Source organism: Lynx canadensis, chromosome C1 (genome assembly GCF_007474595.2).
Source record: "Lynx canadensis isolate LIC74 chromosome C1, mLynCan4.pri.v2, whole genome shotgun sequence".
In the NCBI taxonomy this organism is placed as follows: domain Eukaryota; kingdom Metazoa; phylum Chordata; class Mammalia; order Carnivora; family Felidae; genus Lynx; species Lynx canadensis.
Genome location: NC_044310.1, coordinates 153,812,322 through 153,934,217, shown reverse-complemented (window position 1 = coordinate 153,934,217; position 121,896 = coordinate 153,812,322). Strand labels below are relative to the sequence as shown.

The window sequence follows — 121,896 nt, the reverse complement described above, 5'->3', positions numbered from 1 at the left end:
TATAAACAATGTTTTCTCAAGTACTTTAAAGACATAGATATAATAATACATAACCATTGATTTGAAATATCTCATATAAGATTAATTGTTCCTCACATCATATACACACACACAAAAATAATCCACAGATCTAAGTTATCTAGACCTCAATAAAGCTTAGGATACTTTTCCACATTCAGATATTAATTCTTGTAAATGTCTTACCAAGAGCAACGCAAAAGTCTATCCGTAAATGTGTATTACACAGTTCTTTAAGGAGTCCGATTACTCACTTGGAAAATAATCCAGCCCATGAGAAGAAAAAGTTTTCAGAAAACCAGCACAGACCACAGAAGAGATTTTTGCAAAACTCTACCATGCAGGGTGTAAGGTAATCTAAAAATCCAAATTTTCAAACAGAAATTTGTAGGTTTTATTTTAACTGTACTAGTTTATGAGTGAATAAAGTTTGTGAATTTAGAAAATTTAGAAAAAATATTGGTGAGGTGAAAATAAATGAGTATGGAAAAGAATCTCTGTACATACTCTTATGCAGGAGAGATGATCTGTTTTACCTGATGATCAAGAATGAGGATGTTTTTCCTTTTGCTCAATTTTGTGTGTCTGCCAGTAGATGGCGGTACCATGTTGAGTGCTGTCAGCCTTTTTTTTTTTTTTTTTTTTTCTTCCCCCCCTCAAAGCTGTTTTCTGATATATGTTGGGTACCATAGAGTGAATCTCAGAACAGGAAGCGGAGGCATAAGCAGAGAGGATTCTGGAAAGGTCTCTTTGTTTTCTTGTCCACAGAGAAAGCAAAGAAAAAAAAACATTGTAATTAATTTGTAGACCTCTGTGGCCAAAAATCTGAACAACTGCAGAGGAAGGCACCTTATACTCTAACCATCTTGGATGCGGGGCTTTGTTATGCTGTGATCTGTGAGGCTCTGTTTTATCAGGTAAGCTGGCAAAACATTTAATTATCTGCACCATAGAATCTAGCCACCAGATCATTTCTCTTTTTTAAAATCATCTTCATGCTGCTATTTTTAACCTAATGCTGTTTTAATGTAAATTACAGCAACCAAAGTCATCATTTGATGTGTAAACTGCTTACTATTCCTTTATCTCTCAAAGGAAATAGAGCCTCTGTCTAGAAATGGTGACTTATGGTAGAGACTAGGCATTACTGATCTCGTGTTTTTGAAACATGCAGATGGTTATGATTCATTGTATTCAAAGAAAATTATTTTTTATTGCACAAAGCTAACCTAATGGTTTTTGTGGCTGTACATCATTTATTTAAATGTCCAGTGTGTTCAGTATTCCAGTGTGTCCAGTATTTCTTAAACATAAATCTATAGTGAAATTGGAACTATCGTCCTTGTGCTGTAGTCTTTTATTTAACAGCTTTGGAGGGGCCATGTGTATAGGGAGCAATAACAATATAGAGGTGTAATAATCTATTTTCAGGGAGGGAAGAAGATAATAAATACTAACCATTAAAAAGAGATTTAACCTTTTAATAATAAAATCACCCCTATATGTTCCATAATATGTTATTTCTTTTATATTTTAATATGTTCATTTTTATATTAAATATTTAATTTTTAATTTATTGACTTAAAAAAGGCTATTATATTTTCTTGATGAATTCTCTTATAAGCTTGATATATTTCTGTTTATTTTTTTCTCTATAGATTTAATAACTGGTTATTGTGATTATTAAATATCAGAGAGAGCCACTTGAGCCAAAAGGAATAATTATTTAGTTTATAATATATATATTTATGTAGTTTTCTTTAAAATATTTTATAGCATAACCACAAATACTTCATTTAGTTAGCAATCACATCCTTAGAAGAAGAAGTTATTTGCAGAAAATCTATAGTCATTAATTGAAAGAAGCGTTTTAAATATCATAAAGTTTTTTTTTAATACAACAGGTGGTGTAATGTAGCATATGAGAACAAAGATAAAGGCATAAGTGCTTGTAGGAATTTGCATGCCAAGATTTCACCGCAACATGCCAAGTAGTGTGTGCCCTATGTGAAATAAAGACCTTTGATTTTAACCTGGGTTTCCAGTTAGTACTGGTCAAAATGGCCTAAAAATAGACATTGAGTATTTAAAAGCAATTGTAATTTCTAATGATATGGGCAAATACTGATTTCTCACTTAACACTTTACACTGAGTAACAAACAATAATACTCCCCCTAAAAACATAAAATAGTGGTTGCCTTAGAGAAAAGCCGTGAGTCTTGTGTATATCAGAAGAACTCCTACCATAGGATATGAAGAAAACTGTTTCTTGGAAAAGGGTTCCCAGAAATGGATGTTAATTGGCTTCGGTGCATTGTATATTCCATGCTTCTCTACAGGTGACTGAATATGAGTAACTTTGTTTTACGTGAACACAGGAGCTGGTCTTGATTGAACTGTTTTACATTTATGAATGGATGCTTATACTTCAGCCCTCAATACAAGCAATTTTTTTTCAGTGTAGTTGTAATAATTTCTTAGTTATTTGTCTATATATGTAGTCACCATGTGAAGAGCAAACGTACACAGAGTTCTTCACAAAATTTGCTCTTTGAAAATTTTTAAAAATAAAACCTGTTTTGATTAACCGATACATCAAATAAGTTTGGATATCTTATTCTTTAGAAGAATCTAATAGTGACTTCATTTGTAAGGTCAAGAATAATTTATGTAATTTATGTAATTTATCATGTAGTCGAGATAAACAGGTTGGGCACTGAGCTGGAAGTCTTAGTTTTTGATTCAAGTTCTGCTACAAATAATGAGCTTTATCACCTGAGAAAAGACACCATGTATCACTGACGTGCATTTTCCTTGCCTGTAGGGTTATTAGAATCAAAAATATATGAGGACACTTTTTAATTATCTGGATTTTTGCCAATTTATTTCTCAGCTTAACTGTAATATGATACATCCTCAACTCTTACTGAGTTGTATATTACCACTAATGGTGCATTAAACCTGGAGATAGAAAAATAGAGAAATAGAGATGTTTTAAAGGTCCTTGGTCACTTCCTTCTGTGGTGGAAATGACTAGGAAGCAATATGGAGAAGTGGGGAAGAGCAAGGGCTGGCGGACTGAATCCTAGTTCCACTGTTAAATGACAAAGTATTTAAACTTTATAAGCCTCTCTACATCATCTATAAAATAGGAATGATGTCTATGCTGCAGGATTGTGTAAATAAATAACGTCTGTTCAGTGCTTATTATATATCCTGGGACATGATTGAATGCCTACCCTTCCCTCTTCCCCTGTTCCCCATTAATAGTGATGGTGATATAATATCTTCCACCACAACAGGAAGAACTGAATGAAACCGCCAAGAAATTCTGTAGTTAAAAGTGATAATTCTCATCCTAGAAGAGTGCCCTTGCTGAAACAACAACAACAACGACGACAACAACAACAACAAATGTGCTCCTTGTAATAATATTGATTAGTGCTAACATCTGGGGCATTTCCTGGGAGTTTAAAGAACTCTCATAATACCTTCTAGAAGACCATTCTTTTGTACAATGATATATTATCATGGACTCCACTTTAAAGACTTTCTTCTTTTTAACACAATAGGGCCAAGGGGCTTTATTTCACTTGCGCATTAACAGATATACTTATCAGACAAAAGACCTCTATAAAGATTCACAAAGAAAATTTAGGTTTCACCAAGAACATTTAAATACCAAATAATTTGTACTATAGCCATCAAATTACAAAGTCTAAATCCCAGAAATGACCATAGATGTTGGCTTTGTGATCAACTCACAAATCTCTACTGCTTAAATCTTATTAATGATACAATAAAAGGTGGAGAGGCAAATTGTGCCTGATGAAATTGTAGGCATACTGCAAAATCCCTACTTCCCTCCAAAGGTTTTCTCTACGTGCAGTTTTGTGCTCTTGACAGCTCGTCAAGATCAGCTACTGGGATCTTAGGGAGCTACGGCTGGGATGTGCTTTCAGCACCCCAGGCCTCCTAATCCTGCCCTTCAACCACCCCTGGGCCTCTTTAAACTGACTCAAGTAACCGCACTGTCATTTTCATCTTCATGGCAGCCAAGATGACTTAATGGGCTCATGACTGGGCAGATGTGAGAAGTTCGGGAGGCTTAAAGATACGAGGGGAAGGTTTTTCAGTTACACAGTGCTGTGCTTGGAATTTGTTGGTAGTCCATCTTCCTTGAAACTAGGTAACTCCAGCTTTTGTGATTCCTTATATTTAGGGTTGAAATTAGCTGAAAGCAGTCATAAGTAAAAGAATATGAAGATAAATGCTTTCTTTTCCATTAAAGAATGAACATGTGGCTAGACAGTCAAATTTCTTTGCATGAGTGGCTGTACAGATTACTTTTTCTCATTATCATTCATGTATAGGAACATTGTGAACTCATTGAAGGTTGGGAATTAGTATTTTGTTTGTCATCTAAAAACGTATTATTCATTCTATCTTAATATTTATGGTTGATTTACAAGTTTCCAAAACTATGAAGATTAATCACCTACCTGCCCCTGAAGTATAATTTAATATTAACAGTACACTTCTGCACTTTTAGGATCTGTTTTAAATTTTGATTAATTTCAATTCTAAATTATCTTTGCTTCCACTTGAATTTTACCCCATAAGCAACTTTAATGGCAATTCACCATAGAACCTCATATCTGAACTATTACTTCTTGAGGCAGACTCTTGTTTGAGGTGATTATAAAATTTGGGAAGGATAAAATCCAGTTGTATTGTTGCTTGTGTTGCAAGGTCATATATTTATCTTTGATTAGGAAGCTACTTTTTAGTTCAGTTTTACCTGATGATAGTTTTCACTCTGTGGTATCTTTTAATGGGATATAACGAGTGTAGATACCTATTTCAGAGCAGACTAGTGTTAATTTTACTTGATAATATGGCAATAAAGAAAATGTGGCTCTCCTATTATGCAAAGACATGCTTTGTTCTATGAACTGCCTGACAAGTATCAACTCTTTGGGTACCTAAAACTTGAATCTATATCCAGACATATAATTAGCCACAGTAGAAGAATTCTTCAAAACTTATATGAATGCTTATTGGATACCACAAGCTTTAAGGTGGTAAAGCTTTAAGGTGGTAAGCTTATTTATTGATTGATTTTTTTTATACTCTACCTCTTTTCTTCAGAATTTGAAGTGATAAAGGACCTTATAAAAAGAATTTTAAAGATATTTCTTCCCAAGATATATGAATAGAGAAAAACTGCAAAGTAACTTATATACAAGTTTACAATATTTTACATATATATATATATATGTATATATATATATACACACACACACATACAGTGCATATGCTAGGTGGTGGTTTGTAGAAGATAATTCTCAGAGGTTGTTTCAGTTCAGAGAAGTCTTTTAAAAGTCTGGAGTTATTTCTGTAATAATTGAATTAGGTTTTCATCCTTTTGGAGACTGCATATAGGGAGCCCTTCATGTGATTAAGCTCTGTGCTGGCACAAAGTGAAAGAAATGATGGTGCTTAAATTATTAAACAGTGGTTGAATATTGTTTTATTCAATGGGTGAATTCAAAGATGGGAAGTCACTCTTTAAATAACTTTGGCCATTTTCTGCCAAGAAGCTTACTTTGGGGAATTTTAATCTCTTAATATTTAGAATATACTTTATTCTTACTTGGGTTGTACAGAACACTGTGTCCTTTTCCTTTCCCAAGAGATATGACTGAAATAATTCACCAAATCCCAGTTTTTACTCCTAAGTGACATTGTGCTTCTGATCTATAATCCAAAATATTCTTGCATAGGTCTTAACAAAACACATTTTAAGGGCTTACGCCTCTATTTAAGAACCAGTCAACTGTTTGTTAGTTTCTCTGTCTCCTCGGTGTTTTTGCTTGTGGCATTCATTTTCCTCTTTGTAAATTATTTCTATTCTACCTAAACAAAGTATTGAGCATTTTCTTTTCATGGAACTTACATCATGGCTAGAAATAATCTTACAAATAAATTCTTAAGGAAACAAACCCAAACTTCTACATGGGCAAAATGGATAAGAAGAGGAGTGAAGTCAGCCAGGTTAGAAGTAAGGAACTGGACAGCCCATACCCTTTACAAAGAGGGGAAACTCCATCTTAGGGCTAGGAGACTGTTGAATCAGACGATTTATCCAAAGAAGCTAAAAAATCCAGATTTTTTTTTTTTAGAATTATCTCTTTTGTTAAACGTTGGCATCTATTTCAAATTATTTATAATACTAGATAGATTCAACAAAACATACCTACAGGCAGGATATGGCCAAAAGAGTTTGGCTGGGTTTTTTTTTCCTTTTGCCAATACAACCAGTATTTTTACCAGTGAGGGAAAATAAACCTGATGGAGAGGAAATGGCTTGACTGCATTTCGAGGCACAGCCACAATAACACATTTCTTATCTACTATTCCAGGCCTCAACCAACTGCCTGTGATTTTCCTACTACATTCATTTCAAATCCTTGAATGTTCTATACATTACCTCCCATATATCTGTTTTTCCTACTGATATTTATATCACCAAATTTTAATCATCATAGATCCTTCTTACCCCCTTTTTTGTTGCTATTAGTGCTTTCCTTACTGTCACTATCATGTTACTGATATGATAGTTTATGCCCTGTTCTGAAACTATTAAAATTTGTCTTTACATTACAACTCAAAAATAGATCCTTTAGCTGTGAAATGGTAAAAATATTATTAATAGGATATTTACATGTCCTTGAGTCCCATATGGCCTCAAAGTTCTAAAATATCTTATCAAATTATCTTTAATAATAAGTCAATAATGATTACAGCTCAAGTAAATCCATTCTTATATTATTTTTCAACAATCGTGTTGGGGTCCACTATCAATCTTTATATATGTATACCAAAATTTAAAGTGTATTATTACATCAGCATTGGAAGAACAGACAAAAGTATAATTTACAATCATATCGCATTCTCTTTCATGGACATAAAAATCTGGTAGTATTAGATAAGAATACACCTCAGATACATGCACTTGGGATGAGAACTTCTTGTCCAGTAAATGGGAAATCAGGGGGACAAAAGCACAAAATGAGAAATGAAAAAAAATTAGATTTTTAAAAACTCACTAATAAAAATGACAGAGGAAAAAGAACACTTGAAGGGAAATAGATACGTAAACATCCTGAGAGAAAACAGAGGTACAACATGATAAGCTTTAGTTGCACAGTGGAATCACCTGGGAAGCTTAAAAAAGAGCAATGCCAGCTCCACTTTAGATCAATTCAATTAGACTCTCTGGGGCTGAGTCTGGGTATCAGTGTTTATTTAAAAGCTCTGCAAGTATAGTTCAAATATGTGGCCAGCCTTGAAACCAGCTGACTAAAGGAAGGCAGAGAAAAATAAGAGAAGCTAATGAAAGGTTGGCTAGCGAAGTAAAAGCTGAGAAATGACTTTCAAAATTCTAGTAAGTGGATGTGTGTTCAGTAAAGAGACACACAAATGCTTAGGAAAATAACAACAACAAAAAAAATATATTCCTGTCCATTTCTTCCTTGGTTAAAAAGGCTGGTATTTATTCCATATGTTTAAGCAGTTTTATATTTCAAATTGTTAATTTCCTACCCTTCCCTCTAACTGAAAGTTGACCCAGCTGCTGGCTATGGTGTATTGTGCAAACTAACAATACAAACAGTTGTGCACACTCAGAAATAAGCATCCACGAGCTGCAATTTTTACAACCAGAGATTTCGTTCTCTTTTTATTCTGTACCTCGTAAATTGCTCCTTTGAAAATTAAGCCCTCAATAATCGAATAAGAGTTTCTGTTGAAAGATACTCTTTGAATGTCCAGGTCATCCAACTGGAAACAAAACATTGATTTCTAATTTCTGAAACTGCAATTGTGGTAGATTCAGAGGGAAGGCAGACCTGTAAACCAACAAATTTCTTAAGGCCAAATGCATTTAAAAGTGTATTTTCAGAAAGTGATATTTATGAGAAAGAAATGAATTAATCTAATAGCTAAGCGGAATTAATAATGAATTGCATTTCTTAAAAGGAATTCCATTACCAAGATGAGTCAGCTTTTTCAACTCTTTAAGGAGACATTTACTGGGTTAACACCCCAGTTGCTTTTTATGTCGTTTTCCAGCAGTCCTTTCCACAGCTGGGAGGAGACTGCGGTAGCCATTAATAAAACAATCTTCTATGTGCTTCAGGACAAATTATATCCTAAAGTCTTTCCTCTAAATAAGTATCACTTAATATTACTACTTAAGTATGTTTTCTTCACAACTCCTACCATTCTGTCAATCTGGTCAGTAAAATTACCACCCGATAGGAAAGATCTGTTAAATCTCAGGTTGAGAATATCCGTATTTTGAAGCAGGGGGCTGGTGCTTCTATGGCAAACAGAAGAAATACAATATTTTGTTTGAGGCTCGATTTATGATGGATGTATGTAAAACCATGCTTGGGTCCTTAAACTGGGATTGGATCATTTACTTAAAAATAATCAACATCCTACCTTTATACACAAAATACTTAGGATTAGCCAACAATGAAAATATAAAAAAATAAACCAGTGAAGTGTTGATAGAAATTAAAGCCTGAACCAGAGAAGAAATATTTTGCAAAGAAGGGTCACCTTAAATTATTCAGTGAGTATAGAGAGTGAAAAATTTATTGTTGATATAAACATTCTCTCTACCAACATGGTGACAAGTGTGATAACTAACCTGATTCTTTGGGGAAAACCATTCCAAGTTGTCATTCAAAAGCAATTAGATCAATTGAAAAGGGAAAGGGTAATGATCAGGAATAAATAAAAAGTGGCACAGCATATCAAATCACGATGCAGATCTCTATGCAAATTAACACAAAAGAGTTAAGCTACACCACCAAAGCCACAAAAGTGAGCTCTTTCTTATACTTTTGTTGGACATGTTGTTTGCCAGGTGTCCTAAAATTATTCTGAGTCATTGTAAGGCACATCTCTTTTAAACATCCATTAAGTGCACAATAGTGGTGCCACGTCTCCAGCACCCCTCTCTGAGACTAATTTAATCATAAAATAATACACACTTTTTCAACAGTCCATATCCCTCAAGAAAGCTAAATTTAGAGACTTTTATGTGTGAGAAAATATTTTCTACTTATTCTCTTAAATTCTTCCGGAATAAAAGGTTTCGGGACTAAATATTTAAAGCTGAAAAAGGCACACTTGATGTGGTAACTCTTCGTATTTTTCCAATCAAAATTTTTTGTTAGCCTGAAAGAATAAAGTCTATTAATTTTTTAAAGGGGGGGGTCACTTGAAGAAGGAGTGCATTCGATGCTCAATATTGCCGAAGCAATTTTATCAGAATCCTCAATTACCCAAATCCTTGAGGAGACATTTCGGGTGGCACGCTTGAAACATTGCAGGAATGCCACAGATTCCAGTTCTTTCTAGCATCTTTCTAGCATCTTTTCCCTTTAGCTTTTACATTTCTCCTCACGATCGCTGCCCTCTGTTAGCCAGGGGCTCACTTGCTAGATCGTCCATCCTGGGTAGAGCCAGGATAGACAGGCGACACCAGTTTTGGCTCTCGTGAGCAAGCTGGTTGCTGCAAATCCTTTCCTGAAATAAAGTCGTGCATCACATGTAATTTTTTCTTACCTGAGGCATTCTGGTTGTCTTTAGCCTCGAAGGAATTGAGCATTGAACAGCATCCTTCCTGCCTTTACATGCAGAGGCCTTCCACTGTGTGTTCCTGCTATAGTGAGTGGCATCACTGACACCTAAATCAGGGCGGTGCACACAGGCCCTTGCTCTAATTTTTGGTGCCAATGATGTGCTTCGTGGCTGGAAAGGTGAAAAAAACAAACACTGACTTTTTGGGTCCTGAATTCAGATCCTAGGAGAAATATTTTCAGCTTTTCTGGCTTTAAAAGACCCTATTTTTGTGGCAGGGATGGTGGTGGTGAGGCTGGGGGTGGGGGGAACTTAGCCAAGTGACTTGTCATATTTCACTGAAAATTAGACATAGTTTTGTGAGTTTTTTTTAAACCTGCTATTTGTGTAGAATTCCCCAGATGAGAAGACTTTTCATATTACCATTTCATGAAGAAATCATGTATACAGGATTGAATATGTAGAGTTAGAAAGGATTTGAGGGATCGTTCTTTTCAGCAACCAACCTTCCAGCTGTGCTCTAGTCAAGGCATTCATAGTATTTATTCATCAAAAAAACATTGTTTAAATCTGAGCAAGTCCCAAGTTCACTAAAGTATTCTGAAGATGAAGGTAGCCTCTAGTAAGTATAGCACAGCCTAGCTCAGTTACATGATTGGTCCAGTATGCAGTGGACCTTGTTGCTCAGAGTAGAAGACTATTGTTGTACCCATCATTCAATTCTCCCAGAAGTTGTGGATGTTGGAGTGTGTCTGGTACAGAGTCCCAGAGTCTGGATACGGGAACTAGAGTTTTAGAGACAAAAAAGGCACTACAAATGAGCTAGTCAATTTTCCTCCTCTCCCTCTTGTTTACAGATGTGGACAATGAACACCTAAGATGTTGAGTGTTCAATATGTCACAACAACTGATGACAAACACAAGCCTAAAATACAGGTTACCTGAATGGCAGGCTCCATTTGTCTCCTGTTTTCCTCCCTCTCTTCCTTACCTTTTCATTAAATCTTTTTTGCTAAAAAGATAGAGCAGGGCAAACTTATCCATTATGTTACACTGTCTTCTGTGGCACTATGCCAGGGTGATCAGAGTGCATGGCATTATAATCATCTATTTGTGGGGCATGCTTAGTAGAGAAGCTCCCTCACGTGGCCGGGTCCTCACTGGTGAAGAATCACGTGACAGCTGAACCTCAGCCCCATCTAAATCAAACACCAATTCCACTAGAACTGATTGGAAGGGAGTGATTACAGCCTCTCTGTTCCAGGCTAGATAAATCTTAAACCTCTTAATTTTAAACCTCAAAGGAATTCAGGTTATATTTGAGGAAGAAAGCATTGCCATCTCGAAGTAATGCAAGTTGTTGTTTTTTTGTGGTTTGTTCTTGTTTTGTTTTGTTTCTGTGCCTCAGATTGCTTTATTTAATGCCTGTCCTCTTTTAGCACAAGAGGGAAGGGACCATTAATTTTCCTTCCCCCACCTTTTTAAAAATTTTGATTTTAGTTAGTTAACATACAGTGCAATATTGGCTTCAGGAGTAGAATTCAATGATTCATCACTTATATACTATACCTAGTGCTCATCACAAGTGCCCTCCTTAATATACATCACCCATCTAGCCCATCCCCAACACATCTCCCTCCATCTGTCTCAGTTTATTCTCCATCACCAAGAGCCTCTTGTGGTTTGTTTCCCTCTCTTTTCTTTTTCCCTCACTTCCTATATGTTCACCTGTTTTGTTTCTTATATTCCACATATGAGTGAAATCATATGGTATTTGTCTTTCTCTGATTGATTTATTTCACTTAGCATAATACATTATAGCTCTACCCACATCATTGCAAATGGCAAGATTCCATTCTTTTTGATGGTTGAGTAATATTCCATTATATATACACCGTATCTTCTTTATCCATCATCAGTTGATAGACCTTTGGGCTCTCTCTGTAGCTTGGCTATTATTGATAATGCTGCTATAAACATCAGGGTGCATGCACCCCTTTTGAATCTGTATTTTTGTATCCTTTGGGTAAAAACCTAATAGTGCAATTGCTAGATCATAGGATAGTTCTATTTTTAATTTCTTGAGGAACCTACAGAAACAGTAGTTCTCCAGGGTGGCTGTGCCAGTTTGCATTCTCATAAACAGTGCAAGAGAGTTCCCCTTTCTCTGCATCCTTGCCAGCACCTGTTGTTTCTTGCGTTGTTAATTTTAGCCATTCTGACAGGTATGGGATACAATCTCATTGTGGTTTTGATTTGTATTTTCCTGATGATGAGTAATGTTGAGCATCTTTTCATGTGAGTGTTAGCCATCTAGATGTCTTCTATTCATGTCTTCTGCCCATTTCTTAACTGGGTTATTTGTTTTTTGGGTGTTGAGTTTGACAATTCTTTATAGATTTTAGATATAAACTCTTTATCAGATATATCATTTGCAAGTATCTTCTCCCATTTCACAGGTTGCTTTCTAGTTTTGTTGATTGTTTCCCTCACTGTGTAGAAGTTTTTATCTTGAAGATGTCCCAATAGTTCATTTTTGCTTTTGTTTCCCTTTCCTCCGGAAATGTATGTAGTAAGAAGTTGCTATGGCTCATGTCAAAGAAGTTGCTGCCTATGTTCTCCAGGATTTTGATGGTTTCCTGTCTCACATTCAGGTCTTTCATTCTTTTGAATTTATTTTTGTGTGTGGTGTAAGAAAGTGGTCCAGTTTCATTCTTCTGCATGTCGCCATCCAGTCTTCCGAACACTATTTGTTGAAGAGACTGTCTTTTTCCATTGGATATTCTTTCCTGATTTGTTGATGATTAATTGACCATACAGTTGTGGGTCCATTTTTGGGTTTTCTATTCTGTTCCATTAATGTATGTGTCTGTTTTTGTGCCAGTACCATACTGTCTTGATGACTACAGCTTTGTAATATAGCGTGAAATCCAGAATCATCATGCCTCCAGTTTTTTTTCCTTCCCAGAACTGCTTTGGCTATTCAGGATCTTTTGTGGTTCCATACAAATTTTAGGATGTAGCTCTGCAAAAAAAAGTGCTGGTGGTATTTTCATAGGGATTGCATTAAATGTGTAGATGGCTATGGGTAGTATAGACATTTTAGCAATGTTTGTTCTTCTAATCCATGAGCATGAAATGCTTTTCCATTTTTTTGTGTCCTCTTCAGTTTCTTTCATAAGTGTTCTGTAGTTTTCAGTGTTGATCTTTTACTTCTTTAGTCAGGATTATTTCTAGGTATCTTATTGTTTTGGTGCAATTGCAAATGGGATTGATCCCTTGATTTCTTTTTCTCCTGCTTTGTTTGTTGTATAGAAATGCAACAGACTTTTGCACATTGATTTTATATCCTGCAACTTTGCTGAATTCATGTGTTAGTTCTAGCAATTTTTTGGTGGAATCATTTGGGTTTTCTACATGGGAGTATCATGTCATCTTCAAATAGTGAAAATTTGACTTTTTCCTTGCTGATTTGGATGCTTTTTATTTCTTTTTGTTGTCTGATTGCAGAGGCTAAGACTTCCAGTACTATGTTAAGTAGTAATGGTGAGAGTGGACATCTTTGTCTTGTTACTGGCCATAGGGGAAAGGCTCTCAGTTTTCCCCATTGAGGATGATATTAGCTGTGAGTCTTTCATATGTGGCCTTCATGATGTTGAGGTATGCTCCATCTATCCCTACTTTGTTAAGGGTTTTTATCAAGAATGGATGTCGTATTTTGTCAAATGGTTTTTCTGCATCTAAGTAACACAAGTTGTACCTCAGGATCCCAGTTCTAAAGTTCCCTCAGGTTGCCAAGTGAAAAAGGCAATCAACTCTCAACACTCGGTTGTGAAAACAGTGTGCTGTCATTTTGATTACAGTCAGTAAACAGTCTGTGGTTGCCTGGAAAGAAACTGCCTAAAGCACACGGCACCAGCAGCAGTAGGAGAAATGTGGCGGAGGGCACTCACAGGGAGGGCTCTCTGTAATGGCTGAAGCAGCACTGAGGTTATAGTAGGAGTATGGATCAAGGATTATATCGCTGTTTGCTTTCTGTTTGCCATGCTGCCAATTTACCTCAAAATAGAAAGCTTTCTATAATTCTGTTGTATTCAGATTTAAATGTGGTTTCCACTCCAGAAACACATGTGCGTGCAGGCACACACCCCCACACACAGAATGTTTGCTTATGGACCAAATAAGTTTTTCACTATATTGTTGCTTGGTCCCAAATCCTGTGACTTAGGACAAAAATAACAATCTGACCAAGTAAAATAGAAAAATTATCCATCCAGAGAGAGCCCCCCCCTCACTTTTTGAGCATCTCAGAATAGGGGATTGTCCCCCTTTCTAATTCCTGTGTTTGTTTAGGGGTTTGACCATTTGGAGGAGGGTGAGAGGGTAGGGTAATTGTATATATCAGAGCAGCCCTATTCAATAGAAATATAATGAGACCCCTATATGTACTTTGAAATTTTCTAGATGCTAAAAAAAGGAAAAATAAACAAGTGAAATTAATGTTATTGATGCTATGTTTTTTAAAGCCAACATACTCAAATATCATCATTTCAAATTTTGGCACTAGCCACATTTTAAATGCTCAACTCCTACATCTGGCTTGTGGCTACCACATCGGACAGGGCATTTATAAAATTTGTTTTAGGTAATTGTATTCAATAATTATCTAATAACTGCCTGCTTACTGTGGTGGCTAGTCAGTAAAATCCCATCCTCCAGGACTTTAGCAGTAAATGTAGAAGCAATAAGGCACAACCTTAAGAACAACAGATGATAGAATATTATAATTATTATATGAATTTTAAAGACAATATGTGTGTGCTATGGGAGTTTAGAGGAATGCAAAATCACTTCTAACTTTAGAGTGCAGGTAGGATCTTAACAAGCAATGATTGGTGGTCAATGATATTTCAGGCATAAGGAATGTTTTTGATGTCCAGAGGCCAGAGACTGGAGACTTTCAGGGAATGGCAAATATATCAGTTTGACATATATGTAGGTAAGTATGTAAGATGAAACTGCAGAAGCAGATTGTAAAATAGTTTTAGAGAGAGAGTTTGATTACTTTTTCTAAAACAAAAAAACAAAAAACAAACAACCACTTGATTTGATGGCACCATTTACTAGCCATGCAATCTTGGCCAAATTACTTATCCTCTCTGGACCTTATAGTTCCTTTATCTGAAAAATGAGGACAATAACCACATTTATCTCACAGGGTTATTGTAAAGATTAAGTGAGCTGATCAGTGCCTATTGCATAGCAAGTGCTTAGTTAATGTTCTATATAATCATTATTATTACGCCTCTACAATATTGATTGTAGGGAACTCTTTGACTAAAGCATTCAGTCTTCATTTTGCTCTGTTTAAAGACAGTCTAGTAAACTTAGCTTATTTATACAATTTAAGGTATACAAGATTTCAATGTGTGTTATTTTAATCTATATTAAATAGGACTACAAAATTAGGAAATATAGTACCCATAGATAATGTGGCTTTTACTGTTTTTTTTTTTAATTTTATCATGTTAATGGCTGTATGATACAAACCCAAGTTACTTTACTTACTTAACCAATCCCCTATTAGTGGACATTTCATTTTTTTCTAGACTTTGCTATTATAAAATATGCTGCCATAAATAGAATGCAAGCCTTTTTAAAGAGTACATGTAGGTTGAATTTCTTTTCAGTAAATTAAAATATAAATTATTAAATTTTGTGGGAAAACCAAAATTAAATAATCTGTTTATTCAAAAATGCCTCCTGAGCACCTACTATGTGTCATGTACTGTTCTAAGCACTTGGGATTTGTTGGTGAACAAAATAGACCTAAAAAGCAAATATTCCAGCCCCTACAAGGCTTATGTTCTACACAGGAGAGTAAGAAAATGAATAATAAACATTATAAATAAGTAAATGATGTAGTATATAATAAGGTGATGGTGTTTAGACACCAATAAAGTGAGGTAATAAACTGGAGGGGAAGCACAGTAGGTGTCTTTGAGAAGGTGTACATTTGGCCAAGACCTGAGGAAGATGAGGGAGTTAGGCATTCAGCTATCTAGAGAAAGAGCATTCTTGAGAGAGGGAACAGTATATATGTGTCTGGCAGGTGCAGAGGCCAGACAGAAGCCAATCTGGCTAACAAGCAGTGAGGGAGAGGGAGAGCAGGAGGAGATAAGTTCAGCTAGGTTGCTCTAAGGCCATATCGTGAGGCCTTATAGACAATTGAAAGGAGTTTGGCCCTTTCTCTGGGTAACTTCTGAAGGCTTTTGATCAGAGGAATGACATGATTTGATTTCCATTTTTCCCAAACTGATCTGATTGCTGTTGAAAATAGGCTGGGAGCTGGGAGACAGGAAGCTATGGCAGGCTTTTGTAGAATACTGCCATAAATCATTCCAAGACTCTGGGTTCAGAGGAATTATATCACAGGACATTAAATGAATGAACAAATGAGCAAATGAACAAATGAGAGCAATATTAATGGCACATATGTTTCTAACTTCAAGAAAAATAAAATTGTGGTTTCTATAAGCCAGTCACGTCAAAGTATGATTCCTGGGCCAGAAGCACCAGCATCATCTGTATGCTTGTTAGAAATGCAAAATTTGGGGCCTCACTCATATCTATAGAATTAGCAACTCTAGGGAGGCAACTGGCAAGGCCTTCCAGGTGACTTTGATGCCAATATGAAGAACCACTCCTATAAAACTTAGATGGTGAAAATAGATGGACTGAAAGATTCTTTTCAGTTTTAGGATACTGGGTTTCCAAGTTCAATTTTTTACATTCATTTCATTTTAGAATTAACTATAGTCTTTGAGAATAATTATTTATAAGCAGCATAGACTCATGCTTAGGAATAAATAGAAAATTTATAAGTAGCATAGTCTCATGCTTATGAATAAACAGAAAAATTTGACATTAATTATATCCCACTTCTCTATAAAAATACTATGGAAAGTGGTATATTATTTTTTTTAATCCATGTGCAATAGAAAGTTGAAGAAAAGGAAAATGGAGAAAATGGGGATGATAAACCCGCCAAGACTGGGGATTAATGAAGTTCCTCTTTTAGAATGTACATTTAGCTTTGAGCCTCTTGGGCTCAACATTTTTAGAGTGAACTCAGGAATGAATTTTATACAACTCAGAGAAACAAATCCCAGATTTTAGGTTAATGTGAATCACCATGAAGCTTTCTGGTGGTCAAATATGATCCAGGAGAATCTCTGGAGCACCCAAGGGAGTAGATGTACGGTTTACTTTCCAGACAAACTTCTTGTATTTCACTTCACTGGTGATTTGGTCACTTGGTATTGTCCCCTAGATAAGGGCCTGAAGTCTTAAAACCAAATGAGCAGCTGGTAGGGTAGGATGATTACAGACATCGGAGAGCCAACCAGCATTCCCACCCAGATGGAATGCTGTCCCTTCCCTGTGGGGAAATGCTGACAGAGACAGGCTGGCAAAGTCTGTGAGTTCCTCAGAAAGAGGCTTTGGATCTGCTTCGGCCCTTGCACAAAGAGCTAAGTCCCCAGAGTTTTATAGCCTAATGCCTGGCAGAAAGGGTTTTGATCGGGGTGGGGTCGGGAGAGGAAGGCAGGTATATCATATTATGAGTATAAAGGACAGGATGTATTGAGAGAAAAGAAAATAGCATAAATGGGCAGAAACAGTTACAAGATAAACTAAAGAGGAAAAATGATGGTAAAAACAATGCACCTGGAATAAGACAAAAATTTTTAAAAAACAATGGGACTCAGTCTTAAAGAACACATAAATTGTCAGGATAAACTAAAATACCACAAAAGTGAATATAAATGATTGAGCTCACCTCTACAAAATTCAGCTGTTGATGGCGCCTGGGTGGCTCAGTCGGTTGAGCGTCTGACTCTTGATTTTGTCTCAGGTCATGATCTTATAGTTGTAAGATCAAGCCTTGCACTGGACTCTGCACTGATACTGTGGAGCCTGCTTAGGATTCTCTCTCTCCCTCCCTCTCTCTCTGCCCTTTTCCTGCTCACGCTCTTTCTCTCCCTCTCAAAATAAATAAATAAACAAACATTAAAATGTTTTAAAAATTCAATTGTTGATATTAGTATTATAACTAATAATGTTAACATAAATATATTAAGAAAAATAAAATTGAAGCAACTTTGTCCAAGGTTCCTCAGCTGATGACACCTACCTTTTTCAGGGTAAGGCCTTAACATGCTCTTTGAGCTATCACTTCCTCATTTGTGGCATAGAGAACCTCCCCTTAATTTCCAAAATGCTGTTAACATAAGCTCAAAATTTGGGGGGATCTCCAGGCCCAATAGTTGTATACTAGATAATCTGAAAGTAAAATTTCTGAACCATCCTATTTCATCACCTTCTAAATGGAATTCACTGAGTTCAACTAATTTTAGCCATCAGTAGAAGTCTTACTTGATTTAACCTTGTATGGGTCTTTTGGGCAATTAAATTTAGGACATCTGTTAAGCATGTTACCTAGTGTCCCTTCTGTTATGTCCTAAGCAAAGTTTCTTTTCTCTATTTAGTTCTTGGAGAAAGTTTGCCTTTTTATACACAGCTTTTAGGAATTTTTATTTCTTCCTAAAACAAAATAAAGCCATGTAATCCAGTGTGCTTCTGCTTTTTCTTACTTATTGGGAACATTAGATCTAAATTCCAGCCTTGATTGTTTAAAGTATCAATCGCCTATTTCTAGTAACTTCTATTCATTTCCTTCAGAGCAGCCTTCTCAAACTGTAATCTATGTGCCACCTGCACCAAATTCATTTAGGGAGCTTGTTTAAAATGCAGATTCCTGGGCCATGCCCCAAATCAACTTTTTCAGAATTTCCAGAGATAGAACCCAGAAATCTGTGTCTTTTACAAGTAGCCAAATGATTCTTATGCTTGCTTTAGTTCAGAGCTACTTTAAGGAATCCCCATTCTCTAAAGAATTCAATTACACCAGTTTTATATTTTAGTTAATCTGTAAGCCATGGTCTGCTTTTAAAGATGACTGAGACAGAACTCTTATTAAGGCACAATGTAACTTGAAGTATGAGGCCTAAATTGGAGCATGAAGCCATATACCGAAATCACTATGACTGGGGATTTGGGATTATTTGTATAGTTGGGATTGGCATGTTTATTTGGGATTGGCAAATCTTTCCCATTTGGAGCCCAGGCCATAGAATATATTTTCTCTGATCCACGAAGCAGTGATTTTTTTTTACAAGAATAGGAAGAGGAGAGAGAAACCAAGCAAATCAGAACCTTTTGGGATGCTTTCTCAAACTACTCTCTTGCTCCTCCTTAAGTCCTTAGTTTCTCTTGGATATTCACCCTCTGTACCTAATCCCCCTCCATGTTCCCAAAATAAAGTTGACAAATATTTTAGAAATATACCTAAATTGACATTTTGGTTTTTTAACATATGCTCATTTTATGTCAGGATGTAGATAGATTAAGCTATTTAAACACAGTTACTTATGTCCTGGGGAAGGGAAGTAGTGTTTATTAGGCTTGTGGCTGTAAAGTAGAGGAAACATTTACTGAAGGGCTATACATTTATTTTACAAATTAATATTTCAAGCTCTGATGCATGGTGTATCTAATGGGTATTGTTAGTAGCATAATAACAATAAAACTACTATTATAATTATTGCTACTTCTAATACCACTAAAACTTTCAGATTTTATGGAAAACCTACTTTATGCCCGCTATTGTATGAGTGACTTATAGGTGTGTGTGTGTGTGTGTGTGTATGAAATAATATATCTCATTTAGTTCTAACAACAGCCCTGTTCCACTAGGCACTGTAAACCTCATTATCTCATGGGAAACTAAAAACTGAATGGGTTAGGTAGCATGTTCAACATTACATAGTTAGCAAGATCCGTGTTACCACCAAATGAAAGGTAAGTGAGATCATACAGGTCTGAAAGGAAGATCATACAGGTACCTGCATACTTTGCTAAAGTGACTAAGTCACTGAAGGCCACAGACAAATTTTAACAAGGGTGTAGGATATATGTTATATTTTAAAAGTCTATGTATAAAATTAAAAAGTGAGATTTAATGGTTTTGTTTGTTTGTTTGTCATAGTAAATTATAAAAGGAGATCTATTGGTGAGAATCCATTACCAGTTTGGCTTATGAGCGAATTGATGTAAACATTGTTTTAAAGATCAATTGCTGATTTAAAAGTTACATATAATGCCCTTTGAAATAATTATTGGTTTAACTGGGCTAAGTTATTGCTAAAGGTTATGGCTGATGGAATATGACATCACATTGTTATTCTTAGGTTAATATTATGCCTTGGTTTAACATGCTAGTTTTTCATCTCTCCTTGTCTAAAATTTACCTTAGAAGCCACTGAATAAGGTTTATTGGTCTTATCTTAGCCAGTCAAATGGGGTTTTAGGTGGAGAGGAAAAGGAGCTAAAAAGGAACTAGAATGATGACCCATAACACCAATGCAGATCACACGTTCCATTGATCTACTTCTTTGGTCTTTCTGGTATTTGAAGAAAAGAAACAAAGAGGAAGAAAAGAGGGAGAGGAGGCAAGGAAGTAGGAGGTGAAGAACAGAAAGATGCTCTGGAGCTCTGGCATGCCTTCAGAAAGAGTAATTAAATCAAGGCTGCCAAAGAAAGAAGGGCCCCACCCCCACCCCAGGATCCTGGCAGTGGTTCCCGGCCCCATCTTTCCTTGAGCACACCAGGGCACCCAGACCCAGACCCACACCACCCATTTCACTCCAAATACCAAAGATGCTGGACTAACTTCACCTGTTTCCCTTTCTACACAGATTATGGAGCAAGAAAGCTGACACCAAGCCACATCAGTGTTCATCAGGGATGAGATATCTGTCAAGGATTTGTGGCAGAGTCGCTTACAGGAATAAAAACACAGAATTTCTTCTAGGGATAGTAGAAGAACAAATGAGATAATTTCCAGAAGTGGCCTGAAGCTTTTCCAGAGAAAGGTGCTGTAACTATCTAAGGTACCTAAACTACCAGTGGTATAAATTTGTGTTTGTGGAAGGTAAACGAAAATCTCTATTAGCTAACAAGGGCAGCTGCATGAGGGGGGGAAAAAAAGAAGAAGGCAAAAGACTGATTATCTCCTTCCTTGCTAATATGTGTCTCCAAAGAGGCAAACACTTAGAGATGTGGCAGAGATGACCTCAGGGAGTGAAATGATGCCAAAGGCTATTGATGTAAGAAAGAGAGACTAACCCAGCTTTTTAGTTATTTTTCTTTTAAAAGAAACATCCATCCTGTGTGTTTAGTAAATTACCCAGGATTGTATTTACTTGAATTTTATTATATTTATTTGGTGATCGTATCCATAGCTTAACTGTTTGCAAGGGGTAAAGGACATCCAAATAAATATATGGTTAGTATTTGGTTGAAAGCTGGCTTCTGAACTGGCCAAGTTTTTGAACCGACCAAGGAATATTTACTTGTTTGGCGTATCTGCTGCAACTAGCTAGAAAAACTGTCTAAAACCGTCTTAGTCAAGGAGGATGTTTATTGAATATAACAGGCAGTGCAGAGGTTGTTTGGGTCCAAGAGCTGAGCGATCCGTCAAGAGCCCAGGGGGAGATCTGTCTCTGTGATCTGCCACCCTCAGTGTTCCAGCTTTGCCCTCAGAATGACATCCCTTCTGGTTTTAAGTTGACTGAAGTAGTGCCACGTATCATACCCTGATGCAATAAGGTCCAGGGGACAGAGAATTCTGTCTCTTCCTTGGTCTCCTTCTTAGGAGTGAACAAACCTTTTATAGACACTCTTTGGCAGGCTTCCCCTCACCTATTCCTGAGGCCTATTCCTGAACCATTGATTGGCAAGGGGCTTAGAGACGGTGTGTGGAGTGGAATGGATGCTGGGGAGTTGAACACACAATTTTCTCCAGTTTGCAAACATATAGTACAAAAATTCAGGAGCTAATAAAGCCAACAATTTGTCTATTACAATGTTATTAATTGTTACTAGTTAGCAGTTGTCTCTCTGTGCTTATAGCTGTCTGATAAAGACAAAGTCACTGGGAACATCAACTCCTAGAAACTATTCCAGGATAAAAATTGTTCTGATGACAGAGACGAGCTTACACTTTCATACTCAGCTATTTTTTTCAGAGGTATGCCATTGAGTCCAGGTAAAGACAGAAATAGATCCTCTTATTAAAACAGTTAGCAAATCAATAAATAGCATTTATGTGTGGACAATCATGAGTTTAGCTAACAGGAAGGGAACAGTGGTAGAAAAAGTCTAGGGGCGCCTGGGTGGCGCAGTCGGTTAAGCGTCCGACTTCAGCCAGGTCACGATCTCGCGGTCTGTGAGTTCGAGCCCCGCATCAGGCTCTGGGCTGATGGCTCAGAGCCTGGAGCCTGTTTCCGATTCTGTGTCTCCCTCTCTCTCTGCCCCTCCCCCGTTCATGCTCTGTCTCTCTCTGTCCCAAAAATAAATAAACGTTGAAAAAAAAAAATTTTAAAAAATAAAAAAAAAAAGAAAAAGTCTAAATTTCATCTATATTTGGCCATATAATAGTGATATCCTTGCTGTAGAGTTACTTTCTCAATAGGTTTAATTCAGACAAGAGTACTGCATCATTCCTTGACATCACAATGAGAGCAAGAGGTAATGATATATAAGAAGCTAGCCTAGGCCTTTAATTTATCTTCAAACAACTCTAAGGTGCTTAAAATATGTCAGTACGTATCCATTAGATGTGAGTTTTATGCTTGTTATTAATTCATTCCTGTTTATCTTCTACATTAAAAACAAAGGTGAGGACTATATTGCTCTATTTCTTAGATTGCACCACTCCATTCCTAACATGGGGCTATATACGTAGTAACCTCCCAGTAAGGTAGCAGACTTATCCTAATTCAATTTCAGAACACGTGAACTAAAAATCCCATTTTGGGGCCCAGGCTATTTCCTGAACTATATTGATTCAAAACCTGTCTTCTTGACTCACCACTTTTACAGCTTGGGCAGATCATCCAACCTACTTGCACCTAGGTTTTTTGATCTCTAAAATGGGAATAACAAGGTTAAATAAAATTAAACGATTAAACCTCATAAGATTAAGTGAGTTAACATATATAAATTATATGACAGAGTACCTGAGACATAGTAACAGTTTAACAGAGTTTTGTCTATTATTGTTTAATTCTCAAAGCCACCTAGTTAGGTAAGCATACCAACCAGATGTTATTTCAAAGATCTTCTGAAATAGAGAAAATAACATTTAATTCTGCCTTGGAGAATGCCCAGTGGTTATTATTATAATGTGCCAAATGCTCTGTATATGCCTTTAAAAAATCATTATTCTCTTTGTCACATACGTGGCCTGAAAATACAGTAAATACCAGATAATTACTATCCCAAAGTGAAAAGCCCTTTAGAAAATGTTAATAACTTTATTCAAAGGAAGGGTAGTCAGCTCCATTTTGCCTTTTAGATTATGCCCTTCTATAATAGTTTCTCACTGATAACAAGAAAACACAGCAGTGGACACAATCTTTCCCCAACAATTTGCTGTCTCATCATCAAGGACATAAAAATACACTGTGGATTTTTTCCCCTCTAATCTTTCAAGTTGTATGATACAGCTTTCCATCCTTGAAGATGGCAAATTTACAGCCTCTGACATAATTTTGTCTCCATGGGAACAGACCAGAACTAATTGATTTTGGTCTGTAACATAATCATAAAAATCCCTACAAAGGGAAAGAGAAACTATTGATATTAACAGGTTATAGACCAATGCAATTTTCCAACTGCTATTCTGGAAATTAGTCAAGGTAAGAACTCCCAGGCTATATGAGTAATGGAGAAAAAATACTTTTGTCTTTGCCTCAGTAATGCCACAGCATATCCCAACTGTTTACTATGCCCTTTTCCTCAGATTCTGATTCATTAACAAATAGTCGCTTTGTATTCATATTTTTTGGTTTCACAGAGTTTCAGAAGCTTATGTTAGTATCACAGCATACAGATATGTGAGCCTGGAAAACTGAATCGAACTACATAAATGTATTTTTATGCAGTTATTTACATATAGCTTAGATCTTTAAAATCAAATCACACAATAGTAAGATTCAAGATAAAAATGTCAACTGTAATAGGAAAAGTCAGTCAAGAATAGAATGTGTGGAAAATGTTTTGCCTCAGAACAACAATTTGTGTTGTCAGTAGACGTTTCAGTGAAGGTTACTTAGCTTCTCTGTGCCTGTTGTTCATTCATTTTAAATGAACTAGTTGACTAATTGTCAAATCCAATATACGCCTTTTAATTAGCATCTTCAAAATTCCTCTTTTGGCATCTATGTAACTGTTCTGACTTCACTGTCTAATTTTCCTTTCCTTAAAAACTGGTAGTCACAAGAGTCCTACCTTTGATCTTCTGATTTTTTCCTAGACAGTGTAATGCATATTCTTATCTTCAGTTTCAACCAGTGATTCCTTAATCAACATTTTCTCAGCCCAGACGGCTTTCCTGATTCTCAGACCCATATTTTAATTACATACCCAGCTGTCTAACAGGCATCTCAACCTAAATAAATCCCAAACAGAATTTATTATCATGCCTTACAAACCCTTTCTGCTTTTCTGTTGGGTTAATGACAACTTGTGGTTTAAACCAATCTGGGATTGAGCTTAACCTCATAACACTTCTTCAATCCTCATATCAAAACATCATAAAATCTCATTGATTTTCTCTCTCCTAATTTTGCATTAAATACAGTCCTCTGGCCATGGTTTGTTTTCTCTCTAGCTTTTTGATGGTCTACTATCTTCCAAGCATGGTGTTCACCCTCTAGGGGCTTTTTCTCATTTAATGTCACATTAACTCTATGAAATATGTGCTATTATTGCTATCATTATCTTTATTATGCAGACAGGGAAACTGAAGATTATAAAGGATAAAACAAATTGCCCAAGGTCAAACTGCTAGAAAGTCGCAGAGCCAGGGCTTGAATACAGTTCTGACTGTAGGCCCTTAAATAGTACAGCTGTAGTCATATTCTCTTGACCTCTTCTTTAGATTCCTGGTGCCCAACTGTTTCCTTCTAGGGCAGTTCTCAAAGGGTGGTTTGCAGACAACTGGGGGTTCCCCAGTCCCTTTCAGGGGGGCAGTGAGGTCCAACTATTTTCCGAACAGTAATACCAAGATGACCTTTGCCTTTTTCACTGATAGCGCAAAAGTCATGGAGTGAAAGTGCTAATGTCTTAGCAGGGAGCAAGGCAGCAGCATCAAACTGTAGGACAAGTTTTGACATATTCACTCCCACACACTTTCAGTAAGCAGAAAGTACCAGTTCACATAAGAACAACTTTGATGAAGCAGGAAATATTATTAATTTTATTAAATCTTGACCTAAGGGACATGTGTTTTTAGTATTCTGTATGATGAAACTGGAAAAAATACATAGAGCATTTCTGCTGCATATTGAAATGCCATGGTTGTCTCAAGGAAAAGCATTTGTGTGACTGTGTGAATCAGAAGCTGAATAAACCACTTTTTCTTTTTTTCATGGAACACCATTTTCACTTGAAAGAAGAAGTGACAAACTATGGTTATTCAGACTCGGATATTTAGCAGATATTTTCTAAAAAATGAACAAAGGAAAAGGCTGTCACTTCAGGAAAAGCAAATGACAGCATTTGTTGTCAGTGTTAGAACTGGAGCTTTCAAGTGGAAATTGGAATTGTGGAAAACTTTTACCTGCCACTGCGAACTAGACAGCCTCCCAATACATTATGACTTTTCTCATGAGATCAATGGTGACATTAACGAACGTGACTTTTGAACGTTATTTAATGAAATTTGCCAAATTTTGGGAAATCTGCCTACCAGTGTGCCAATATTTTCCAAATGATCCATACATGGTACAGAATCCATCCAAAAGGCAAGATCAGTAAATAATTCCTGATACAGTTTCAGATTTCACATTGAAACTAATTCAAGCAATTATTATTTGTAGAGTTTTGGTGTGTATCAAAGAATATTCAAAACAGCCTGAAAAAAACAATTAAAAAACTCATTTTTCCAGCTACATATATAATTATTATGAGGATTTTCTTCATCTACTTCAATCAAAACAACGTATCCCAACAGACTGAACCTAGAAGCAGATAGGAGAATCTGGTTGTATTCCAGACAGTAAAGAGATTTGCCCAAATTTAAAATAAATTCCTGGGGCACCTTGGTGGCTCAGTCGGTTAAGTGTCCGACTTCAGCTCGGGTCATGATCTCATGGTTCGTGGGTTCGAGCCCCATGTCGGACTCTGTGCTGACAGCTCAGAGCCTGGAGCCTGCTTCAGATTCTGTATCTCCTTCTTTCTCTGAATCTCTCTCTCTCTCTCAAAAATAAAAATAGACATTAAAAAAATTTTTTTAATAAAATAAAAAAATAAATTCCTTTTTCTCACACCATTTTTTTTTCATCTGGGATAGCATAGTTATTTTTATTAAAAATGTGTTTTGCATGTAAACACACAAGGGCTTGTCATTATTAAGTTAATAAAAGTTTTTAAATCTTAATTTTTAATATGATAAATATGAATAGATAAGCCCCCCATAAACAAAAGCTCTTTGATATCATCAGTAATTTTTTTTAATGTTTATTTTTCAGAGAGAAAGAGACAGAACACTAGTGGGGGAGGGGCAGGGAGAGAGGGAGACACAGAATCCGAAATAGGCTCCAGGCTCCGAGCTATCAGCATAGAGCCCAACGCGGGGCTCAAACTCATCAACCCCAAGATCATGACCTGAGCTGACGTCAGATGCTCAGCCGACTGAGCCACCCAGGTGCCCTGATATCATCAATAATTTTAGGAGTCTAAAAGGGAGCGCCTGCATGGCTCAGTTGGTTAAGCCTCTGACTCTTGATTTTGGCTCAGGTTATCATCTCTTGGTTTGTGAGTTTGAGCCCCTCATCGGGCCGTAAACTTGACAGTGTGGAGCCTCCTTGGGATTCTCTCTTTGTTTCTCTCTCTCTTTTCCTCCCCACTTGTGCTCTGTCTCTCTCTCAAAATAAATAAATAAACCTAAAAAAAAAAAAAAAAAGGATCCTGAAATCAAAATGTTTGAAAACCATTGTTCTAGGATCACCCCCACTTGTCGGTCCTTTATCCTGCCACTATCTTTCTAATCTTCAAATCAATCCCATCACTCCCCATCCATGGTTTACCTCAGCATGCTGTACAAGACCTTTTGTGATTTATATCCTGCCAGCGTTTCAGCCTTGCTCTAACCACTTTCTTTTGAGCAGGTTGGTCTCTATGAACTTCTTAGTTCTTAGTAATGAACTTCTTCTTAGTAATGAACTTCTTAGTTCTTCCAAAGCTCTCCCTGCTTTTTCTTATTTCTGGGCCCATGCACATACTATCTCTACTTATTTGTCTTCCTACCAACTTTCCTCCAACTACCACCACCATGCCAGTTGGTCAAATCACAATTAGTCTATAAAACTTTCTCAGGAAAACTTCTCTGAACCATAAACCTCCTCACCCTTGCCTGGGCAGAATAAATTGCTCTCATTTATGGAGCTCAGACAATAACCAGTCATATATGTACAATGGTATTATAATTATTTGTGTAAACATCTCTCACACTGGACTGTCAGCTTTTTTTAATGTTTATTTATTTTTGAGACAGAGAAACAGAGCATGAGTGGGGGAAGGGCAGACAGAGAGGGAGACACAGAATCTGAAGCAGGCTCTAGACTCTGAGCTGTCAGCACAGAGCCCAATGCAGGGCTCGAACTCACCAAGGCGAGATCATGATCTGAGCTGAAGTCAGATGCTCAACCGACTGAGCCACCCAGGCTCCCCTGGACTGTCAGCTTCTTAAGAGTAAGAACCATGGGTGCCTAGTCCAAACATAGTGTTGACACATAGTAGTCTCTCAATAAATATTTCTTGCATAAATGATCCTAATCCTTCCAGGCTATAAATTCTGTGGTCCATCCCTAGAATAGGATCTTGGAAACTACAGTATTTTTATTGATTAACAGAGATGCATTTGGTTTACTTACACACATTCACACACACACTTTGGTTTTTAGTCAAAGAGATCATCTCCTCAGGTCTTTTTTTTTTTTTTTTAATCTTTTTTGTCCTTGCAAGGACAGTTCTAGAGAAAATTTGGCATATTAAATTTGATATATTTTAATAAATTATAATGCACATATATTCATTAATAATATATATCCCACACCAAGGCCTTAGTAGGAATTAATTTTTAAAAGTCTGCTCTAATGGAAATGTAAAATTATGTAAGAGGTCTATATAATTGGCTCACAAAGAACAAGAGGGAAGAGGAAGAAAACTTAAAATCGAACTGCTTTAGAACTATGAGAGGTTTCTAAACAGCAAAGCTGCAGGAGAAGCCATGAGAAGGAAGCTCCCCTTGCTATGATTTTTAATGTCTCAACCTATCCAAATATTGGGCAAACCCTACTCAAGGAAAAGCCTTGAGTCTGGAACTGATCTATGTTCCTAGGATTTAGAAACAATAGTGTGGCAGTTTCAAAGAGACTTTGTTACTTTCTTTTGGCCAAGACTCACATTCGTTGTGCTAGTCCTTGCGAACAGGAAGGTAGAGAATGATTTGTTTAAATATGTGTTTACGATTTTGTGATGGTACCCTGTTCCACGTCATCTCAGAGAAATCAAAGTAATCTGTACAGATTATTGAAATATTTCCACATTAGATATTTAAAAAAATTTTAATGTTTACTTATTTTTGAGACAGAGAGAGAGCATGAACGGGGGAAAGTCAAAGAGAGAGGGAGGCACAAAATCTGAAACAGGCTCCAGGCTCCGAGCTGTCAGCAAAGAGTCCTATGCGGGCTCGAACTCACGGACAGTCAGATCATGACCTGAGCTGAAGTCAGAAGCTCAACCGACTGAGCCACCCAGGCACCCCTCCACATTAGATATTTTTAACCTAATTTCATTTTAAAACCTAGGAACCAGGAAATTTCAATTAAATGAGTATAACTGGTTATTTCTTTGTGGCAAAGTGTTGCCACATATATGGTAAAGTGTTTCAATGACAGTGAGGTTGAGGAAAGTTAAATGTCATAAGCAAATGGTTAGGCTCAGTACAGACCCAGAACTCAGGATTCTGACTGCTGCATGCTTTTCATTCCATTGTTAATAAAGAAACGAAAATTAGTTTAACTAAACTCTCAAATACAATAGTAAACTTTCTTCTTCCCTAAGAAAGCAGCCATGCTTCATAGAAATGTCTTAAGATACCTTTGTCATGCTGTTTTATTTTCATTTAGCACTTGGTAAAAATCTTATCCATTTAGTTCATGAAAGGTGATGAGAGATAGATGGATTACACATCTCTGGGTATTTAAGGCTTGCAGTTAATGCACAAACTCCTTCCACATTCAAAAGTATTAAGGTGATTATTCTATAACAGCTTAGCACTGGACTGGCCATGTGTAGGTCAAAATGAACATAAAATGGCAAAAAACTTTAATTCTACTTTGTGCCATGTGTCGTGAAGTTAGAAGGCACAAAATAAACAGTGATTAATTTTTGACTAAAATAGAATAACTATTCTCAAAATTTCTAATTCATATGCTACTCGATGGCAAACAAAACAAAACAAAAAAGCCCAGTCCCACCACAAACCAGAAATTCTTTTTCAGAACTAGTAGGGAAAATGGCACAGCTTTTGACATCTGATATTTTTTTTAACTTACTTAGAATATACCTTCATAGTAGCAGAAAATATAACAATGTCATATTATAAATACTAGTTAAATGAAAGGACACAGCTATTGGGGTGCCTGAGTGTCCGACTTCGGCTCAGGCCATGATCTCACGGTCTGTGGGTTCAAGCCTTGCGTTGTGCTCTGTGCTAATAGCTCAGAGCCTGGAGCCTCCTTCGGATTCTGTGTCTCTCTCTCTCTCTCTCTCTCTCTCAAAAATAAATAAATATTAAAAAAAAAAAGAAAAGAAAAAGCTATTAAAATACTCAACTCATTAGAACAGACCAGGGCACTAGGAATTCAGATATAAACCCCAAAAAACCATATGTAATAATCTATAGTCATTTTTAATCTATATCATTTTTCTTATGTTACTATAAGATCTAGAGTTTCTTATTGTCTGTAAGCTCAGTATATATATGCCACAAACAGCTAAGAATTAGAAGGCCATTTAGGGATAAATGACTATGGAGGCTAGAGTAAATGCAGGGGCAGAAATGGGGTAGGTGGTTGGGCTAGAAAAAATGTCAGACGACTCTGATGATTACCCCAATGCCATGGTTGTAGATTGTTTTACAAGATGACTGATGTGCTCATTGAAATTTGTTTATTGTTTCTATTTTCTAGGTTTTTTAAATGTGATTTTTGACATGATGCAAAATAAAATAGCTATTAACTTATGTTTCAAAATATATGTAGCTGATTTCTAGTATTTTTGACCGTTCTGTCACACTTCTAGCAGAATTTTTTTTACCTTCCCTGGAAAATTGATCAGGGTCACTCCACATGTCTGCTTTCTTCTCCTTTCTAGTCCCAGCCAGTTGCATGGCATGTGAATATGGCCCTGTACTTCCTGGTCCACTCTTGGAGCTCTGTGGTCAGTTGTGGTTCCACCAAATCAGGACCTCACTTAAGCGAAATGCCTGGAAGTGTGAGGATGCTTGAAACCACAACAGAGGACACAGCTACAAGGAATGAAAGATAATTAGATTATGATGGTTGACACCAACACAGCGCTGACTAATTCCAGAACAGTCTAGACAGTTAATGTAAATTAATTCATTTACTCGTTACCATAATCTGGGAGGTCATTTCTCATAGCTTCCCCATTTTATAAGTGGAGACTGAAGAACTGAGGGCTTACATTTTGCAAAGTCATGTGGCTCATAAATGGCAGAGCCAGGGTTAAGAACAGAGAGAGTCTAGCTCCATAGTCCATGCTTCCAAGTACTACATCAAATGGAAGATTCAGAAAGAATACGAAAAGTGTCTGGGAATCATTGAATAACAGCAGACTAGAAAATGAAATATATTCCGCCTTGCCTCAGAAGATGCTTCAGAAGGATCCAAGGTGACAGTTGAGAGAGAAGTTTTGATTTCTCTGTCGCTGCTGATGGTCAAACTTTGGAGAACCCATGGTCAATGATAATGATGCTGATAACCAGAACAGTGGTTGGATTAGGCAAAACTTCTTTTCCTATCCTGAGATTTTGTAAGTCAGGCATATACTACTGTGTTTCTTTATTTGGAATCAGTATGATGTGATAAAAGGAGCAGGGAAAGAAATGATGGGTCCTTAAGTAGTTTTACTGACAAGCATCAATGACATTATTCTCTTCACCAAATGTATACTATATTTTGGCTCAAAAGTCTCTGACTCGACTTTGACAGACCTATATACTTGGCTTATTGAAACTCAGATTGGATAATGATGCTTCCAGGTTAAAATTTGTAGTGCAGCACTAAAAGCACTATTAATGTTTATACTTTTAAAAAGCTACTAGAAGAATCCTCAAAGGGACACTGTAAAATGTTTATGCTGAAACAGCATGCAGAAAAGAGCAACATGCGTATTGAAGAAAAGAGCTTTTCACCAAAAATAATGGTCATTTATTAATATACTAGCAAAAAAAGTTACTAGAAGAAACATTAAATGACATCTTGGTTGATTTTCTCAATCCCTCTCATTCACTGGTTTTCCTCTCATGCATTTTTTTTTTTTTGCAGGCAATTCTTATGCAAGAAGCTAAACGTAATTAAATGTGCAGGATGAAAAGATGGCACAGGCACTGCTGGTACCCCCGGGGCCTGAAAGCTTCCGCCTTTTTACTAGAGAATCTCTTGCTGCTATCGAAAAACGTGCTGCAGAAGAGAAAGCCCAAAAGCCCAAGAGAGAACAAGACAATGATGACGAGAACAAACCAAAGCCAAACAGTGACTTGGAAGCTGGAAAGAACCTTCCGTTTATTTATGGAGACATCCCTCCAGAGATGGTGTCAGAGCCTCTGGAGGACCTGGACCCATACTATATCAGTAAGAAGGTGAGTGTTGATTTTATTGATTTTTAAGTTAAGTGATATTTCCAAAGTTAAGTCTTCAATTAAACACTTAACTTTAATATACTTTTTCCTGGCTCATACACATACTGCATCAGAAGTTTTCTACCTTTAGAGATTTTATACTTTTTATTTCCACTTACTTTTAGGCACCGTATAAGCAGAAATATTTACAAGAAATGAAGTCAAGATTTGGCTACAGTGAAGAGATATGAGAGGCGAACGATTTCTACAATTTCACAGTAACTGAGATAGTCAGAATTAAAACTGACGCCAACAAAGCAAAATATCTGTTATTACTGACATACTTAAGCACATGGTAGAGAACAGAAGAACAGCCATGCCAAAGAAGAGTTGTGGGCATACGTACTTCTTATTTTTTAGTTTTTAATTAGCTTGAGGTTTCCTCACAATAGATTTGCACTCTAGAGGGTATTTTTAAAAATTTTTTTACAGTTATTTATTTTTGAGTGACAGAGAGAGACAGAGCACATGTGGGGGGTGGGGGCAGAGAGAGAATGAGGCACAGAATCTGAAGCAGGCTCCAGGCTCTGAGCTGTCAGAGCAGAGCCCGATGCGGGGCTTGAACTCACAAATGGTGAGACCATGACCTGAGCTGAAGCTGGACGCTTAACTGACTGAGCCACACAAGCACCCCCAGAGGGTAATATTTTTATTTAGCATCCTCCTATAGGAAGAGAATACATTGACAAGCACAGTCATAATTACTTATTGTTAAAACATCAGTCCATGAAAAAAATGTCAAAAACAGAAGACAAAAACAAAATACTCAAGTTTTCTCTATCTACATATGATTTAAATCAAGTTATGACTATGCCTTCCTAAAGCTATAATAACCACAAAATTCTGTCAGAATTAACTAGTTTTTGAAGATAACCAGCTTTGCAGAGTTTATAGTAAATATTTTTAAATAGATTATAGATTCTGCATGATGTAATTGGGTATTTTGGCATTTTATAACCACAATTTATATTTCACATTCATAAGAATAAAAACAGGTATGTGTAGAAAATAAAGATAAATAGGTATCACCATGAATTGATGGTTTGTGGATTAAAAAAGGTTTTAAACACCTTTATTAATTAGAGCCAGTCCTTTTAAAAGGAATGGCTAAGGAAATTGCATTCTCTAAGCAGTACACAATTTAAACAGAGAAGATCAGTGATGTTAAAGAGCCTGGCAGTTAACCATCCAATAGCTAGCCCTATTGCTCTAAAGAAGGGTTTCTCAAACTTGCATGTTTATACACATTATCTGAGGATCCTGTTAAGATATAGATTCTGACTCCACAGGTCTGAGAGGAGGCTAGAGATCTACATCTCTAATAAGTCCTCGAGTGAGATTCTTGCTGCTAATGCATAGGCCACACTTTGAGTAGCAAGTTTTAAAATGTTTTCTATAAATCATCAAACAAATTTAAATAGCTAAGCATGGCCCTTCTTTTCCCTTTGAAATTAGTCTCATGAAAGGTGGCATTCAATATAGATTCATATGTTTTTAAAAGTAATTTATTCCAGAAGTTTACTGCAGAAGCACTAAAGAAAAATTTGAAATTTAGTTACTGTATTATTATACACAATGATAAGTGAGGCATCCTCCAAGAAACTATAATAAAATTATCCTTAAAATTACTGATTCAAAGTATATATTTGAAAAGATATCTTCAAGAGACGGGGGAATGCTTACTCTGACATGGTTAAAAGTATTTGCTACTTAAAGAAAGGAAGTGTTCTTAAGGAAGGAAATTGGTAAGATTAAAGGATGGGGAAAATAACAGAGACAAACACTGGCATTTTTCAAGGGAGACAGATCTGAAAGCATTTTCCTCCTGAAATCAAGTCCATTTCATTGCAGAGGGGCTACACTGGGCTACTGAACAGAGGAGGCATTAAGCATTCTGCATTTGATTAAGTTGACTTAAGTTGACTCAGCAAAGAACCTTCTTACTAGAATTTGTCTTCCCATAGATCTGCTTGAAAGGAAAGAGTATGCTGTTTATGCCATTACAATTATTTCAGGCCACGTGACAGAAATAAATCTTGTTGTAAATAAATAGATTTGCATTCTGATTTTGTATGTCATGCTCTTAAGCTTGGTTAATGTGAGTCTGCTGCCAAGAAACAGAATTGTTCTCTGTGTGCTAACAAAGTCAGTTCTTACTGCCTCCCTATCTGAGAACCAGATTTGGACATTGATTTATTCATGGTGGCCATGACCCATCTCAGGAGACATCTATTTACTCTTTACTGTGGGTGCACTGCTTTTCTTTATGAAGTATCTAGAAAAATGAAGACTTAGGTGATGCTATTGAAAAAGATGATAGTTTGTGATTGTTAGGATTAAAGAAGCTAATGTTAAAAGCTAATGGAGAAGTTCTGGAATTTAAGAATATGGTATGAAGTTTATGTTAATTATATGAATAATGCAGGTGAAAGACATTTTAAAATCGTAAAGCATTATGTAACAGTCTGTTGCCATTAATTAATGATATATTTTGCATGCCTAATTTAATCAGATAATCAGATGAGCCACATCACAATGCATTTTAATGGTATTTAAGTTGGCCAGGTAATAACTTAAGAATAGTGACAGTGATAATAATGATAGCTAATAATGTGCTCAGACAAAATAGGTGTGGATTTCAGGCACTGTTTGGGTGTTTAGGTGGCAGAATTCATTTATTATTCAAGAACCAACAAGGCAGGTACCATTGGCCTCATTTTACACATGGGTTAAGTGTTAGTGTTAAGTGTTACACATGGGTTAACCCCAGAGAGGTTACGTAACTTTGCCCAAGTTATACTCCATAAGAGGTCGATTCTGGGATTGAACCCAGCAGTCAGAGCTCTTAAGTACTAAGCAAAGCTATATATGGCATTTATTGATAAAATGAAAGATAATGTTAAAAACTGCTCATATAACTTTTTGAATTCTCTGACTGAAGTGGTCCTACTTAGAGATGGAAAGCTTCCTCTTGCCTCAAGCAGTAAAAATTTTAGTGAACCTATATGATGCATATTTATCTCTGAAAAAGCAAGTAGCATTCCAGAGTGAACAATAACCGGTTTGACGCGCTTTCAGCTATTACCTTCATCATCTTAGTGGCAATATGCAGTAATTGTTTTTTAGCCACATCATTATTTATCATGACTTGGAGACCAGATTCTGGAGTTGACACTATTTACTCCTCTTCCAATTATCTGTCACTCAAATAATTTTCAGTTTAGCTACATCTCTCAATAACATCAGAGCCCCAAATTTCAAACATCTTCCTTGTAATTATTTCACTATATAGGATAGTAGTATTTTATTCTTCATTTCTCAGAACTCAGGTTTTATACCAGGTGTTGTTCCCCCAGAAATAAACTGAAATTGTGTCCTTAAGGCCTGCTGTGTTCCAGAACCTGTAAATTCACTGAAGATGCCCTTGGCATGTCATTTTTAATCCCGTTAGTACCACAGAGGCTAATCTTTCAGGGGAGCAGAGGATTCCATGTTTAAAGGGCCAGTTCATTCCTCTCACTCTGTTTTTGGAGATTTTCAAAATAAATTCCCCTCCTAATGTTGCAAGTGTTAACTATTTTTTCATGGCAATTGTTTCACAAAAGCATAAGTAAATGCACTTTAAATTAGGGTGAACTTTACATGTTATTGAATGTCTAAATAGATCTAGATTGTTTGAAATGTAAATAACCTAATCCTGTAAAATTAAGAAAATCCTTTAATGCATTTGTGCTTGAAGGGCAGTTTTCTCAATGTCCACTGTCCTGTGTGGATGATCTCAATGCTAGAAAGAAGTTTCCTTGTCCTTCTTATACAATTGTTCAAATTTATAGATTGCAGTTCATGGAAAACGGTTGGTTAGGTAATGCTTGACTCCATGGTCTTGAATACAAAAGGGCAATGTACACAGAAATTGTTTTCTTTGCCTTTAATACTCACAATATAAATATTTCTCTCTACCTATTCAAACACTACCGTGTTGTCAGTGAACATGATTGTATGGGATACAGCTCTTAAAGAGTAAAAACATATTATTAAGCAAATGGATATATAGATGTCTTAAAGGTAAATGGCATCTTAAAGGTAAGCCTGCATTTAATTAAAACAAGTATTTATGTACAAACCACACTATTAAATACTGTGGAAAAAAATGGAGAAAAAGTAGATTACAGGCTTTTTATGCTCAATAGTTTATAACAACTTCTAACCTAGTCCTCAGTGGAATGAACCCTACATGTAAACTGCTACTTGACTATAATTACAAGCAACATGCCAATGTGTGCAAATAAATACACTAAGACTTACTGGTAAAGGGAAACAATTAGGGAGCGATCAGAAGGCAGTGATTTATCTGGAAAGACATGATGAAGGAGGTGACTTTGATAGCTGAGGACATTTTCTGAGGGTAGGGCTTTTCAACTCTGGCTGCATATTAGAATTGCCTGAGGAAACTTAAAAAAAATCCCATGTCTATGCCCATCCTTTAGAAATTCTGATTCATTTGGTTTTGAGTAGAACTCAAATATTGGCAATTTTAAAATCACCTACGGAGATTCTAATATGCAGACAGGACTAAGAACCTTTGAAATAATAGTGGGTGGGGCCTCACTGACAGGCTTGTTACGGACCCCAAATGGGGGGAGTTTGTATTAGATGACCTCACAGGTACCTCCTTCCTCTAGGATTTTATGACACTCATTTCCAGAATCAGAAGGAGAAGCTGACAGGCTGTGAGCAGGATTGACAAGTGGACTGATTTGGTTGGAGCAGAGATGCCTTGGTGGTAAAAAGTAAATGATCTTAGAGAGATGTGGTAGGTAATCACTGGGTAGCATAGCTTAAATGCTAAGTTGATGATTATAGGTTTCAAGTCATAGGATTTTAGCTATGGAATGCCCTTTGAAATGATGTCTTTAAGCCTAATTCTCTATGCAGCTGTCCCTTCTCAGTATTACCAGCAGATCTATAGAATCAGCAAAACCAGGTTATTCAGCCTATTTAAACATCTTAAAATAGGACAACTACCACAGGGAAAATACAAAGGCTTCATAAGCTTTAGAGTTCAAGACTTTAAATAATTAAAATAAAAGATTATTTTGGTAGCAATATGTACAGAATAATCTGAAAAGTTAACCAAAGCTGGAGACAGATGGTAAGCTTTAAATAAAGTTGGAATCTGTAAAGTTACAACTTGATAAAAAAAAAAAAATTCTGTGTAGGATCATTAGTTTGTATCAGCAAGTTGAAACCTTAGAGACAAATTAGGTAATAGTAAATCATATGTTTACTTGTAGCTATATATTAATTTAAGGGAGAAACATCTAATGTGTTTATAGTTATGATATACCAACTTGTTTAAACAAACAGGTTTGAACAAACAAATCAGGTAAAAAGTTCTTCATGTGTGTAAACTCTCCAAATAAACCACATGTCTAATCTAGTGACTTTTTTTTTCATATTTTCTTTTTCAGACTTTTATAGTATTGAATAAAGGGAAGGCAATTTTCCGATTCAGTGCCACCTCTGCCTTGTATATTTTAACTCCGCTAAACCCTGTTAGGAAAATTGCTATTAAGATTTTGGTACATTCATATCCTTTTCATGTGACTGAATGCCTACGGTTGATTTTAAAGAAAATGTCATTCATATGTATATGAATATATTTTATATATTTATATTTTATATATATTCCTTTATATGTTATATATATATAATTATTTTGAGATTAATGGTGACATTGTTATTTAACCTGTTCTCATTGATTTTCTGCTATTTATAAAAAGATTAGCATGGAATTACTACTATGATTCTAGAAGTAAAAAAATGATGATGATAATAAATGTGTAAATGAAATGCACTGTGTAGAAGGAATAACAGCAAAGCTACTTCACTCTTTTATTAACCTCAGTTAGACCATACATAACCACTGCTAAAGAAACATTATCTGTATTACCAATGTTCAAACTTTTATGCCCTAATTGGTTCTATATCTTCAGCACCTGGGTCTGTCCATCCTCCTTCACTAAATATTTATTAAACTACTATGTGCCTATATATCTGATAGTATATATTTAAATATCACTGAATTTAAGACTACTTACAATGATAGTCAAAAAGTACACAAAAAAGGACAGAATAGCTGTGGAGTTCAAAAGTATTCTCAAATAGGTAATGATAAAATAGGTATTCAGAGGCTGTGTTCAAGAATGGGCATTGATTTTTATTTAAATTCCAGTTAGTTAACATACAGTGTAATTTTAGTATCAGGTGTACAATTTAGTGATTCAGTGCTTCCATACAACACCTGGTGCTCATCACAAGTGCACTCCTTAATCCCCATCACCTGTTTAACCCATTCCCCTACCCACCTCCTCTCTGGTAACCAATAGTTTTTCTCTGTAGGTTAAGAGTCTGTTTCTTGGTTTGTCTCTTTTAGCCCCATGATAGTTTGGTTTGTTTCTTAAATTTCACACATGAGTGGAATTATATGGTAGTCTTTCTCTGGCTGACTTATTTCACTTAGCATAATGTTCTCTAGTTCCATGCACATCATTGCAAATAGCAAGATTTCATTCTTTTTTATGACTGGGAAATATTCCATTATGTGTGTGTATATGTATATGTACATGTACATGTACATGTACATGTACATGTGTATGTCTATGTATATATACACACCACACTTCTATATCCATTCATCAGTTGATGAACATTTGGGCTCTTTCCACAATTTGGCCATTGTAGATAATGCTGCTATAAACATTGGGGTGTATGTATCCCTTCCCATTATATTTTTTGTGTCCTTTGGGTAAATACCTAGGAATGCAATTGCTGGATTGTAGGGTAGTTCTACTCTTACTCTAGGAGAGTTCTTTTGCAGAACCTCCATACTGTTTTCCGAGTGGCTGTACCACTTTGCATTCTTACCAACAGTGTAAGAGGGTTCCCCTTTCTCCACATCCTTGCCAACACCTGTGGTTTCTTGTATTGTTAATTTTAGCCATTCTGACGGTGTGAGGTGATATCTCATTGGGGTTTTGATTTGTATTTCCCTGATGATGAGTGATGTTGAGAGTCTTTTCAAGTGTCTGTTAGCCATCTGGATGTCTTCTTTGGAAAATATGTCTATTCTTGTCTTCTGCCCATTTTTTAAATTGGATTATTTGTTTTTGTTTTTTTTTTTCAACGTTTTTTATTTATTTTTGGGACAGAGAGAGACAGAGCATGAACGGGGGAGGGGCAGAGAGAGAGGGAGACACAGAATCAGAAACAGGCTCCAGGCTCTGAGCCATCAGCCCAGAGCCCGACGCGGGGCTCGAACTCACGGACCGTGAGATCGTGACCTGGCTGAAGTCGGACGCTTAACCGACTGCGCCACCCAGGCGCCCCAGATTATTTGTTTTTTGAGTGTGGAGTTTGATAATTTCATTATAGATTTTGGATACTAACCCTTTATCCAATGTGTCATTTGCAAATATAATCTATTCCATAGGTTGCCTTTTAGTTTTGTTGATTATTTCCTTCATTATGCAGAAGTATTTCATTTTGATCAAGTACCAATAGTTTAGTTTTGCTTTTGTTTGCCCTGCCTCAGGAGGCATATCTTGCAAGACACTGCTCCAGTGTATGTCAAAGAGATTACTGCCTATGTTTTCCTCTAGGATTTTAATGGTTTCCTGTCTCACATTTAGCTCTTTAATCAAGAATGGGCATTTTATATAGACAGATTCAAAATGGCCTTCTAAAAACTAAAAGAGAGACAAAAGACTGATTAACCTAGAGACAGGACAGACAGGACTGATAATTTTTTGAGGTTCATTTGAATTATTTTCATTCTATGGATTCATAGTATTCATTCATTATGAATAAATGATGAATAAATTAATTAAGAGTACCTAATTACAGTAGAATGCTCAATCAGTGTCATTGTTGAATATACTGAGCTATACATTCCTAGGGTTTTTATATTGTACCCATTAACATTTTGTCAGTTAGTGGTGACTTTAAATTATATCTGAAGTACAATATGAAGTACAACTTCAGATATAATCAAACTCAGACTTTTTATACTTTTATACTGTGAACTTAGTAAAGAACAGTCGTTTCCCATTGCAGTTCTATTTCACATAATTGCTTGGGATGTAAAATTCCCATTGCTTCAAATACATTTCTCTATTAAATTCGGTTTTGTGAGAAAAATGAAAAGGAGTAGACTCAGGATGTATGACAGGCTTTACAATTTCTTACTTCTTATTTTATTTTAATACTTTATTACTATTATTTTTGCCATTGCTTTAAAACAAATAAGTAAGACTAATTTCACAGGTAACTTTGTTGATGATTTTTTTTTTTTGGTATTTGATCGTTTGTAAATGGCTGTGATAATATACTAGCATTTATTCCTTAACTATAATCTACTTTATTCAGCATGCTTATCATGTGCACTATTTTGACCAACTGTGTATTTATGACCTTGAGTAACCCTCCAGACTGGACGAAGAATGTAGAGTAAGTAGGAATGACTTCTTGGAATGAGAAATGCACAATCAAATTCTCTCACAGTCTCCTTATGATTATGGTCTGACTTAAGTTTTCCACTTTTTGGAGTCAGGCTAAAAGCTTCTAAGAAAAATTTATTTCCATAACATGAAAGAAGATAAGGGAAGTTCTTTAGGGGAGTTTTTTCTTCTATAAGGTAAGTATTTTTTCCCAACAAATTCATGACGGTACCTGTTTAAGAAAGGTTATAAATAGTACACATTAGCTGTACTAAACCAATCATTTAGCTGTACAATTAGCTGTACTAAACCAGTCATTTAGCATAAAAGTATCATAGTTATGTATTTTAGATAAAAAACAATGACCATCTGAGTAATATGAATAAAATTATTGTATTCTAGTGTATTACTATTATTGCTATATTTTCATAAAACAAATTTAGGTGTTTAGCATTATATATTATATTAGGTATCATGGTTATATATCATTATATTTAGGAAAGTAGCTTAGATGTTTATTTACAGTCAGATATGTAGTTTATTTTTTTTTAATTTTTTTTTTCAACGTTTATTTATTTTTGGGACAGAGAGAGACAGAGCATGAACGGGGGAGGGGCAGAGAGAGAGGGAGACACAGAATCGGAAACAGGCTCCAGGCTCTGAGCCATCAGCCCAGAGCCCGACGCGGGGCTCGAACTCACGGACCGCGAGATCGTGACCTGGCTGAAGTCGGACGCTTAACTGACTGCGCCACCCAGGCGCCCCGAGATATGTAGTTTATTTAGACACAGCATGTGTGCTAAAACACCATAGATGTGTTCCATAAAAGAAACAAAATGTCTCTACAAAATCAGAGCTCAAAAAAAAAATAATAGGGCTTAAGGGGAAAACATGATTAAGAGCAGATCATTCAAACTTATGAGATTTTGTAATTAGAACACTAATAAAAGCAGTAACAATCCCAATAAAAAAAATACTGGCCTAGTTAAACGTCTATAGATGTTTGTACCAGAAGTCATAGCCAACAACTCCTTGCAGTCTCAGACCCCAGGTCTTGTCCTTTTTCTTTTAAGATGAAGACCCTGGGGACATTTCTATCATGTCTTCAAATTAAACATTTGATTCATTATTTTAATACAAAGGGAAAAGTGTAAGCACAATAGTTTTGGGGCATGTTAAACTAGCCTCTGCTTGCACTGAAGAAGGCTCTTAGGTCAATTTTCTGCATTAGTATTAATGTCTTCTTTTAATGCTAAGGATGTTCTATTTCAGTACGACGAAAAAGATGGCACTAATTGATTCAAAACATCAATATGGGGAAAATTTTGCATTAACTAACACAATTTTTGCATCATAACAACAACATTATTCCCTAAGTTATCAGTCACATATGAGATTATTCATGACAAAGCAACATATTAATTAGTGAAACAGAAGGTGTTTAGGGTATGTAGGCTATTTATGTATGGTATAATACAATGATCAGGTTTAGTGAAAAGAAGTTTTTAGTATGTTCTTTTTGTTGTCATATTTTTAAAAATAATACCCAATAGGAGATAAATTACTATGACAAACATTGCCACTTCTATTTCTGCCTCTGTAGGCTTCTTTGAGGATTTAATGCACTATTCTAAGCCATCATTTGTCAGTGATCTAACACATTAAAGACTTTTTTTCTCCTTGGTAGTAGCTTGGAAACGCTCCCTAGAAATCATTTTAGGAAAGAATCCAGTTCTTATGTTGAGCAAGCAATTTAACAGAATTTTTAGTTATTTATCATCTGTGGGTTAACAAATGGACATATCTATATAAAACTATTCTGTATGTACTTTTCCTAGCAGAAATTACTGAAGCATTTAAACCTGTGTAAATCTCATTTATCTGTAAAACATTATTAAAAGATAGGCAAAGAGGACACTTGAATATTATTACTTGACTATGCAGGTCTCTCATTTTATTTTATTTTATTTATTTATTTAATTTTTTTAACGTTTATTTATTTTTGGGAGACTGAGAGACAGAGTGAGGGAGGGGCAGAGACAGAGAGAGACACAGCATCTGAAGCAGGCTCCAGGCTCTGAGCCGGTCAGCACAGAGCCCGACGCGAGGCTCAAACCCACAAAGTGTGGGATCATGACCTGGGCCGAAGTTAGACGCTTAACCAACTGAGCCACCCAGGTGCCCCAAGTCTCTCATTTTAAAGTCATTTTTTAGAGATGACTATATACATTATGAAAATAGTCCTACCCCCACAAAGTTTTTGACTTCATCAGTCAGTGAGAAACTTTGCACAAGTTTCCTGATCATTTATCCCTACTCACTTGACAGTAAAGAGGCAGGAAAACAAGCAAAATCAGTGGTTACAGCCAACAAATAAAGCTAACAGAGTCCAAAGCAAAAAGAAGATAACTCAGTTCTGACATGAAAACAGGACATTGGTAGCATAAACAGTCCCTGTACAAAGAGGTGACACACACAGAATAGGCTGAGAACCATATTGTATAGTGAGGGTCATGTTATGAAAGGGAGGCGGGTCTATAGACGTCATAATTATGGGAGAAAACCTCGGTGACATGGACAGAATCAACAGCATGGTTAGAGTCTAGTAGGGGCAGAGCCAAGAAAGATCAAGGTACCCTTGATTCTCACTTCCCTGTTCAATCTAGTTTGCTTAGAGGTACTTCTGAACACCTGTTCTGTGCAAAGCTCTATCTCAGATGTTAAGCTCTGGGACTCTCTTCCTTGAATAGCTATCAACACTCACTATATACTCCAAATGTCACAAATTTTCTTACTTTTCTAAAAAACAGGGATAGGAGTAGGGACTTTCATCTTACCCCTAGTAAATCTGCAGAAAACTTAGAATTGCCTAAGCATAGACCATAGGACATTAACCATTAATGTGATAAATAAAGCACACATTGAGCTGTCTCTGATGGCTTTTTACAAGGCAGCTATCTTCGAACAGAAATGTCATGGTGGTTATGTGTAATGTGCAAAGATCCAAACTAAAACACAAGTAAATATAAGCATGGCGTTGTAAAGTATACCTTTTCTTAATAAGGTCAGCTACTTCATAAGTAAATATAGCAATTACACTTATTCCTCAAAAACTAAGCTGAATTATTTTAAAAGGGAGGAGGAATATTCTTAGGAAAACCTGATATGAAGATCTCTGCATACATTTTTCTCTTATTTCTTTGTTCCCTTATCTAAGAGAAATTTCTGCAGAAAACAATGCAAAAATAACTCCCCTAAATTTATTCACATATACAATACTAGTAGGCAGGCAAATATAATTGTTTTTAATATAAGTAAGTCGAATCTTTGTGACTTGGGTGAATTAATCTGAAGGGTAATCGTAAATTGTACTTTTTTAAAAGAACACAATATTGAAAAACAAGTATTCTTTCTCAACTATTTTTGGAAGAAACAGAAATAACTTAATATTGTCAACACTCAAAGGAGAGAGAGCTAAAAATGCACTGTATCAAACAGTAAATGGAAAATCTTTCACCATTTTGGAGGCTGAAATTTGAATTTAAGCATATTTAAATGATTTGTCCCAATTGTATAGAAATAGTAGCTGATGCAAGGTTAGAATCAGAAATTCTGTTTATCTGTGAATTTTGGTAATTGTGTAAATGCACATACATAAAATACTAACAAACTGAAAATTTTCTTATATATATATATACACACACATATATATATACATACGTATATATATGTGTGTGTATATATATATATATATATATACACACACATATATATACATAGAGAGAGAGAGAGACAGTTTTACAAGTCTATGCCTGACTCTTAAAAAGGGGAAGCATATTTTCTAGATTAGACATGTGATATATTCCTAAAAATAATTCTACTCATTAATAAATTTGAATGAAATATTTTATTATAAATAAACAAATCCAAGAAATTTTACCTCTAGAGCTGTATTGTCTAATGAGGGAAACACTAGCCACATGTGAAACCTGAAATTTGTCTAGTCTTAAATGTTAGAATAATAGTGTTTCAGATATATTGGTTGAAATAAAATATAATATGAAAATTAAATTCACTTGTTTTTTCTTACTTTTTTATTTGGCTACTAAAAATTTCCAAACAACATATGTAGCTTGTATGATATTTTAGTCAAACAGCGTTGCTCTAGAGGGCCAAGCTGGATCGTTATGCATAAAACACATACTATTATTCTAAAAATCTAAATAGTTAAACAAGATCAGATTCTTTGGGAGAAGATATTATCTCTTCAGTTTAACCCTTCACTCAGGCTTGTAAGATTAATTAAACTAGTCAAGTCTTTGTAAGTGGAAATAAGAAACAAGATTTTAGCAAATTAAAAACCACAAAAGGATAAGATTTGCCATGTTGAAAATATGTATATTTACAGCTCAAATGAAATTGTTAATTTTTGTTTGGATGCTTTTCCTAGGTACACATTCACTGGAATCTACACCTTTGAGTCGCTTATAAAAATCTTGGCAAGAGGGTTTTGCTTAGAAGATTTTACATTCCTTCGTGATCCATGGAACTGGCTGGATTTCAGTGTCATCGTGATGGCGTGAGTATCTTTGAAAAGTTGTTAAACTCGAAGGAATGAAAATAGTTGTAGCATCAACCAGATTGTTGTGACATATTTTAATTGTAGAGTGTTCTTATTAGCCAAATTAACTATATGCCTCATATGTTTTGAGAATACACATTAGAATACATATTGCAAGATAAATATATCTGGTAAATGAGCAAATAAACAGAATTACTTTCATGTCATAGAGTCTTCCACATCATCAAAATGAAGTTATTCATTGACTCTAACACCTTCAACTGTATTTTGATTGCTTTTATAAACAAACTTGTTCATATTAGTGAAAATTACATTGAAATAAAGCAGCCTACCGCTGAGGCACTCTGAGTTCTGTAGCCATTCCATTTGTTAAAGTCAAGAGGCTCTCTATATGCCAAACCCAGCTTTCATTCTTTATTTGGAATAAACTTTGCCAAAATTATCAGTAACTCTGATTTAATTCTACAGGTATGTAACAGAATTTGTAAGCCTAGGCAATGTTTCAGCCCTTCAAACTTTCAGAGTCTTGAAAGCTCTGAAAACTATTTCTGTAATTCCAGGTAAGAAGAAACTGGTGTAAGACGATAGGCTCCTTTTACCTCCAACTTTTCTTGTGTATTATTGTGTTGTGTGTGAACTCCCTATTACAGATATGTGACAGAGTTCGTGGACCTGGGCAATGTCTCAGCACTGAGAACATTCAGAGTTCTTCGAGCCCTGAAAACAATTTCAGTCATTCCAGGTGAGAGCTAGGTTAAACACTGGGGTGGACTTTAAATACACTGTAATATTCAGGTTGAAACCACACTTATGACATTAGACTTGTTTATTATTCTTATTTGTCAACTTCAAGAATGCCAAATGATGTTTCCATGCAGTTCAGTTCCTAAAATTTTAGAAATTACATACTTGTTTATAAAGTCAGCTGAGTTTAACAGAGAATTGCATGAGTGTCTATAAAAGTACTAGTCTGCCCTAGTACATGTGTGCACTCTCTGTCTCTTCCTTTTTGCATTTATGATGTAAAGTTTTCTCTTTTACAATCTGGAAAAAGCTTTGCTAGCATGCCTTTACTAATTGATTTGGGTTTTACCATTCACTGCAGGTCTATTCTGAAAATAGATCTCCTTTTATAAAGGAGAAAAGATTATTATTGAACAGCATGTACCTGGCATGGGATTGTTAGTATTTTCAATTCTTTTCTCCTCTGATTATAGCTACATGGAGGCTGGTATAAAGAATGGGTTGGAGGGAGACAGCCTCATGAAACACAAAATCTGAAATGAAAAGTAACTACAAGTTCATCTTTAGGTGCTCATGGCAACATGTAAAACCACAGGCAAGAAAGCTTCCTGCCTAGGGGTGCCTGGGTGCCTCAGTCAATTAAGCATCCAACTTCGGCCCAGGACATGATCTCACGGTTTGTGGGTTTGAGCCTCACATTGGGCTCTGTGCTGACAGCTCAGAGTCTGCTTCAGATTCTGTGTGTGTTTGTCTCTCCCTCTCTGTCCCTCCCCTGCTCACACACTCTCTCAAAAATAAATGAATAAGCAAAAAAAAAAAAAAAAAAAAACAAAAGAAAGTTTCTTGCCTAGATATTTACACTTTCATTTTAAAATCCTCAGAAAGCATACTATTCATAAATAAAACCTGCTTTTCATCCATTTCCCAAACCATCTGGCTATCCATTAAGCTCTGGTGTCTAAACAGCCAAGCAACAGTTTATGGGAAATGAGAATGTGTGTGACTAAGAAGATACACATTGTGGCTTATGACACTATTCCTTGGATGACCTATTGTTGTCTCTCCTCAGGTTTAAAGACCATTGTGGGGGCCTTAATCCAGTCCGTGAAGAAGCTTTCTGACGTCATGATCTTGACTGTGTTCTGTCTGAGCGTGTTTGCTCTAATTGGTCTGCAGCTGTTCATGGGCAACCTGCGGAATAAATGCTTGCAATGGCCCCCAAGCGATTCTGCTTTTGAAACCAACACCACATCCTACTTTAATGGCACAATGGATTCAAATGGAATATTTGTTAATGTAACAATGAGTACATTTAACTGGAAGGATTATATTGAAGATGACAGTAAGAAATATTGCTACATTGTTAACCTGAGTGTTGCTGAATGATTTTTCAACTATAAATAGTTGAGGCTGTGGGGTTGAAGCCATCTTTGTAAATATACTTTATTGTGTCCACTTTGAAAATAACTGATAGTCAAACTCTAATTTATTCCTAATGTCAGTAGGATTGATATGAAATGAATTAGCTAATTCTTCTTTATATTAACAGGTCACTTTTATGTTTTGGATGGACAAAAGGACCCTTTACTCTGTGGAAATGGCTCAGATGCAGGGTAAGAAACATCATATAAAAAATGTAGAACACTTTGAGAAAAAGCAGATAGGAAAAAAAATACAAGGGTATTCTTACATGTAGATTGTAAAGAGTAGCGCTACCTACCTAGGAAGTACCTTCTCTATGTTACTGGATTGCTATTAATTCTAAATTCACAGCCATTAAAATCACCCCTCTGGGTGAAGACCTTTTTTCCTAGAATTCCATAGTTAAGATGTACCTGATTATTACCCCAAAGTGTGAAGACCCATAGTCTTTTTTTTCTGTAAGCCCATCAGAGCTGTTTAATAAATACAGGAAAGAAAACACAATATGGGCACATTTTGATTGATAATGGGTATGTGTTGATGTGATGAGCTTTGCTGTGGCTGGAAAAGATCCAGAATATAACATGATCTTCAGGGCAAAAGCTCATTTGGCAAATTGCTTTTGAGAGAGTTGGTTGTTCTTGAAGTAGCATGTGCAAAAAAGCCAAGGGACAGATATATGTCAAAGCCATGTACAAGTTTGAGTCTGTATACCTTACAGTTCTTTTGGTCACATTCTACAATAAGGGGCACTTTAATATCTTAGTCATCCTGCTGGTCTCTCATACTTAACATATTTTCCCAAGAGGATTAAAAAGTGATTTTAGGTCAGGGTATAATTTTTTTTAGAAGTGAAGGACAGCAACATTAAGTGACTCTTAAGCCACAAAACTTACACAGAACATATTTTGAGTCATCCCAGAAAATGGGAAACTTGTATGGCCATAAATATCTAAGCGCATTATTGAAAAAGTGTGTCAGTCCCAGAGATGGTGTTGACAGGGGGAGAATTGTTTTCCTGATGTTTTTCCTAACCTTTTTTTAGGAGAATGTAGTAAATAAGAGCATGAATTCTAGAGTTTACATATACTTGGAATCAAACCCTAATTCTGACATTTATAAACCCTGACTTTGGAAAAATATTCTAAGCTCTCTGTATCTGAGTTTATTTATTTTTAAAATGTGGAAAGTAATATTGTCTCTTAGGGTTGTTATGGTGATTAATTAAGTAGTACACATAAAGCACTTGGATTAGCACCTGGTCTATCATGAGCATTTAGTGCATTTTAGGTATTATTATTTTATATATTATTATTGTTGTTAATATAAAAGCCTAGCTAAAACTTTAGAGAAGGTTGGATGATACATACTTTATCCCTATTAAGCCATAATTATCATTTCTCTTTATTGGGTAGTTAGTATGCATTAGGCGATTTATATGGTAAAATTGGTGGCCACTATTGTTAATTGTCAAATAAAATTCTGAAGAAATCTACCTAATTTCAAGACTTCCTATAAGGCTACAGTAATCAAGACACTATGGTACCTGGGAAAGAATACATATATAGATCACTGAAACAGAAAAGAGACAGCACCTTGCCCCCCAAAACACAAAAATAGACCTACACAAATGTAGTCAACTAATTTTTGACAAAGAGGGAAATGCAGTGCAATGGAGATAGGAAAGTTTTTTTCGACAAATGGTGCTGGAACAATTGGAAATCCAAATGCAAAGAAATGAACCCAGGTGTAGATCTCACACCCTACCCAAGAACTAAATCAAAATCAATTATAGACCTAAATGTAAAATACAAAACCATAAAATGTAACAAGAAAGCATAGAATAAAATATACATGACTTCAGATTTAGTGATAAGTTTTAAACACCAATAACAGAATCCATGAAAGAACAAATTGATTAATTTGGACTTAATTAGAATTAAAATTTTCTGCTCTGCAGAGACACTATAAAGGGAATGAAAAAACAAGCTATAATTGGAAGAAAATATTTGCAAAACATGTATCTGAAAAAAAGACTCATATCCAAAATATACAAAGAAAGTACTCTTAAAACTCAACAACAACAGAAAAAACCCAAATAACTCAATTTAAAAGCAGGCAAAAATCTGGACACCCTATAAAAGAATATATACAGAAGTCTAATAAGGATATATAAAGATGCTAAACAACATTTGTCATTGGGGAATTGAAAATTAAAACAAAAATGAGTTACTACTATATATTATATACCTATTAGAATGGTTAAAAATCCAAAAAAAACCTGGCAATACAAATTGCAGAACAACAAGATGGATGCAGAACAATAAGAATTCTCATTCATCGCTGGTGGGAATGCAAAACAGTAGAGCCACTTTGCAAGACAATCTGGCAGTTTCTTACAAAATAAACACAGTCTAACCATATGATCCAGCAATTGCCCTACTAGATATTTAGCCAATTAAATTGAAATTTATGTCTACACAAAAACATTCATGTGAATATTTATAACAGTTGTATTCATAATCACAAGAAACTGGGAAGCCTTGGTGGTTTAGTAGTTAAGCATCCAACTTTTGATTTCAGCTCAGGTCATGATCTCACAGTTCATGACATTGATCTCCATATCAGGTTCCAGGCTGCATGGAGCTTGCTTGGGATTCTCTCTCGCCCTCTTTTTCTGCCCCTGCCCTGCTCATACACATGCACACATGCTCTCTCTCTCTCTCTCTCTCTCTCAAAATAAATAAACTTAAAAAAAAAAACAAAAAACTGGAAGCAATCAAGATGTCCTTTAACAGGTGAATGGATAACTGTGCTGTATTCATCCAGTGAAATATTACTCAGTGATAAAAAGAAAATGAGCTATCAAGCCACAAAAAGACATTGAGAACCTTAAATACATATTAATACATGAAAAAAGCCATATAAACAAAGCTATATTCGTCTGATTCCAATTACATGACATTATGGAAAAGATCACAATAGAAATGATTTAAAAAATCAGATTTTCAAAGGTTTGGGGTGGGTTGACTGGGTGATACACGCAGAATTTTTTAGGGTGGAGAAATTTCTTCATGATTCTGTAATGATGAACACAAGCATCTGTCAAAACCCACAGAACTTTACAGTACAATGAGTTAACACTGTATGCAAATTAAAAAAATAATTTGTCAGTTTGGGTATCTCTGGTTGAAATACAGAATGTGACAAAGGGATATAAATATATTTAAAATGTATAAAAAAAAAACTCAAGGAAGGAGTGGGAGAATAAGTACCTATCTAAGCAACTTTGGAAATGAGTGGAGTCTGTAAGACAAAGGCAAAAACCCTGTACTCTAGTTAATAAAGTTGTTTCCCATGTTAGTATGGATTAACAGTCCTGAAACAACTTTGCATGTGTACTGGTATTGAACAGCTAAGCATATAGATAGCGGATGATGGAAGCAGCCATTTTTTTTTATCTTTCCATTTATTTAAATTCAAGTTAGTTACCATATAGTGTAGCATTGGTTTCAGGAGTAGAACCCAGTGATTCACCACTTACATATAACACCCAGTGCTCATCCCAACAAGTGTCTTCCTCAATGCCCATCATCCATTTAGTCCATCCCCCCATCTACGTCCCCTCTAGCAATCCCTAGTTTGTTCTCTGTATTTAAGAGTCTCTTATGGTTTGCCTCCCTACCTGTTTTTATCTTATTTTTCCTTCCTTTCCTCTATGTTCATCTGTTGTGTTTCTTAAATTCCACATCAGTGAAATCATATATATTTGTCTTTCTCTGGCTGACTTATTTTGCTTAGCATTATACCCTCTAGTTCCACCCACATTTTTGCAAATGGCAAGATTTCATTCTTTTTGATCGCTGAGTATTTCATTGTGTATATGTACCACATCTTTATCCATTCGTCAGTCGATGGACATTTGGGCTCTTTCCATAATTTGGCTATTGTTGATAGTACTGCTATCAACATTGGGGTGCGTGTGCCCCTTCCAATCAGCAGTTCTGTATCCTTTGGATAAATACCTAGTAGTGCAATTGCTGTATTTTAGGGTAGTTCTATTTTTAATTTTTTTGAGGAACCTCCATACTGCTTTCCAGAGTTGCTGTACCAGTTTGCTTCCCCACCAGCAGTGTGAAAGGGCTTCCCTTTCTCCACATCCTCGCCAACATCTGTTGTTGCCTGAGTTGTTAACTTTAGCTATTCTGACAGGTGTGAGATGGTATCTCACTGTGGTTTTGATTTGTGTTTCCCTGATGATGAGTGATGTTAAACATCTTTTCATGTGTCTGTTGGCCATCTGGATGTCTTCTTTGGAAAAATATAAATTCATGTCTTCTGCCCATTTCTTCATTGGATTATTTGTTTTTGGTGTGTTGAGTTTGGTAAGTTCTTTATAGATTTTGGGTACTAGCCCTTTATCAGATATGTCATTTGCAAGTATCTTCTCACATTCTGTTGGTTGCCTTTTAGTTTTGTTGATTGTTTCCTTTGCTGTGTGGAAGTTTTTTATTTTGATGAGGTCCCAATAGTTCATTTTTGCTTTTATTTCCTTTGCCTCCAGAGACATGTCTAGTAAGAAGTTGCTGCAACCAAGATCAAAGAGGTTGCTTCCTGCTTTCTCCTGTAGGATTTTGATGGCTTCCTGTGTCACATTTAGGCCTTTCATCCATTTTGAATTTATTTTTGTGTATGGTGTAAGATAGTGGTCCAGTTTCATTCTTGTGCATGTCATTTATCCAGTTTTCCCAGCATCATTTTCTGAAGAGGCTGTCTTTTTTCCATTCGATAATCCTTTCTTGCTCAAAGATTAGTTGGCTATACATTTGTGGATCCACTTCTGGGTTCTCTATTCTGTTCCATTCATCTGTGTCTGTTTTTGTGCCAGCACCATTACTATCTTGATAATTACAGCTTTGTAATACAACTTAAGATCTGGAATTGTGATGCTTCCAGCTTTGGCTTTCTTTTTAACATTACGTTGTCTATTTGGGGTCTTTTCTGGTTCCAAACAAATTTTAGGGATTGTTTGTTCTAGCTCTATGAAGAATGCTGGTGTTATTTTGAGAATCTACACATTTTGAATGTGTAGATTGCTTTGGGTAGTATGGACATTTTAACATCAGTTGTTCTTCCAATCCATGAACATGAAATGTTTGCCCTGGTTTCTAGTACCGTTCTCCAATCAAAGACAAGGTCTTCTTGGACAAATGGCCAATGCTAGAGCAGGAAATATGAGTCTGTGGCATCTTGCAGTGCCACAAAGTTAGAAAGTGCTAAAAAAGACAAACAAAAACAAGACACACAGAATTATGAGGTTAAATCAAAGAGAAGTAGTCAATGAAGTCAATGAAAAAGCTTTCAATGACCAAAACTGGAACAATTTAAGCAACAAATTATATAAAACAAATTAGAATTCAAAGTGAAAATTAGTATTATAAGTAAATACTCATATAAACAAGTGATTGAATACCCATTCATCAGTCAGTGGACATTGGGCTTTTTATATAATTTGGCTATTGTTGATAATGCTGCTATAAACATTGAGGTGCATGTGCCTCTTTGAATCAGTATTTTTATATCCTTTGGGTAAATACGTAGTAGTGCAATTGCTGGATTATAGGAGAGTTCTTTTTTAACTTTTTGAGTAACTTCCACACTGTTTTCCACAGTGGCTGCACCAGTTTGCATTCCCATCAACAGTGTAAGAGGGTTCTTTCTCTGCTTCCTCACCAACACCTGTTGTTTCCCGTGTTGTTAATTTTAGCCATTCTAACAGGTGTGAGGTGATATCTCGTTGGAGTTCTGATTTGTATCTCCCTGATGGTGAGCGATGTTGAACAGCTTTTCATGACTGTTAGCCATCTGGACGTCTTTTTTGGAAAAATGTCTATTCATGTCTTCTGCCCATTTCTTAACTAGGTTATTTGTTTTTTGAGTGTTGAGTTTGGAAAGTTCCTTATGGATTTTGGATACTAATGCTTTATCAGATATGTCATTTGCCAGTACCCTCTCCCATTCTGTAGGTTGCCTTTCAGTTTTGTTGATTGTTTCCTCTGCTGTGCAGAAGCTTTTTATCTTGATGAGGTCCCAATAGTACATTTTTTTCTCATTTCCCTTGCTCTGGAGATGCATTTAGTAAGAAGTTACTATGGCTGGTGTCAGACAACATGGATGGAGCTAGACTATATTATCCTAAGCAAAATAAGTCAGTCAGAAAAAGACAAATACCACATAATTTCACTTATATGTGGAATTTAAGAAATGAAACAGATGAACATATAGGGAAAAAGAGAGAGACAAACCATGAAACAGACTCTTAGCTACAGAGAACAAACAGGGTTGCTGATGGGAGGTGGGCAGAGGATGGGTTAAAAGGGTGGTGGGTATTAAGGAGGGCACTGGTGATGAGCACTGAGTGTTGTATGTAAGTGATGAATCACTAAATTCTACTTCTGAAACTAATATTATACTATATGTTAACTAACTAGAATTTAAATAAAAACTTGAAATTAAAAAAAGAAATTATTGAATAAATACATAAATGAGAGGTAATAGACAAATCCCCCATGCAGAAGAATTCCAAACAATTTATGTACCTACTCTGCTCTTAAGAAGGTGGATCATAACTCCCTGTTCCTGATGTGTGGGCTGCACATTGTGACTTCATTACAAAGAGCGCACTATGGGGGAAAAAAGAGTAAATTTACAGTGGAGAAACTTGACAAACACTACCTCCAGTCAGGTGATGAAAGTTAGTGTCGACAATGATAAGTCATATCGATAGTATGTACCCTTGATATGATAGGACAATAATAATATTGTACCTCTGTGGTCTTCTTTCCAAAAATCCATAACCCCAATCTCATCATGAGAACAACAACATCAGACAAATACCAATTGAAAGAAATTCTTCCAAATACCCAAAAGTATTCCTCAAAACTATGAAAGTAATCAGAAACAAGGAAAGTCTTAGGAACTTTCTCAGAGGAGCCTAAAGTGACATGATGACTAAATAGAACATGGAATCCTGAATGGGATCCTGGAATATAAAAAAGGATATTAGGGGAAAAAACCTGAGAAAATCTGAATGAAACATTGGCTTTGGTTAATAATAATGTATCAGTATTAGTTAAAATGTACCATATCAACATAGGATGTTAATAATAGGGGAAACTGGGCATATTTGGGAAGTCACTGTGCCCTCTTTGTAATTGTTCTGTAAATCTCAAGTTATTCTAAAATATAAGTTTTATTTTATAAAATTCTATAGAAGTGGCTAATGAAGCAGCTCATTAAGTGGTTCCCTACTGGCCCTTCTGGCCTTTCATTTTAAATAATTGATTCTTGCTTGACACTTTGTAAAGAGCAGGAGACTAATGATGTTAGAGGCAAAAGTGTGTGATTGCTGCCTCTTTGCCATTCTAAGTGTCTGTAAATCTGACTCCTTGCATCCAAATTTTCTATTGGTTTTCCTAATAAATTTCATATAATAACAGTATCACTGTATGCAATTACTGAAAGTGCTCTACAAATACAGGCAAGAAAATTCATCATAGACAGCAACTCTGGGTTTTGACAAGTCCTTTATATCAACATCAATTGAAATAACTATAATGGCTATGCTGACCTTAGTTCCAATTCTCTCTCTTATAGCCAGTGTCCAGAAGGATACATCTGTGTGAAGGCTGGTCGAAACCCCAACTATGGATACACAAGCTTTGATACCTTTAGTTGGGCTTTCTTGTCTCTATTTCGACTCATGACTCAAGACTACTGGGAGAATCTTTACCAGTTGGTAAGTGTCTTAGTCCATTGGGGCTGCTGCAACAATATACCACAGACTGGATAGCTTATAAATAACAGAATTTTATTGCTCACAGTTCTGGAGACTGGGAAGTTTAAGAACAAGACACCAGCATGGCTCCATTCTGGCAACAGCCCCTTTCTGGTTCATAAGCTGATTCCTTCTCACTGTGTCATCATCTCTCTGGAGGCTCTTTTTTTCAGGCACTAATCCCATTCATGATAGCTCTACCTTCAAAACCTCCCAAAGGCCCCCACCTTCTAATACTATCACCTTGGACATTAGGATTTAAAGTTAGGAATTTTGGGGGGACATAAGCATTCAGGCCGTAGGAGTAAGGTTCAAATCAACATGTGTGGGATTTAATTTTATGAACATATATGAACTGAAAAATATCAATACTTGTTAGTAACACACTAAAATACAGAGGAGGGTCCAGTACAGCAAGTTTGCCTAGAATCCCAATTGTTCATTCAGTCAGTACATGTACAGTAAGGACTTTTTATATGAAGGACATTTCGCTAGGAACTATAGAAGATGCAAATAATGTTCAAGGCTTTGAGTTCATAATCTAGTTATAGATATAAAAGGAACACGTGAAAATATTTAAAAGCTCAATGCTCACTTTTTCTTTCTTTCTTTATTTAAATTCAAGTTAGTTAACACACAGTGTAGTATTGGTTTCAGGAGAACTGTGATTCATCACTTACATACAACACGCAGTCCTCATACCAACAAGTGCCTTCCTCAATGCCCATCACCCATTTAGCCCATCCGCCCCATCCCCCTCCCCTCCAGCAACCCTTAGTTTGTTCTCTGTATTTAAGAGTCTCTTATGGTTTGCCTCCCCCTCTGTTTTTATCTTATGTTTCCTTCCTTTCCCCTATAGTGAAAGATAAATATCATATGATTTCACTTATATGTGGAATTTAAGAAACACAACAGAATCAATGTTCATTTTAACACCAAACAAATCTTGGTCAAAATACAGGATGATAAAAAGTATTCATCTCCTCACTATCTAATTATGGAAATAAAATCTTTACCTGGGACATTATATAAAATACTGATGAAATTACCCTTTGTTTCCTCTAGACGTTACGTGCTGCTGGAAAAACCTACATGATATTTTTTGTCCTGGTGATTTTCTTGGGATCTTTTTATTTGGTGAATTTGATACTGGCTGTGGTGGCCATGGCCTATGAGGAACAGAATCAGGCCACCTTGGAAGAGGCAGAACAGAAAGAGGCTGAATTTCAGCAAATGCTTGAACAGCTTAAAAAACAACAGGAAGAAGCTCAGGTACTAAGTGATAAAGTTTCATGGTTACTGTTGTTATTTTTTTATTGTAAATTTTAAGTAGGAATATTGTTGTGCACAGAGGTCAAACTGGAACTGGCTTTTCATTTGGTATACAAGCACTGTCATTAGAAAAGGGAAAGCTGGGGCACCTGGGTGGCCCAGTTGGTTAAGCATGACCTGACTTTGGCTCAGGTCATGATCTCATCATGTTCCAGGAGTTTGAGCCCCATGTTGGGCTCTGTGCTGACAGCTCAGAACCTGGAGCCTGCTTTGGAGTCTGTGTCTCCCTCTCTCTCTGCCCCTCCCCTGCTCACACTTTGTCTCTCTCTCTTAAAAATAAATAAATATAATTTTAAAAAAAAGAGAGAGAGAGAGAAAGCTATTCAAACCTAAAATTGTTTCTCAAGTTGGAATCAAAGGAACATTATCTATAGAAATTAGCTTGGGGTAGAAAACACAGTTGGGATAAGGTTAACTATGAAAGTGTCTCATGAAACCTGAGAGAGGAATCTGATATTCAGTTTAATGTGAAAAGATATATAACTGGTATTTCCAACTATTCATGTTTCACTCCTAATTATAACATTTGAGGGTTTATTCTAAAGTTAATTGAGCTCAAATGTTAACAAGAGAACTTTATGTATACCTACTTTTAACCATTCTTTGGGGTTTCTGTAGCTTAAAATGTGTTTGCTACAGCCCCTATCAGGATATCACGAAAGCATCTGCATTAGATTCCAACTTTAAATTCTCATTAATATTAAAAGGCTATTTGAACACAGGTCATGGTGAATGGGGTATTCATGTCTTGAGGGAACAGACAGAAGAACAGTATTGGCTTAAAAGAAAATCATAGGAAGACAGTGAATTCTGATTCAGGGCAGTGAAACTTACAGTTCCTCCACATTTTTGCCAATATTTGGTATGGTCAGTCTTACTAGCCATTCTACTAAGTCCTTCACTGTTTTATTCTGCATTTTCTTAATGATTAATGATGTTGAGCATATTTTCATGTTATTTTCTGTCTATGTATCTTCTATTATGAAGTGGATGTTTAAATCATTTGCCCATTTGTTTTTTAAACTGGGTTTTTTGTTTTCTTGAGTTTTTAGTCTTTATATATCCTCAAAATAAGTCCTTTAGTCTTCAATGATATATATACTTTGCAAATATTTTCTCCTAGTCTGTAATTTACTTTTCATTCTTCTAATAATATTTTTAGGATAAAAGTTAAACTTTGATGAAATATACTTTACCAAGCCTTTTTTGTTTGTTAGGTCATGTTTTGGCATTGTATCTAACACATTTTTGCCAAATTAACATCATACAGATTTTCCATTTTTTCTTCTAGAAGCTTTATAGTTTCATGTCCTATATTTAGGTCAATGATCCATCTTAAGTTAATTTTTGTGTAAGGTGTAATTTATATGTTGAGATTTTTCTTTTGCATATGTATATCTAATTACTATAGCACCATTTGTTGAACAAAATATCTTTCTCCACTAAACTGCGTTTGAACTTTTGTCAAAAATCAGTTGTCCAGATGTGAATGTGTCTATTTCTGGATTTTGTTCTGTTCAACTGATTTGTTTCTCTTTATACCAATACACATTTTTATTACCACAGCTATTTAATAAGTCTTGAAATTAGACACTTATAGCTCTCCAACTTTCTTTTTCATAGCTGTTTTAACTATTCTAAGCCCTTTGTAAATTTATATGGGTTTTAGAATCACCTTGTCAATTTCAGTTACATTAATTTCTGTTGCTATGTCTTCAAGTTCATCATCTTTTCTTCTGTAATGTCTGATGTGTCATTAATCCTATCCAGTGCCTTTTTCAACTCAGTTTATGCCATTTTCATCTCTAAAACATTGATCTGCATCTCTTTCATATTTCCCATGTCTTTAACATTTTGAACAGACACAATATAGTTATAATAACTGTTTAAAGTCCTTGTCTGCTAATTCTAAATCTGTATCAGATCTTAGTTGGTTTTAATTATTTTTTTTCTTCATTACTGTTCATGTATAACTGATTTTTTTTTGCATTCCTAACAATTCTCAATTTAATTCCAGACACTGGTAACTTTACCTTTTTTGGGTGCTGGATATTTTTGTATTCCTAAAAAAAATTCTTGATCCTTATTTGGGGACATTACTTACATTACTTATAAACAGTTTGATTCTTTTGCATCTTGAAACCTTTGAAGAGTTATTAGGTAGAAGTGGTGGAGCATCTAGTGTAAAGCAGACTATTCCCTACCACTGAGCAAAGATCCTTTTAAATAGTATCCAATGCCCCATTAATGCAGTGTCTTCAAAACCACTGTTACATGTATTTTGTCTGTTTTAGTGGTTATTGCAGGAGGGAGAGCAAATCCCTATAACCATATCTTAGCCAGAAGCAGAAGTCCAAATAACTTTTGTACATAGTGACTTTTTGATATATATAGTGATTTTTTTTTTCAGACGGATGGTTCTAGGTATTTAAAGCATTATTTGAATGACAGCAGATCTTTGAATTTGTAGATTCAAAATTTAAGTTCTTAATAATTCTGAGTTACTTTGAAGATGCACAACATATAGCACTAAGTCCTTTTTTTGAGGCTTTTTTTTTTGGTGGGACAGGGATTTGACAATGATTGTTTAGCTGGTTACCCAAACCAACCATTTTCTTAGCATTTGTTGAACATGCTGGCTTTACTATTTTCATCTTACCATTGGGTACAGAGTAGTATCATTGTTATATTTATTGATTTTACAAAAAAAAGCTAAAAAACAAGTTTGATGACACTTGAAAATCTTATGAAAATATACCTCATGGTTGGCAGAAAGTTCTACTACATTTCAAGTACTTAAGAGTTTACTTCAGATCACTGCAAATAAAACCCATTTATAAGATAATGAAATGCATTATCTATTTACAGGGCTAGTTATTTATCTCAAGGTTTAAATAAATATTATAGGAGGTAATATTTGTAGATTTTATGTAAATGTATCTTAAAGAATTGGATTATTATAGTATCATTTATAAAAACAGACAAAGCAATGTGCTTGAAAATACTACACAGATACATAGTACAGGAGTAAGAATGCATTGTGAAATTCTACCATTTTAGGGTAAAATATGGCATCAATTAAAAGAGTATAATCTTTTAAAGTTAGAAGTGAAAGTGTATAATGTGTATTAGAAGTTTAAAGAATCTAATTATCTGACCTAATTAGGTCAACTAAAAAATGTCCATTCTTTTCACTTAAGTGTCAGTTATTGGATTCCAGTGAACAAATGATGATTTGATAGCTTCATACATATAAAAATTTAAACTGATTCTAGGGTAACTAATCCCAGTATTTTAATAGGGACTAGGATGGCACAGTACCAATCCAATATTACTTCCTTATTGAGAGTAGAGGTAACAATGCCCAGATAATAGCCAGTGTTGAAACACAGGAAGGGGTTGGAGGCAGACACAGAGGGAGACATAGTCTACCCATGAGATCATTGGTGCTCCACTGTAAACTTGCATCTTGCTAATCACCAGTGACTCTTCAAATTTACCATTTAGTCAATGACTTCATGAAGCCTAGCATCACTTCTGTTTTCATTTAGTATCTGTTGAAGGACCTCCTAGTGCTAGTCATTGTTTAGACATGAAAAAGTAATGTAGTAAGCTCAGTGAACTCACAAATCAAGTGTAACTTTAAAAGATCATGAAAGACAAAACCCAACAACAACAAAAAGATTTATCCTAAGTCACCATAACTATTTGGCAGTTAACTTGTGATCTTTAAATGTCTAATAGTGCCCCATATAACACATCCCATAACAATGTATATTGATCTGATAGGAAAAATTTAATAGTAAACTTTGGGGCAAAATTAGAAATAGTGGTATTTAAGAGATCCAAAATAATTAGAGGTAAAATTGAAACAGGTATAGTTAATGTCTTGTAATTTTAATGGGTTTTTAAACCTGGATTTATGTCTTTAAATTTTTTTAAGTTTATTTATCCATTTTGAGAGAGAGAGGTAGGCAGGGAGGGGTAGAGAAAGGATCCCAAGTGCAGAGCCTGATGTAGGGCTCAAACTCACGAACAGCAAGACCATGACCTAAGCTGAAATCAAGAGTTGGACGCTTAACTCACTGAGCCACCCAGACACCCCCAAACTGGATTTATGTTTATTTTTTTTAAATATATGAAATTTATTGGGGCGCCTGGGTGGCGCAGTCGGTTAAGCTTCCGACTTCAGCCAGGTCACGATCTCGCGGTCCGTGAGTTCGAGCCCCGCGTCAGGCTCTGGGCTGATGGCTCAGAGCCTGGAGCCTGTTTCCGATTCTGTGTCTCCCTCTCTCTCTGCCCCTCCCCCGTTCATGCTCTGTCTCTCTCTGTCCCAAAAATAAATAAACGTTGAAAAAAAAATTTTTAATAAATATATGAAATTTATTGTCAAATTGGTTTCCATACAACACCCAGCGCTCATCCCATCAGGTGCCCTCCTCAATACCCATCACCCACCCTCCCTTCCCTCTCACCCCACATCAGCCCTCAGTTTGTTCTCAGTGTTTAAGAGTCTCTTATGCTGGATTTATGTTTAAAGTGAAGTATAATTACAAGCAGCCATGTGGCTTTATTTGTTAAGGATTGTGTGTATACAGTGAGTTATATATGCTAAATCACACAGAAAGGTTATAAGAAGAACTAAATGTTACTCCTTGAGTAAATATTAAGCATATATTTGTTATTTGTTATAGGAGGAATTCATCAATGCAATACTCTCAATCTAAGTAAGCAGGACATTGGTCTTGTCACAGAGATGGGTAGAAACAGGTACACAGACATGAGAGGTGACAGGAAACATCTGCCTTTGAGGGAATCGGCAAATCACTGGCAGTGGAACAAGCGACAGATTTGAGTTGATGAGTGACACAGAAAATGTGTTGTGTCGGGAGGTTACTGTTGTTGCCTTAGAAATGCTTTAGTTTTGAGTTATTTGAACTGTTATCCAGAATACGTAGGGAAATCATGTCTTATGCAAAACAAATTCCGGAAGTGATTTAAATGAACATGAGTTTCAGGATTATGACAAAGGAATATTACCACCACTTCCTTTATTTCTAACTGCAAACAAGTCAATAAATGATTAACACTGTGTGTTGCACTGTGTTACTGTGTATGCAAAGTGGAAAGGAGAATTAAAGACTTTATTTGGATAAAAATAAATATATGTATATTCATTAGTTCAACAAATGCTGTATATTATGTACCTCCTATGTATCAACTACTAAGCAACTCTAACTTGCTACAAATAAGTGCTTCGTTTATTCACTTTATTTTATATATATTTACATTGGACTCATTCATGTTTACAAAGGGCCCTTAATATTTCTCATCTTCCATTACTAATGATATTAGAAGTGATACTAAAATCAAGAATCCAATAAAAAAAATCTGGCTCTCTGACACTGTAATTTTATAAATACCCAAACTCTGAATTACTGTTCCATTAAATTGCTAGACAATGACTTATACTGAGTCTTAGATCTAGGTTTCCATAATGAATATACTATTCAATATAAACAAAAATCTGTTTTACATTTTACGTACATTTTACATTGCTTAGCCCAACACACATATTTAATTCTATATGGAGTACTATCATTCCTATCCCTGGGATCATGATAATCCTAGAATATTTGTATTATACCACCTTTAATTTTAAGCCTCTCTTTTTCTTTTTAATTATTTGCAGTTGAGATGAGATTTAGAAATAGAAGTTATTTTGGAGGCTTTGCTTCTCTTCAGGAAGGAAAAAACAAAAAGCATGTGTTATCAAACTTATTTTAAATTGTTTTATCTTCTTTCCTAAAATATGTTTCTGTTATACAGACCATCGTGACACATAGTCTTTTAGGAGATCTTCAAAATCCAAGTCTAAATATGATGTGTTGTTCTTTTCCCACCCTTACCCCAGTGTCTAAGACAATTGACAGCTTAATGCCTTTTTTGTTTTTATTCACCAAACATTTACTGGACACTTTTTATGTCAGGTGGCATAATAGGCAATGTGCACAAATACATATGACTAAATTCTTATCTAGCATTTATCTAGTAGAGAAGATAGGATAGAACAAAATGGGTGGCTAAATTAGAGTTGTTTGTATTCAGTAATGACATATGTAAAAAGTTGAACCAACATTCTTATAATTTAATCATTTCCACTTCTGTGATTATATTTAAAAACAAGAATATACTTAATGAGAACTCAGCTTTGATATGCACCATATCGCTGTTTCATATTCTCTCTAGTCATGGCTAAATCATTTCCAGTCTTAAAATACTATTCATATAAATGAAATTACAACACATTTGTCATGTGTCATCTTAGAGCTGGTTGTTTCTTTAGTATATACAGAAATTCAAAACAACTAAGTATACTTAGCGCTGAAACAAAAAAAGAAAATATTTGAAGATCTAATAATCCCTTGAATGATCATTTCAGGCATTTACTGATTGCTATGTTAATCACTTATTATTTATAATAACAATAAATAATATATAAACATTAAAAAATTTAAAACTAAAAGTGCTATGTAATAAATTAGTCATGTTAATCTCAGTTCACCCTAGGGATGTGAACTATAGTACTGAATATAATTCAAATGAAGGAAGAGGTCAAACTTGCCAATATATTCCCACTCTTTTTATCTGGTGGTAAAGCAGTAGGCACTTCAAATGATTTGAGTTCATCACCAAAGGAAAAGAAACGATCTTAGTCCTAGATTTAGAAGGAAAAAATATCACTCAGTTGTTCACAGTCACATGTGGGAAGAACAAGTCTGTGGATGGAATTGGAATAGTAATCAGATCAGCAACCACCGCAAAGTGAACATTTGCTTTTAAAATGTAGAAGATATTTTTAAGAGAGCAATTTTGCCTAGAAATTAAGCTAATCTCACCAGGGTTTTTTTTTTTTTAAAGACTCTCCAAGAGATGTACCAAACCTGACTTTTCTTGCCTTAATGCATAGGTTACCATATTGCTTTGTACTGTTTTAAATCGTCATTATTAAGTAAACTCTCTTGTGGTAAAACACAACGAAATGACCAGAATGTTTCCATATGCTTAATAGTCTTACATGGCAATGTGTGTACCACAGTCAACTGTTTCCAAAATGACTTGTTATAAACAGTGCCTGGCTTTGTCTCAAACAGGCAGTTGCAGCCGCATCAGCTGCTTCAAGAGATTTCAGTGGAATAGGTGGGTTAGGAGAGCTCCTGGAAAGTTCTTCAGAAGCATCAAAGTTAAGTTCCAAAAGCGCTAAGGAGTGGAGGAACCGACGGAAGAAAAGAAGACAGAGGGAACATCTTGAAGGAAACAACAAAGGAGAGGGAGACAGGTTTCCCAAATCAGAATCTGAGGACAGTGTCAAAAGAAGAAGCTTTCTTTTCTCCATGGATGGAAATCGACTGACTAGTGACAAGAAATTCTACTCCCCTCATCAGGTATGGTTTTCTATGAAGTGTTCCATTTGTTTTGTCATTGCTATTGCTTTGTATTTACTGATTTTGGCATATTTTTATAATATCTCATATAAATGAGGGACAGGGAACTAACATTTAATGGTTATTTAATTTGTATCATAAGTTGTCTTTAAAAGACTTTTATTAAACCATTGATAACTTTTAAGGTAATCAGCTTTACACATGCACTAATTTGAGACCCTGTTTCTTAATCTCCTCTTTTTGGGGGGTGAGGGTATGTAACCCACCTATCAAATTTTTCTCTTCAGTGAGAGTTTTGCAATCTCTTGTTTACCTTTTTCATTTTGAGACCTCAAATGAACTTACTATCTTCGCATATGGGTGTCTCCTTTTATTTTTTGAGGTTCTCACTGCAACATATGTATGAATTTTGAAAAGAAATGTTACTGGATTTTGCCTTATTCTTTTGATACGAGAACTGTGCTGTCATAAGTCTCCATTATGCTGACATGGTGTTGCTCTATGAAACATTAGAATGAAATGACCTAAGTGCTCTTGGAAGAGACCTAAATTGAAGACAGTATATGTTTGCTCTGATTTAATATGAACTACACAATTCTGCAGCATATCTTCAAGCCAATGAGGGAAAGTAGTTTTAAATCTTTGTTAATACATTTTATGGGTTGCATAATGTAAAGAGTAAATAATTATGAAATCTGTGATAAGTACAGTATGGCTTTGAACATTATTTGGTTCCCCTAGAATTTAATATGCCATGAATCATTAACTCTTATAATCATATTAATCTGGGTCAGAATTATACCTTAAAAATAATGTTTTAGGGGGCATTATATAATTGAGATAAAGCACAAAACTCTGTATCAACCAAGAGGTATGACATCTTTCTTATAAAGAACAAAAACTTTTATAAAAATTAGAAGGATAAGCACAAAATTCAATACAGTGTTTAGTTATTGGCTGACAGGAAAGGGCATATGCAAGTCATCAATGGGTGTTTATTTTTTAATTTATATTGAAGATGTAAATAAAATAAAAAATAAATCGATAATAAACTCCATGTTAATAACTTGAATTCTCTTAGTAGAACAAAATAGATGTGCACACACAAAAAGTTAAAAGATAAAAATCATTTTCCTTCAGATAATGTCAGTACCAAGAGATCCAATTATTGTCTTGCATAATACAAATAGAAAGTATGGTTTTATATCAGCACAACGCATTTGGGATTAACTGGAAGCTCTATTTGTCTATTTCTGTGACCAGATTTTTTTTTTTGCTTAAACTGTCACCCTTGATATTTTAGCATTATTAAGACTATTAGGAGTCATTAGGATTAGGATTATTTGACACTAACATAATGATTGACGTCACAGAAGCTTGTGTTCATATGTCAACTCCAAGTGAGTTCTGTGACCTTTCTAGTCACTTGTACTATGTTCAATTTCCGTAAAAGAGGGTAATGATGTCTACCTTAAAGAGTTGTGTGAGATTAAGCACCACAGAGAAACCTTATGTGACAAATAGTAAAGCTCTTATTAAGTTGGTGAATTATTCAAAATGAGGGAACTTTCGAGTAGTTTCAATAATCGCAAATGTATATCCATATTAGCAGTATTTATGTGAGCACATTTATATGTTTTTAAAAACAGTATTACTTCCATCATTGTTTCATCACCGTGCTCAAAGATAAACTGCGGATTAGTTCATTCAGCCAATCAACAAATATTTTTTGACCACCCGTTAAGTGGCAGAAATAGTTCTAGGTAATGAAAATGCTTCAGTGAATGAATACAATTCACTGACTTCATGGAAATTTATACTAAAGAAGAAGACAGACAATATGTGAGATAAGTTATACACTGTGTTAGAAGGTGATAAGTGCTATGGGGAAAAAAAAGTAAATCACGAAAAAGGGATCAGGAGCACTAACTTGATGTAAAAATTGTAAATAGGGTGGTTTGGGATGCTCTCACTGTAAAGGAGATATTTCAGCAAAGATTTTAAGGAGGCAAGAAAAGGGACTATCTCATTAAAGAGCATCCCAGACTCGTGGAAGAGCCAAGTGTAAGGCCCTGGCATGGCAGTATGCCTGGAATGCTCAAGGAGCATCTGTGAGCCTGTGTTGAGTGAACCACGGAGAGGCAATAGCAGAGGGAAGTTGGGGAACAGCCAGAATTTTAATACTCAAAACAGAATCAGTATATACACATGCTATATATAATTTATTTTCCAGTATTTATAGATACAGTGATAGTAGGTAGGTAGATAAATAGGTAGGGAGATAGATAAATGGATAGGTAGATGGGAGAGATTTTAAAAGTAAAAGAAAGATCCTATTAACATTGATAATTTACATATTCCAGTAAAGACAGACAGGGAGCATTAACAAAACTCACAAGCAAAAATATACCAGAAGCAGTTTACAATTTCTGGTTGTATAAACAAAAAAGGACTCTCTGATAGTAAAGAAAAATCAGTGAAAGTAGTGGGAATAGGAAGCATAAAATGGACATGGCATACTGTTCAAAACAAATTTATCTTCTGAAAATGTTGAGGCAGAGAAGCCATAAATTATGGATACGCTGCCCCATACTAACATAAATTTTAAATGTTTTTTTTACATTTAGTCATTATTTTATTTTCAAATAGATAAATCATGTTCAGAGTATAACATGAAAAGGTACTTAAGGATGTACAATGGAAAGTGAATCCCTTCCAAAGATTTTAGCTATGTTGTTTGGACACACAGATGATTTATTTCAACCAGGTTTGTAGTCATAACCAAGTATAGTTGTTGATTTATTGAAAACATTGACAGGTACATATACTGAATTTGAAATGCTATTGAGTATTGCCAACACTCACTTTACATGTTCCCACTGGAACATCTTTAAATTCTCTGCATCATCTTCCATCTTGACTTTTCCCAATTGACTTCAAGTTCAATCCCCCTACATGCAGGATTGTGTTTTACACACCTAATGTCTTCTATTTTCCCAATTGTTATTGAATATTATAAGAGAAAAAGTTCATATTTATCTTCTTGGAACAAGGCAAAAGAAAAATAATGAAGATACCTGGGACTCATGTTGTGCTGTGTCTGAGGCAAAGAAAAATGGCCTTTTGGTCCTCAAAGCATAAGAGCTTGTTTTCTTTGAGAAAGGGCTGCCACAGCTGTGGGTATTCCCTCTACTTTGCTGCATCTTCTAGTGTGTTATTTTTGGTTTATTTTCTCTGAATACTATTTTTGTTATCTTCTTTTTCAGTCTCTGTTGCCTTGAAAGCTCTGCTCATACCCGTTATTATACTTTCCAAAGAGTGAATAGAAATTTCAAATAAACTCAAAATTCTGGAAAGCCTTTGAAACACCCCAACATAAAAACATGCAAATTAAATGAATGTGCCAGATACATTATAATGTACACACATACCACATATCACATACTCCCAACCAATATCCTGTAGACTGATTTTCAGTTCCCAAAGTCAGTTGTGGAACATAGGTACATTAAGATGATCACCCTGAGCCATCCTAGGGATTAGTGTAAGAAAAAGTTAGCTTTCTTCTAATACTTGCATTAGAATCACCAGGAATATGTGTGGGATAGTAAAAAAAAAATGGGACCTAAAAATACACACCAAAGTTTCAAAACACAAGTCTGAGAATAACCACTATTATATTGCTAATTAAAATTGAGTCCAAGGAGATTAAAACATTAACATTCTTTATTACTGGGGGCTGAGTTTATGTCCCCATGGTATCTGATTTCTTGATCACTTTGATCGATTAGAAAATCAGTCTAACCACTGTCTGGCACTGGGTAGCCAACTATGTGTGAACTGAGTGTCACAGGGGCACAGTCTCAAGTTGGACAAGCTGGATAGTCAATAGTTCCTGTGGATAGTCGAAGTAAGTCCAAAGCAAGAGCACATTTCTTAATGAAAAATATCTTTCCAGAACATCACTATGACAGAGGGCAACAGCAATTATTCTGGTGCTTTGCAGTCTGGGAAAAGCCATAAAAATAAAGCTAAAAATGGGACCTAAGAAAATCAGCATGACCTAATTAGGCAGAGGAACCAAAAATAAATTTGATGGAGTCTGCCTTTCCTATGTTTTTTCCCACTAAAATTATTTTATTTGGCTTTATACTGAAGTTTGGAGGAAGAATGGGAAGGTCCAGGCATGTCTGCTGCAGGCATATGGATATATATGTGTGTGTGTGTGTGTGTGTGTGTGTGTGTGTGTGTGTGTGTGTATACAACCACATACATATAAAACCCTGACAATGAAGATAGATAGGAGAGGTTATGAGAGTCTAAGCAGGGGGAGCAATGGGGAATGCCATTTTTTTTAAGTTTACGTATTTATTTTGAGAGAGAGAGCACGAGCAAGGGAAGGGCAGAAAGAGAGGGAGAGAGAGAATCCCAAGCTGGCTCTACATTGTCAGCACAGAGCCAACACAGGGCTCAACTATGACATCATGACCTGAGCCAAGACAAAGAGTCAGCTGTTTGATGGACAGAGCCACCCAGGCACTCCTGGGAATGTCATTGTTAATGATGAGGAGAATAAACAAAGATTCTACAGACTGAATAGAGATTTTTTTTAAAAGTATCGCCAAGTCCAGAATAGAGATATTTGGTGTTGCTAGTTTAAAATTCATTCAAAAGGGTGAGAGAAGGGATTTCATGTTAAATCTTCATTTTCCAGTACCATTTACCCAATTTATTTGAGAACATATGCAATAAAAAAGTTCTGAATCATCCAGTTCCTTTTAATAAAATTGAAGCGAGATCAGAAGGATAAGCTATCTTCTACCTCATCCTCCTTGGTAAAGTCATGTAGATATGTCTTGCCTTTTTTACTAGTGTTGAATTTTAAGTGATAATAGAATTTATATGGCAGTTTAGGAATTCTCTCTGTTGTGTTTGCTATGACATATATTCTCTCATGGTGAATCACTAGTAGCTATATTTGGGAAACTATTAGCAAATTTGCAAGACAGCATCATAGGTAAGTTTCGTGACTTTTATTCCCACATGGACAGAGACCAACAGATCCAGAAAGAAAGTAAACTAATTTCCTTTTAGAATCCAAAAAAAAAAAAGAAAACAGAGAGATAATAGTTTTGTTTTTAAATCATTATCTAGAAGTAACACATTTGGCATACATATTTTAAATTTGAGCCAACAATCTCTCTTGAGCCATAACTTATTTTCCAAGTTGCATGCCCTTCAGATCATAGCTTTTCATAGTGAAAGCCACCTACTGTTTGTTTAACCACCACTTCCTCCAAAAAGAATCATTTGTCCTTTCTTGTATCAGTTCTACACCTATAACATTATAATAACAAAATCCACCTCATAGTATTAGAGTTAAGAACAAATGAAATAAATGGTCATGCACTTAGTAAATTATAAATCGCAATTCTTAATCAGAAAAACACCCTTTATGCCCAAATTTGCATTGTAGTCTTTAATAAAAATATCAAAACATATGTGTTCTCTCTAAACTTGTTTAGAGCAAGTGTTTAAGAGCCTGTGTTTAAGAGCAAGACTATTCTAATCCAAACAGATTCTGCAATATTAAGACTTTTGTTAAGTAACTGTGTTCCCCCCCACTCCCAATTCCTTTCTCCCTTGCTCTCTCCTCAGTCTCTGTTAAGTATCCGTGGCTCCCTGTTTTCCCCACGACGCAATAGCAAAACAAGCATTTTCAGCTTCAGAGGCCGGGCAAAGGATGTCGGTTCTGAAAATGACTTTGCTGATGATGAGCACAGTACATTTGAAGACAGCGAGAGCAGGAGAGACTCACTGTTTGTGCCGCACAGACATGGAGAGCGACGCAACAGTAACGTTAGTCAGGCCAGTATGTCATCCAGGATGGTGCCAGGGCTTCCAGCAAATGGGAAGATGCACAGCACTGTGGATTGCAATGGTGTGGTTTCCTTGGTGGGTGGACCGTCAGCTCTAACCTCACCTACTGGACAACTTCTGCCAGAGGTGATAATAGATAAGTTAGCTACTACTGACATTACACACCAATTTGAAATAATCAAAGTCTGGGCGGTTTAGCCTGTTATACCATCCTGCTTCCCCCAAATGAAATGCCTCAAAAATACTATATGATTTATTGAATGAAAAACAATAGAATCTTTAGAACCAACTGAACTGTAGAAGACCATTAGCTTTCAAATGCATTAGAGTTTTTAGAGTCTGAGAAGAAACATCTGCAAATTCGGTAGACGTACCAACACAAAATAATGGACACTGTGACAACCAAATTGTTATTATAAATGTATGTTCACACAGAATTATACAATAATTTATTAATATAATGGAAATTTCATACACTTAAAATTAAATGTTATAATGACCAATATATTGATAATAGGCAGTTTCCACACAAATATCAATATTACAGGGAAGTTAAAATGTTTTGATGTCTATTAAGATGACTCTAAAATGTTTTGATTCTTATAGGATGGCATATAGAAATAATCAAAGAAATCTCAGGAAAGCACACACATTTCATTGTACATCTGTGTTTGTGCATGGAAAAAAAAATTGGCCCATATATGTCAATATAGCTTCAAAGAAAATAACTCTGCCTTGCAACATTATAATCCTACTACTTTTGGGGGGGGGGGGAAGATTGATCTGATTGTTAATCATGGAGATAAGCTGAAAATAATCTGCATTTGAATGAAATGAAACAATATATGACTTTAGCATGCTTATGAAGTTTCTCTGAAAATTCTAACAGGTTAATTAAAATATTCCTGCAACAAAATTGCCCTATACAATTGCATCCAACTGGTGAATTCTTGTTAAATGCTATCACTTGTGATAATTTTTAAAAGGTGTTTTTAACTTAATAATAAATTTAATATTTTATTATTACTTGAAAACTATTAACTGGAAAAATTGCATGTAGCATGATTTTCCAAAGAAATGCTCTGTGGTATTGTATTATTCATTGAAAGGGTGGTTTGAACCATCAGTATTTGGTTTGCAGGGCACCACCACTGAAACAGAAGTCAGAAAGAGAAGGCTAAGTTCTTACCAGATTTCAATGGAGATGCTAGAGGATTCCTCTGGAAGGCAAAGAGCCATGAGCATAGCCAGCATCCTGACTAATACAATGGAGGGTAAGAAGCGAGCCACAAGATAGTCAGCTTTACATGCTTATATGCTTTGTGGAACTATCTCTTCTTCCTATAGAATTAATAAAGTCAATTACCTAAGATCAGAACTGTGTAACAGACCTACGTAGATGATATGTAAAATATGGTATTATGACACTGGTTACAAAAACTAATATTGTCCCTTTTTTCTTTTTAACACCTTATCTGGTCTGCAGAGTGGTATTACTCCACTGGATTTTATGTCAGTGAGGATTTATCTTTATGTTACATTATCCTTAAACAATTAAACACTTCCCCTGTTAAGTCTTGGTATGTAAAAGAACAAGGAAACACCTCTTTCAAGCTTTAGTCAGTTCTCTGGGCAGGGAGGTAGTGACGTAGTTGGAGGAGGCATATAAATAAATTGGATAAATAAAAACTTGTGTTTAACATTGACCCTAAAAAAAGATCTCTCCTCCATCTTCCACATGTACAGAAACCATTACATTCCTCCAAAGGAGAGCTCACACAAATGCTTGTTAATTTTGACACATGGGAGTGGGCAGCAACTATTAATCTTCTGTTTATTCATTAAATAAGTCTCCAGTTCATGAAGTCTGGAGGGATATTCCATTAGTTTTGCAATTTTATAAGTCTTTTATATAAGTAGTATTTAACATGTCTTTAGAAAATATCAGTTACATTTTGTCTCTTGTCCTGTTGGTGTATGTGATACCTGAACAGTCACATAATAATTATAACAGGTTTCACAAATTAAAATTACTAGCAACTTTTAAAAATATTTTAGGCTAAAGTTCTGAAAAATATGAGTAAATATGAATAACATAAATAGATTTCGGTTTGAATCTATACTAAAAAGGGCACACTACATTCTCATTAATGCTAATGTGGAGACAATCAGAGGAGAGAGCTGGTCACACATTAATAAGAATCATAGCTTTAGACAGTGTTCTTACAAAGGCACTTTCAGAAGAAATAATACATGTTTGATACATTTAATTATTTCTGTAAAGGTTATTTAAAAATTGTTTTGATGGTGGACATTTATTTTTATTCAGTTTTTTCTTAAAGTGAAGATAACTCTTTGTAAATGTCCTAGCGAAATACAGTAGCTTTCTGTTCACCCTTTGCAAGTTAAGAGGGTGGATCCACTACTGACATTTAAAAAAAAATGTTTTCATAAAAAGAATAGAGCAATTTAATCAATAATTACCTAGTTATTAGCTAATGAAGTTAGCTTATTTGAAGCAAAACATTAAGTTGAAGGTATTTATTTTCTGTACTTAATTAAAGGAGAAAGAAAAAATGTCTGTATCTTCATATGAAATTTACAATGAATATTTGTGAACATATTTAATGGGATTGCCTTCTCAGGTTTATTAAGCTAAGTAATATGAACTTTCATCCCCAGGTAGAAGCACTGATTTTGTCAAATATTGTATAATCTAGAGCAACAATAATTCATTTTTATTGTTATTTACTACTCTTCCTTTTTATTGTTCCCCTAGAACTTGAAGAATCTAGACAGAAATGTCCTCCATGCTGGTACAGATTTGCCAATGTGTTTTTGATCTGGGACTGCTGTGATGCATGGTTAAAAGTAAAGCATCTTGTGAATTTAATTGTCATGGATCCATTTGTTGATCTTGCCATCACTATTTGCATTGTCTTAAATACCCTCTTTATGGCTATGGAGCACTACCCAATGACCGGTCAATTCAGTAGTGTATTAACTGTAGGAAACTTGGTAAGTTCATTTGAAGTTTACTTATTCCCTTTGACAAGGATGGGGGATATAGACCAAAGGAAAAAAAATCCCTTTGTGCTGTGTAGGGAATCTCAGTGATAAGATCTAAAAGTCAACTGGTATGAATGCTGATTAGTCAGAACAATGTCCATGCTGATTGACCATAGTGTCTTACCAGTTGTAAACTTTTTAAATCTTTACTGTCATTCTTGCTGAAGTATAGGTCTAGAAAAACCATGATATCTAATTCCAGCTCCACAAAAATGCTGTTTTAATATACACAGCCTCTAAAGAAATCATGTCCATTGAAGGGAATATATAAAGATTGATTTCTGTACGAAAGAAGACATAGTTGTTTCAAATTGAATTACCTAATAAAATGCTTCAGTAGTATTCACATAAGTGAAGAAACAGTAAAAACGCATTTGTAATTTAGTCATACTTTTGGTTCAAAATACTTGAGCAGGCATCTGTGTATGTATGTGTTGACAAGTACATTTCCTCCTTAATCTATATGAGAAAATTGAAATGGATAAACAAGTAACGAAAGGATTATTCAAGAGCTTCCTTTGGGGCACAAGACAGAAATAAACTCAAACTACCTTAAGAGGAAAATAAAAAGAGTGACCCCTAAAATGGAAAGAAAAAGATGAACTACCAAACCATATAAAGGGTAATTCTGCAGTTGGGCTTCAGGAAATGCTTTAACCAAGGACTTAGATGTAGCCCAAGTGTTCACTTTGTCTTTTATCTCTGGGTCAGGGAACATGTTTAGGCATACCTCACTGGTTTTACATCTTGTAATATCTGCACTAGAAAAAGACTGGATCTCTTTTTCAGTTCCAGTTCAAAGACTCTCATGATAGGACTCTTGTTTGGTATAGCTTGAGTCAGATGCTCACCTCTGGCTTAATCAGAGGCACAGGGTGGAGCCATGTGAAAACATGACAGATCTGAGGAATCATACAGGTGGAGGAGCAATTCCCAACAGCAGTTGAAAAGGGAATCCTGGGCAGACGATTTCGTAAAAGTCTACCCAGTAAGTGGCCTCAACTTAACTACATTATTTGACTTAGTAAAACACACATCTGATTCTTGAGATTTTCTTCATCCTTGACACCTGTGATACTGATTTTTCTTAAATGATTGTTCCTTGATCTTTCCGATCACTCTATCTTTGCCTTCTTTTCTGGGCTTCTTATGTCTACTAAGGCTATGTTTTCCATTCAATGTTTTTATGTACTCAACAACGACAGGAATTATCTACTATTGTGGTATAAGCTGTATCCCAGTTCTATTATTTCCAACTGTTACAGATAGTTGTTCAAGGATAGCTTTAAACACAGTATGTGACAGCTGAAAGATCATCTTTCTCACAGCTTATTGAAAGTCCTAACAATTTCAATGTAGTCTTGTGTTACCTCTAGTAGTAACCTCCCAGCTTCAAAGAGCCTTTCAACTTCAAAGATAGAAATCGGATAGCCATTTTGACTTACTTCTCCTTTATTTCTTATATACAAGTTGACATGAAGACATTATTTCTTCTTTCAAGGTTTCTCTTTTTTAATCCTATAACTACTATTAAAATAATATTAACACACTGCACTCAGTATGCTTGCACTTTGCTAAAGTGTTATCTGTATTTGTGGTTCAACAGTCCTATTTGGTTTTCAAGACTCCCCATCCTTTCTATACCATCTTATTGTCCACTGTTTCCTAAATCAGCCACTATTGGCCCATCAGAAGAGCTATGTCACTATACTACACAAACACCACATCTTACATATGCTTACATGCTTACATCTTATATGCTTACATATGGAAAAATATTTCACTGTTCTCTACATTCACATCTAGAGTGTTCTAATTAAAATTACCTCATCTCAATTCTTCATATTCTTCAAGGTTATGTCCCATTTTTCTTTTGTATCTCCTATAGTATTTACATGGTTGCAGCTCAATAAATAACTAACTGGTTGTTTCCTAATCAAATGGGCTGCTTCAATTGAGTAGCATGTTTTCAGGAAAGAACATGGGCTCTGGAGTTGGGTGGAAGTGGGTTTGACCTCATTGCCAATGCTTACTAATAATGTAGCATCTGGACAAGTCTGATAAAAAATCTGAGTCTTTGTTTTCTATTTTGAAACGGATATACTAATACCCATCTCCTGGAGTTGTTGTGAAGGCTGAATGAGGTAATGTGAAAATAATACTATGCCTGGCATCTAGCATGTGCTCAATAAACAATTTCCTTCCTCTAATATATGCTATTAACCTTTCTCTGAAATACTGATAGAAAACAGTTCTGGTCTAGCTCCTGTATTTTTCCCAAGATACTGGTCAGGGAAGTTGAACAGTTAGGAAGAAATTTTGGAAATTTTCCAGAGTGAAGCAGGAAATTGAGGTTTCATGGAATTCCCATGTTGAAGCACTAGTTTGGAAGCACAGGATAAGAGAGGTTGGATTATAGGATGATTGAATGGAAAAGCACTAGACTAAAGCACCAAATCTGGGTTGAAGTCCACTTGTCCGTGCTAAATAATTGGGTACTCTTGAAAAAGTCATTTAGATCTTTGGGTCTGTTCTCTAATGAGTAGAGTATATCGGACTAGATGATTTTTCATGTCCCTTCCAGTTCTAAAATTCTGTAACTTTATGAGTAGCAATGGAAATAATGAGGTATAGAAATGAGGTAGAAGACAGATGCCTGATAGATTGTGGTAAAACCATTGGTAAGCTGAGGTTAACACTGGGGAAACAAGGCTCATCAAGATACAGAGTGCACATGACAGGAAACAGACCTGAGTTAACTATTACCAATCATAAAAGTAGGAGAATTTGTAAACTGACTATTTGTATTAACCAAAATATCTTTGTTATTATTAATATCATATATAAGCCATTTCATAGCTTCTCATATAGTATCATATTTTATACCTATAACAAGCTTTATAATAAATATTTATATATGAAAATTTATATGTTTAATTGTATGTAAATAATATGTAAAAAATCTATATAAGGAGAAAGAGACAGAGACAGAGAGAGGAAGAGAGAGGGAGGGAGAGAAGGACAGAATATATTCTTTATATCTTGGGTACTTAGTTGACTTTGAACTCTATTTTACACCATGCATGGTTATATTGTGTATTTTGTGGAGTTTATAGTTCACTCATTTAAATAAATTTAGTTTCTATGGAGAGTTATTAGTCCTCAAATGATTATATAATACCTTATAAATAAGGACATTTAGGTTTTGGTTGAATTGTTAGCAAAGGAACATACCATAAAAGACTTGTGGAACTTTCAGCTTTATTTAGATCAATGTGCCCCATTTGTATCCTGTTTCTGGAGCACATAAAAAGCACATCACTTCTCTACTGATTGGGTTGATCAAACTTGAGTATCGAGAGACTTCAAATATCTGTTGAGTTTCTCTAAGATGCTCTATTTTGTTTTTGTTTTAACCATTATAAAACTAATGCACCCACCTTAAGAGATTTTATAAGCAAAAAATCTTCCATCAATCATAGCAGATTAGACAACTTCTTCATCATATAAACATTTCCAACTAACCTGTAACTCTTTCTTCAACGAATACAGATAGAGGTCTGTAGCTCCTATACTGATTACTTTTCTTACTATAACTCTCATTTTAACCAATGATTAAGAGTCCATGATATCCTTTTATTCTGCTGGATGCTGAAGGGAACTTGGAACATGGTACTTGTACTAAGGATTTCACAGGTTATTTGCATATAAAAGCCTAAAGAAACACAATTAGCTAAATTATTTAAATTAAATGGTGTGGAATAGAGTATAAATTTAAAATCTCAGGATAGGGACATGATAACTCTTTGAAGGAAAAAAAAAAAACAACTTTTGCTTATTGAAAGATTAAACACTTGGGAGCCGAATCCTAAAATTTACCTGAGAGGCATTTTGCATCAATGAAGGTGCTATCTGGCCATTTAGCTCCTTTCTTAATATAATACAAAGCTATCTTGTCTCCAAACTGAAAACTTATAATGAGGCTCTTGTGTAATAATTGTTGTCACCAATTTCTGAATAAAATTTGGTAGGCAATACAATGCTGACAGAAATCCAAGAATTTTAGATACAGACCTGATGAGTCATCTCAATGAATATCCTCATTTGACAGATGAGGGAAAGGAACACCATAAATGTTAAATGATTTCCCATAATTTTTCTTTAAGTGTATTTCAATTTCACCTCCCCCACCGATCAACAACAACAAATATTTAAAGATGTGTATCCAAGAGGCATGGGAATAATAAAACTAAAACCATTAAAATAAGAGGCTAATAACAATAGAGCAAAAGTGGGCTACAGTTACATCAAATTCACTACAAAAAAAAAAAAAAAAAAAACAGAGCATCAGTCTGGGCAAGCAGACGTTCTGGAGAGCAAACTGATTGATAGGCAAACTTCAGCTTTTAGGATGAACATTTCTCTTTTTCATGTACATCAACATAACCTTCTTCTCTAAGTAAATACTCAATAAGGAAGCCTTCTCATCCCGAAATAAGACCTTAAACTCTAATATTTGGTCATCCTAAGCATCCTAAGTGTTGTGCCCCACAAAACAACTCAAAATGCTCCAAATTTCTTTATTCTTGGTTTAAACTCCCAGGCTGATTCTCATCTCTATCCTTAGCACTTAGACTTTTACTACTTACCATGTGTCATCACCTACAATGCGTTAGGAACTTTTTATTGAACTTATCTACTCATTAAAGAAGCTGGATTAGGAAGCCTATAAATTCATTGTCCATAAGAAATGTATTAGCCTAGGGGCACCTGGGTGGCTCAGTCTGTTAAGTGTCCAGCTCTTGATTTCAGCTCAGGTTATGATCTCATGGTTCATGAGACAGAACCTCATGTCCAGCTCTGCACTGACAGCATAGAGCCTGCTTGAGATTCTCTCTCTCTCTGTCTCTGTCTCTGTCTCTGTCTCTCTCTCTCTCTCCTTCCCCTTCTGATTTTCTACCCTGCTTGTGCTCTCTCTCTCAAAATAAATAAATAAACATTAAAAAAAAAAGGAAATGTATCAGCCTAAATGACTTGGTTTATACAGTCTCAGGTTTATATATCCTAATTTCTACTATATTTTCAAAGCCCAGAAAAACGTCTACCGTTTAGTAGGTGTTTAGCAGTTTTTTTCTGAATGAATGAGTGGCCACAGAAGCATATAATCTAAAGTTTAAAAGACAAACTTGTTTTCTGCAGAAAACAAGATAGAATTAGGCTAAGGCCAAACAATAAACATTCAGTAAGGTTTTTATTAATTGTTTTTAGTCTTAAAAATTTTTGTGATGTAGAAAATTCAAAGGTGGCTGAATGTATATTTATAAACCATACATTAGTATTGTTTACAAACCATACATGGGCATTATTTACATAATCTAATACAGATTTAGAGGTTGCCAGTTCTTTTTGTCCTTAGAATTTTTTTGATGGAGTTTTAAAATCATGTAAGCATAGGCATTAAATCAGTATGCTAGACTGACCTTTGCTAGAATGAGAAGGAATTTTTAAGAATTCCTAATCACTGACAATGCTAAACTAGACTAAAATGTACCAAAAAACAATACAAATGATTTTTAGGGCTTAAATTGAAAACATTTAAGGATATAAATAGATATAATTTTAAATTGCAAACTATAATTAAAATGAAAGGAGTTTCATGTTGGGGTTACATTAGATGAAAGAATGTATGTTTAAGGTATAGGGATTTTTAAAAATATTTATTTATTTATTTTGAGAGAGAGAGAGAGAAAACACGTGCGCGCGGGAGAGGAACAGAGAGGAAGAGAGTGAATCCCAAGCAGGTTTCACAATGTCAGTTCAGTCTGACATGGAGCTTGATCTCACGAACTGTGAGATCATGACCTGAGTCCAAATCAAGACTTGAGCACTTGGCCAACTGAGCCACCTAGGCACCCCTAAGGTATAAGCTTGTATAATGCAGAAGACTCAGTCATTTCAAAAGAGCTGAAAAGATCGCCTTATTATTTCTCTGTAGAAAGAAATATTTGTAGATGATTTACCTGGAGAGTTTCTACCTCAGTTTAATGTATTTCTATAATTAGGCTGCTAGTTCAAATAGTTAGCTGCTCCTGAGACTTCGTATAAGAAATAAAATTTCTCTAAATCAAAATTTATTTTACATTCACCAGGGAAAAATATCTTACAGTGAGTCATTCTATAAGATAAAAAAGAAATAATTTTCAATGTGCATTCCACCATATATCTGGATTTTCATGCATTAAGATTACTTGAAATACATTTTATTTCCACTTGAGTGAATGAAAGATGAACTGAAATTAAGCTATTTTTTCGGGAAGGGGTATTTCCCTTAGATCTTTCTGTGTTTAGGAAAATAACATATTAGCTGGATTTACACATTTCTAAGAGTGAATCAATATTTCTTTCTAATTAACCTGATGTTTTAGGAAACCAAATAATTTTGGATACTGTTATTTTGACAGAGTTCCTTCAAGGTAGAGGCTGATTTACCCTGTAAATGGTAAGCTTGACTTTACAGTCAGAAAATGCAGCTATCACCTATATTTAAGATAACTGCTTTAAAAGATTATTTGCAAGAGTAATTTCATAACTCTTCATGCCCCTGGGTCTCTTTGCCTGTGATTTTGAGTTAAAAATTTTTTTGAGTTTGTTTCATTTTCTTTCTATTGTCGAACATTCTTCCAACCACTCAAGTACACTCTGAGTGTATGCACACTGAGAATGTTCTCCTGCTGCTTTCAATTAAATCTGCAGCTCCTTGCTCTATTAATCCATTAACCTTAATTCTGAAGCATGCATCCAGAGATTATTATTATAAAACATTTGTGGCAACCTCACTCTTATTTCAGGAATATTTTTTAAATTATAGAAAAAAGATGATGTCCCTGAAAAAAACACACAAAAATCAAGTATAAAATATGCTTTTTGCCAAACTTAAAATAAATTTACAGTAACTTCAAATAATATATAGGTTTGTTCCTAATGCAATAATACTAAAAACAAAATTCACTGTGATTATGGGAGAAGTGTGATGTACCAAAAAGGGCTGGAATTCAGTAGTTACTATTTAGTATCAGATTTAAAATGTGAATGAGGAAATGTTTTCAAACCAGCATTTTCTTGGATAGCTAGCAGTTTTGTTAAGTCTAAGCATATTTGTTAAATAAAATAAATAGTCCCCTGGAAAAAAATGCTAAACAGTTTATCACATTTCTCCATTTTAAGTATTTTTACTCATGACTATTTAATATTCTTTACAGATTCTTGCAGTGTCAAAAGTTTTTTTCAATGTCTGTGATCTCTATTTTACTTTAGGTCTTCACTGGGATCTTCACAGCAGAAATGGTTCTCAAGATTATTGCCATGGATCCATATTATTATTTCCAAGAGGGCTGGAATATCTTTGATGGAATTATTGTCAGCCTTAGTTTGATGGAGCTTGGCCTGGCCAATGTGGAGGGATTGTCTGTACTGAGATCATTCAGATTGGTATCTACTTAGACTATGTTTATATTCTGTCACTGGCATAAAATTTATTTTGAAAATGAATCAATATGTATATTTACTTTAATAATATTTTAAATCTACATCAATATGCATGATACTCTAAGAAAATACATAAATATTCCCTTTAAAACTAAGAATGATAAAAACGGTTGAAGCATTTCATAATGATTAGTTATAGAGGGCAAATTTAAAAACACATGTGCGTCTAAAATTATGTTTTAAATTCATTAACTTTTTTTTTGTTTCAACTCTGTAAAGAAATGCAAATAAAAACTTCAGGCCTCAATTAATCTTAGCTTTTTTTTTTAAGATATGTGAATATTCTTATTTTTTTAATGTTTATTTTGAGAAAGAGATAGAGCATGAGTGGGGGAGGGGCAGAGAGAGAGAGAGAATCCCAAATCTGCACTGATAGTGCAGAGCCCAATGCAGGGCTAGATCTCACGAACCGTGAAATCATGACCTGAGCCGAAATCAAGAGTCAGATGCTTAACCAACTGAACCACCTAGGTGCCCATAATCTTAGCTTTTTATCAACCTTACTTATATTAGTGGGAACTAATTTAAAGGAACATGTAGGAAAATATTTGATACCATTAGCATTTAAAACAATGGTGTAACAAACGTTTTTATATTTGTCAAAAAAAATTATTTCAAAATATGTAAAATTTTATTGGAAATTAAGTAAAATGTGTATTTTTTTTCAAATTGAAAGGAAGACTTCATGTAAGTTTTTTAAATCAAATTTGTTTATTTTAGTTTTATTTTATAAATATCCATTAAAATATATAACTCAGATTTTTAATATTTCTTTTTACTCTAAAATGTAGTCTGAGGGTGACATTAGTTTACCCAATCCAATTTAAAACACTGTAATCAAAATATTAATTTGTTTCTAGGGATATATCTGCTGATTAATCAGAATGTTTTATTTATTCTGAAATATTTTCTTTTACTTTTACATTTAAACGATATGACTTGATTTACAATTCTAGTATTGTTAACTGTTTTTTTCTGGATTTGAATTTTAGTATGGTTTGAGATTTTCATATCCCTCAGAAGTAGGTCTATAATACGGTATACTAATAAAACAATGTCTAACTAACTTCTAAAAGTATATTGTAATTATACTGAGAGTATTTTTTCACTTAATTACAGCTTCGAGTTTTCAAGTTGGCAAAATCCTGGCCCACCCTGAATATGCTGATAAAGATCATTGGCAATTCTGTGGGGGCTCTAGGTAATCTCACCTTGGTGTTGGCCATTATTGTCTTCATTTTTGCTGTGGTTGGCATGCAGCTGTTTGGTAAAAGCTACAAAGAATGTGTCTGCAAGATCTCCAGTGACTGTCAACTTCCACGCTGGCACATGAATGACTTCTTTCACTCCTTTCTGATTGTGTTCCGCGTGCTATGTGGAGAGTGGATAGAAACCATGTGGGACTGTATGGAGGTCGCTGGCCAAACCATGTGCCTTATTGTTTTCATGTTGGTCATGGTCATTGGAAACCTTGTGGTACGTATGTATTACAAATGCTCATATTTAAGAACAAGATCAAACTGTAGCAAGGAAGGTGGCCTGATGCAATAGACAGCTCTGGTTTGATCTTCAGTAACTTAGACTCAAATCCCAGGACTAGCACTCTGAGTTTGGGGGAGTTCCTTAGCTTCTCTGAGCCCAAAGTTTCCCAACTCTGACACTGGAATAACAGAGCTGAAATCTTACGGCTGGTGTGAGGATTAACTGAGGTACATTTGTGAAAGTTTGGGAGCAAAAATATTAGTTTTTTTCTTTGTTTTTCTTTTTCAAAGAAATGCTTTTATGAAGAATAATTTAATCCCCATATTACTGTTAAGGCTTGAATTATTTTTTTATCCTATCTTTACTTTGAGAAGAAAATGATCTCCAGTAAATCTAAAAATATAACTGTCTATTTTATATTGAAATTGATCTTTGCACATTCATAGTTCATATTGTTGGCTCACTCAGAGGCATAAGTTGCACATTACCAAATTTTGAAGATAAATTTCAATAAAATAGGCTATTGTATTGTAGCTATGTATTGTAATTATTCAAATGCCTTGGAAATGGTCTAAATATATCCTTCCCTGAATTTACTTTATTAAAAGAAAATAAGTTATTGCAGTTTAAGGTTTCATATGTATGGACACTGACAAGATTTTAAAAGCTTACTTTCAGTTCTGACCTAAAAGCACAAATGTAGAAGCACAATTTGCATATTTATGTGTTTTGATGCATAAGTTTCTCAATTATGTGTGGACAAAGTGTTCTTTATGCCATCATACTGAACCTTTCCTTTGAGAGGTACATTTCCAGTTAGACTGCTTAAAAGAATGCTTGTGGAGGGATGCCTGGGTGGCTCAGTCAGTTAAGCATCTGACTTCAGCTCAGGTCATGATCTCATGGCCTGTAAGCCTGGAGCCTGCTTTGGACTCTGTATCTCCCTTTTTCTCTCCCCCTCCCCTGCTCTCACTCTGTCTCTCTCTCTCAAAAATAAATAAAAATTAAAAAAAAATTTAAGAATGTTTATGCAATAACTGTAGACATGCATTTTTTTCAGAATAGTATATTAGGAAGCTCTAGATTATGAACAAAATCTGATACAGAAATAAGGAAACAAACTAGGGTTCTTGCTTTGATGGGAAGTGTGTTAACCTTATATGTTTGCATTTAGAAATCTCTGCTGTTATAAATTTGTGGCCATTGGATGAAGGAATTTATATTAAAAGTATACTGTTTTAACACATACCACTAGGCTATCAAATAAATAAATTCATTATTTATACACACAAAGCTAGACACATTCTCTAGACAAACTAATAAAATGAAATAAAATGACTAAAATGATCTTTTTTTCTCATTGGCTAAAACCATAAATTGGGATTTTTGTCTCTTCACTGGCAACCCTGAGTAGACAACTAAAGTCTTAGAAGTTTTCTTATTGTCCTTCTTCACGAAAGAAAAGGCACTTGTTTTATCGTTTCACCCTTACGGCAGGTAGAAGATTTCAGGTCCTTTAAATAGTGTGTGATTAAGACATGCGTCTGAAATACAGTAAGCATTCGTTGAATTAATTTTAGTAAAGATCTATGAATTCCCTGTTTAAGTTATTAATTTATGAATACTTCATATTAATGTAGCAAATTTTCCTGTTTTCTTTTAGGTTCTGAACCTCTTTCTGGCCTTATTGTTGAGTTCATTTAGCTCAGACAATCTTGCTGCTACTGATGATGATAATGAAATGAACAATCTCCAGATTGCAGTAGGAAGGATGCAAAAGGGAATTGATTATGTGAAAAGTAAGATACGGGAGTGTTTCAGAAAAACCTTTTTTAGAAAGCCAAAAGTTATAGAGGTCCATGAAGGCAACAAAATAGACAGCTGCATCTCCAATAATACTGGAATAGAAATCAGCAAAGAACTTAATTATCTTAAAGATGGGAATGGAACCACCAGTGGTGTAGGTACCGGAAGCAGTGTTGAAAAATATGTAATCGATGAAAATGATTATATGTCATTCATAAACAACCCCAGCCTCACTGTAACAGTGCCAATTGCTGTTGGAGAGTCTGACTTCGAAAACTTAAATACCGAAGAGTTTAGCAGTGAGTCAGAACTAGAAGAAAGCAAAGAGGTAAGAATGCCTTTAAAGTTTTTGTGGCATTTCCTATAATAACCATGCATTATGGTTATTTAGTATTTTCATTATGCTTATATGCATTATTAAAAAGTATACTGAAAGTCATATATATGACAATGTTGGAAAATTATGAGATATTCTTTATTGGGAAATCCATTCATGCAAATTCCAACTTTCCACAGGAAATCATCATTCTGTGTAATTAGTATATTCATCTTCTTGACAGTTTGAAAATCTGGCTAAAAATTGTGGCCTGTCAAAACATCAACCTTATTTAACACATTCTATTCTACACTACGTTATGCTCTTTAGATGAATCAGTGAACCGTATTTTATTGATCATTGTGAAAGTGTCATCTCCTTACCTTCTATATTAGGTTTTGCTATGATTTTTTTAATGTGAAAGTTTTGTGTAGCTTTTGTTCACCTCTGAAGGTTTATTGACTATGACAGAGTGTTATTCATTTATGAAAGTATTACACATATTAGGACAGTGCAAGAAGCACTGGTTACATTTTTCCCAAGGGTGAGCAAATCTATAAGGTATTCCAGATTAACTTGAAAAATGCTAAGAGCTACTTAGAGAACCTCCACTTGAGGATTACAGTTAAGAAGTAAAAGTTGAAAATCTGCTCTTATTGTTATATTACTGCTGTTCAAAATAAAACAAAGAAGAAAGGGAATTGCTCCTACTGTGTGATTAGAATTAATAGGATCCCACAATAGCCACTTAATGGTATTAATTCTGCAGTTTTGCATTGTGAAAAACAACATTAAAATTTTTACTACTATTCATTTTTGGACTTCTAACATCCCAGTAGGAAGTAAGTCCAGTACAGAATTATAAAAGACAGATTTTAGCTTAAGGGTATGATATTTAGCACCACAGGAATCAGACCAATGATGTCTGATTTTGTGAGCATATTTTAAAAACCTCTCTTTTTAAGAATGGTATCAATAGAATTTGTATAAGTAATAAGTAGTTGACAATGTCATAACTCATAGCTCCTGATCCTTTCTTTCAGGCATTTCAGCACTGCTGAGATACATTATAATACCAAATTTGAAAATATTTTGAAGAGGTACAAATACATGCAAAATGAGGTATAATATTCTTGGAATTCCACTCAAAGTCTGCTTAATGAGCTCAATTCTAATTTACAAATTGCTCATTCTGATAAAATAAGAATTTAATTCTAATTTTATTTTTCATCCCTAAAATAGACCTATTTAAGAAAAAACACCAATTAATTAATGAGCACTTATTGAGCACTTTCTGTAAATTCAGCACTCTGCTGGGCTACTAAGAGTAAGGAAGAGTTAAAGGAGAACTCTATAATATAACCCCTTTTGGGAAATCTCAACATCTTTGAGGAAGCTAACATTAATTCTTAAAATCATTCAAGACCTATTAAAAAGTTTTATCCTGCAGGACTGAATATAAAAATTAGAGATAGTGAGAAACAGCAAGAACATAGCAAGCTGCTAAACGGAAGAGATAAAATTGAAATAGGCGTCCAAGTTTGGGTCAAATATATGATCAGGAAGCCAAAGCAAAACCCTACCAAAGGAAACTCACAGTTGAGAATGGGCTTAGTATTAAGGTGTAACAGTGGAACAATCAGCATGAATAAAGTACTGGCTGAGAAGATACTGGAAAATATGTTTGGGTGAGTAAGGTGTTTCAGAATGTAAAATCTTTGAAGTGGAAAAGTTTAGAATTGGCGATACAGTCAATAAGGAGCTATTTGTTCTGAAGCAGGGGAAAGTGATGTTTTAGGCAAGTTTGTTTGGTATCAGTGAATTTATCTTGGGGAATGTGGTAACAATCATTTGATAGCAATGAGGTGATGAAATTCTGGGCTAAGGTAATAAGTATGGGCACTGAGACCTGGCAGTTTGACAAACTAGTAAAGAAAGACTCCGGGAAACTGGAAAAACAGTAATGCCACTGAAATGGCCTTCTTAGAAAGGTTACCAGGTTTAAGTAGGAAGAGGAAGAATTCAATTGGAATATCCTGAATTACAAGTGATCGTATTGGGAGTAAAACCCTGGAGGAGAAATCAGGGTTTAAAAACAGATTTGATAATGCAGATTTCATAATTACCTGATTCCCTGAAAATAGAGGAACTTACCAATGAAGTTAAAATGAAGAGAAAATAAGGTAAGATTAGGGACAAGAGTAGCTTGGGGTCAAGAAGAGGTTAAAAAAACCCCAAAAAACAAAAAACAAAAGACAAAAAAAAAGAGGCAGAGAAACTTTTGCTACATTAATGTCATAAATTTTATCACATTGGATTTATGGAAATTGAATATCTTAATTTCTTTCTACCAAAAGGTTGATTTCCAGAATATTTTAAAAACTCTATAGTGCCCACAGGTATTTCAAATGGTTGCTTAGAAGAATATCACCTCATTGTCATATCTTCTTAATTGCTAGAAAATCATACACTTGGTGTGTGGAGACACAATGACTTCATTATTAAGTTCTGGAAAACATTTTATCATCTGAACAAAAATTCCTTTTTGGTGACTCTTTTTATAACCATTCTATCCTCTTCCAAGCTAAATTTTGGATACATGGAAACCAATAATAGAATGTAATGAAATTAAAATTATGTAAAATAGCTGGAAAAATTCATCAAACTAAATAGAAAAACTAAAGACTTTCATAAAGCTAGGATAAAATTTCAGATTATTTCAAAAAGTAGAAATAAATTCAACACATTTTATATGGATGATGTTTTAAATTAGTACTAAAAAAAACCCTTGAAAAAGTAATAGGGCAATTCTCATATATGCTCACACAAAGATTAAAAGTACATTGTTCTTAAAAATAAAAGCAAAAAATTAGCATGTTCTAACATAATACAGTGGGTTTAAATTCCAGAAAAGTTCAGTTTTAACCTGAAATTTCTCAAAAATGCTGGCACTGAACATAGGTCACATTTCACATGCATATTTATGTTGGCTGGGTTATTCTTTCTTAATAACTATTGCACACATACACATACACACACACAAATGAAAAGTAACATATCCATAAAGTGACATTTTGGTTCATGCTTCTAAGTTTTTGACCACAAGTAGAAAAAGAACATTGAGCTATGCTTTGAAGGCACAGAATATCCTTTCTTTTTGCTGACAAAGTAAGAAATCATACAACCTAACCAACAGAGTGATACATTTCTCACTAAAAAACAAAACAACAACAACAACAAAAATCCCTGCAATATATTTCTGCTTTAAGAAGAAGCAATAAATTAATCATTAACTTAGATGGTATTTGAAAACTCTAGTCACTCTGCTCCTTACATTCATATTTGTCATATTGTATAATGAGCTAAAGTACAATTGGGAGAAATGATCCCTAAAATACTTGTTAGAGATAAAGATATGAATTGCTGTTATTATATTTGTAACATATATATTTATACATCTATATCTAAATCCATTATATCTATATATTTTGGTCACTAACATAAATGAGATGGTATGGAAACAAATATAAAGCTTTGCATGAAAAAATGTAAGAGAATTAAAGGTATAGATTTCAAAACAGTGATCTTTTTATATTGGAAAAACTTGGAATCATACAAATCTTGTGACAAGATCGTAATGTAGAATTTTGTTTTTATATTTTTAAAGTTCACGTAATCATGATTTCTTGGAATATTTATATAACCGAGTTTTTACAATTTTGTTTATAAAAGGTTTTATTGTCTTCCGAGGTGAGGATATAGAATAAATGCTCTTAAGAATCATATTTGAAGTTGAATTCCAAAGCACAATCTAGCAATATCATACTCTGACCTTCACTGCTTACCATTCTTACTTCTCACAGGGGTAAAACCAAGCTGGAGCCATCAAGAATGCAACTCTGGTGTTTTTTAACCAGCCAGAGGCTCGTGCCATCACTTTTACCCGGGTTACCCAAGCAAGTTGTACATGTACAATCACTTTCTAAGTAAATTTTGACTGGCCTGCATGCTACTCAGCTCTGTTCCTTCCCCTGCCATGGCAAGGAAGTGCCAGATGTGCCCAGCTGCTCTCTGCTGAATCGTGTGACACATCACAGCATGGTCAGGAGACACGGGCAGTCCCACATCATATTTGATTCTGCTAATGAGTTTTCCAGTATAGCCTTTTAAACTTTTAAAAGCAATGATTGCATGCTCTATAGGATTTATATCTATTTTAAAATATGATAGGAATGTTTAAAGTTCAATGTAGTCAAGAATTTAAGAGAGCATGCATTTTTTTATTTCTCTGCTTTTATTTCATTAAAATAAGACCACAACTCTTTGTTGTTGTTGATTCAGCCCTTATAAGTAAATTGTATACTAAAATGAGTCTCACAGGATTTTTTGATAGTGCCATTTTCAGATCATTATATTCAGATTCATGAATATAATTTTCAACCCTTATAATTCATTTGCTCCAGATGGAAATGTTTGCTTTCATGTTGTTTTTAAGGCTCTGTGAAAAACAAAAGCAAGGTGATCATAAGTTTTTGGATATGAAGGGCCATAGTCTGTATGTATTTGGGCACCACATATCTTGGATTTTTATGTAGTTTAGGAAAGTTGTTGAGTCATATGTCTGCAAAACCGCAAGTGTTCATTGGAACATAAAGAAGGAAGCATCGTGATATGGGATAGGAAAAGTTCACTGTATTTTTATCATTAAATAATTGGTCCAGTGTATCCATTTAAAAAAAATTCCTTTATCTACATTAATTTTCCCTAAATATCCTCTCTACCCAAAACTGAGCAGGTAAAAAAGAGACATAGAAAATGTCCTATTTTTTACTATTAAATATAGTTTTATGAGGAGTAAAGGGCATCTCCCAAGACTGCCATAGGTTTGTACATAACTAAGTCTTTAGTTTATTTTCTTCACTCAACTTTCTCTTGTTGATATCCGTGCTTGCTGGACTCTCAGCCAGAAGGGGGTTCTGGGAGGGAAATTACAAAGCAGAAGTAGAAAGTTCTTGAGTATTGGCAGTTTCAATACTTTTGGTGAAAAAAAAATCTAACTAGAGTATGGAGTTGTCTCTAGGTTTAATTTATACCTGCTCTCTTCTTCCTTAGGGATAACTGAGAATTAGTTGGAGAATGAAATCAATTCAGAAATAAAATTATTAATGAAAAGTAGGGAAAAAATACAGGTCCCTGCTGATTTATACAATTTTTGTTTAACAATGACTATTAACTTTCAATGACCAACATTAGCCAGTGAAAAAAATCTGATTTATTTTTTCTTCACAAGCAGGACAGAATTAAATGGTACTGGAGAATTATCTTTTACATCATGTTTATAACAGTATTCCCTCCATTTCAAAGTCTTCATGGAAACTGTAAATAGATACTTGATGAAGACCCCAAGCACATGCTCTTCTGGAAAAGGCACTGTGCTCTGTTTTCAGAATCTGGAGAGCAATGAAAGTACCTCTGGGCTTTCTCTGTCTTGCTCTCAGTATCTTCCAAACACTCTCTTTGTGAAACTGAATGTGAGGCAACTCTTCCAGAGGCACAGATGGGTACGTCAATAGCCATTTTAAACCCATCGTGACCTTTAGAGAACTGTTTTGGTGTGGTAGCGTACTTCTGTTGAAATAAAACCCAATTAAGGCTAGTTTAGATGGAAATTTTTGTATACCTTCTCAAGATAAGCCAGTTTTTTTTTTTTTTTATTTTGGTTTCTTGATGCCCTTTTACCTTACTTTTCAACTACCACATAATTATTTTCACTTTCAAATATCATGTTCTTATTAACGCTGTTTTGAAATTAAAGAAGCACCAGGGCTGTTGCACTTTTAAAATGTGTTGAGGTAAAGCCACATACACGTGGTTTATATTTTTAGCCATTCAATAAGTGGCCTAGGAAAGAGAACTATTGGTTTTAATCTTGTTCTCCCTGCCTTGGACAAGCAGCCCAATGGCCTCCTGGTGTGTCTACCTATTCTTCAAGTGAAAGATCGTAAGTCAAGATATGGATATGCATATCCAAAAGATCAGACTAAGGCCCTGATAGTATGTGTGATCAAAAAATTTTCCTCTTCTACTTGTAAGACAAAACTCAGAAGTTATGAGAGAAATGGCTAGATTTTAAAGGCAATCTGTAATGGCTGAATCTTTTATTTTTGCCTCTTGAACCATATAGCAGTTTGTGAGAGTCAAGCATTTGATAGCTGACTGAAAATAAATGAAATGTAAGCGCATTTCAGTGGAAGTAGGCCAGTTGCTAACATTCTCTTCTATCTCTGAAAGTTAAATTTCATGTTTTAATTGGATAAAAATCAAGAGCAATATTCATCACAAAGGAGAATTTCTATATGAGTTCATGTTATTAGAGGGAAAAATGGTCTCATGGCCTTTATGGGTGCTGATTCTGTCATTTCTTATGAATGGTATTTGTAGTCAACCTTCTTGAAAACTACATATTCAGGTACCATGTCTTTGAGAACATGGTTCTTGGATCAGCGTGCAGCTTCCACAGTATTGCGCCAGGCTTCTGCTACAGCCAGGCATGTTTTCTGTGGCTGAATTAGGCCTGGAGAATGTTGCATCTTAAAACCTGCTTTCCAGTGTGCATTTGTAGAGCATAAGCCATCATCCCTCTGTAGATTCAGTAGTTTCTACAAGGGATGGAAGAATCGAACTTTTAAGTGCCATAAAATATTGGAGGGGTAAGGAGAAAATAGTACAAGAACACAAGTTTGAACTTGTACTATATGGTTTATATGGAAGTTTTCTACAGTTATGCCTATATACCTAATTATATTTTTCTAACTACTTCTAAAAAAGTATTAATTTTATTATTTAGTATAGTATTGAGTTCCTTAATATGGAAAATTTCATTTCAGGTTTCTTGGCTTTTTTTTTTTAATACCACTGTAGTATCACAGCTATGGCAATATAAAGAAAGTAAGTTATTCTTTGTGTTTATCATCAGTAACTTGCTTTTAAATCAGTTACATGCTTTTAAATAAATTTGGAAGTCATTTTGGTAGGGCTATGATAAAATGTATCACAAACTATGCTCTATCAGAGTATGAGTGCCAAATATTGAAATAACTAGAAAATGTTTAGATTACATAGATGGCATTATATCAATGTACAGGATTTTAAATTTCTAGGATTTAAGTTTCTAGGGTACAAATTAATTCTTTAAAAAGACAGCAGTAAAATCCTTTATGTATACAGTGACTAAAGCATATCAGGCAGTATATCATAATTAGTAAATTGTAACTTAATAAGAGCACATTCTAAGCTTTACTTTATAAGTAAATTCACAACTTTTGAAATTTTATATGGTTGACACAAGATTTTTGTAACTTCATAGAAGAAAATGTATGTATTTCCCTATGACAAAAAAAATGTGGCCTATGAAGATTACAACAGAACAAGCCTGATACTCCAAGTTAAGAAGAATTAACTTATGTCAACTTCCACAGGGAAAGGAGTTTCCCACAAAACACTTCTTAGTGAAATGAACACTAGCCTACCAACTAACTTTTCAGCTTTGGTGCATGAGGGTCTACAAGACTCTGAATATTCCTTAAGAAACTTTCTAAGGTATAAGTTAAAATCAGAAAAACTTAAAATCAGAAAAACTCCTGAGTAACTGTGAAGCAATTCTCTATGTAAAATGGGTTCTGCTTGTTTGAAAAGAGTAGAATACATGTGGAATTTTGGAAGGGTGGTTTGTCTGTTTTTAAAACCCATGTTTTAAAATAATAATGCCAGGCAGATAGAGACAAACTAACTCACTACTGACCCTCTATTTTACAATCTTTACAATGTACAATGCATAACTTCCATAACTATTTAGAAAATTGAAAGTATTTATATCCAAACATGTTAACCACATTCACAAAAACATTTAAAACCTAAAGACAGTACTAATAACAAAAGAACATCCAATGGTCAATACTTGGCAATGGTAGATTCAGTTGTCATTCAGATTAGCAGCTACTATTACTTGTGTCATTCAGGTTTAAGTTAGTATAGTGTTTGTATTTAAATATAAGACCATCTGTAGACTATGTGGCAGACAACTATAATGTGAAAAATTGAACATCTCACAATTATATTAACAGTGGTAAAATGAGAAGAGTATGTTTTCTAGAGTTGTCAAATGGGAAAGTATACATGTATTTGTATATCTATACACATATGCTGATTACTTTCTTCCTTCATTGAATGTCTGCCAATATTTTAGAAGAACATTTCTTTATTGAATGTCTGCCAATATCTTAGAAAAACATTTGGAAATTTCATGGGTTTTTATTGCTAAAATATTATTAATTTTAAATAATTCCTATTCATTAAAAAGGTATTTTCTAATACAATTAAATAGACTTCTATCAAGGCCATTATTGAATTATGTATCAAAGTGGAGAGATGAAATTACCTAAACACTATAATTCTCTCTATAAAAGTAATACAAAATGCATTCAATCCTTTATTGGCACTCTCTAAATTTGATATAAATATTTAGTGTTTATTCTGTGCTTGGGTCTTTTGGTATATATATGTGTGTGTGTGTGTGTTTGGTATATACGTTTATGTATGCATACATAAATATATAATTTGTACCTATGTAAAATTTTATGTACATACATAATTTATATATATTCATGAGAATATCTGATCAAAGCAATCATGTATAATGGCCTAACATTCTATAAAATTTAGCATAAAGAAATCATGCAAGAAAGAAAGGCTTCATGGAAGAGGTGATCCATGACTAGGCTCAGAAGAAACTGGTGAATTTGGTTTGGCCAATAAGAAGAAGAAATATGGAATGTTTTATAACTAACCTCAAAATAATTTGGTTTCTTACTGGTTTTATTTATACAGTGGATATTATCACTGCCACTCATCAAATATAATAGTGTTCAACCCATAAGTCACCAGTGAAATTGGAAGGGAAGAGTTAGTCGCTGAATTCAAACAAGTATCCAGTATTTTCTTTGTTATATCAGAAGCTGTTGCAATTCTATCCAGTAGTAGCTTTTCTGGGATTTTCTTAAAAGAATAAAGATATTCTGGTTATAAGAAGCAGAAAAGTCTTGCGGGAAGAAAATATGTCTCAGTGTTTCAGCTCTCCAAAAAGTAGAGAAATTTAATGATAAAAATTCTTGTACTATAATGATCCTAAGAACCATCAGCTGAATATGATGGCCTAGTTTCTCTCTTTAGCATACGCAAGACAAAGAGGTATTTTATTATAGAATTGTATTTTGATTTAAAGTATTTTTCATAATATATATTCATAATATATTTAATTTTCATAATATATTTAGTTGGGTATGATTAACCTCACCTTCAAAGTAACATCGCAGGAAGTATCGTCTGGATAGTACTTTTCAACTAGTTCACAATATAAAATATTAAACTACATTTGCATTATGATTCCAGTGAATCAAGAATCCTAAGCCAAATTTCCTCCAATATGACCAATGTTTAGGGAGTCATTTGGGGATTTTTTTGGTAACACATTAACTCTTTCAGAAGGCTAGGGCACAGCAACCCCTAACACTTAGCTACGAAAGTTAAGGGGGGCTTTGGAACCATTACCATGTCCATGTGCTGTTTTATTCATCCTAAAATCTTTACATTGGCCAGGCTGTGTTGTATGTCATGTCTTTGCATCAGTTTTCATAAAACACTGCAAATCCATAATGTCTTCCCAAGTGATCTCAAAGTATTTATATGTTTATTCTTGTAACATTAAAGTGGCTCTTCCCAGCCATGTGGCATGTCACAATGATTTATTTACAGGAAAAATTCACAACTTGGTAACATGTTGAATTCAGAATGTGCTCCTAATAAAAGTCTATACAGATTCTGCCCAATGCCATTTATGAAGAAATTTCCATTTGATTTAGGATTCTTTGGCAAGTATTGAAGTCATTTAAGCAGTTCAAAAAGAGAGAGATAGAGAGACAGAGAGAGATCCATCATCTTTCTGCTAGTAAAATAAGAAGATTATGTAAGCCAGAGGAAAAATATAGCCCAAAGTTGAAATATAATGACTGTGACTAATGTCAATGTGCTGCTCTTCCTTTCTAAAATTACAGAAACATGGACAGTAGTTTGAGACAACTGGTAATGTTCTTTGCTCTGAAAAATTCCATCATAGGAGGTGGAAATTATAATCTAATTTGATGCATTTTGACTAATATAATCAGTAGTGGATGTCAACATACCAAAATTTCATCAAACTATTTTTGATTTGGTCTGAGTATTAATGCATTAAGCTATTTTCATATGGCACTCATATACAAATGGAGATCATAAAACAATCAGTATGACCCATCATTTCCAAATCACCCACGCTGAATGCTGTCTTACTTTCTTCTGTCTGAATCAGGTCAGCAGTTCCATTGTTTTAAATAGTAGGTCTTTAATTACGTTAAATTATTAGTACCTAATGTCAGTAACGTTAATAGAGTCAGATGTAATCACCATCATTTTTTCACACCATGACAAAGAGTTTCCAAATTAGCTGAATAAAAGGGGAGAAAAATCACAATTTGCAATGGGGTTTTGTTTCCAGAAATTAAATGCAACCAGCTCATCTGAAGGAAGCACAGTGGATGTTGCTCCCCCACGGGAAGGTGAACAAGCTGAAATGGAGCCTGAGGAAGACCTTAAACCAGAAGCTTGTTTTACTGAAGGTAAATAATTTCTAATATGATTCAAATGCAATGCCCCTTCTTTTCTTACAGTGGCTGAAAATACTTCACTTGAGGGAACTATTTTAAAGAAATGGTAAAGACACTTTATCTTTGCTTTTTTCTTTTGTTCTGAAAAGTTAATTTATCTATATTTCCAGATTACAGTGGAATAGCAGTGATTTGACATGTCTTTTGTTTTTCGTTTCATCCTCCAGAATGTGGAGAGGCTAACCCTATGAGATAAATAGTGTTCTGGAATGTCATCTTATTGATACTGACTGCAGTCCCTTCAGACCTCATTGACAATGTTGTGATTTGATTTATAGATGCTACAATAATTATACCCCATCCTTCACAGTTTCAAATGTGGTTAATTTGTGCTGTGACCAGAGCTGTTAGGGGATGCGGATGTTTTGTAGAGTTTTGACAGGGAAAACAGTAGTTGTTCTCACAGAGACCAGTATAGTGTCTTGCACACAGATCAATAAAGATTTGCTGATTCACTGTGACTGGATTTAATCCAATGAGTAGTAGCTCAGAGAGCAGAAGAATGGATGAGAATTAGAAATAACATGAAAACTAGGAGGGGGAGGACAAAGGAACAGAGATACTAACTGACAAGATGAGTCATAGTGTAACTAAGAAAAGCACTGAAGCTGAAAATAAATTAGCTTGGGAAAAATGACAGTGGCTGATACCTAGGACAACAGGGGGCTTTTCTGTACATGAAAAGAAGGAAGTAAAAAATTCAGGAACACATCAAGGAATTAATAAACAATTTGAAAGTGCAGTTTTCCCCCAAACCTATTTCCATCAATGGCCTTGAGGCAAAGAGAGATTCTAACTAGTATTAAAACATTTATACTCATGCAACTCTTGATAAAGTAATTCCTTGAATTTCAGGTGGCTGGCTGAATATATAAGTCTGAGAATGATTCATTTTATAGGAAAGATGCTAAAGATAACTAGGGAATGAAGTAGCCAGTTCCCCTGTAAATGATGATCTGAGACTGGCATGGGGAGAAAGCAACAAAGTTTAATTTTTTCCTATTTAAGATTAAAATATATTTTCTAGGAATGATGGAGGTGGGTGGGAAAGTGAAGAATGTGGGTAAGGGGATGGGCAAAATAGATGGGCAAAATGGGATTAACAGGTATGAACTTCCAGTTATAAAATAAGTAAATCATGGAGATGAAAAGTATAGCACTGAGAACACAGTCAGTAATATTGTAATAACAATGTATGTGACAGACTGTGACTACACGTATTGTGATGAACACTCAATAATGTATGGGATTGTTGAATCAATATCTTGTACAAAATATATATACATTTCTAATTTATTGTATTTAATGTTATCTTTTAGGATGTATTAAAAAATTTCCATTCTGTCAAGTAAGTATAGAAGAGGGCAAAGGAAAGGTCTGGTGGAATCTTCGGAAAACCTGCTATAGCATTGTTGAACACAACTGGTTTGAGACTTTCATTGTCTTCATGATTCTTCTCAGCAGTGGTGCTTTGGTAAGTAAAATGCAAAGTGGTAAGAATCAGGTTCTAGTGAAATAGCTAATGCTCTGAAAATACCACAAACATACATTGAGTTTAAGAGGCAAAAAAGGAGGTATATCTATGCCTTGCAGAGCTTGGCACCCAGAGTTTAACTATGCAAAACTCAGCACAGAATAAATCAAAACTATGAACTGCCAGATGGAATTTCTCATCTGGTGTTTATCTAATAGATGTTTTCCTCACTGAGACAACCACTTACAGAGACATTCTGTAACTACGTTAACTTCTATGTCAAATACCATCCAGTTCTCCCTAATAATTATATTAACATTTATGGACTAAAAGTGTATTGTGTTTTCTTTATGTATAATCAGTTTATTCTTTCAAAATAAGACAGATCATTCAGGGAATCAATGAAAGTAATGTTGGAATAGGCCAAGTCGATCCCTCATTAACAGAACTTCTAGTTATTTCCTGAGTTCATATTACTTCTCTAAAAGCATGTCTTTATGGCAGTAATTGAGACAGAGATTTGAGGGTGAGAGACAGGAAAGAAAGAACATTTAAATCAGTAAAGATATTGACATTTCCTTGCCAACATTTTCTGTTAGTTTTAGTCTTCAGAATTTGTTTTTCAGATATTAACCCATATTTATCAAATTACTGCTTTGTGCCCAATATTATACTAAGCAATTTTATCAAGTATTTGAGGGAAGCAAGTAATTCAAGTAAAATAAAAGTATTTTTGACTCACAGGCTTTTGAAGATATATACATCGAACAGCGAAAGACTATCAAAACCATGCTAGAATACGCTGACAAGGTCTTCACTTATATATTCATTCTGGAAATGCTCCTCAAATGGGTAGCTTATGGATTTCAAACATATTTCACCAATGCCTGGTGCTGGCTAGATTTCTTGATTGTCGACGTAAGTATCCTGAGTGATTTTTATGAAATTATTTTTAAAAAGGCAAGTTTGACATTTCACATATTTCTATATTAAAACCTTGACTTTTGAGAACCTACTCTCCCTAATGCTGACACAACTATGCAGTTAAAAAAAAACCTACAATAAATGTAAAAGAAAGTGCGTGTTCTGTGCCATAAGCAGACAGCTCTTTTTCTGAAACTTAAGGACCTCAAGGTAAGGAATAGCTAAGAATCTATTAGTTGACAGATCTAAGCTCTTAAATTATTAACAGTTTTAAAAAAATCTCCAGGAGGTAAAATTAAGATAGATTTGGGGCCAGAGATTGTGAGATTGCATTTTAATTCCTTTCTAGACTACCTGTTACTAAATAATGCTAAAATAACCCATTGATTGTATTCATTCAGCCACATATCCACAGAGACAATAAAATACATTTCCACTCTTAAATCAGTAAGTAGATATTCCAGTAGCTCTTCAGACATACACCATGCAGAGAGTTAGGTATAGGAGCCCTGCTCTGAATCTGACTACCCTGGGGTCAGTAGTCATAAAAACATCACCAGTTATAGGATCTGTCTGACTTGCACCCTATTCTCATTCCAAGTGATGAAGAAACACTGGAGCAAAATGACAGTCATCTGGTTCTTTGTAGTCTTTGATATTCCACTGCACAAAACTTCACAGCCTCCCCAAAAAAACAAGGTACTTCAAGCACCATCTCTAGCTGTTCCCTAGCAATCAGAAAGCACTTTTTAGCCCTAACACTTGCCAATATGAATGAATAATTGCTGTATGTGTGCATTCATTTTATCATTTTGACAAGTGTGGGCCTATCTAAATTCTACTCCCCTTTTTCCCACGCATGCATAACTTATAATACTATAACCAATGTAAGTTTAACCCTTTGAGTTGATAAGAAATCTGCTACCAGATCACTTCAATGGACCAGAAATGATTTCTAATTCCCATGGTTGGCCTTTAATGGACAAAAGAAATGAGTCTCAATGTTACCCTGAAAAGCTATCCATAAGGGAAGTTTAATATTCTTATGATCTGCGGTGGAATGGGCCTCAAAGAATATCTAGGATTTATTCTAGACATTAGGAAACTGAAGCCTCAGTTTAAATAATTTTCCTGAGATAATACAACTACTTAGTAACAAAGCTGAGATTAGTGTCCAAATTTCCTGATTCTCAATTCAGTTCTCCTTTACCCCATGAGTTTCCTATCTGTTATAAATGTAATACTGTATTTTCAGACTGTGGCTTTGGGATTTAGCACTTATTATCATCTCCAGCTTCTCCCTGAAGAACACTTAAATACATTTAAGAATCCTCTCTGGTTCAGAAAGATCTTGTCATGCATGAAGGTCATTTACAAATGTGATAGAACTTATCCAGAGAATTCTGAAATTTACTGAAATATTTACATTTACTAAAAATTTTACATTTACTAAAATACTACATTGTACTTCAAGTATTTCCATATATTTGCCCCATATAGGAAATATAAATAAGATGCTAAAATCTCTCAATAGGAGGGGTTTTGTATCATGTTTGTATCCTTAGAGACACCTAATATAGATACATAAGTATCTATTGAGTAATGTCTAAATGAATAAATTTAATTTCAAAAAATGTTGCTAAAAAAATTACTTCCCTTTTAGTGAGTCTCAATTAGTAGGCTGGAACTGGGTAATTAAAGCCTTCTACTTTGGGACAAATTATGTTACCTTAAATGGGTCTAGGGTCTATCTTTCACAAAGCTAGGGCTGAAATATGTGAATTAATATAACCTCAGTTAACTTGTTCTCAGACCACTGGGTCCACTAAGCTAAAGTAAACATAGAGATAAAACTGTTCTTGAAAGTACAAGTAAAACATACTTAAAAGGGCTTCACAGTCCATCAGGTAAATTGCTGTTAAAAAGATAAATAAATAAACAGCCACAGAAAGTTAAAAAAAAAATCTGAGGTGTAAGTGAAGTACTTCAAACCAGAAGGAACATGTTTCAAACCTTGAAAAATGTATCTGTGTAAAAATGTGATCTCTTCAATTCCCTACCTAAAAGTAAATGTAGACTGCAGTGGGCTACCTATCCAACCTCCTAACATTCATTCATTTATTTAATAAACGTGCTGAGCACCTAAAAAGGGCCACGGCCACGTGTGAACATGAACAGATCAAGCTCTGTTAGAGCTTACACCCTCTGGAAGGAAGGAACAAACAGTAAAGATATAAACAAATAAAATCTAAAAATAAGATCTTTTGGGGCTCCTGGGTGGCTCAGTCGGTTGAGCGTCTGACTTCAGCTCAAGTCATGATCTCATGGTTCGTGAGTTTGAGCCCCGCATCAGGCACTGTGCTGACAGCCCAGAGCTTGGAGTCTGCTTCAGATTCTGTGTCTCCCTCTCTCTCTGCCCCTCTCCTGTTCATACTCTGTCTCTGCCTGTCTCTTTCAAAAATAAAATAAAACATTTAAAATATATGTAAATAAATAAAAATAAAAATAAGATCTTTTGTCGCATGTGGTATGATTGTTTTGCCTATTTGGGCTTTTGTTTCTTGACTTTGTTTTTTTGTCACGTAGAAATGTTTCATATTGATTTGGTCAAACTTATCAGTCTCATTTTTTCCCCTTCTTGGTTTGTTCATGCTTCTGAAGACCCTGTTATGTAAAGATTATTAAAACACTTTTTCATGTTTTTTCCCCAGTTTTATAGATGGAGTTTTGTTTGTTTCTTCATCCATTTAATTTTTATTTTGGTGTAAGGTGTGAGATTAGGATCCAACACTATTTTTTTCAAAATGATTTCTGCCTGCCTCTCTCTCTCTCTCTCTCTTTTTTTAACCTCTCCTTTGAAACGCTACCTTTAACTACATGGTAAATCTCAGCATGTCTTAGGTCTAATTTGGATTTTATTTATTTCATTCATTTCTTTGTCTATTAACATAAAAACTTGAATTACTGCAGATTTATAATTGGTTTTAACATCTGGTGGGGTCAGTGCTCTCTGTTCTTAAAACAATAATAAATTATACTTATACTTTCTCATGTTAATATTTTAAAGTTTATATAGTTCCAAAGGCTCCTATACAACTTTTTAAAAAATATATGAAAACATATATTAGCACCTAAAGTAATTGTATTATTTCTTATAATAGTTTTTTACTTTATTCCTTTGTTTTGTTGAGGTCAACAATAATATATCAGCAAATAATGAATTCTACTACTTTTCTAATGCATATAGCTCTTATTTCTTTTTCCAGAAAGTGTTAAAAAAATGTTGGTAGTGGGCATATTCTTTTAGTCCACTTTAATGAGAATGCTTCTGGATTTTGCCATCAAAAATCATGCAAGTATTTGGAATGAAATGTATCATTGGAATGCATGGAGGTGACTGTGGTTTTTACTTCAACTTGCTCATACTGAACTTAATAAATCATCTTAAGCCATTTTAAAGAGAAATACATTCACATTACTTGGTTCATTAACCACTCACAGAACTCCCAGGGTCTTCTTCAAAATCATCAAATCCCTCCAGCATTAATTCTCTTTCTCAGTCTCGTTGATACAGAAACATGGAAAGGTATGGAAGACAACTAAACCAACCTCCTGAAACTTGTAACACAAACAGGTTCATAAATTTGCTGTATTGTGAGGCACCTGGATTCATGTAAATTTATACTAAAAATTCAGTTTTTGTCACAGGGCTTCTCTTACACTTTGTACACATTAGCAGGAGTGCCTTTTGTATTTATCACAAAAGAGATGAAACCAAAAATAATATACATTGAAAGGTTGGGGACATATTTGCTGAGGTGGAAAACACATTGGCCTTGAAAACAGAAGGCTTAAATTCCTGCCATGGCTTGCCCCTTGCTACCTTTTCTTGGGCTAGTCATTTGACCACTCTCAGACAGGTAAATAAGTAAAAAAAAGACCATTGTAAGTTGTAAAGCATGCTATCAATATAGGATATTATCTTCAAATTTTAAGTGCATGGCAAATCTTTAAAATTATTTTTTTCAATATTGCCTTAAAGTATATGAAGTTTTTCACATTAGTTACCTCAATAAATTAGTTTTTATCCTACATAAAATGGGATGAGGCCCATTAAAGGAGGCTCAGTTACTTGTGCCCCACTTCTCTAATAACTCAGAGTCAGGCATGGTGAGGTAGTTATATGCAAGTGGTCCCTCCCAGTCTTTGAACCCAGAATTTCCGATCCATCCAGTACTCTCTGATTTTGGCTATTGCCTTTCTTTTCTTCTCACAGCATAAGCTTCCTTACTTGAGGTCTTGAGGAATTTCCAGCCACTTCCCTTTAAACTCCCAGTTCTCAAATAAAAAGACTTGGAGAGCATGAGGGAACTCTTCTGAAAGCAGCTCCAGAGGACTAAAGAAACTGTGAATGCTTCCTGAGGCAAAGAAGCCCAGAATACAGAAGATTGCATGTTCTCTAATAACCTTTCCCATCTTTCCAGTCTTCTGTAGCAGCAAACACTAGACAGAAATGAATAGCTCAATAAATTATCTTGCCACTAGTCATTTATTTTTCTGTTAAATTCTGTGAGATGTATGCTAAATTAAACAACGAGGGAACAGTGGTTCCATTTGCCTTTAAAGGCTCAGTTCTGTTTTTTGTGTCATGCTTTGTACCATGTGTTCTTGGGCAGATGACTGTTTCCATTCTACCTCATAAGACTGTTGGAGGATTCATTCAGATCCATTTTCAACAGCCTTTCTCACAAGAAATTAAGTTCACATGCCTTTAAAGCATCCAGCGGATGTAATGAATTAACTCCTCCCTCCCTACACATTAAGGAAAGCACTTGTACAGTCCTTGAGAATTGAGAAGATAGTCACTCAAACTATTTTCTGTATTTTGTGGCTCAGATGACAAACAAATATCTTCTTGGAGGTCTTAAAGCTCTTCCTGTTACAAAACGAGAAACAAATTTTTGATAAGGTGTGCAAAAGGATAAGGTATGGTTTTGACGTCAGATCACTTGGGTTCAAGTCCCAACTCCACCTCTTATTACCTCTTCATCTCTTTTCTTTTGGGGAGGTGGGGGGCTTAACCTCCTCACCAGTGAAAAGGCAATAGTAATAGTATCTACATCTTGAGATTTATGTGCATAAGGCACTTAGAACAGAACCTTGCAGTGCACCTGGGTGGCTCAGTTGGTTAAGCATCTGACTTCGGCTCAGATCACGATCTCACGGTTTGTGAGTTCAAGCCTTGTGTCGGGCTCTGTGATGACCACTCAGAGCCTGGAGCCTGCTTTGGATTCTGTGTCTCCTTCTCTCTCTGCCCCTCCCCCCACTTGCACTCTGTCTCTGTCTCTCTCTGCCTCTCTCTCAAAAATAAATAAACATTAAAAATTAAAAAAAGAACAGAACCTTACATATAGTAAATGTTCAATATATGCTACTATATTGAAAGAAAATCTAAGCAAATAAAGTATCTTCCTCTCAAAAAAGGACATGCCTTCTTTAACCTTTCATACATTTAACTAAAATTTCGTTACGTGTAAATATCAGAAGATGTATTTCACTAAATTATAAGTCCAGAAGTTTGGGAAAATATTTCTTCATTATTGTGAAACTACAACACAGTTTGATAAATTTTTTTTCAGGTAAAACTATCCCATTATTTATTTATACAAAACATATTCAACCAGATAGCATTAGGCACCGTAAGAGAAGAATGTTTCATGCCAGTCCATGAAAAGTTTATGTGACCTGCCTGGAAGGGGAAAAGAAGACATCTAAGCAACTGACTCTATTAAATGGTAAATGCTTCCAGGACACATAACCAAGACACTATATAAATTCAGGAGAGAAATACAACTTCCAATCAATGATATAAAGCACAGATCCACAGAGAATCTGGCTTTTGAATCAAATCCTGAATCATCAGTTATACATACACAGGTTGAAAGGGGTTCCATGGGATGAAATATCTAACTTGAAGGGTTTACAGATGTTTATAAAAATGAGCAAAGACTCTGTTTCCATTGGTAAGAAAAGCAGTGACATCAGATGAGCCTGGCAATGTAAGATGATTCCACTATGTGGAAGGTGAAGGCTGCCAAGATACGTCTGAATTTTATGTGGTTGGTACTAAAGAAGAGACACCATATCCTATGTCTTTAGTCAACAGTTTGTTTCTTGGTGGACTGATTAATATCTTTTGTTTTGTAGGTTTCTTTGGTTAGCTTGGTAGCCAACGCTCTCGGCTACTCAGAACTTGGTGCCATTAAATCCCTACGGACACTAAGAGCTTTAAGACCTCTAAGAGCATTATCCCGGTTTGAAGGCATGAGGGTAAGAAGAAAAAAACTCTGATGATTCATGTCAGAATTAAATGTAGGTGATCATTTAGATACAGAGGGGTACCACACTCTTCTGATATTTAGTTCATAGAGTTACAGAATTTCAGAGCAGGAATCTTAGAGATCACTAAGGCCAGCCTCATGAAACTGAGGTTTATACAATCAGGTCCTCAGAAACTGTGGCAGAACAGGACTAGAATTCAAGTCTTCTGATAACAGTTCAAGGATGTTTCTACAACATCCAAAAAATGTGCTGCCATTTATTTCTTTTCATTGCTTATGCATTTTTAAATGATTATTTACTATTGACATTCATCTTAGTAAGGGTGTTTCTTCCTCCCAATGGGCAGTTTGATTCCTCAGAAATCACTGGTAATGAATGAAAAGTAAAGAGTTTTTGTGTGCTTTACTTCTTCAATTAACAGGAGTAACAAAAAACACTTGTTGTACAAGAAAACAACACTAAATTGTAGCCTCTGATAAAATCTATACATCCTAAGCAACCAAAATAGGGGGTTAGAATAATAAAGTTGGCATTTCAGGCAACCCCTGGGGTTTGTTTTAAAGATTGCTCTTTTAACAGAGCATTCTGAATGAGGTTCGCTTTTTCCATAGCATGTGTATCGTTCTCACCAGCTCTCTTCTTTAGTGTATATTTTATGCACCTACATGTAAAGTACACACTTATTTAGTTACACAATCTCCTGTCATGCCCCTGAAAATACTATTTAGCAAAGGCCAGCTTTGTTTAACCCAGCATGCAAATGCACATGGCTATTACATTTCTCCCTGGCCGTAGGGCTTTTATGTTAGAAGGTTTGTTTGGAGCAATAAAAACACTTCAGCCTTGACTTTGAGATTCACTCATCAGGGAGAATGAAACCACTCTCCAGACTTTCCAGAAGCACTGTAAGCAAAGAAATATTTGGTTTTACATTCTAATTTCATTTTGTTGCTACTTGATAAAAAAGTCACAGGACAAGATAAAATTCATAAAAATTATATAATTTCAAGTTCTTTTCAAACCAATCTTTGCCATTATTGACTTAAGCCCTCGTCTTGAATCCACAGCTGCATATTAACAATTCCTCTTTGAGGGGAGATAGCAATTGAACAAAATAAGAAACTTATAAATTTGCTCCAATCTGAAAAAATAGTTTGGCATTTTAATTCAACCATATGGCAGAATTAATATTCCCACTATAAAATATGGTAAATGTATCATATATTTATTTGATAAGAAAATTTGTGCAGGTCATTTTACACAAATTTTAGTAACAAAGAAATGTGGCAAGTATAATATATATGACTTAATTTCTAAAAGAAATAAAACAAGTAGCATATGAAATTTTTACAACTTTGAATTTCAGGTTTTGATGTTAATTAAAAAATTTTTGGTGTTGATTTCTAACATAACATTTGCAGTATTTAAAATTTTTTTAACGTTTATTTGAGAGAGAGAGAGAGAGAGAGCAAGTGGGGAAGGGGCAGAATGAGAGGGAGACCCAGAATCCGAAGCAGGTTCCAGGCTCTGAGCTGTCAGCATGGAGCCTGATGTGGGGCTTGAACCCATGAACAGTGAGATCATGACCTCAGCCAAAGTCAGACACAACCGAACGAGCCACCCAGGTGCCCCACTTTTACAGTATTTTAAAATAAAACAATAGTTTTATTTAATATACATGCCTAACAAAATAGTCCAATATGAATCAGATTAAATTAGACAAGAAAAGATACTGTCAACCTCCCTAGAGATTTCAAAATACAACTTAAGCTCTTTTGAATTTAACAAGAGGAAAGGTAACTTGATTTCTCCTTCATGAAACAGGTCAGTGTAGGTTGATGAAGCAACATGTACCCCAAAGTGAACATTTGAGAGATTTAGAATAATAATGAGGACATATTCAGTACTTTTATGTCCAGAGATAAATTCCATCTCATTTAATATACTTTTTTAAATTGGGATTTACCAGTAGAGAAAAAAAAAGAACCTTGTAAATTCCTAACTCTATTCTTCATGGTCATAAAAAGTTGACTTGATCTGTGGATGCAGATTTAAGGCATTATTAATACTTCATTTGTAAAGGATTTGTTTAACCTTGTTTTCAAATCATCAGTCATTCATTAACACTTTTGAAAATTAAAATGTTTTGCTGAATGACGATTACTTCTTCTGTTGGTATTTAATGCATTTTTTTTCTTTTCTCCCCAGCATACAAACATTTTCTGACTCCATCTTACTATATCAGGTTTTTATTTCTTTTCACACTTTGGCATATTTTGGTTTCCTTAAATCCTTTAGCTCTTTAGCTGTGTCACTGTTTGTTTTCCCTTATCAAACATGTCCTAGAAAACATCCAAGAAACAACTTACTCACCTAGATTTTTAACTCTTTTCATGCCCATTTTAATATTAAATAAGTACATGAAAGGAATGGTTTCCATTGTAACGATCTGTCGGCTGTCTTACCCTCGTTTCCTCTTCTAGGTTGTTGTGAATGCTCTTGTTGGAGCAATTCCCTCTATCATGAATGTGCTCTTGGTTTGTCTCATCTTCTGGCTGATCTTTAGCATTATGGGTGTGAATTTGTTTGCTGGCAAGTTCTACCACTGTGTTAACACGACAACGGGTAACATGTTTGAAGTTAGTGAAGTCAACAATCTGAGCGACTGTCAGGCTCTTGGCAAGCAAGCTCGATGGAAAAACGTCAAAGTAAACTTCGATAACGTTGGCGCTGGCTATCTTGCGTTGCTTCAAGTGGTAAGTTGCCACTGTATGAGTTCTGAAAACATTTTCAAAATGTTTCACAAAAGATCATTTCTCTGATGGTCTTTGATTGAATAATTAATATCTGACAGTATAAAAGTAGTTGATGATAACACCTATATTATCAACTGAACTTGATTTTAAGATGTTTTGCAGTTAACTTATTATGTATTTACAGCAGTGTTCTGCTTTTAGTATGTTTTAATATGGCCTTGTATTTGTTTCCTAGGTTTTTTCTTTTTTTTTCTTTTTAATTTTTTTAATGTTTATTTATTGAGAGAGAGAGGGGAAAGGGGCAGTGAGAGGGAGACAGAGGAACTGAAGCAGGCTCCACGCTGTGAGCGTAGAGCCTGATGTGGGGCTCGAACTCATGAACCATGAGATCATGACTTGAACCAAAATCAAGAGTTGGTCACTTAACCGACTGAGCCACCCAGGCACACTGCTAGGTTTTCTCTTATTATATATTGAGGACTATTGCACTATACTGTTTTTAGTTTTCTTTAGCAGTCATTGCCAAAGGAGCAATTTTATATGTTAAAATAACAATGTATAGTTTATTGATGAATTAAATATATTTTAGTGCTAAATTAAATTATTAGCCAGGAAATTTATTGTACCAACATCTAAGGAGGATGGTTCTAGTATTTGTGGGAATACAAATCTTATGGGTAGATTTCAAAATGTACAATGTTTAATAATTTTGACTCAGTTGACCACATATTAACTAATCAGTTATTTGCTAATGAAAACCATTGAGTTGTGTTTAAACTCCCCACAGGTTTGAATCGCAGAGCTTATGTTTTTGTATAAAAAGGACTTGAGACTAAGATGGCAATTTTATGAATCAAGCCTCCAGATAAATTTTAGTGTAGAAAAAAAAAATACAGTATCTTCCAAGAGAAACAAAGAAAATGAGTTCCAGACTCTAAATAAAATCATATTCTATTTCAATTTAATTTCTTCATTCAATTCATTTCAATCTATTTTTTTTAATTTTTTAAATGTTTATTTATTTTTGAGACAGACAGAGAGAGAGAGAGAGAGACAGAGAGAGGAGGCGGGGGAGGGGCAGGGAGAAAGGGAGACACAGAATCCAAAGCAGGCTCCAGGCTCTGAGCTGTCAGCAGAGGCTAATGCAGCACTTGAACCCACGAGCTGTGAGATCATGACCTGAGCTGAAGTTAGACACTTAACCTACTGAGCTACCCAGTCGCTCCTTTAAAAAAATTGTTTTTTCACATTTCAACCTCTTTGTAGAAAATTTTACAATATTATACAAAAAGTTACTCATAGTAACACTATCAGATTTTCATATAGTGAAACGCCATATTCTTAGATTAAGTTTTTAATGCAGAATTCAAACATGTATTGTTCACAGGCCACATTTAAAGGCTGGATGGATATTATGTACGCAGCCGTTGACTCAAGAGATGTAAGTATCACTCATACTATTTGTACATACTAGATTCTTCTATAGTGAACATTTGCAATAATTTAAGTGAATGACCCAGAATTTTACACTAGATGCAATAAGAACATTTATAATTTCATACAGAAATGATCCTCGTAAGCTAAAGTACTTAAATGAAGATGATATTTTCGTTAATATATGTCTGGTAAATATATCTAATATACATAGATCAGAAGACATCAGACTGATCCATAAATAAGGTTCAAGATTAGAAATGTTGCTCATGGGAAAGTAACTTGTCTCTCCCTCTCCCTGGAGAGTATGATATTTTTTTTTTAATTTTTTTTTTCAACGTTTATTTATTTTTGGGACAGAGAGAGACAGAGCATGAACGGGGGAGGGGCAGAGAGAGAGGGAGACACAGAATCGGAAACAGGCTCCAGGCTCTGAGCCATCAGCCCAGAGCCCGACGCGGGGCTCGAACTCACGGACCGCGAGATCGTGACCTGGCTGAAGTCGGACGCTTAACCGACTGCGCCACCCAGGCGCCCCTCCCTGGAGAGTATGATAAAGCAGAGTTTGTAAAGCAGCTTCCAAAAATATCACAAAAAAAAGCAAGGAAATTTCAGGGAAACTCAATTTTGAAAATAGGAATTAAAAAATTTCTCAGAACGCATCTGTTTATACTGCATTTTCCTTTTAGAAGTTGATGTTCTATTATTAAAGCCATATCTTAAAGAACCAACATCTCCAAACCCAAATTTAAAGTACTGCAAAAAAAATGATATGACTAATAATAGGTTCAAATGTTTCTTGTTTTATCAGTTATTTATTCTAAAAATGTGTATAGGTAAGCCACAATGGAAAGAGAGATTCAGGAACAATCATAAAAATTACAAACTTTCATTATCCTAGATCATACTAGTTTGTAAAAAGAACTTTTTTTTGCAGAAGAGTATCTAGCACAAGGCGAAAATAGCTTTATATTAAGTAACAACACTCACCAAACTGTTAATAATTTAAAGTATTTATTACATTTTTAAATATTATTTAATATTTTCAATACTATTTAGGTAAAACTTCAGCCTGTATATGAAGAAAATCTATATATGTATTTATACTTCGTCATCTTTATCATCTTTGGGTCATTCTTCACTCTGAATCTATTCATTGGTGTAATCATAGATAACTTCAACCAACAGAAAAAGAAGATAAGTATTCCTCAGCTCTCAACTTTCTCCACTCTGAGGTTCTGTTTGTTGTACATCCAAATCATCAGGATACTCGTGGTCAGGACAGACTTACATCAGTTTTCTATTCTTCTCAGTTCACTTTACAGTCAGTGCAGCTGCAGGGTTTCCAGCCTCTAGTTGGTGACTGCTCTCCAGGTTCATCCTCTGCAGAGTTGCTGTAGTGTCTTTGTGACAATAAATGTGACCACTGCTTCAGAACATCCAGGGGACCTCCTCTAAAGCTTTACCCTTACTTACAGATCTTTCAGGAATTATTTCCACCCAGTTTTCCAGCTTTATTTTCTCCCACAACACCACATTTCTACATTTCTGGATCTACTTCCCTACTCCTCAGTCAACACCTACCATCACTACTATCACATGCTACACACATAGCTACATGGATATTCTGCCCTTTCTGAACAAGCCATGCTCTTGTACACGACTTGTACACGACTTTACATAGGGTATTTTCTTTTCCTGGAACGCTCTGCCTAGTACAACTCTAGTCATCCTTTAAGGCCTAGCTTAATGGCACCTTCATATATAAAGCCTGTTTCTGAGTCTTAAGAGTTTATTTTGATTTCTGTAATACTTTTTTTTTCATACCCTTATGCATTTTCCACCCATTTTCATTTCCCTACTGCTCCTTATGGCAACAAGACATTGTGTCTCATATATCTATGTAATTCTGATACCAGGTACATTTTCTAGCATACAGAAATGACTTCTAATTATTGAACAAATGAAAACTGTCAACAGTGAAACAGACTAAGAAAACATTTTTTCCTTTCATGGAAATTTATTTGAGATCCCTGAGCTTCCTTCTAAACATAATATAATCATATTAGGATCCTGTACTAATCAGAGATTTACATTATTAGAGGTTTTATATAATAATAAAGTACTCAGAATTTCATTTAAATGAGGAAAGCATATACATATATATATACACCTACACACACACATATATATACATGTATGTGTATATATATGTGTGTGTGTAGGTGTATACATATATACGTATATATATATATACACACATATATATACATGTATATATATATATATATATATAATTTCCATTTAAAACCTGAGAAAAGACTAAAAGATAGAGTCAGAAATATTTTTATACAAGTGCTGTTATAACACATGTTGGGATTGTAACCAGTTTTATACTTATCTTTACTTTGGAGGTCAAGATATCTTTATGACAGAGGAACAGAAAAAGTATTACAACGCAATGAAGAAACTTGGATCCAAGAAACCACAGAAGCCCATACCTCGGCCAGCAGTAAGAACTACTCATCTTCTTTAATATTCTAAAGCCTTATTTCCATATGATGAAATTGGCAGTGCTCGGGATGAGAACATATTGGGTGATAATCACTAATATGTAATATGCCCTAATTGTAAAGTTCATTGTTTAATACAGTTCACAATCACTACACTTAATAAAAGTTACTAAGTTCTTAAAAAGGAGATAATGTTCTTACAGTTTGTCAATTGAAAACATCCAACTTGGAGGTCCTAATAACTGCTTCCAAAGCAGCCTTCATACTCCTGCTGCCACCCGCTGCTGTCAGGAATGCACCCAATTTTCTTATATGGCACTTTTTGCCATTTAAATATGAAGTCTGGAGGGGTGCCTGGGTGGCTCATTTGGTTAAGCATCCGACTTCAGCTCAGGTCATGATCTCCCTAGTGAGTTCAGCCCTGTGTCAGGCTCTGTGCTGGCATCTCAGAGCCTGGAGCCTGCTTCGGATCCTGTATCTCCATCTCTCTCTGCCCCTCCCCCCCTCTCAAAAATAAATAAAAACATTAAAAAATTTACAAAAAAAATATGGAGTCTGGAAAACTGCATCCTGCCCTATCACTTCCCTCTGTGTTATTTGTTCTCTCCATTTGTAGGACTAGAAAATATTCTTAACCTTTTTAGAAAGGAAAAGTGTGTCATCAAAATAGTTTGTTTCACCGTATACACAAAGATGAAAAAGACTTATTTAGAATGCATATTCTGTAGAGCTTCATAATAATAATAGTGATGGATTATGTTCAAGAGCTGTACTCGAACTTATCTATCTTCTTAGATGGGTAAGGAATAAGGAAACTGAGGCCCCCCAAAAGGTAAAATATTGTACCTAAAGTCATAAGCTTATCATTGCCAGAACTGGGACTTGACAAGGCCTCGTGAATACTATAAATGACTTCACATTACCATATTTTTAAGAGTTTTGGAGTTGAGGTTGGGGACAGTCAAGGGGAGATGTAGGGCAGGATACACAGAAGGGCATAAACCTGCTTTACTGAATATTTTGTTTAAATATTATATTTAAGAAAAGGAAACTTGGTCAACTCATGAAATTGATTTTCAGTAACCTGTGAAATTTTGTATTTTTAGTCTAAATTATTAAAAATTTATTTCCCTAATAGAACTATATTTAATGGCCATATAAGTAATCTTTAAAAGTGTGTGACTCCTGAGATGATTGTTAATAATAAGACAAAAAACAAATCATACATTTTTGTTGAAGCATGAAGAGATGAAGAAAGTGATAGTGAACACACAGACACACATAGTTAGAAGAGGTATAATTAAATAGAAAATTAATATTTTTAAGAAGGGAGAGATGGAAATCAGATATAAACCAAAATTCCTGAAGTACTGATAAATGAATTAGGGTATTCATCCATCTAAAAGTCTGTCTGTATCAGCTCACTTTTTAAATCTTCATTATTAGTTGTCACGATTTTTTTGTAAAAACTATCATAGTTATTTGAAATCAAGCAAAGCCCATACATATTAACAGCCAATTGTCACCAATTTATGTTTTACTGAGTTTTGTTTTTCCATGGAACTTAAATAAACCAAATATGTTTTTTCTTATCATATGACTTTTTTCATTTCCTTCTTGTATTTTAATGTGAAGAGAAATGTAGCATGAAAAATTATTTGGAGTAATGTGAAAAGGGTGTAGATCTCATGGCCATATATGGAAGGACTTCACCTGGAATTTTAATGGATCATTATTTATGAAATATGCATATTAACCCTCTCTCTTCTTCTCTCTTTCTAGAACAAATTCCAAGGAATGGTCTTTGATTTTGTAACCAGGCAAGTCTTTGATATCAGCATCATGATCCTCATCTGCCTCAACATGGTCACCATGATGGTGGAAACTGACGACCAGAGCAAATATATGACTCTAGTTTTGTCCCGGATCAACCTTGTGTTTATTATCCTGTTCACTGGAGAATTTGTGCTGAAGCTCGTCTCTCTCAGATACTACTACTTCACCATAGGCTGGAACATTTTTGATTTTGTGGTAGTGATTCTCTCCATTGTAGGTAAGAGTGGTTTAGTTACAGAGGGGTACAGTTGTAGGTAAAGTTCCCTAAGGTCTGACAGCTGTGTAACATGGAAATTAGATCTGAGAATGATAATGTGTATAATCTAAAGTTTACCACTGCTGTTCATTTTCCTCTAACTGAGGAATGTTGGTATTCAAGAGTAAAAAAAACAATATACTTGGAGACTTCAGAAATAACCTTTGTTTGTAATTAGCACATTTCATGTGTGGGATAACTCTTCATAGTAACTGAGTATATATAACCTTAAATTGCCATGACACTGTCTGAGATTATTTAATTTGTTGGATTTTCCAAAAATCTATATTGGCTTATGACATTATAGAATGATTGAATAAAATTCTGTAATCTTTTTTTTTTTTTCAACGTTTATTTATTTTTGGGACAGAGAGAGACAGAGCATGAACGGGGGAGGGGCAGAGAGAGAGGGAGACACAGAATCGGAAACAGGCTCCAGGCTCTGAGCCATCAGCCCAGAGCCTGACGCGGGGCTCGAACTCACGGACCGCGAGATCGTGACCTGGCTGAAGTCGGACGCTTAACCGACTGCGCCACCCAGGCGCCCCAAAAATTCTGTAATCTTTAATTGCTAACATTAGGGAGTGGGCCCAAATATTTAGTAGAAGTTTATACACAATCTTACTGTTTTCCCACCCCTTGCAAAGATAAAGCATTCATATAAGCATAAGATATTCACTGTTTAGCTCATTTGTATATTTTCCACAGGTATGTTTCTGGCCGAGCTGATAGAAAAATACTTCGTGTCCCCTACCCTGTTCCGAGTGATCCGTCTCGCCAGGATTGGTCGAATCTTGCGTCTGATCAAAGGGGCGAAGGGGATCCGCACGCTGCTCTTTGCTCTGATGATGTCCCTTCCCGCCTTGTTTAACATCGGCCTCCTGCTCTTCCTGGTCATGTTCATCTATGCCATCTTTGGAATGTCCAATTTTGCCTATGTTAAAAAGGAAGCTGGAATTGATGACATGTTCAACTTTGAGACCTTTGGCAACAGCATGATCTGCCTGTTCCAAATTACCACCTCTGCTGGCTGGGATGGATTGCTAGCACCTATTCTTAATAGTGCACCACCTGACTGTGATCCTGACACAATTCATCCTGGAAGCTCTGTTAAGGGAGACTGCGGGAACCCATCTGTGGGGATTTTCTTTTTTGTCAGTTACATCATCATATCGTTTCTAGTTGTGGTGAACATGTACATCGCTGTCATCCTGGAGAACTTCAGTGTCGCTACTGAGGAAAGTGCAGAGCCCCTGAGTGAGGATGACTTTGAGATGTTCTATGAGGTTTGGGAGAAGTTCGATCCTGATGCCACCCAGTTTATAGAGTTCTCCAAGCTCTCTGATTTTGCAGCTGCCCTAGATCCTCCTCTCCTCATAGCAAAACCAAACAAAGTCCAGCTCATTGCCATGGACCTGCCCATGGTCAGTGGCGACCGGATCCATTGTCTTGACATCTTATTTGCCTTCACAAAGCGTGTTTTGGGCGAGAGTGGAGAGATGGATGCCCTTCGAATACAGATGGAGGACCGGTTCATGGCATCGAACCCCTCCAAAGTCTCCTATGAACCCATCACAACCACTCTGAAACGCAAGCAAGAGGAGGTGTCTGCTGCTATCATTCAGCGTAACTTCAGATGTTATCTTTTAAGGCAAAGGTTAAAAAAAGTATCAAGTGAATATAACAAAGAGGCAATTAAAGGAAGGATTGACCTACCTATAAAAGAAGACATGATTATTGACAAATTAAATGGAAACTCCACCCCCGAAAAAACAGATGGAAGCTCCTCTACCACATCTCCTCCTTCCTATGACAGCGTAACAAAGCCAGACAAAGAAAAGTTTGAGAAAGACAAACCAGAAAAAGAAAGCAAAGGGAAAGAGGTCAGGGAAACTCAAAAGTAAAAAAGAAACAAAGAAGTATCCTTGTGATCAATTGTTTACAGCCTACGATGGTAAAGTCTAAGTGTCAACTGGACTCCCAGAGGAGGTCTATGCCAAACTGACTGTTTTAACAAATACTCATGGTCAGTGCCTATAACAAGACAGTGACCTCACCATCACTACAACTCTGTGAGTCAGGGTATCAACAAGATTGACAAGAGGTTGCTGTTTTCCTTACCAGCTGACACTGCTGAAGAGAAACTCAATGGCTACCTAGACTGTAGGGATAATTGTGCAAAGTGATCATTGTAACTACACCAAACACCTTTAGTACAGTACTTGCATCCACTCTATTTTTAACTTCCATATCTGCCATATTTTTACAAAATTTGTTCTGGTGGATTTCCTTGCTCCCTAATTCATAGTTTATTCATAATACTATGTCACTATTTTTGTAAATGCAGTTTAAGTTGAGAAAAAAGTATATAAGAGCCCTGTGTTCCTCCTCCATAAGTCTCTTAAACAATGAGCAAAAGTGTTTTGAGAGATAAAATTCTTGCTTAAAACCAGAAAAAAAATATTCTAATGTCAATAAGTTCAGGTACTTCCATTTTCTAGAAGACTTTAATTTTGAAAGTATTTTGGTCTGTTACATTTATTTACATCTGAACAGTTATGTGCCTGTAAAGTCTCCTCTAATTTTTAAAGGATTATTTTTATGCAACAATTGTTTCAGCAAGTGCAAATTTTATTCTAAGTTCCAGAGCTCTATATTTAATTTGGTTAAATGCGTTCCAAAAACAAAACAACAAAAATCTAGAAAAGTGTACCTAAAGTGTCACTTTAGAATAGTTGTCCCACTTTCTGCTGCAGTATTGCTTTGCCATCTTCTACTCTCAGCAAAGCTGATATTTTATGTCAATTCAACACCCCCTGTTATGTAAATAGTTATTTTATCCTGTGGTGCATGTTTGGGTAGAAATATATATGTATATGTATATATAATGTATATATATACATATAGATACACATATCCAGATCAACAACTTCTGTTAAGTCAAATATGTACCACAGTGTATATGTCTTTTGCAATCTTCCAACAGGGATGTATCCTGTACCATTCATTAAACATAAATAGTTTGAAGACTATCACTAATGCATGTTAATATTGCCTATGCTGCTCTATTCTACCCAATTCATTCTTCACAAGCCTTGGTTAGCAGTCACATGTTGGTAGAGTGAATTCAAACAGCTCTATCTAGTATGTCAAGCAGAATAGCTTGCAGTTATTTAAAAGTACCTTTACTTTTGCATTTTTAATTCAACTTGAGTGTCATATGGTGTCTCTCTATATTTCAAGGAAACACACTGCGTACTGCCTATTGTCAAAACCTTGTGAACTTTTGCTAAAAATATGTCTAAAACTTGTTTAAATATAAATAATGTAAAAATATGATCAATTTTATTTGTTGCATTTTGTACATAAGAAAATTATTTTCAGGTTGATGACATGGCGATTTATTTTACTTTATGCTTTTGCTTTTTATTTTTAATCACAACTCCAAACTTTTGAATCCATAAGACTTTTCAATGGATAATTTCCTAAAATAAAAGTTAGACAATGGGTTTTGTGGATTTCTATGTTATAATATATTTTCTACCATTCCAATAGGAGAGACATTGTCAAAAATTCAAACATGGATCATTTTTTACCAACTATGGTTGCCTCAATATTACCCGTTATTCATGGAAGTTTTTTTTTTTTACTCAAACTTTTGTAGTATTTGCTTATGCAGACTAGTCTTATTTTTTTAATTCTTGCTACACTATAGATATTAGAGAAATAACACAGGCTCTGTCCTTTTTAGCCATGAACAAAGTGGCAAAGTTGTGCAATTACCTAATATGATATAAATTTTTGTTTTTTGCACAAACCAAAAGTTTAATGTTAACCTTTTACAAAACTATTTACTTGTAGTGTACTGATGAACTGCATGCAGGGAATTGCTATTACTAAAAAGAATGGTGAGCTACATTATTATTGAGCCAAAAGAATAAATATTTCATTTTTTATATTTAATATCTTGGCCTCTGTTTTTTTTTTATTGATGGAAGTTTAAAATATATATAATTAATGAAACCTGTACTTGATCTGACATTTGTATACATAAAAGTTCACATGGATTTTACAACAACCTAATGTATAGTCTACCAAACAGTACTACAGAATAAAAGCTATGAAAAGCAGTTTTTGTGAACTTTTTTGTGTGCAAAAGGATCAAATCCACATGTTCCAACTTATGGTTTCTATAACACTAATAGTCATCATCTATAATAGTTGTCAATTCCAAGTCCTTGCCTTGGCTCAGTTCTTCTCAGTGTTCCCTATACCATCTCCAAACTTCTTGGTAGCTAACAAAGGTTACATACATTGTTATTTAAATGTGTCTTACGAATTCCTATTTATATATGTAGTATTAATTATAGCATTAATGATTGAGAATTTATGTTAACTATTTTTTTCAGGGCCCTTGGACTTATGTCATGTCAAAACCAAATGTTTAGTCTTAGTGGAAAATCCCAGTTGTTAGGCATATTTATTTGAAGATGAAGTGAATTTAAATATGCATTTCATAATTTCCTCAACACAAATGATATAAGCTGACTTCATTGGAATTCATGGGCTCCTTTCTGCTAAAGTCAATTTTCAGAGCTCGCCAATACAAGAGAGAAGTCAAGTATTACCTTGAAAAACCCATAGCCTTTTTATGCATCCCATCATATAATCTTAACCAAGTATTCTATTAATTGATATGCATTGCATCTAAATGATCATCTTCCAAAATAGTCACAAGAGCCTTCAGTTGAAACAAACAAACAAACAAACACTTTAAAAAATATACTTCTCTAGCTAAAGGATATTCTGAAAATACTGTTCAGAATATAGAGCTGTTAATGTAAGTTGATAGATTTTTTAAAAATAACTAATTCCACAAGAAAAATCCTTCTGTTCTGTTATTGAACTTCATGACAGAATTCTGTTTAAAATAATACATTAGAAATAATCCACTTAGACACAGATATTAAACTATGAAATTAAAGAAACTTAAACCCACCAATGGCTGCCCTTTAGTAAGGGAAGAACATATGCATGCAGGAAAAAAAATGGGTATTCCAGTTTAAAAATATTACAGGGAGGGGCGCCTGGGTGGCGCAGTCGGTTGAGCGTCCGACTTCAGCCAGGTCACGATCTCGCGGTCCGTGAGTTCGAGCCCCGCGTCCGGCTCTGGGCTGATGGCTCAGAGCCTGGAGCCTGTTTCCGATTCTGTGTCTCCCTCTCTCTCTGCCCCTCCCCCGTTCATGCTCTGTCTCTCTCTGTCCCAAAAATAAATAAACGTTGAAAAAAAAAAAATTTAAAAAAAAAAAAAAAAAAAAAAAAAAAAAAATATTACAGGGAAAAGATAATGGCTATGTAAATTAGGTATTTACAAGTTTTCAAATAACTAGAATACAGTAAAATAACATGAAAATCATTTTTGTGCATTTCAAACCACTCAGTAGTAATCATAAACAACGTTCTTACTGACCATTTTTGCAAAAATGGAAAATACCAAAAAGACCAGACCAAGTGTTCTAACACTTGTCTTTCAGTATCAGTTCTGGTACCAAATGAGCAATGCAATTCAGGCAGATCAAATTCTGGCCCCTCAGATTCCTCCTCTGTTGAATGGGGCTGTTGTCTCTCATAGTAGGTCTCTAATTTTAAAATTCTGTGTTCAAAATCAAATTGTCTAGTCAAACTGAGTAATTTTTTCTATATGGATAATAATGAGAAAATATGAATTGCTAATAAACCTTTAAAAGATTACATAACCTTAAATAGACAGAAACACATTTGGCTTTCACTTAAGCCCCATTAAGAAAAAAGTTTTCTTGTCTTCAAAGATTTCATACCACAAAGTGAAGGATTCTTTAAATAACTGAGAGGATGGCTATTATTTCCTCTTTACAGTGTTATAGTGTTTTTTTTTTTTTTTAGTTTATTTATTTTGAGAGAGAGCACAAGCGGGGGTAGGGACAGAATGAGAGGAAGATAATCCCAAGCAGGCTCTGTGCTGTCAGCATGGAGCTGACATGGGGCTTGATCTCATGAACCATGAGATAATGACCTGAGCCTAAATCAAGAGTCAGAAGCTTAACCAACTGAGCCACCCAGGCACCCCAGTGTTACAGATTTCTAAAAGACAACACCTGATATGTAACAAAAGTGATTAAAACAAAGTGACTAATACTTTAGAGTTTTACTGTAACATTGTCTAGAGCCACAAGTGTATTTGTTTCTTCTTTGCCATTAATTAACATTTTCCACAAAATTTTAAGTAGGGCTTCAGTCTTATATTATCTAGAGTACTGTTGTTATTACAAAAGAATAAAAGATGCACGTGATTTTCTTCTTTTCTTAATTTTTTTTTTTTTAGTGTTTATTCATTTTTGAGAGAGACAGAGAGAGAGACAGAGTGCAAGCGGAGGAGGAGCAGAGAGGGAGGCACAGAATCCAAAGCAGGCTCCGGGCTCTGAGCTGTCAGCATAGAGCCCAACACGGGGCTCAACCCCACGAACTGCGACATCATGACCTGAGCTGAAGTCAGACACTTAACCAACTGAGCCACCCAGCTGCCCCTGTACATCATTTTCCTACAATAACATCTAAAACATTTTATTCTTTTCAAAAACTTTTGTTGTTACTGACGCCTATGGATTCTTTTGTTAGCAGTATTTCTTCTCTCTTCTTCTCTCTAGAATCTCTCTGTTCTCCATAATTCAGCCAGTTCACATACTGAAGTACATATCAAAAACCTTCTAAACCTGACAGCACCCCATTGCTCAGAAAAATCAATTTTCCCTTCCAATTATGGAGTAGAAACAAATGAACAGACAAATAAATCCCTGCCTAATCTGCCCCTCACCTATTCCATTGCTATCATCCATCACTGGCCATCACTCCACAACTCATGTCCCTTATCCCTCAGAATCACACACTCGCCAGTTACATAATGTTTTGACATCTCTCCTGTCTTGCACACCTACTGTCTTTGCCTGAAACACCCTTCCCTCTCCCCCCCCCCCCCGCCCCGGCAAATATTTGCTTATCTTTCAATAACTGGTTCAAGAAAAATCAACATTTAGGAAGCTTCCTCAGAGTTCCTCAAGTAGAATTATTTCTCCTCAGATTTTCTAATGTGCATCCATGATGGTGTGGCTCAACTGTGCTGTATTAACTCCTCTGTATTTATCTCTTCTTAATAGATTGTAGTACATCCAATGTACGGGACATGTTTCATTAATTTCATCATCCTTCTTTCCTTAGTGACTAGCAGAGTATGTGACTATCAGCATTCAGTTACATTGCTAGTAGAACTGATTCTTGCAGGAACACACAAATATATTTAAGTGCCAAATAATAATATTAATAAATTTTTTCAGTCCTTGTGGAGGACAATTCACATATTTATTAGAATCTAAATTCAGACAGCCCACCTTTATAATCAGTTGAAATATATACAAACATCTTGGAAATACTATATAGCTAGTAACTATGCCTACAAATAATGTTTTTTACCTAACAAAAACTACTGAAGCAAAAAAACTTCATTTCATTAACTCTATCAGTGAAACAATTTAATGAGTTGTCTTCAGTAGAAATATTTTGCATAGATAAAAACAGACTTTGGGACTCAGGTTTTATCTCACTATTTTAATCTAGATATTCTTAAACAATTCATGAGTACACTGATAATACACTAATACTATCCTAAAGCCCTCCTATCAAAAATATCTAAAAATGGAGGATAAAATATTGTCAAAAGATCTTTTTAATGTATAACTGGGCTTACAAGAAAGCAAGGGAAAGTCCCTGGGGCTGATGGACAAAGGTAAGCAAGCACTAAGTCAGACGATACTCTGTGGGCCTCTATTGATCCCAGTGACCTAGAGCTTGGTTTAAACTGCCTAGATACAGAATTTTGTGAGATCAAGCCCCATATCCAGCTCTGTGGGAACTGAAAGGACAGTGCAGAGGCTGCTTGGAATTCTCTCTCTCCCTCTTCCTCTGCCCCTCCCCTTCCAAGTTCTCTCTCTCTCTCTTAGAAGAAAAAAAACAACAGGCCTAGGTACAAGAAATAGAAGACAAAGATTTGAATCCAATATGGGTCAGAGATCCCGAATAAATTCAAGACACACAAAAATCTATACACTTTTTTTTTTCAAAAAGCTACACACTTAGTAAGAGCATTTTTGAAAATCAATTATTACAAAAGCAAATAGGAAAGCAACTTAGCAAGCACATTTTCTGTCTTGTCTTAGTTCCGAGTTCATGGAGAAAAGTCTTTCTTGAGACTCATAGCTATTGGCCTAGAATTCACCTGGGTTTATGGCCCAAATTTATACTATTTGTCTAGTACAAAATAGTAGAAGCCAAAAATTCAATTTAAAGTAGACACAAGTTGCTAGTGGTTGTAGGCTTCTATTAGAAATTAACTGAAATCCTTTCTGAAAGACACACCTCAAGCCAGGCCTCAAAGATTTCCCACAAACAAAGTCCAAGAAACATGAACTCACAATAAGAGAAATAACAAAACAAACAATGAGGAAGCAAAGCTGCCAGATGACACAGGGAGAACATATCCATAAATTCTTTGGATATAGGATATAAGTATGTTCAATAACTTTTAAAAAGAGGGATTCAAATATGAATAATGGCAAGAAATAAACATTATGAGACATACTTGAAGAAGCATACTATGCCTTCTCTAGAAATAAAGAATGACTGAAATTAAAACAATGTGCAAGACTTAAATGTCAGGTTACTTAGAACTGAAGAGAGAAGTCATGTCTGAGAATCTGAAAAACTTACAAGCAAAATAGCAAAGGCAAAAAGCTAAAATGTAAGAAACTCTTAAGAGAATTTTGGTATAGGTGAGAAGGTGTAAAATGCCTGCAATTCCAAAAGGAGAATTAACATATTAGGGGGAAGGCAATATTTGATTACAAAATGACTAAAAATTCTTTACTATTGAAAATGGACACAAATCCTGACATTCAAAAATCATAAAAACCCTAATTAAGATAAAAGAAAACCATATCCAGGAATATCTTAATAAAATTTCAGAACAAAAAGTATAAGAAAAAAATCTTAAAAGTATATAGTAAAAATGGACGCCACAAATTATTGTCAAAATTAATATATGCCCAGGAAAAAATATCTTTTTTTATTATTAATTTTTTTTATATTTATTTATTGTTGACAGACAGAGTGTGAGCAGGGGAGGGGCAGAGAGAGAGGGAGACACAGAATCTGAAGCAGGCTCCAGGCTTGAGCTGTCAGCACAGAGACCGACATAGGGCTTGAACCCATGAATCACAAGATGATGACCTAAGCCAAAGTCAGACGCTTAACTGACTGAGCCACCTGGGTGCCTCCAAAATATCTTTAAGAATAAAAAGAAATGAAAACATTTGTTGTTGAGAGTTCAAGAATTCTAATTTTATTGTTCAGCAGCATGATAAAGATAGTAACTTTTACCTTTACTTAGAATGCTTACTAAAATTTCAAGGGTATACATAGAAAGACAAGAAATAGAACAAAATGATTAAAACTGTACAGGAGAAAAATGAAATACCTTGACATTTAAAGTATAAGAAGGAAGAGAAAAATAGAAAAAAATAAGAAAAAAGTACAAAATAACCTGGTGAAAATTAATAATAGTCATTCTGCTATGAGTGCTTACTATGTTGTAATCATTTTTCAAATACCTCACATGATAATCCTCACATCATCCCCATTAAGATAAGAACTATGAAGAAACTGAGACATGGAATACTCTTAACTTGCCCAGAATCCATTGCTAGAAAGAAGAACAATAGGGATATTGATCCAGGAAATCTGGTTCTAGATACAATCTTTTAAT

The 121,896-nt window shown here is 35.0% G+C and overlaps 1 protein-coding gene and 1 non-coding gene across 2 annotated transcripts; both read left to right on the top strand.

Annotated features, from left to right (window-relative positions):
- Positions 1–737: 737 nt before the first annotated feature.
- SCN3A (sodium voltage-gated channel alpha subunit 3) lies at positions 738–115,385 on the top strand. The gene is made up of 28 exons (XM_030327027.1): positions 738–935; positions 20,497–20,691; positions 31,444–31,757; positions 37,268–37,386; positions 40,215–40,304; positions 44,745–44,873; positions 45,527–45,618; positions 46,690–46,962; positions 47,170–47,233; positions 54,699–54,840; positions 55,945–56,151; positions 63,366–63,656; positions 69,315–69,662; positions 70,678–70,810; positions 72,316–72,554; positions 79,920–80,093; positions 81,270–81,626; positions 83,296–83,766; positions 94,343–94,463; positions 95,831–95,985; positions 96,730–96,903; positions 103,117–103,239; positions 105,735–106,007; positions 107,395–107,448; positions 108,501–108,638; positions 109,849–109,953; positions 111,737–112,007; positions 112,755–115,385. The coding sequence occupies exons 3-28, from the start codon at positions 31,494–31,496 to the stop codon at positions 113,948–113,950; spliced, it is 6,003 nt and encodes a 2,000-aa protein (XP_030182887.1). The 5' UTR covers positions 738–935; positions 20,497–20,691; positions 31,444–31,493; the 3' UTR covers positions 113,951–115,385.
- On the top strand, positions 71,845–71,970 carry LOC115522650. The gene has a single exon (XR_003971537.1).
- Positions 115,386–121,896: the final 6,511 nt, after the last annotated feature.

Excerpts from the sequence above, each read along its gene's own strand:
- SCN3A (XM_030327027.1), top strand. The coding sequence starts at position 31,494 with ATGGCACAGGCACTGCTGGTACCCCCGGGGCCTGAAAGCTTCCGCCTT. Across the intron at positions 44,874-45,526 it reads TTCAGTGTCATCGTGATGGC|ATATGTGACAGAGTTCGTGG; the intron begins GTGAGTATCTTT and ends TCCCTATTACAG. Across the intron at positions 108,639-109,848 it reads TCAACCAACAGAAAAAGAAG|TTTGGAGGTCAAGATATCTT; the intron begins ATAAGTATTCCT and ends ACTTATCTTTAC.